General features: G+C 40.2%; 1 protein-coding gene across 4 annotated transcripts; it reads right to left on the reverse strand.

Annotated features, from left to right (window-relative positions):
* Nucleotides 1-28,459: 28,459 nt before the first annotated feature.
* ADTRP (androgen dependent TFPI regulating protein) lies at nucleotides 28,460-112,965 on the reverse strand. 4 transcript variants are annotated; one of them, XM_075211322.1, is made up of 7 exons: nucleotides 112,837-112,965; nucleotides 57,858-57,927; nucleotides 57,218-57,352; nucleotides 55,778-55,879; nucleotides 44,780-44,895; nucleotides 33,718-33,869; nucleotides 28,460-28,669 (listed from the first exon to the last, which is right to left on the reverse strand). In XM_075211322.1, the coding sequence occupies exons 1-7, from the start codon at nucleotides 112,962-112,964 to the stop codon at nucleotides 28,641-28,643; spliced, it is 732 nt and encodes a 243-aa protein (XP_075067423.1). In that variant the 5' UTR covers nucleotide 112,965; the 3' UTR covers nucleotides 28,460-28,640. The 4 variants fall into 4 exon arrangements, with proteins under 4 accessions (XP_075067423.1, XP_075067422.1, XP_075067425.1 ...); XM_075211321.1 differs by having other exon boundaries at nucleotides 28,460-28,672; XM_075211324.1 differs by lacking the exon at nucleotides 33,718-33,869 and having other exon boundaries at nucleotides 28,460-28,672.
* Between the last annotated feature and the right edge of the window lie 31,214 nt (nucleotides 112,966-144,179).

Raw genomic sequence — 144,179 nt, forward strand, 5'->3', positions numbered from 1 at the left:
CAGATATGACTTTTGACAGCCAGAAATATTAATGCACAATTAGGGAGGACACCCCAAAAGCACTGAGGAGTGCTAAAAATTATTTAGTAGATACTGCTGACAGATATGACCTTTGACAGCCAGAAATATTTATGCACAATTAGGGAGGACACCCCAAAAGCACTGAGGAGTGCTAAAAATTATTCAGTAGATACTGCTGACAGATATGACTTTTGACAGCCATAAATATTAATGCACAATTAGGGAGGACACCCCAAAAGCACTGAGGAGTGCTAAAAATTATTTAGTATATACTGCTGACAGATATGACTTTTGACAGCCAGAAATATTCATGCACAATTAGGGAGGACACCCCAAAAGCACTGAGGAGTGCTAAAAATTAGTTGGTAGATACTGCTGACAGATATGACTTTTGACAGCCAGAAATATTAATGCACAATTAGGGAGGACACCCCAAAAGCACTGAGGAGTGCTAAAAATTATTTAGTAGATACTGCTGACAGATATGACTTTTGACAGCCAGAAATATTTATGCACAATTAGGGAGGACACCCCAAAAGCACTGAGGAGTTCTAAAAAATATTTAGTAGATACTGCTGACAGATATGACTTTTGACAGACAGAAATATTAATGCACAATAAGGGAGGACACCCCAAAAGCACTGAGGAGTGCTAAAAATTATTTAGTATATACTGCTGACAGATATGACTTTTGACAGCCAGAAATATTAATGCACAATTAGGGAGGACACCCCAAAAGCACTGAGGAGTGCTAAAAATTATTTAGTAGATACTGCTGACAGTTATGACTTTTGACAGCCAGAAATATTAATGCACAATTAGGGAGGACACCCCAAAAGCACTGAGTAGTGCTAAAAATTATTTAGTATATACTGCTGACAGATCTGACTTTTGACAGCCAGAAATATTAATGCACAATTAGGGAGGACACCCCAAAAGCACTGAGGAGTGCTAAAAATTATTTGGTAGATACTGCTGACAGATATGACTTTTGACAGCCAGAAATATTTATGCACAATTATGGAGGACACCCCAAAAGCGCTGGGGAGTGCCAAATATTAAGAAAAAATAATAAACCTCTATCCTCCTCTCTGCACTAGCGATTTTGGTTAGAGCAATTGCAAGAACAATATTGTATTCTCTGTCCCTGCTCTAATCAGCCTATGACTACACCCTGCTCTCTCCCTCTGTCAAATGGCGATGGATTGCTGTGGAGGCGTGTATTTATAAAGTTGAAGTATCGCAAGAACCGAGCCCCGAGATCCGACGACGTCACGATGACATTCGGCCTCGATTTGGATTCGGAACGGGCGGGAGAGTACCGAGCTGCTCAGCTCGGTACTCGGATACCCAAAGTTCGGGTGGGTTCGGTTCTCGGAGAACCGGACCCGCCCATCTCTAATTCTAATACTTTTAGCACACCATTACTTTCACTTTAATAATCAATTTTATATACAGAAATGCAGGATTGCTATTGGTATGAAACTTGCCCCTGGTTATGCAAATATTTTTATGGGGCAGTGAGAATCAGAGCAGATTTTTAACTAACATCAGCATCACAGTAACATCATCCTATGGAGGTGTTTTATCTGTGATATAATTTACATTTGTTTAGGTCCACAAATACTTCTATAAGAGTTCCTTAAATAACAACTCAGTCGGTTTAGCCTTCACACACCAATTGAGCTCTCTATCCATCCCATTCCTCTTTGTAGAAATATTTAACGATAGTAATATGTACATCAAACCCCGCCTATATAGGAAACCAGCAGAAAGTAAATAGTTATCTATAAGCCTAGATTTGAAACATTCCCTTCAAGAAATTTTAGAGTTTGGAGAAATTGGTCTACCTTTCAAGATTTTGAAAATGCTTCTAAAACCATAAAACAACAATTAATGGACAAAGACTACCAAAATAACAAAAACTAGTGATTGATTCCTATGAATGAGCAGAAAGCATAGACAGAAAAATATTTTTTTAAACCAAAAACATAACAGCTAGACCCTATGTCCAAGCATAAAGCTGCATTCATGACCAAATATAACATGACAGCATCAAAAATGAGATTCTGTCCAGTAGCTGGCCTATACTGCATAATGACAAGATGCTCAGAAACATCATTCCACCAAAGCCATACATTATATATAATAAAAACAGAGATACGTACCTACCTGCTTCATAATAGACCCAAATAATCATTCTAACACCATAGCCCCTAATTATCTCACTAAACAGAAGGGGTGCTACAAATGCAACTTCCATATTTGCATAACCTGCACTTTTCTAGATATTGAAAACACCTGCTTCACATCTACTGTTTTAAAGAAACATATTTTGTTAGCCTTCTCATTAACTATAAGATGACATATGTAGTTTATCTAGTTGAATGCCCATGTGGATTCCAGTACATGGGCAGCACAAATAAGGAAACTCTTTAAACGCTTCAGCAAGCATAAAAGAAAAATGTAAAAGGTAGTCACCATCTGCTATGTCTGTCTGTAAAATTAACTACAATTATCCTTAGCTCAGCCATAATGTTATATGGCACACAATGAGATATTTGATTTGTAAAATATATCCCAGTACCTAGACACATTAGCTCCAGAGGAAGTCACATAGTAGAAAGAAACATATATGGAAGAGACATCATCAGGGGCGCACGGAGGATTGTCGGGGGGGGGTTTCTCCCCGCCGACTGGAAAAAAAAAAAAAAAAAAACACGAGAGAGAGCGGGCGCATGCGCAGCAGCTCCGTTTCGCCAGCGCTGTCCTATACAGCAGCCGCGGCGCTGTCTAAGAAGCGTCTGCGGCGGTGCTGTATACAATACGGACGCTTCTTTGACAGCGCCGCGGCTGCTGTATAGGACAGTGGCCATTTAGTTAGCGCTGGGGGGGGTTTTCTAGAGACTCAGAAACCCCCCCTGCGTGCGCCACTGACCATCTACAACACAGAAATCCCAACCCACTGACCATTACATCAGCGGGAAACCATGAAGACTGGTAACAAGGAGAGCAGCAGAACACTGAGTGGCGCCATTACCAAGTCACTCTCCCAGATGGGAAACAAACGATTTTAGTGCTTTCCCTACATCAAATTTTAAACTATGCTTCTTATTCTTTTATATAAACATAGACTCATACACAGGCACACACATACACGTTATATATATATATATATATATATATATATATATATATGGTGCCCCAAAATCTGAGTACCCTGGGGTGTATCTATATGTTTTTAATTTGTTAATTTAATTTGTTAATTGTTAAAAGTGTTTATAAAGATTTAAAAAAAAAAAAATCTTTAGGGAGACGTGACAGTTGGGAGTGGTTGGTGGTTGCCGGGAGTAACAGGAAGGAGGAGTGTGTGGCTTAGCAACAAGTCCACTAACTTTGGTAATAACTGTGAACTCCCAGAAGGCAGTGGGAAGAGGAAAGTTCTAGACTTCTGAGGGAGAGAGATCCCTGTGTCTGCATAGACTGAGAGAGAAGAAGATAAGAAGTGAGCCAAAGAGAGGTGTGAGTAAAAAGGAAAGTACTGAAAACAAATAAGCAGTATAGAGATCTGTGACATCACACTAAACAGACTGAGCTATGTACTGAGAACAGTGTGAGAGGAGAGAAAATAGAGAGATCTGTGAATACACACAAAAGAGACTGTGTAATACAAAAGATCATCAGCTTATTTGGCGTGAAAAAGTAATTTATGGGCCCCAACCACGTGCAGCACTTCTACTAAATTCCTGTGCACAGTTCAACCCAGGACTGAGTGTAAAATATGGTAACGTTACCAGGGATAATATTGGTGCACCAAATGTTTTAGATGATGTTAATGTTATGTGATTTACCTGAAATTGATTTATTGTTATTGAAGATTTTATTGCAATTGTGCTCTATGTTGATCAAATGAATATTTTGTTATTACCATTGAGTTGAAGGGGTCAGTGGCGCGGTGGCTTACCAAAATTATCTTTACCGCATTATTAATAAACCCAAGTTATTTGACCAATCCTTGTCCCTTTCATTGAAGTATTTATCTCTTGACCACCGGATATCCGACCAAAAAAGAACCTGACTCGTGTCTGGAGGACAAGGTAAGGGAAGGAAATCCCATCAGTACTCAACCACCACATATATATATACTAATGTATATATGTATGTATAAGAAAAAGGAAGAAAGAATAGAGCACCTGATAGTATAATATTACATATAGAGAAAGAAATATAGAAACCATAGATAGTGTGATATCGTTATAACAAGTGATTACTGACAAACAACCACTCCCAATGACAGTGCTTAAGTGTACCAGATGAAAAAATAATTGAGCTTATTTCGGAGGCGTAACTTAAAATTTTAACTCTTGGGACAAGAAGGAAAACTGCCGCCCCCTAGCCCTCAATTTTAAACAAATGAACCTAAAAATTCTGCGCCCTACTTTAGCATTACGCCTTGGGCGGTCGTGCTTCTCGCACAGCCCTAGTTACAGCCCTGGCTTATCTGTATTACTCATGGGTATTGCTGTGCATCTTAATGTTGCTGAATGCAGGTTTCCAGGTCACAAATGAAATAATGTGTGTATGTGTATCAGTTACCTACAGGTTGGTTTTATGACATAATTTGTGTCATCAAGTGGGCAGGGGCAAAGTGGATCATGACACAAATTGCATCATCACCTGCACACTTGGAGGTATATTTACTAAACTGCGGGTTTGAAAAAGTGGAGATGTTGCCTATAGCAACCAATCAGATTCTAGCTGTCATTTTGTAGAATGTACTAAGTAAATGACATCTAGAATCTGTTTGGTTGCTATAGGCAACATCTCCACTTTTTCAATCCAGCAGTTTAGTAAATATACACCCCTGGTGTTCCCTGAGGTAGGTAGAGCTCGATAACACTATTTGCTTTATCGCTGCACACCCTTGCTCATCTTGCAGACAACAGACAAGCTCTCTCCGGAAGAATTATCACAGGGAGTCTGGGAGATCTTCCCCTAATGCAGGAGTCTCTTGTCATTTAGGGAATATTGGCAACTATGACACATATGTACATGTATATGTTTACTTAGGTGAAAGGATACTACAGGAGGTTGTGTCCTTTTACTTAAGTAAAGTACCTAGCTGGTGGCATTCCACAAATTTCAACTGGAACACAGCAGCAAATATATCTCCACTTCCTCACTGGAAAATATCAACTTACTTCTATTTATTATTACACTTTACAATAATAAAAATATATCTGGCCTTTCTCAAGGTTTGTCCTTTCTAACCATTAAAATACAGCTATTTCTAGATATTACTTCACAGCCTCTGAGCAGGTTGCATTATTAAAATCTCATTAGGTGTGCAGTGAAGATATGCCAATATACCAGACACTGCTTGCTGTCAAGATGCGGAGGTGTACAGGAAAAACATAAGGGAACAAAATGAAGAAATACGTTTTGGGTGGGCGGCTTTGTTCTTTCTGTGCTGCATTTAATTCATTTTCTCAGCAGAGAAGACAAGAGAACAGGACAGTAAAACCAACTGAAAGACAGTAATTAATCGCTAGGAGAGATTTTCTCAACTCTAGCTTAACTCTATGTGATACAGTTATGTCTTTAATTATGCTGCTGCATATATTTATACAGCATGGGATATATATTTGTAAAGCTTATTGCAATTATATAGAGAGACTAGCCCTGCCGTGAGTGCTTATCCGGACAGCAATAGCAGTTATAAGTCCAAAGGCTTACTGCAATATTGCATGATGCATAAATGACGTGATATCTTGCCCACTGTGGCATTGACGGTATGTACATATTAGTGTCACATAACTTATAATAATTAATAATAACACACTAGACCTCTATGACTCTTTCCCATAATGGTGATATATAATAGTAATCCAATATAATACAGTTTGCACCACTTGAACAACCATTTTATCTAAAGTTGGAAATATTGAAAGATTATTGAAAATAGAAATTGGTTTTGCAAATTAGCCAGCATAGCACCTGATGGTGTTTATGTTGACTTTGAGTTGTACTTCATTTTTAATTATTATTTAATAATAACATATCATTCAAAAACATAAATCATTTATAGTATTATTACTTCTTGGATAGTGTTAACACATTCAATAGAAGTCTTCTGTATATTTTTATTCACCGACATGAGTCACTTTTTTGAGTCACAGGGCTAAATATATTGCTTTGAATACATTTTACATGAGCTGAATTCTTACTTTCATTAATATAATGAATAGCTATTTATATATTTGTACAGTTATGAATATGTTTTCATTTTATACCCATATCTACATGTGTTAATATACTTTGATGATTTAACTCATTTTGATAGTTATTGTGCAACCTTTCTTTTTTTAGCAGATGTATACATTTGTTTATTCATATATACTCAGTGGCCACTTTATTAGGTACACCTTTATACCTGCTCTGTCTTGCAAATATCTAATCATCCAATCATGTGAGAGCAACTTAATGCATGGAAGCATGCAGACATGGTCTTCAGTAGTTTTTTGACCAAGTAGCAGAATGGGGAATAAATAAATAGGATCTAAGGGACTTTGACTGTGGAATGATTGTTGGTGCCGAACGTGCTGGCTTGAATATTTCAGAAACAGCTGATCCGTAGAGATTTTACAGAGGATGGCGCACAAAACAAATAAAACTTAAAGTGATCGCATTTCTATAAGTGAAAATGCCTTGTTAATAAGTGATGTCAGAGGAGAATGGCCAGACTAGTTCAAGCTGAGAGGAAGGCGACAGTAGCTCAAATAATTATGCTATACAATAGTGGTAAGCAGAGAGCATCTTTGAACACACAGTACATCAAACCTTAATGTGAATGCATTACAGAAGCAGAAACCACTCCTGACAACTACAGGAAACTGAGGCTACAGTGGGCATAGGCTTATGAAAACTGGACAGTTGAACATCTGAAAAACATTGCCTTGACTGATAAATATTGATATCTACTGCGGCACACATATGCTAGGGTCAGAATTTGGTAGAAACAACATAACTGCATGCATCCATCCTGCCTTTCATCAGCATTGCTGGCTAACGGTGGTGGTGTACCAATTAAGCATTGTTTAAATGCCGCAGCCTACCTGAGTATTGTTGCTGACCATGTGCATCCCTTTATGGCCACAGTCTATCATCTTCTAATGGCTATTTCCAGCAGGATAACGTTCCATGTCACAAAACACACATTATTGCAAGCTGTTTCAATGAACATTACAATGTCCTGCTGAGGCCAATTGAGTTCAGTGTACTCCAATGGTCTCCACAGTCACCAGATCTCAATCCAATAGTGCACCATTGGGGTGTGGTGGAACAAGAGATTTGCAGCATGGCTGTGAAGTCGACAAATGCAATTGTAATTGTTTTTTGAATATGTAGAAAGCATATACCTTCAGTGATATCTTTTTGGTATATTTGTTACTGTCCCTTAAAAAGTTTCTATAATAACTCTGAATTTTACAGGGTTAATCAGGTGAATTTTTGTGAGTCATATCCAGGTTTGAGTGTGGCTTTCTTCTTTTCAATTTGGATGCTTTTGACAGTGGAGAAGCTTTAATGACAAAAGTGCACCAAAGATTGAAGTGAGAGACCCAGTCAAGCCGGGTTTTTTTTTATATCTTGCAGTGGTACAGTTGAATTGTATTTATGCAAGTCTGTACCTGATGCATCTCACCCATTATAAGGCACTGTCAAGTAATCGCCAATAAGAAAAGAAAGTCTCCCTTACCGATAAGGGTAACCGTTTTCTCAGGAAAATCTTATTGTATACTTTACATGTACTATATGTTGATATTTTTTAAATGTTTTATGCCATAAATACCAGTGTTTGATTTTCATGTGAGAGCTCTCACAACTGGCAGTGTAAACCTACACAATATGGGCAAAAGTATTTGGCCACACCTTTAAACTATTGATTTGAGGTGTTTCAATCAGACCTGTTGCCAGAGGTGTATAAAATCAAGCACCTAGTCATGCAGTCTCTATTTGCAAACATTTGTGATACAAAATGGGTCATTCTGAAGAGCTCAGTGACTTCAAGCATGGTACTTTGACAGGATGCCACCTTTGCAATAAGACGATTCGTGAAGTTTCATCCCTGCTGGATATTCCATGGTCAATTGTAAGTGATATTATTAGAAAGTGGAAGCATTTAGGAACAACAGAAACTCAGCCACGAAGCGGAAGACCAAGTACAATCACACAGCCGGGTCAACGACTGCTAAGGCTAATAGCTGAAGAGTTCCGAACTTCTACTGGCATTAAAGTAAGCACAAAAATTGTGCGACGGGAGCTTAATGGAATGGGTTTCCATGGCCGAGCAGCTGCATGTAAGCCTCACATCTCCAAGACTATTGCCAGGCATCAGATAAAGTGGTGTAAAGCACTCCGACACTGGACTGTGGAGCAGTGGAAGCGTGTTGTGTGGAGTGACAAATCACACTCCTCTCTTTGTCAGTCAGATGGGCCTGGCGGATGCCAGGAGAACATTACCTGCCCAACTGCATTATACCAACTGTGAAGTTTGGTAAAGGAGGGATAATGGTACAGGGCTGTTTTTCAGGGCTTGGGCTAGGCCCCTTATCTCCAATGAAGGGCAATCTTAATGCTTCCACATACAAAGTCATTTTGGACAATGCTATGCTTCCAACTTTGTGGCAACAGTTTGGGGAAGGCCCTTTTCTATTTCAACATGACTGTGCCCCAGTGCACAAAGGAAGGACTACAAACATATGGTTTGATGAGTTCGGTGTGAAAGAACTTGCCTGGCCCACACAGAGCCCTGACCTCAACCCTATCAAACACCTTTGGGGTGAACTGGAATAGAGAATACGAGCCAGGCCTTTTCATCCAACAAAAGGGCGACCAACTCCATATTAAAGTATATGTATTTGAATACAATGTCATTACAGTCCCTGTTGGTGTAATGGTCAAGCGTCTGACTATTTTTGTCCTTATAGTATATGTTGGTGTGAATGCTTTCCAGGTTTGTGCCTGATGGCTAAATAAACATGACTGCTAATTCTGACTTCATTATAGCCCTTGGATTTTTATTTCTTCCACATAATCAATCAGCAATTAGCATTTCTTTATTTAGAACAAATTGGTTGCTCTGGTCTGGTAAAAATTTGCACCTCTGTTAGTATAAAATGCCTTATCTATCTCCCCCTCCCCAACAGTTCCAGGCTTCAGACATTGAAATATGTTGTCTTATGGGTAATATGGGCTGTGAAGATACTGGGTTTTTAGAACTGAAGTTCATTAGCTTACACTAGGTTACACTTAGCCTAAGAGAACCCACAGGCAAGGAGGAGAAAAAAAGTTACAATTCTATCTTTACTTTCTTACAGTAAAACAATAGAATATAAAACTGCAAACTTTAAGCAATAGATCAGTGGATCACCAATGTCAATAGGACTCGCAGCAAGGTTCCCTACACACCTTAGCTAAGCAAAAGTTCCACAGGCAAAAGAGTCTGTCAACAGAAGGTCCAGGGAGTCCTGGTATCTTGCTGTTCCCAGCCACTTGGCCAACTCTTCACCAGTATGGTGGGGCTTTGGGTATCAGTCTCCCCCGTCCTGTGAGTGCACCAATTTACGCAGAACCTTGTGACTATCTCCCGATGGAGTGAGGTGATGACAGGTCCCAAGATGGAGGTCCCAAGACACTGCCTGCATCCCCAGGCACAGGACAGTGATAATCACCGGGTCTGCTGATAGAGAACAGAAACTCAACACCAGTCAGCCCCACACCGTCCAGGAATAAATCTTCAGAACTAACACCCTTTCCCCATGGATTGTCTCCTTGTCAGGATTTTCAATATAAGACCACAGAGAGAGCGTAGTGATTGAAGTGTTTTTTTATTAAACACCGGTTGCACAGGTATCAGGATGCAGTACTGTAGGGTATGGCAGAAATAGCAAGACAACTCAGTAAACAACAGATGCAGAATGCAATGGTCTGCAGGACTTTACCACGAAGTAATGGAGATAACACACAAGGTGCAACAGTTTGCTGAGCAAGGCAATGAAGGTAACAGACACAGGATGTGATGGTCTGCAAGGGTCCACAAGGTAGTAGAGGTAGTGGTACTGCTAGTAACAATTGGCAACAGGTTAGTCCTCTGTAACACTGGAGAGCTGAAAGCCGGTATAGGTGGAAATACTCTGCAGCATGATAAAGCTGAAACACTGGAGAGCAGCAAGCAGGTACAGAGTCATAGATAAGCCGAGAAAGGGGTCACAGGAAGAGGTGCAAAAACGAAGAGACGGGTAGAGGTCAATATCAAGAGATCAATCAGGATAGGACACAGCAGGAACAGCAACACAGGTAAAGGCAACAGATGATTTGGCAAAGGCTGCTGGGACAAGCAGGCTTTTGTAGGCCAAGGACAGGTGTTAAGCATCCTGGAGTACCGAGCGTAGCTCTGGCAGGTAAGAGAGCAGTCTAAGTACCACAGTGGTCCCTTTGGTAGAACAGCGGTACTACAGACAGGATACATAGATACATATATATATATATATATATATATATATATATATATATATATACAAAGGTCCAGCATAGCTCCTGGCAGACAGGAGCTGCAGGATGCAGATCGTGACACTCCTTATATCCAAGGTCAAATTCCCACAGTGTTTTCTCATTTTCTCTCCCCGGGCAAACCCCTGGGTCTCTTCTTCTTAAACACTGATGGGTGCTGGGCCTAATGAAGTCACTTTGTCGCTTACAAATAATCATTGTCCAATGCAATTGTTGTGGTTCCAACAAACAAAAACATTTCATTGCAAAATATAGCAGTATATACAGCAAGCCATCATAATGCATAAAATATGTTACAATCAAGCACTACACAATATTATAATTAAACAGGAAAGTATAAACATAAACCGAATACATTACATGTTAAGTAGTACTTCACGCAGGCCCATGATAAGATAGGGTTGTGTTGTCTGTAGTCAGGCTAAGAGAGTGAACAATGGTCAGCATGCTTATATGTAGCTTCAGTATAGAAAAAACACTGGTGATGTCACTATGTATACAGATAACACTTAGTGAGGTCTTCATTGGTCCAGGTTTAATGATATTCCAGTTGCCTGCTGGTCATAGGTCAGTACATTTGATCCTTTCAAAGGGTGAGGGGAAACTTCCCCCAACTATTGTCCACGTGTTTTCACTCTGAATAACCAGTTCAAACTGAACCATACACAAAGTACTTTTGAGAATTAATCTCATATTGCTATTATCTTGCGATCGCTAGATGTGATCTCCACTCTGTCCAAATGGGTTAATGCTGGTGAAATAAGCTTTAATATGAGACCAAACTTTTTACCTTTTAAAACACCTGAACCATAAATACCTTTACTATTGTATTATCTATGCATAAATAAACAATCTAATACATTTAACTAATAAATAAATGTGGATTGGAACCTAAATAAATGTGTATGTGTGTGTTTATGTAAATGAAATGAAATGTAAATGAACATGTGTGATTGCATCATAACATGTGGCGTATTAATCGCAATCGCAAGGTAAAACAATATTAATCAATTTGGTTTACTTCATCCAATTATTTGACTTCGACAGGTCAGTGGCCTGGAGTGGGAGTGGATATGAGCTTACCTCCCACAGTGGCACCCCTGCTGTGTCCCTGCCACAATGCCTGGGCCAGTCATGTGGAAGACAATTAGTAATACTTATCTTTTCCCACCTCCAGATCTTGGATAACACACAGACCCTCCTGAAATTAACCTCTTCCACACTTTTGTTACGTGTGAGGGTTTCCAGCTGTCCCTCACATCCTGCCCCTTTCCCTCTTACCACCCATGTGTCTGCAATAAGTTCTCTCCCTGTCCATCGGGTGCAATTTAAAAACTGGTCCTAGGGACAGTCCATGTAATCCCTGCAGACTGACAGGCTGGTGAGAGATGTTAGTTTGGCAGTGTTGCCTGGTTCCATCACATAGGCCTAATCTATTTCTAATTACAGATATTTCAGATATAAAAAAAATGAAAAGTCAAAGATAGTCATTACCAATAGGTAAATCAATGTTTAAGAAAACACAGAAAGTAGTGTTTTATTCTTGTTACTTTTCTTCTTTCTTTTTTTTAAATGAAAATATGTTTAATCATTTTATCCAAACACACAAAAATTGTTCTAATGTTTAAGAGCTCTATATATACATTTTGAATGTTATGTTTATAAAGGATGCAAACATTGGTTTGTTAAACAATAGCATAATAATAACAGTGTTTTAAACAATCACTATCAGACCAGCCAGAAGAACTGACAAGACAAAGTTATTATTTGTGTAGTACTATAAGAGAAGTATTCCCTTTTGTACTCTTCTCTGAACATTTACAATAATTTAAACATTGCTGTTTTCACAGGAGAATTATGGAAACAATGCATTTAAAATTACTTGAGGATTGAATAAAACAACCAACATACTCTCTTTGGCTATGATATGCATGAAACAGCAGCTGATGGATCCAAGTCTTAAAGAGAATATAAGAATATTATTACTAAAATTTTGATTGAATATAACTCTTTCCTAAACTTGTTAATCCAGAAGACAAAAAACTATTTACAAATAGTTAAAATTGCACCTAAAAACAAAGAGTGGCCACACAAAGTGGCATTGGGAATTATGGGAAACAGGAATTATGCCCTGGGACACCATTGAAGAAACAATCTTCTCTAATAGGACATTCCACCTTTTTAGAACCCTCTACATATGTCAAAATAAAAAGCATTCCTACTAATCTCAATGATTGTTGTCTTCCCTTATGAAGCTGTGGTGATGCATGTCTTTATATATTGATTGCAATATAAATTCATAGTAGGGGTGTGCACTGGCCACTTTTGGGGTTTTGGGTTTTGGGTTCTGATTAGCTTGAGGTTTTGGGTTCTGATCGGTTTTGCCAAAACACCCCACTAAAGGTTTTGGTTCTGATTTTGGGTTCTGGGTTCTGATTTTTTTTAAAAAAAAGTATAAAAAGTGCTAAAATCCATATTTTTATTTTTTTCACTCCTACACTATTATTAACCTCAATAACATTAATTGCCACTAATTTCCAGTCTATTCTGAACACCTCACACCTCACAATATTGTTTTTAGTCTAAAAGGTTGCACTGAGGTAGCTGGATGTCTAAGCTAAGCGACACAAGTGGGCGGCACAAACACGTGGCCCATCTAGGAGTGGCACTGCAGTGGCAGACAGGATGGCAGTTTGCAAGAGTTTGCTAGAGGTGCAAGATGGAATTGTCCTTGGGCCCTCCCACCCACCCTGATGTTGTTGAAATAGGACATTCGCACTTTAACAAACCAATCAGGAACAGTGAACGTAGTTTAATCTCTGGTACTAATATTTCTGGACTGCAGGAACAGTGAACGCAGTTTAATCTCTGGTACTAATATTTCTGGACTGCAGGAACAGGGAACGTAGTTTAATCTCTGGTACTAATATTTCTGGACTGCAGGACTATCTCTGATCGAGATCGTGAAGGAAATTGACGAGGAGGGTGTTGCTGGTGTGGATACAACAGGACCAAGGGATTTAGGTGTCCCTGGACTGCTGACGGTCCTAGCCACAGGTCCTGAACTAAACACTGAATTATGAAGGCTCTTCAGGTGATGTATAAGGGAGGATGTCAAGTGGCCAAGATCCTTACCCCTGCTTATTTGAGCTTTACATAAGGTACATATGGCCATACATTTGTTGTCCGGATTGGGATAGAAATAACTCCAGACCGAAGATGGATTTTGGTCTTCTGCCCAGGCATGACGATGGGCTTTTTCATCCCATGGACAACAACTGTTTCCCCCCCTGGTGCCTCATTTAAGATAACCACATCAGCATCCTCCTCGTCAAGTTCCTCCTCAGCGCCAGCTACATCAATATCCTCCTCCCGGTGTACAACATTCACACCTTCATTAGCCAAATCTGTAACTGGACTGTGGGTGATCCTTCCAGCATATGCAGAGGGCGTGCTGCAAATGGTGGAAGGAGCCACCTCTTCCCGTACAGTGATGGGAAGGTCAGGCTTCGCAACCACCAACACCCTTGGACTCGCCTTGGGGATTTGTGATGCCATCTCTTTAGAAGGCAGAGTTGTTTGCTGTGTTGTTGATGACAGCTTAACTCTCTTAAATTTTTTAGAGGGGGGGGAGGAGGAGGGCTTAGATCCTTGTGTGAAGCTGAACCACTAGTCATGAACACGGGCCAGGACCTAAGCCGTTCCTTGCCACTCCGTGTCGTAAATGGCATATTGGCAAGTTTACGTTTCACCTCCTTTTTTGATAATTTTAGTGAACTTTGGCTTTTTGGATTTTACATGCCCTCTACTAGGAGATTGGGCATCGGCCTTGGCAGACGACGTTGATGGCATTTCATTGTCTATGTCATGACTAGTGGCAGCAGCTTCAGCATTAGGAGGAAGTGGTTCTTGATCTTTCCCTACTTTATCCTCCAAATTTTGGTACTCCATTATAGTTTAATCTCTGGTACTAATATTTCTGGACTGCAGGAACAGTGAACGTAGTTTAATCTCTGGTACTAATATTTCTGGACTGCAGGAACAGTAAACGTAGTTTAATCTCTGGTACTAATATTTCTGGACTGCAGGAACAGTGAACGTATTTATATATTGCAGTACTAATATTTCTGGACTGCAGGAACAGTGAACGTATTTATATATTGCAGTACTAATATTTCTGGACTGCAGGAACAGTTTAATCTCTGGTACTAATATTTCTGGACTGCAGGAACAGTGAACGTATTTATATATTGCAGTACTAATATTTCTGGACTGCAGAAACAGTGAACGTATTTATATATTGCAGTACTAATATTTGTGGACTGCAGGAACAGTGAACGTAGTTATATATTGCAGTATAATTTTTTTTATACTTTTTTAATAATTTATTTATATTTTTTTAAAATTATTTTTGTATAATTTTTTTATTATTTTTTTTTATTTTTTAATAATTTTAAAATAACAATGGACTTAGCAGAACAAAGCACAGGACACAGCACCACTGGATTCAGCAGGACAAAAGCACCACTGGACTGATCAGCAGGACAGAGCACAGGACAAAGTAACCACTGGATTAAGCAGGACAGAGTGACAGGACACAGCAGCACCACTACAATACAACCTCCCTCTTCCCTGATCTGAGCCCGACTGAAGATGGCGGTCGCAAGCGGGGAATTTATACAAACCGAGTCTCGCGAGATCCAACGCGGGGATTTGGCGTCATAGCCTCGGTTTCATTTTTTTTTACAGCCGGAAATACCCGAACAGTGCTCGGATCCCCTCGGATCCGCACTGTTCGGATGGGCTCGGATTGCGCTAATCCGAGCCCGCTCATCTCTAATTCATAGCATGTGTCTACATTTTATGTGATGAGCACTTCTCTACCTAATTCAAAAAATTCAAAGTATTTTTAAGTTGTCCATGGAGCATTGTCCTAAGATTTTTTTCTAAACATGTGTTTAACAATATGGCTTTTTAATTAGTTTGGTAAAAGCTCTGTCTGTACACTCAAGGCACTTGCTGACAGCCTGGATATTTGGTTGGATTTTGTTAGCATGAAAGTATCACTTTACTGAAGATTTGGTTCTTTACAAAATCTGTGTAACAAACTTTTTTGGGGGGAAAAATCTAGCCACAAAATTAACTATACACTACACTAAACAGTGCATAGTGTTCCTTGATCATTGATGAGATCAGAGATCATTGATGGCAACATTAATTTGCAATTTTGTCCATTAATTTATTACAGCACTGCCTTGCTATATAATCGGTTGGATTGATCCAGAAGTAGAAAGCATAATTTCAAATTTGTTGTGTCTTTTCTAGACAATCATCCATTATGGCGCAATTATAATTTTTGGTTAACCTCTGTGTTGAAAATTGTTTTATTGTGTAGTCAGCATTAGTTTTAAATATATCAATACTATTCAATACTTGTGCTTCATTTGTTGTGCATTGCGTTTTACCTGGGGCTTGCTGTTTGGACTAATGTATTATAAATGTGGTTTAGTGAATGTAGGTAACGCTGAACATATGCAGCAATGCTGTATAATAGATAATATATGCCATCTAGATAGTCAGAAAAAACTCCAAATGGCCATCGAATATGTGGGGCAAATCAGTGTACTACAATAATTTAAGGTAAGGCAAGGACAAACAATTTTCGTCAGCATGTAAGGTTCTGCTGATAGTTGCTCCATCTTTATTGATTTCATGCTAATGCTCTGAATATGAGCATGATGGTTCATGTTGACATCAAACTGCTGGAAAGACATCTTTGAATAGAAGATAAAGCATATATGTATGTTGGGCTGCTGTTGTTGCACACTTCTCAATATTAGGAAATGTTTGAGATTCTTTGTAGGGAACCCTGCATTTTCTATAATAGTTTAGCAATGTATTTAATCATTGCTTATGTAATAAAATTGTACAAAGAGCAATGATGTGCTGTAATTCATAGCAGCCAATCAGATATCAGTTTATTGTCTAGCATTGTCATACTAAGCAAAGCTAATTAGTTGGTATGAATTGCAAAATGTGTTCTGCTTGTTCTGTTTTATAAAATAACCATGTGTTGTGCTGTACTCTTGCTAAACTGCAACACAGGGGATCAGCTAAAAATTATTTGTCTCTGTTAGCAAAAAGCTAATATAGGACTGCTACTCTGAGCAATTGTAGAACTCAGAAAGAGAGTTTATTGCTTGCACACCACAGTTCCTACAGTTCCAACTCACAATCACAATCAAAATATTTAAAGTGGAGTGTGACGATTATGTAGTATATCTAATGACTGATTGTTATTTTCTGTTGAATTCATGTATGACAATGTATATTGTATGTAACCATGTAATGTAATCTCAACATGTGCTTTGCTAGATGATATGTGTTTGAACCTATGCAAGTCTTTTGAAACTAGCCAGGCACGGTGTCAAGTGCAAGCTAATTTTTAAGCATATAAATCTGAAAATATGTGTTTGTGAATTAATTACTAGAAATAGTGTGACATGGCTCAGAGGAGCTGTTTAAATCAATGTGTTTTGTTTGTGAGAATGCATTTACAGCTCTGAAGTCTGCTCTGGCCCAGTCCCATGTGCTACAGGCCACAGATTTCAAACGGAGATTTATAGTACAGACTGACGCGTCTAACTATGGACTAGGAACTGTCTTTAGCCAGTTGATAGCGCAGGGGGAGGAGCACCCTATCATTTTCCTAAGTAGAAAAATACTCCTCCAGGAGGTGGCGTATGCTATTACTGAATGAGAGTGCCTAGCCATCATACGGGCACCGCAAAAGCTGCAGCCCTATCTGTATGGACAGGATTTCACCATTATCACAGACCGTAATCCTGTAAGCTGGCTGAATAGAGTTTCTGGGGATAATGGAAAGCTTTTAAGATGGAGTTTAATTTTGCAGCAATATAACTTCACCATTCAGCACCAGAAGGGTGCAGGACATCATTATTATCGTCACCAGCAGCAGCTATTTATATAGTGCCACTAATTTCACAGCGTTGTACAGAGAACTCATTCAAATCAGTCCCTGCCCCATTGGAGCTTACAGTCTAAATTCCATAACATACACACACAAACAGACAGAGGGAGAGGCTAAGGTCAATTTTGATAGCAGCCAATTAACCTACTAGTATGTTTTTGGAGTGTAGGAGGAAACAGGAGCACCCAGAGAAAACCCACAAAATCACAGGGAGAACATACCAACTCCACACAGATGGTCGGGAATCAAACTCATGGCCCTAGTGCTGTGAGGCATACGTGGTAACCACTAGACCACTGTGCTGCCCATGGACATGGAAACAGAGGACAGATGGCTTCTCACGCCAAGGAGCAAAAGTGGTGAATGGGCAGGAGAGACAGTAACAGATCACAGTTCTCTGAATCCTAGGTTTAGGGGGAGGTGTGACGATTATGCAATATATTTAATGACTGATTGTTATTTTCTGTTGAATTCATGTATGACAATGTATATTGTATGTAACCCTGTAATGTAATCCCAACGTGTGCTTTGCTAGATGAAATGAGTTTGAACTTCTGCAAGTCTTTTGAAACTAGCCAGCCCGAGATAGTTAAGGATCTTGGAGGAGTTTGAAGCCTCAAAGTTGTAAACCATATAGCCACTCAAACAGAGCAGAGGTGAGAGATTTTCTGAGGTGCCAAAACATATATCTTAGTGATTGATAATTTACTTCGGAAAGCTCTGTAAAGAAGGGTTTAAAATCTTCTACCTTAGACAATAACATGTGCATTTTCATGAGGGGGTCTATCAAGACTGGAATGTCCCATATTTCTCAATTGTGTTCCCTCATACACCATGTCTTAACTAGTACGTAGTGACTCTGATTTAATTTCCCATTTTATTTTCTGAAATTTATTTGTGCAACATATTGTATGTCTTGTTTTTCATTTTTGTAACAAAGCCTTGGAAACATTTTTCAGATTAAATAAATTTAATCTAGTGTGTTCTCCTTGATTCTTTGTGAATTTACGAAGCCCAGGGAGGCTCATGCTACATGTGTATTTGATTTAAGTGTGAAACATTAATAAGTGGTTCTGATGAACATAAGGACACCATAATAAATCCTTTGTGGTGGCAGAAAATGTGTATTCATTGCTAAGTGACAACGGTGACGCCAGTCACGGCCAGCTGTTCAGATTGCTGTACCTGGGACAGGCTGGGAGTGCATGACAAAGATTTTATCATCTATTAAAGAATATGGTTCAGGCTAAAAAAGTAGTTTCATTAGTAGCTAATGAAACTGCTAAATAAATAATTTTATAAATAGACAGTGCCCCTTTGACTACAAATTATATCACCTTATCCAGTGATAGTCAGCCAGGCAGATTATCAATATGAAACCAGCAGTATTGTGTACTCGAGCTAAAATGAAAGCCAGCTGGCTAGTGCAGGACTGAATATCTCTAGGAGAGGGGAGGATGAGTATGTGACTCAGCTTACTTTTAAAGTATTGCAGTACTGTGCAATGAGTACCATGAGGATCACTGTTCATTATACCTAAAACAGTGGTAATTGCTAGAGCACCTTGTTTAGGTTCTTTTTCACATTCTATTTATATCAAGCTGTCCAGCTCCTGTAATTGAACAGAATATATCACACAAAACGGCTGCTTATCTCTTAACATCACCAGAGTAAAAACCATTGCTGATTACTTGGATGAAACTAGTGAACTATGCCAGCAATCAGTGCCAAACAGCTGCAAGAAATGATAACTGCTATTATAGCTATTTAGTAAAAGGACACCTGTATGCATAATGTTGTACATTGCTATGGTTAAACTATTGCCTTATAAGTTACAGTATGCTACTTTATTGTGCTTTTTCAATGCCCATTTTCAGCCTACACCAATAACACCAACTAATTTGTGCCAAGTTTAGGGCACTGTTTGCATTGTTTAAACTATAATAGACATACAAGTCTTTATTAGAGAGAATCCATTCAAGCTCCATAGTATATCATGAATTAGATTGTACATTATCCTGTTTTTTTATTATAAACTCTGTCAGTATGACAGTTTTTTTGTAGTGTTTATTTTATATTTACAATGTATACATTTCATATGAAGAAAACATAATTATACGTTACCAACCTCCTATATTTTAAGTTACAATGTTTTCATGTTCCCCCTGTTCATGTGGATTACTGAAACTGTGCAAAACCAGTTTCCTATTCAGAAGCTCACAGTCTGTGGGTGGGAAATTCATTCAGTAATGAATTCTATTTTATGCAACATGTACGACTCATAGCTAAAAATACACACTGTGCATGTTTGTAGAGAAAAAAATCAATGACATTATAAGTTCAGAATAGACTCAGTAGACATGGTTTCTTGTTAGTTATGCATGTGCCTTTGACCAGAAAAGACCTAACGGATGAACGCAGTGACTTTTCATAACCTCTTCTGTCTTTCTTTGCTTTATTAATACTGGTCATAGGACTAGTATTGATGGCAATAAAACAAGTCTTTAAAGAAAGCGCAATAATTATACTGATACTTAGAAGATTTACCAGGGCAGAAAAATGTAATTTGAAAGAGCTTGTGTAATAATATGCATAGATGTGGTCTCTCAGGCAATTACTAGAATTTTATAGAAAAAGATATGAAGAACAAACTCAATGTTAATTACACTGTAGACAGCATCTAACTCTTTGGCACAGGTTATATGTTCACAATGCTCATTAGACATAATATTGCAAAGCAAGGTCATAATATAGCAAGTTACTTGCATGCCTCATTATACTACATCTAACGCGGATGTTCAACTAGCCAGCCATATAGTAAATCACAATAAATGCATCCCAGAAAATATAAACTATCTGTAAAAGTGTTAGTTTTAGCTCCATTTACATTACGTAGTCACAAATTCTGTTCAGATTTTATTTTGCCTTCTAAGAACTCATATCTTGAATGATGGGTATACAAATTAGAGATGTTCAGGCTCGGTTCCCCGAGAACCGAACATACCCAAACTTAGCAGATCCAAATACCAAGCCTTTTTCGGATTTGAAAACGAGGCACAACATCATCATTACGTCGTCGGATCTTGAATCTCGCGAGTCGGATTCTAGTACCGCCCTCCACAGCGATCCAGCGCTATTTCACAGAGGGACACAGAAGGGGTAGCATAATCTGTAGAGCAGTTGGGCAGTAACATAGGTAGAATAGAAAGAGGAGGGTGTAGTAGTGTTCTTCAAAGTCTACAATGACATTGAGGAGAGATCCATTGCTCGATTGCTAATTGTCACTGCTGAAATAGAACTAATAGGGCAGGCTTGGTCTTCTAAATGTACAGTCCCATAATGTACAGTGTTATATAGGTAACACACAAAGAGGAGAGCTCCATTGCTCCATTGATAATTATCATTTCTGAAATATAATTTATAGGGCAGGCTTGGTCTTCTAAATCTGCAGTCCCATAATGTACATTGTTATATAGGTAACACACAAAGAGGAGAGCTCCATTGCTAATTGTCATTGCTGAAATACAAATACTAGGGCTGGCAGGCATTTCTTCTGACTTTGCAGTCAAATTGTATGGCGTTATATAGGTAACACACAAAGAGGAGAGCTTGCAAAATTGCTAATTGTCATTGCTGAAATAGAAATTATAGGGCTGGCTAGCTTGGGATAAATCTGCAGTTACATTTTACTGTACCATAGCTCACTCAGAATCAGGAGAGGTGCCAGGGTTCAGTGCTGAAACAGAAATTGCAATAATAGGGCTGTCAGTGTTCTTAAAAGTCTCCAGTGACATTCTACTGTGCCATAGCTCATACTGAAACAGGAGGGGTAACATTGTTGTTGTCACTCTCAAGTCTCAGCTATGATGATTCTAATCCCTCTACCCCATGTGCTAAAGCCTATGTTCAAGTGCATAGTGGTTTTAAGTCAGGGAAACAAAAATGTAAATAAAAAGCTTGTACCTTTTTAAAGAAAAAAAACCCCTCTCTAATAAAGGTGAAAGTTTACTTTAGAAAAACCTAAAATTGCCAAGACGCCGTTCTACCCAAATTATTACCAAGCATACCAGCATCAGGTAGTTTCTTTCTCTTAGCTAGATTTCAGCACTTGCAATCTACACTGTTATCATATTCACCCTTATCATTGTGTACATCCTCCTCAAACAATACTTACTCATCCCTGCTGGAATCCACCATCACAGAAGTCTGTGTACTTTGATGTAATTGCTGATAATAGCCTTCCTCATGGAATTTGTAGTTCATTTTATGACAGACCTGTCTCGATTTTTGGGCAATTCTTTTAGACCAGCCAAAATGTCAAAATTTTGTGCTGACTCATCTGCATAACCACTGGGTGTCTTGGTTATGCAGATAAGTTTTTTCCTAGAAGCAGTTGGCAGAAAAACTGAAGGAAGAGACATCATTGTGTCATGTACCACTTGAGCTGTCAGCCTGCTGACCAGGAGCTCATTGCATCTCTTGTGATCAGGGACAGTGGGAAATAAAAACATAGCTGTTAAACCTAGGATCAAGCACATTTGGCAAAATGTAATGATCTGATTTCAAGATGTTGATAACTCTTGGATCCTGGCAAAGCGAATAAAGTACTTAATTTACAATTACAATATAGTTAGTGGATTTGCTTTGTTTCATTTCCTCCTTCAATTTCTCTAGCTGCTTCTCAAAAAGTCTAATTAGGGGAATCACTTGACTCAAGCGAACAGTGTCTGCACTCTCTTCACAGGTGACTACTTTGCTTGACTAAAGTACATTCCCCCTCAAATTCTATTCTTTTTGCAGCTGCTGCATTCTCCTACATGCTGTTGCACAATCCCGAAAATGACCCTAAATATTTCGGGACACAGACAGCATCTCATGCATGTCATTGTCATTTTTTTAAAAGTTCTGTACCACCAAGTTGATTGTGTGAGCAAAACAGGAAATGTGATTGAATTCCCCCTGCTGTAATGCTCTAACAATATTGGTGGCATTAGCAGAAATCACATATCCTCAGGAGAGTCCAAACAGGATAGGCCATGTTGCAATGACATCCTTACTTCTTCAAACAAGTTGTAAGCAGTATTACCTCTGACCTGCGCCTTGTCTCGTCTCTGATAACCACCTCTCACTTGCACCTTCAAGACTTCTCCCATGCTGCTCCCCACTTATGGAATTCCCTACCACGCTCAGTCAGACTTTCCCACAAATCTTTAGTCTAACGATTTTAGTCATCAAATCTTTAGATGCTCTTTGAAAACCCATCTCTTTTTTAGAGGTGACCTTATCCTTGATAACACTATTCACACTAATGCACCCTGACAGCTATCTCAATCTCCACTCTAAGCCACACTCGCTCCTCTTGTTTCAGCTGTGCCCTCTTCCCTTTTGAATGTAAGCTCTCTAATAAGCAGGGTCCTCCATACCCTTTGTTTTCATGTCTCCATTCATTTTGTCTGCCTTGTTTGTGCTTGTTTTACATATGTCTTGTTTTATGTATATCCATGTCTTCCCTACTGTACGGCGCTCTGGAGCACTGTGGTGCCTTACAAATCTACGATAATAATAATGATAATAATAACAATAATAATAATAATAATAATATGCCTCTTGGTGAAGCAGATGATACACAGAGTAGCCTGCCTCAGAAGAAAAATGTGATGTACTTGGGTACATGCTGCTGCTGTTTCTGCTGGTGAAGCCGAATCACCAACCCAGTGGGTTGCCACAGTCATATAATCTTTAGTTTTCCCAGTTCCGCTTGTCCACATATCTGTGGTTAAGTATACAGTGGGTAGAATGGCATTTTGTAGCCCAAATAATTACAATTTTAGGAACCTTCTGGTAGAGGTGAGGAATAGCTTTTCTAGTAAATTGATGTCATGATGGAATTTGGTAACGGGATACCCAAGACCTCAAGTAATTGTCTAACACCAGCTGCAATAATAGTGGATATTGGACACAGATCTAATACTAGCATAGTCGCCATTGCGCCTGTGATCTGCTTTGCAACTGGGTGACAGCTTTCAATCGTGCTAAGGATTGTTTAACAGTCAATTGTTGTAAACTACTAGTAGTTTTCTTCTTGGTCTGCTTGTGGGTTGAAGATCCACCACAGCAGCAGGAGCAGCAGCAGTGGGCCTAAAGCACAAGGATTCTTCTGAGGAGTCCTGGATAGGGGAGGAGTCATCTCGCATTAGCAACTTGGATGCAAGACTAACTCTTATCACGTGTGAGGATATTGATAATGAAGGTGTTGGGGGTGTAGATTACAGGTGCTGGGATCTAGATGAGAGAAGGGAGGTAGATGATGCTGGACTGCGTGTTGTTATTTTTTTAGCATAAGTTTCTGATTTTCCCAGGAGCTTTCCATGAACCCGCTTCAAATGGAGTAACATGGATGAGGATCCTAGATGGTTAAGGTCCCTACCTTTACTGACTGTGGCTTTACAAACGTTACAAATGGCTAGACAACTGTTGTCAGGATTTGTGTAAAAATAATTCCACACATAAGAGGGGAATTTTTGGTCTTAGGCCCAGGCATGACAATAGCCTTCTTCTTATCACTGGCAAGAACTGCTGCAGTCTTTGTTTGAAAGTGTATGAAAATAATATTGTGACCTGTGAGGTGTTCAAAATTGATCGCAAATGACTTGAAATTAATGTTTTTGAGGTTAATAATAATGTAGGAACAAAAAAAGAGCAAAATTATGTGATATTAGCATATTTTATGAATTTTTATAAAAAATACAGATCCAAAACCAAAACCAAAACACATGAGGGTGGTTTTGCCAAAACCAAAATCAAAACCAAAACATGAAGCTAATCCAGATCCAAAACCAAAACAAGCTAACGAGGGTAAGTGAGCATCTCTAATACAAATACATATAGCTATTAGAAGCAACATTATTATAGATCTCATTAGTTTAATATATTCATTACAGTGATGAAGCTTGTTCAGTGGTTCTCAAACCTATCTTAAGAAAATGAAAACATAAACTAAGAGGCTTCGGCAGTATTCTGGGAACCAGTGACTGATGACTAATGTGCTATATTTTATTATTTATTGTGTCCATTGCTCCTTGAAATTCTTCATATAAATGATCTGACAAGCCCATTGATGTCTCACATTTCTAAAGATACATCTATAATATGACGCATACTCAAATTAAACTTAAATGTGTGATGCTGGTATTATTAGACTGCTACAGTTGAGGAGGGAATTCAGCTTAACTTCAAAAATATGCTTCTTTCTTGCACAATCAGTGGAAAGAAAGACTCTTATAAAAGATACTAATCATATTTCTGAATAATACCCATGTTACCTTTAGCATTTCTTTGTCAATATATGTCAAATCGACTTTCAGCAAAATAATCATGTCTGTTCTATTACACTTTATGAATACTTGCTTTATGTTTTGATTAGGTTTCCTGAGTAATATTTATCTGACCTTTCTTCAGATGTATACAGTCATTCTTGCTGGCCCAGTAAAGTCTGTCAAATGCAGGCCTCTGTCTTTACCTTGTTTTCATTATGCTAATTCCCATGCATTTTGACCACCCTTTTTTTTCTCTATGTGTGTGAACCAATCTTACTTTTTGTCCATAATCAGTGGTGTTACAGCTCAGCCACTGGTTCAACACCTCTCGTTCTCTATGGCCTTGTTCTGAGTACCCTCTGGAAACTAATTATTCAGTTTTTCCACTTGTGTTCTACATAAGGCCAATCAAATAAGTTCCCCGGCTAACTAACCCTTCAGTCTCCCACTACCCTCTCCTGTGCCGCAGGTTTCTTTGCTCTGAAAAAGTGCATAAACTTTTCCCTGCTGTTTCTTGGATCTTGACCTTGGCTTCCTGACTTCAATTGATATCTTCCTACCTTGACCACTGCCATTTCTTGCTTCACTGCTGCCTGCCCCTGACCTATGCTTTGTCTTGTATTTCAGTTCGTCTTGTGCTTTAGATCTTTTACTTACTTGTTATTCAGCTGCTTGTTTTCCCCAACCAGGAGTAATATTAGACTTTGCCTCCCATTGGAGCCATTGACAATAACCAAAAGAACAGAAGTCCCCTTCATCATGTAGATCTTACACTAGCTTGCTTGTTGGGTAGGCCATTGGCAGTTTAAAGAACAATTGCTTGTATTATATTCAAAACTTTTGTAATTTTATATTGTATTCAGTGTGGCATAATGCATAAATGTAACTGTATGCTCTAAATAGATCTATCATCTATCTATCCTTAATTGAATAGACACCAGTGATGGGCAAACTACAACCCGCGGGCCAGATCCGGCCCACTTAGAGGTTCTATCCGGCCCGCCAATATTTTTAAAAAAATTCATTAAAATATGCATAAAATTATTAGGACCGACCCTATGTGTCAGAACCTTCATTTTTATGCTTTGCCAGCTATTTCCTCCAATACACTTCATGCTCCTATCTAAAAGGACACTTCGTATGTCAATGACTCAAACACCTGCCCACCCCTAATGGCTGAAAGTCATGTGAGAAGAGATGGGCTGGGCCATATACTAAGATTTCGATTGGCTGCTGTGTTGTCAGTTTGTGGCTCACCAGAAAGACGGATGCAACAACCTGCTGAAATAAGTGCTGTGTCTGTACGATCGCTGCACTTATAGAGGTAACACTGCTATATAACACCCTCCCGTCCCATTCAAAAAATTTGTATTATATATTTCGATATTTGAGTTTTTTAATGAATTATATTGGCCCGCCTAAAGTTTTTCTTGTTTATTTGGCCCGCTCCTGAAAAAGTTTGCCCATCACTGGAATAGACTGTCTAGAGGGTTTGAAAAATCTGCAATTTAATCGACTTCTCCATTCATTGTGAAAAACTAGAGGAAAGAGTCAATCACAATTTCAGTATTTTGCTCATTGATTCTAAAAGTTAGTATAACAATACACTTTAGGCATTTCAGACATCTGCACATTGCTGATGTATGTAATATAGAACCATAGAAGCTGAAGAAATTGTCTGGGATGGGTGTCATAACACGTATTTGAGATGTACTCATGATCTGATGTACTCATGAGGTTGATGAGCTTTATGACCACCTTGTTAGAGGTGAGGCAAATTCAAGTAATTGATACATCTCATATGTAACAAAATTGTTAAGCATTGACACTTGTGCACCATGTAAGTAATGAGGAGGCAGTTCTGGAAAGTTATCTGTTATGCATTCAGATCCTGTATGAAAGTGTTGGCTCAATAATTTGTTTCTAAACTGGTTTCTTACCTTAAAGTAAAGGTAAGGTTGCTTCAACCACTCTTTCCCCACTAGTAATTTATAGAGTCCTTCTGCTGGAATACATTCTGTTTGTGGAATGCAACAGACTCAGTACTTACAGATACAGGAGAGTTTTACTTCTAGCTTCTGCAATCATCTCTCAGTACAGGTAAATCCAACACAGGGCTAGAAATTATAGCTGCCCTCTTCCAATCAGGAATCAATGTTTATTGTGTTTTTATGTTTTGCTTATCCCCTGTGTGTGTAAATATGTGTATAGATTGCCACACATGCATAGGATGCAGCCTATCAATTCATTAGTTAAGCTGGGTACACACTACAGAAATTTCAACCAACTTTTTATGCCGAGCGATTTTACATGCGATCGATGTTCCGATCACTCGGTCCATGGACTGCATACACACTAGCCTTGTTTAGGACGATAAAGGGAAGAGTGGACGTCCCTTTAGCGACTTTTTACAGCCATGTTGTCGTGAGCAATGACTGTAATTTCGTACTCACTGTTGTGGATCGGTCGGAAGTTTATACACACTACACAACGGAAATGAGATTGGAACGAAAATATTTAAACGGTACGACCAACCAAATGAGGCGACAATCGTCCATTTGGGCAGACTTTCGACCATCGTGTCACTGTACACACTGACCCGACTTTTGAACGAGCGGTCGTATGTCGGCTGATTTAGCCGATTATTGGATGAATACTGTGTAGTGTGTACCCAGCTTAACCAGTGACATCACTTAAGTATATCATGAACAATTGTCATTAGGCCTGGCTAATATATGTTTGTCTTATCAGCTGTCTACAAAGATTAAATCCAGTTTGTAGCATTGATTGGTGCACCTTGGCTAAGGATTAAGTAGAGAATCTGTGGTATCTTGTTACAAATCCCTAATTAGTTTAGCTGTGAATAGCAAAAAGCTAAATTTGAATTGCGAATGCTGACAGAGAAATGAATCGGACATTCAAGAAAATTGCGCCCCTTGTAGAACAGAACAGTCCTGTGTTGAAAGCAGTGGTGCTTCTCCCAACACCCCTTGCTGGTGGAATAATTGTTTAAAGATAGATTTGGGCATTTTTTACAGGTGCACTGCTGGCCCCAGTAACATAAACTGATCAGGTATGCGTGTATTTGTAAAACTACATCCAGGGCCCGTTGAGACCAGCAGCATAGAAATTCCTAGAAATAAACACACTGACTTCCACATACACCCTTGTTTGCAAATTTACTAATTTATATCTCAGAGCATGAGAAAGCCCCTAGTTAGATACACCACACACGGGGTATATCCACAATGAGTAAACAACATTGATACATGTAGTTCATTGATACATATTAATATTAAACTGTATGAATCCATGTATCAATATAGTTCATTGCGGTTATAGTTTTCTTTCCAATTCATTTGCTATTGTGTGAAAAATTTAGAAGGAAAACAATAGTTTAGGTCATAGCAAGCTGTAGATAGAATATTACTACTAGTAATCTGTTTACAAATGAAACAATGCTTCTTAAATAAATCTTTTCTGAAGCAGATAACTGGAGACACACTTAACTTTTTAGGTACATTTGTAAATCACAGTAATGAGTTCACAAAGCACAAACATATGTAGTTTTTCCTTTTAATAAGGGGACTAGGTTTATGTGTTGGCCATCTCTGTGTTCTTCAATAGACCAATTCCACATGCTGTCAGTTATGACTAATAGCTGCTGGACCCTGCATTATGGAGAAGTATGATAGCACGTCCATTGTCATTTATTCTTATAGCACTTGCACTGTGATGGCGGCTTATATTTTCATTTTCTTGTGCTGTGCTTCTGCTTGAGCGAGAAAGAAAAAAAAAGATGATAAATACAATTTTAAATACAATAACAGTAACCTTATGCTTTTAAAAAAAAAAAAATCTTACCTTTTGTATTTGTCTCCTCTCTTGATAACAGCTAATATATTATTTTTTAAAAAAAATATTTGATTGAGTTTTAAGGCAAAGATATATTATTCAGGGGAAGGGAGGATGGGGGTTAGAAAGCCTAAATATATTAGCAATTAAGTAATATATCTAATTTGTTAAAAGCTATAATAATCGCTACTAATATAAAAGATTTTAATGGCACACTAATGGAGGAATGGTGCTGTTACTTGTGACAGCTCCTTACCAGTAATAAGCTCCATTCTTAAACTAGTTACATAGTGAAACACATGCAGAGCAGTCTGTAACTGTTTTTTTTTTATTTAAATAATTTAATGGACAACCAGGATATTGAGCTTTGTAATTAATGTCAGTTCTTTGTGTTACAATGTATTGGACATCTCTATATCTGCTGTCATTGTAACATTTAGAAGCTGTGTACTGGACCTTCTTCACTTCCCCTTTCTCTCTTGTACCTATTCCCTCAACCATACACTTCACAGGTAGATCTACACTTCCCCAAGTTATATTGCTTATCTTTCAATGTGATTGAGACAAGCTCTGTAGTGGGAGTACCATCATCACATATAGGAGTATTTCATTATTGTTATTTTTGTGCTCTTCTCTTTCAACTTGAAATGTATTGCCGATTACATTTTTTCTTTACTGGCAGGCAGGTTAACTCAATCCATGTCGCACCAAATTGATGAGTTCTAGTTAAACACAATGGATACATTGCTGCTTAGCAATACGTAGTTATTTAGTAACCTGCAGCTGTTGGATAAATATTTACTGTTAGTGGTTCTTTAGAAGTTGCAGAGTTGCATTATGCAATACGAGGACATCATATTATTAAGTACTTATAGTATGTACTCATACCTGCATCCATATCCAATAATTGGCAAATAATTGTTGTATTCAAATGACCATCATTTTAGTTTACATTGAAGATTAGTGAATTGTACAACATTTAGCAAAACACACAGGTGAATGTTACAATAATCTAATGCTACATGGGAATTATACAGGTGCTTCTAATCAATTGAACTATTTTTAGTAGACAAACTATTTAAAACTATCAATCAATAAGTGACAAATGTGGCTTAGGCATAAGAAGGGATCATTTAGTAATATAGTATTTAAGTACAAAATATGTACTAAACCGTATCAACAATTCAGACAATTGATTCCATTGTCTATCTTTTCCTTCTAAATGTAATATTAGTAAATGTGCAAGCATCATGTGATCACACACAAATATAAATATGTTATAATCATAATATACTAATCATAGTAAACTAATAATAATAATTTACGAATATAGGTGCAAATTCACAATTACACACTGCACCCAATCCACAATAAGTTTTTATTAGTCTAATATAAAAGATGGCAATAAGTTTTACTTTTTAAGAGTTACTTTACATTTGCACTGTTACATCTACATTAGTAAATTAGTAAATACTATAGATAAACTTTTTAAAAAACCCAAATTCCATAGGAATAAATAGAGGCTGCTGAGTTTCATATTGATATCACTTAAAGAAATGTAGTCCTACAAATACATTTTTGTATACACAATATGAAGGTACTGTCCAGTCTTACAGCGCTTTTCCCCTTTTATAACATGTTTTGGAATATTTGTTCCCACTTCCATCATGAGTAACATAAGAGAGATTGCACACCTTGTAGACACCAAAATGAGCTGCTGATATGAGCCAAAAATCCTGAATAGCAAAGCATAACATTCCAGTTATTTATCTTCAAATTTGTACTGACATATTTATGCCTAGGTGTATAAATCCGTCTATTCTATTATGCTGGACATATTTAATTAAGTATACAGAAAATAATTTTTTTAAGTAAATTTCTATCTAAATATTAGACAGGTTTTAAAATATGTTTCTATCCAATAGTGGGCTTACAAGATCTTAAGGAAAAAAATAATAATAATAATAATAATAATAATAATAATAATAATAATAAAGTTTTGGAAACAGTGGTACATGCTAGAAAGTTATGTTGCATATGTAATATTCTCTTTGTACAAGAACAGCTCTGATGTACTTAGTGGAGATCATTTATGAAGCGCACTACAAAACACCTTGGTGTTGCACCAGTGTATCTTAATGAACCCCCAGCATACTTCAAAGTGCATGCTTTTAAGCTGCCTCTGCAAAGTAAATGTGCCTTAATGCGCAGACAGGTGAACAAGACTTTACAGGCGCATTGTGCAAAAGTGTAAACTTCACATACAGTCCAATCTCCTATGCCATAAGTAAAACAAACTTTATTTTTTAAAATACACCCGGTTTAGGCTCATATATAGGTTTTATAAACTATGAGAGTATGTGGGGGGGGGGGGGAAGTCAGGGGATTGTCTTTACTACAGGTGGCAATTTGTGTGTATGAAGTGTTTGACTACACTATTTGTAGTGTTTGATTACACTATTTGTAGTGTTTGATTACATTAACTTGTATGTAGTGTTTGATTAAATTACTTGTATGTAGTATTTGATTACGTCTGTAAATTGGCAGGAAAGATCCCAAATAAGTACTCACTATGCCATTAGCGATGGGCGCTGGCTAACCTAGTGTGCAGAGTGAAATGGGAACCCTGTTGCTCAACAGAGACTGCTGCAAAAGAGTGATTGACCATACCGCAGAGAAACCCACAAGATCTCGCTAGGTGAAAGGAGGATAAAGGCTGCTCAGAATCAAAGTCAGAATCCAATCTAAGGTCATGTGCAGATAGCAGAAGATCAAGGCTACAAGTATTCACACATAGCCAAACAGCTCTGGTCAGTACTCAGTAGCTGCAAAAGGAATTTAGCCAACTGAAGTACAGAACTTGTTGTACAGGCAATGCCTCAGAAAGACAGAGGGGTTTATAAAACAAGTGATCTAAAAATCATGTTTTATGAAACAAAGAAAAGATGAGCAGAAGGTGACTGAGCTCAAAGGCTATTGCCAATAACTTGGAAGTTATGATTCAAACCTTGGGTCAGGCATCTTACAGAAAAGTGCTTTCTGTCATATTCCAAAATGCAGGCACAAAACAGGTCCCATTAAAAGTATTGGCCAAAATCCAACAGCTCTGAGCTGGTGCAAAATTCAAGTCCCTTTGTCAAATGCCTCTCCACACAACTAGGAACACCCCAGAAAGTGCACTCCTTTATTTCTTTTAGTTTACTTCAACTCCATAAATTGAAGTCTCATATCTATACTGCATAGCAAATCGAGGTTTAGCAGTGCGTCTACTCGTAGCTACTCTAGGAACTCCTTACTGCATTGGACTCTACTTGGGCAAACTGCTATTTCCCCTCATATGCATTCACAAATTAACCCGTGCATGATACTCATGCATTCTAGTCAAATCAAGCTACTTAAGGTGTTAAAAAGGTTCTTGTCATGCATTTGGGGCTAGGCCAGGCCTCCTCAGGGGAAGAGCGTTACTTCCCGACGTAAGCGCCCTTTTTTAACGTGGTTTTGTCCACATGTCACCACCTCATCATTCTTCTCCATCACCTCATCCTTCATCTTCATCACCACATCCTTAATCTCCATTGTCTTACTGTTCTAAAACCTCTCGATACACAACGTTTCTGCTTAACACCTTATCGCTGTGCTCAATCAATCTTCCTTGAAGGGCAGTATTCATAACCTGCACTTTCACATCCCTGCTTCTCCGTACTTGTGAAAATGCGACATACAATTGTCCATGACCAAACACAAGCTCTGGTAAATAAATACCCACATGGTCAAGAGTTTGAGCCCTCAACTCGTAAGTTTAGCCTTTACTACCCCTCCCATGGGGGGAAGGGGGATGATGGAAGTTAACTGACTTCACTATTATAATTTTTTTTGTCAAATAATGTCAGTATACCAAATTTCAGGTCAATTGGATGAGCCCTTTCTGAGAAAATAGTTTTTTCCACACACACACACACTAACACACGCCGCTAGGCTTATATATATTAGATTTTGCTCTGTGAACCTGTGCATCGCAACACAAATCCAGGTGTACAACAAATCCAGAGCTATTTGCGTTGCAGAGTGGACATTTTGCGCTTCGTAAATGACCTCCAGTGTCTTTATCTGAATGCATGGATGAATTGTGTCAATTGTGTCAATCTGCTGAAGATGTTTGTAAAAGCACTTGTCTATTTTTAAACAACCCCATCATCCTTAAGTTCTACACCTCATGCAACAAATAGGGGGTTTCCCCCTATATCCATTACCTCTAGTTAGATTGGGCTACGTATGTCAAGGAATCAGCACAAGAAGTTGCAATTAATACAGTACTACTCAGGGGAGTTCAATGGAGATCTTTTCAGTCTTGTTGAATAGGACGGGACTGATTAAGTGCACCTGCTGCAGGAGCAGCTGCTTTCCTATATACAGCACTGTCTAGAAGCCAGCTTAAGGTATCTGTGGGTTCCTCAGGCTGATTGCTATGTAGCTGGAAGCAAAGGTGTGTGTATAGGTCCCTATACAGGACTGGAGGTATAGACCAGTGGTGCTCAATCTTTTTTTAGCAAGCATCAGTGTGCCATTGATCTGGGGACCCAGGTTCCAGTGTGCAATTGATCTTGGCCCCAAGTCTCATTTTGCCATTGTTCAGCTACACAAAGTATTCTTGTGCCATTGTTCTGAGATCCCAGATACAATTGTGTCATTGATCTAGAACCCCAAGTGTCAGTGTACCATTGGTCTTGGAAGACAAACAAAGAGGTTCACAATAGAATATATTTCGTATCTGACAATCAAGATACCCCAAAGCCAAATTGTGGGATACCCCTTTGGGCCGGATCCATCGGTTGTGCACCTCTGGTCTATACAATAGGGTTATTAGATGTGCCTGAAACTACATTACATTTCAGTTTCTTCACTATAGTGTGCTAAAACACCTGATCAGTGAAATAACTTACATATTCCATTTAATAATTAACTTACCCCAAACTAGATCGTTAAGAGTTTCTCCAACAATATAAACAGATAAAACCAATATATGACTGCTTAATAAAAATATTAAAAATCCAAAAGGAGTAAGTAATCCAAGAAAAGGATAAACCCAGTTTCCATCAGCAAAGTAAATCCATATTATCCTAGAGAAGAGAACATTAAAGATCTTAATTACCAAATGATATCATTTTAAAGTAAAGATAATTTACTAAATTTAAAATTAAGCGAAGTGTTATTGAAAACTTGCAGCAAAGTTTAGATATTTTCTCAGGTATAATTAAAACAGAAAATTGTACACAGTTTTACCAGTCCAATGATTGCAAGTTATACAATAAATCACAAAAATACTTTTTTTTTTGTGAATAAACATTGTTCTGGCTGCAATTTTTTACTGACATTTAGTCAAAATTCACTTAATATGCTTCAATTTAGCAAATAAACATTCCTGTGATTTTAGAGTATAAGTCAGGAGTGATTTGTTAGGCATTTGCAGAAATAAAATGTGCCCTTTATTTAATGCAGTCAGGGCAATTATGCATAAACTCTGAAAATAATATAACCTTAAAATATATTACTACGACAAATATATTCATAAGCCTAAAGATTAGTTCAAACCAACACAGCATTTAATGTTCTCTACAGCAGGATGTGATGTACCCATAAACCACGCTAACCATAATGGACAAATATACAGTTTACAACTGCCTAGCCACACTTTTTTGTGCCACATTGTTATGATTATATAGGTCCCATCTGTAAATTAAACATATATGTACGTAGTATTTGTAAGGTCAAACAGCATAGCAAAACTCATTTTATACACATGATGATAACAGCTTAATCGGCCTCATTTCTGAAGTGGAAAACAGCCAAGGCACGGGTTTTCTGAACAGTCGATGCTTCCACCAGACTTTGAGAGAAAGTTGAGCAGAGATGGGTTGTTCCTTGCTAAGTACAGAGAATGTGGATTACCGCACCTAGTTTGGCAGAGCACAGAATTTCAGTTTCATATTATCGGGCAGCACGGTGGCTAAGTGGTTAGCACTTCTGCCTTACAGCACTGGGGTCATGGGTTCAATTCCCGACCCTGGCCTTATCTGTGAGGAGTTTGTATGTTCTCCCCGTGTTTCTGTGGGTTTCCTCCGGGTGCTCCGGTTTCCTCACATACTGGTAGGTTAATTGGCTGCTAACAAATTGACCCTAGTCTGTCTTTGTCTGTCTGTGTGTGTGTGTGTGTGTGTGTGTGTGTGTGTGTGTGTATGTGTGTGTGTGTATGTTAGGGAATTTAGACTGTAATCCCCAATGGGGCAGGGACTGATGTGAGTGATGGCACATTTTAGGGACAGTGCTTGCTGTATGAAAGGAAGTCAAAAGCCATTTCCACTCCACTGAAGGACAATTTTGCACCACCTCTGAGCTGGTGGAGATTGGGACCCAAGCTTTACTTTTAATGGAACACAATCTGCAATTTCCAATAACAGTCTGGTGGAGGCATCCTTTGCCTAATGTAGAAACTTAAAATTTCAAACACAAAATAGTGTCCTGTGTAGTATAGACATGTGACATTTTCACCCTCATGATTAATTTAAGTCATAAATGAGGCTAAAGCAAGCAGCATTTTAGGATAAAAATGTAAAAGTTTAATTTAATGAAAGGGGTGGCTCTAAAGTGGTGGGAGGTCAGACTTTGATGTGATGTTTATACTTTTGCACAGTGCACCTCTAAAGATGTTTCCACTTCCCTGCATATATATCTTCTAGTTTGTGGAGGTGTCTACAAACTAGAGATGAATGAAGGTGGTGGGGATAAATTTCTTGTGGATCAAGTTTCATATTGGCTAAATATAGTATTAATGGCAGATATAATATAATGGAAACTACTGAGGAGAAAAGGGATCTAGAAATCACTTTTTCAGGTGACTTAAAGGCGGGTAAGTAATGCAACAAAGCAATGAGGAAGGCAAGCCAGATGCTTGGTTGCATAAGGAGAGGAATCAGTAGTAGAAAGAAAGAAGTAATAATGCCACTGTATAGGTCATTGGTATGGCCTTATTTAGAATACTGTGTTCAATTCTTGGGGCCATATCTCCAGAAAGATATAAATACAATAGAAACTGTACAAAGAAGGGAAACTAAAATGGTGCATGGTCTACAGCACAAAACTTACCCGGAAAGACTAAAATATCTTAACATGTATACTTTGGAGCAGAGAAGGGAAAGGGGGGACATGATAGAAACTTTAAAATATATCAGGGGTTTGAACAAGGTACATGATGGAAACATTCTTCAAAGGACGAGAAGTACTAGAACACGAGGACATGCACTGAAACTGGAGGGAAGTAGGTTCAGAAATTTGAGGAAAAACTACTTCACAGAAAGGGTGGTGGATAAATGGAATAGCCTCCCATCAGATGTGGTAAAGCCTAATACAGTAGAGCAGTTTAAACATGCTTGGGATAGACATAAGAATATCCTTATAAAGAATAAGGGATCAAATAAGGTTTAAGGATACCATAGGTTAATAAAACAATGGGTGGACTAGATGGGCCAAGCGGTTCTTATCTGCCGTCAAACTCTATGTTTCTATGTAACCAGTTGTTTTGTAGAGATGCTTAGTTCGGGCGATACAATATTGGTGTTGTGCTTTGGCTTCAACATTTCTAGTTATAGTCTATGAATAGACGAGATGACGATGGTGTCAATTTTTTGGTGTTCTGTGTTTTATATATAATATTTGACTGCTGGCTAAAAATGAAATCCTATTCTATATCACTCTGCCTGCTGATAATTGTCACGGGCACTAGGAGTCTTTACCCAGGGATCACCAGGTGATAGGCTTACCAGAGCAGTATAGGTGGTAATATGGTACTCTGGTAGCAGGGTGATCACGGAACAGGAAATAGCAGATGATGAGATGCTCAGGAAAGTCTATGACTAGCAGCACTGGCAATATGGAGGTAGTAATACACGAGGAACTGTATGGACAAAGGACACGTGAAGGTAGTCAGTGGTCTGCGGTAGCAAGTTGTACCACTGCTATAGTGAGGAGGAATGTCCAACAGAAACGAGGGGGTGATGAGAGTCAGCGGTCTGCGGATAGCAAGTTGTACCGCTGTCTGAGTGAAGGAATAGAATCCAAGTGGAGGTATCCGGGGAGTCAGTGGTCTGCGTTAGCAAGTTGTACCACTGCTATGTGAGAGGATACTGGAACAGGTGAAACTGGAAACAGGGGTCAGTGGTCTGCCACTAGCAAGTTGTACCACTGAATATATATGTGTGGAGGTGCACGGGGAGAGACTGCAACACAAGATATACACGGGCACCTTGACTTTGATCCACAGTAATATGCACAATATAAATGTATAGATGACTGAACAACACTGCCAATATAGAAAGTCTCTTGAAGTAATCCAGCACGAGATAACACAGTCAATGATGGCAATAGACTCAGCGGATAGCACACTCCAGAGGAGAACCAACACAGTCCAGCAAGGTATGCAATACACAGTACAGTCAATGAGAAGTATGCATACCGTGGTTCAGGAGAAGGCAGTCAGACAGGAGTGCAGAGATACCTGAACGGCAGGAGGCCGGCAGGATGCGAAGTCCCTGGATGGGTGAAGCGGTGGTCTAGTAGGTGCAGCGCACAGGTAGGTAGACCAGCAGGGAACACAGGAAAGCGTGGAGAGCGGATCAGCAGTAGATGGATGAGTAGCGCTGAGGAGTAGCAGCAGCGGGTCTCTGCGGGAACACGGAGGTAGCCAATAGCAACCAGCAGGTGCAGTAACGATGGGACACGGGAGAGCAGAGTTGAACTGGAACTGTTGATCACGGAGAGTAGCGGGTAGCAATAGTAGCAGCAGACTCAAGGAAACACGGGAGAGTTGACAAGGACTTAAGACTGAAGCGCACAGAGGCAGCGGATAGGAATCAGCCAAACAGTCACGATGAAACACAGACGGGTTGCAGGTTGAAGACTGTAGTGCATGGAGGCAGCGGATAGGAATCAGCTAGCAGTCACGATGATGAAACACAGACGAGTTGCAGGTTGAAGACTGTAGTGCACGGAGGCAGCGGATAGGAATCAGCTAGCAGTCACGATGATGAAACACAGACGAGTTGCAGGTTGAAGACTGTAGTGCACGGAGGCAGCGGATAGGAATCAGCTAGCAGTCACGATGATGAAACACAGACGAGTTGCAGGTTGAAGACTGTAGTGCACGGAGGCAGCGGATAGGAATCAGCTAGCAGTCACAATCATGAACAGGTGAGTGGATGTGAATGAAAGACTGTAGTGCACGGAGGCAGCGGATAGGCATCAGCTAACAGTCCCAATAATACATGGTAGAGTTGAAGTGGTTAGAAGACTGTAGTGCACGGAGGCAGCGGATAGGAATCAGCTCACAGTCACGATGATACACAGAAGGGAAGCTGTGGTATGGGAACCACAGTAGTAGAAGTGGTTTGGAAACCACAGAGGTAGAAGTGGTTTGGAAACCACAGGAATCAGCTGGGCTGAATAAACGAGGAAACACAGGAACACCTTCAGAGACTCATGGGGAATGAGACTCCAAGATCAGGCAACGTGGTGTTGACCACAGGTGCTTAATATAGGGAGGTTGCCTGATCTGCCAATTAAGTTAAAGGAACATACACTGAAGGTTTAGAAAGGGCTGCGCATGCGCAGTCCCTCAGGATGGAGGACGGCCACGGTTCCTAAATGTCCGGGAAGAAGCACTCACAGTCCGGTGAGTGACAATAATGCACTAAAGGGCTCTGGGATTGTCTCAGTTGTGGTTGGAGTTTTGCTACCTTCTGGTGATCAGAAATATTGTCTACAGTCCATTTATGATATTGCATCTTGTGAGTACTTTGTCTTTTTCTACAAATCTGAACTTTAATTATTATTTGTGAAGGATTGCAGACTGTCAGTGTCTCTGGATATCTTTAATTCACTACAACTGTCAGAGCATACCATTACTAGAAACTTTGTTCTGTGCTTATTAATCAGTAGCAAACTGTATTTTCTCTGTATATGATCATGAGTTTACTCTGGATGTATTCAAGATATTTAACTAAACGCGCAGTTGTTTGAACTTTTTTCATGCCTCTTTCCTCAATCCAGCAATGAATTACCTAACAGGGAGAATATTCTGACAGATGAGACCAAATTAAAGCTTTTTGGTAAAGCACATCATCCCTTTGTTTGCAGAAAGCAAAATTAAGCTTTCAAAGAAAATAATTACTTCCCTACAAACATAGAGGCGACTCAGTGATTTTTTGAGTTGTTGTGCTGGATTTGGCACTGGGTGCCTTGAACATGTGCATGAAATCTGGTGTTTGAAAGGTCACTTTGGAGTGCAATGTTGAACCCAGTGTCAGAAAGCTGGGTCTCCTTTGAAGTCAACTAGAGCAGATTGCACAAGAAGAGTGGAGCTGTTAATAGAGAGGTTCAGAAAGCTCATTCATGGCTATAGTTATTTTGAACAAAGGCTGTGCTGCCAAATATTAAGTCCACTATGTTAATAATGTTTTCAATGCCATTTCTTTTCATTTTCTAATTTTAAAACATATGCCATATTAAATTCAGAATATAAAAACAAAAGGACTTTAATATTAACAGTAAAATAATTGTGTAAACCAGATGCTGTTGTTAAATTCAAGTTATGCTCAGAGGAAATTGTGAGCTACTTGAAAAAAGTGCAAGGGTGCCAATACTTTGGCCATGACTGTATAACTAATTTGTCATTAGTATGTATAGTTGCCAATTACCTAGTTTTGACATTTAGGGGGATTTAGTTCCACTTTAGCAAGAGATAGATGGATAAATGGATAAAACTCTGCCAAAGGACTGGTTTTCTGAAGTATGCACTATGGAAAGGTGGGGTGCTACTCTGTCCATACATTTCCCAGCCAAATATTTGGCAGATTGATTGTGTTACCTGTGGTTTGGCCAATAAGAATAAGTCATGTGTATACACTCACTCTCTAGCTCACTCTCTGATTAGTGCCTATGAGAAAGTGTCTCCAGGAGCACAGTTTGGAGTTGGTAAGCTCTTGGTTTTACTGTTTCTGGAGAGAGACTTTGTAAAAGGATCTGAAGGAGACTGGATGACTCATGCTGAGTTGGGCGTATGCCTATTTTTTTTTATCATAAATACATAAATTTGTACTGCGCATGCCTACAGAAAAAGTATACTCTTACATTTGTATGCAGATTTGGTACTTGCTCTCCTAACGTTTTGAGAGGTGGAGCAGGGGAGAGAAAGAGGCATGCAAACACGGACCAAGCACAGTATGGGCGTGTTCGCATAGCTACAATCCTAGGCAGACCCACACAGAGACACACATGTGCAAATACACACTGATGATGATGATGATGATGGTCATCTGCACTAGGTGGCTTCTGATTGGCTGAATACAGATTCACTTCTAAAGTTTTCTTCATTGAATGTGCATATATTATATGACTTTGTGGGTGTATTTGTGAATTAAGTTCTTGCTACTTTCCTTCGTGCATGAAAAGTAAAATTATACCTGCTGCATAATAGATGTTTTTTTTTAATCTAAATGAAACTAAATCACATCAATGCATTTTTTTCTATATCAAAACAAATGTTTACACGCTTTTCTTGTATGTACAAGGTGTTAGTGTGCATGGGTATTAATACACCTGATGTAAACCTTGCACATATATAACTGATGCCGACATGGATGCATCATGGGATGCCCCCAACTCAGCATATGGGCATAAATACACTATTTTCATGCTGTTTTTAAGAGTGTTATTCCTTTTTTTCTTTTTTTTTTACGCATATAGGTACAACTCAGCATGACCCTCAGAGGGCATTGCCTGTATTATAGGCTTTTGTTCTTTTGTGGGGGGGTTTTCCCAGGACTAAAAGGGTGCCACGGGGAAGTTAGGGCAGAATAAAATGTGAGTTAGTCACAAGGATGGGAAGAGGCAGCCTCTGTTTGAAACACAGTGATTATCCCATCAGCTAATCCCCACAAAATCACACATAAAAAAAAGCATTACGTGGTTTGTTTTTGTTTTATATATTTGATGTAGCAACACATACAGTACAACTCGTATGTTGCATATTTCCAATACTTTTATAATTATACATTTTCTCATTCCTAACTTCAGGAAGAACATAAAAGGTTAACTAACAAAATTAAGTAACTGGATGTTTCTTCCGGGATTTTTGGTTTGTTTTTTAAATAACATACATATGTTAGATACCATTGCTAATTTTATGAACATTTATATAACTCTTAATTTCTGGAACATAAATATTCTGAAACTAATTTGCAGAATGTGATATAAGCATTTAATGCAGATTGTACTTTTGACAAGAATCTAATCTGTTTAAAAAGGTATCCAGAGTGGTGCAAGTTGAGAGCTGAGTATTTTCCATTCTATAACATTTACATCTATAATCAGGGGACACCAGTAAATAGACTGACTTGTCTGCACTGTTTGGTTTATTGACTTCTTAGTCATACATAATTCAGAGGAAACCTGCAAAAATGTCCCATGTGGTTTCTTTAATATAGTCAATACAGCTTTCTGTGTTCTAAAAATATATATATTGTAACGTGAAAAAAAATCTAAAAATAGATAATAACTAAACTAACTTATTGCTGACCACATTGCAGACTTGTACATATCAAGGTTTTATGAGATTGTTTAGCTATGTAGTTCAACAACAGTTAGCAGTCAATTTCTTGTAAAATGTCAAATATATATATATATATATATATATATATATATATATATATATATATATATATATATATAGCATGCAAGTCTGTTTTTACTGTTATAGCCCGCTTCATAGGCATTTGAATAGGATTACGGACCTCTAAACTATTAAAATAGAAAATTCTCTAGGAAATCCCTGCAAAAGTACTTGCACTGACTCCATTTGTAGGCTTTCCTAGAGCACAATGTATACATAGGACCTGATTCAGAGTGGAGCACAAGCGTAACTTGCGATTGAAAAAGTCGCACACAAGTGTATGCATATATACGCTGTATTCAGAGTTGAAGATCAGGGCCACCTTAACTACTTTATGGGCCCCCGGGCAATGCATTGCACCGGGCCCCTAAAAAAAAATATATATATATATATATATATATATATATTAGTGTGTGTGTTGTGTGTGTGTTTGTGTGTGTGTGTAAAAAAAATATATATGTATGTAAAAAAAAAGTGATTATATATATAATCACTTTTTTTTTTACATATATATATATATATATATATATATATATAGGGGCCCCCTTAACGTACCTTAAGTCCGATCCTCTTCTCCTTTTTTCCGCGCCGCTGAGTCTCTTCTGCGCTCTTCCATGCTGTGCTCGCAGTGAATGCTGGGCGTGACATCACGCCCAGCATTCACTACGAGCACAGCACGGAAGAGGGGACCAGGGAGGGAGCCGGATCGCCGCTGACGTGACCGCAAGGTAAGTATTTTCATTTTTATTTTTTTTCAGGATTTTTTTTTTACAGAGCTGCCTCGGACAGGCCCCCTTGCCCGCAGGGCCCCCGGGCACCTGCCCATTGTGTCCAATGGAAGAGAGGGCCCTGTTGAAGATGCGTCCAACAGACATGCCTCTCAGATACTTGCGTCCAACTTGTGTACATGTAAGGAAACCTTTTATATGTTACAAACACAATGGCTATGAAGCATCATTTAAAGTTGAATAACCTAACTAATACAGCATGAACAATATCCTGACATGTGTACAAAAAAACTAATAATATTTTTTTTTTATCTTTGCTATTAGCAGGTTCGGCAAATACTATGCAAATCTATGGACGAGCAACTAGTAAGATTTCAATAAACATTTGAAAATCATTTGCAAACCTCTAATTACAAGCAGTTTATTAGTTTGGGTGTTTCTCATCATCATCAACAGCAGCTACTTACACCTGCCTCTGGCTTCCACAAATAACACCGCTTTATCAGCCGTATCTTGGATTATGTTCAAGTCTCAATACACAATTGCTTGAACAACCCCTACTGTACCTTGCCTATGTTAGAGTTCTTCCTCCCTTTCCTGTCACGCCTATTCAGGCATAAGGAGTTGTAAGTATCCAAAAGTTACAGGTCTAAATAGCCACAGTGGTGTAAGTTCACTTTCTGAGCGTGCACAGTGTGAATAAGCGCAAAGTAATGCTACGCAAATGGGTGTATATCTCACTTTGATTCAGGCCCATTACTATTTATTATTGCCCATACATATAATATGTATTATTATACAATTTATGGGTCATTAAAAAAAAATGATCTGAATCTTATGTGAAAGGGTGATGATGTTTGCGGGACTCCTTCTGGACTTCTGACACATTGTACAGGCTGACATCTTACTATCTGAAAATGTAAGAAAATGGTGTATTCTGGCAATATTTCTAAAGTAGAGGTGACAGGATTAGGAGAGAGACTGGGTGTGAAGAGTACATCAGAAGGCAGGGTTTCTGGAAGACTGAGGAAATTGAGGTGTTATTGACAGTGTGCAAGTTTGAGGTGAGGTGGTGACTCTGGAAGGAGGGACAATGATAAGCTCTGTTTTAGACAATCTGAGTTTTAGGTAGCATTGGAACATCCATTTGGAGATAGCAAAAAGACTGTTGGGATTAGGACATAGTAAATAAAGGGAGAGGTCAGGGTTCCTGCCTTAATAAGTCAGGAAAGAGTTGGCCTAGGAGTTAAGGAGGAGGTTCACCTAGGCTGCAGATCATCTCCTCCAAAAATGCAATTTTGCTTCCTGCACATATCATTTATGGGGCTCATTCTGTTGATATCTCAACCTTTATAGATAGTGGTGCCACTGGTAACTTTCTGAACATTGGATTTGCCAAATCTTCTGGGATTCCTTTCAGAGGTATCAGTAATGCTATTACTGTATGTGGCTTAAATGGAGGGCCACCTCCATGTGGCAAGGTCTTGTGTGAAATACCCCCGCTACAGCTGACAATGGGAACCTTTCACTCAGAAATTTTGTCCTTCCACCTCATCAATTGCCCGTCTGTATCATTAATACTGGGACATTCCTGGCTTTGCCTCCATAGCCCTGTAATAGATTGTGCTCAAGGGGAGATTATCCAATGGAGTTGCTTGTGTTCTCAGACTTGTTTGAGTTTGCCTCTTCGGATCCTGCAGCCTACTTTCAAATTACTCCCTCCTCAGTACCGTAAATTCTGGGATGTATTCTCTAAAAAAGTGGCTGACACTCTACCTCCTCCATCGGCGTCCCGGCTCCCATGACTACAGCCGGGACGTCACTTACACTTTCCGTCGTCCTGACCGTCTCCATGACGACGGTCAGGATGCTTTCAAAACCAGTGCCGCGTCCCGGCAACGCTGACTTGCACAGATTGGGCAACAGCCTGTGGGCTAATTAATATTGTATTCATTTGTTAGGCAGCGCCTGGGGATAGTTATAGGGCAGGGCCCTGATTGGCTACCTTCTGTATTTAAAGGCAGGGAGGGCTTAGCCTCCCTGTCGGTTTTAACATTTCCAGTCCTGTGCTGTGCTGACCTGCTGTTTGATTCCTGTCTGCCAGATCTACTGTTGTGACCCTTGCCTGTACTTCGGAGCTTGCCTGTGTGCCCGTTGCCCTGACCTTTTGGCTTGTATTCTGGACTTTGCTATTTTGCCTGTGACCCTGACCCTTACTTGGATATCAATTCACTTGTTTGCTTAGGACCCCTGACCTCGGCTTGCCACTGACCACCAGCCCCGGTTCTACAGCCATCTTTGATGAGCTTTTACTACTCTGAGCTTAAGACCTGGGGGCATCTGAGTAGCTGTGAGCACATAAAGCTCTACAGGAAAGGCAGCTGCTAAAGGTGAAGATCTCTACTCTAACTGTTCTAAAAGCTCATCTTGGTGGTCGTGAGCCATAACAGTTATATTGAAATTGTTATTAATACGTGCCACACACAGTACCTTGCCTTAACTTAAAAAAATATTATCTCTGTTATACTGTACAATGTGAATAAGGCTACAACATTGTGTAGGTTATACCTTGTTTACTTACCAGCTTATATAGGATATTGAACAAATCCCCAAGAGGAGGAGTCCCTTTCTCTTTGGGGGATAGTGATGTGGAGAGGTTACAATTTCCAAGACAGCAATAGGGAAGACAGCTGTGTGCTGCAAAACAAACAATAGCACATTTAAGTTGCATCAAATGGACTGTTACTTCCTAGTTATTTTGTTGTTATGTGGTTGTAACTAATATTTTTTTTTTTTTTAAAAATCCATATTTAGAAAATGTGTAATGGGAATATAGTTGTGTAGTACTGAAAACAACAATAGAAAAAGTAAAAAAAAAAAATAGTTTAGTTGAACAGTTATTCAGACATTCTAGAAAGAGGGGGCAAAGTAGTCTTCTGAACATCTGTATTTATGGGCGTATAAAGGGCAAGGCAACTGCCTTGATCTTGAGATGCGTGTGGCTCTGTATATGTGCAGAAATATGCTAGTTTTTCAAGCTCTATTACAGGCCCTGATTAAGGGTTTAGACCGCTCTAGGCTAATATGATTGTAGCGCCCCCTCGCCTTCCATGCCACACTAATACAGGGATGGTAAAAACGAACTTGTCCTTAAATTAAAATCCAGCTCTCTCATTCCCCACTGACCTATGTTTATGTTCCCATGCTTTTGAAATTCAGCTCAATTTGTTTTTTTATTGGGGTCATAGACAGCTTTGTCACTCATTTCGTGGTTATTAAAATCAGGGCAGTATTTCAGAAGGGAAGCGTGAGAGCTACTGAGAGTGAAGATGTGAAGGTGGAGGGGGCTGTCACATCAGCGCCTGCCACCATCCTTGCCTCTCCTACTCGCTTATCCTCAAGCGCCTGTCAAGAATGACTTATTGCCTTCATCCTTTACCATGGCAATACATCAAGAATAAAACCCTACTACATTTTTCTTTCATGTTTTCTTTTTACTTTGGAGAATAACTATTTTCTTATATTTTAAAATGATTTTCAGTTTATACCTCTCATTGTCACAATTTTGCATCCCAAAATATGTTGCGCCACCCAAAAGCCTTGCACCCTAGGCTGCAGCCTAGTCAGCCTATTGGATAATCAGGTCCTGCTCTTTTACTCCCTTGGCCAACATTGAATCTGCCTCTGAGCTCCTGTCACATATGCAGATACAGTTTATGAATGCTGCAAACAGTGTTTGTAGTATGTGTTAGTATAAACATTGATTTCCTGTCACACAATCTATTGACTAGAGACAAACCAACAATGTAAACTCCAAGGGCCTCATTAAATTTAGGATTAAATGCAGCTAGAAGGTGCCATTTTGGGTCACATCCTAGCTCAACTTCATGTTGAAAAACAAAAATCTGAAAAAACAGGCAAGCATGCAGAAAATGCATTTTCACCCCTTACACCACAACATTGTTTATCCATTGTATGCAGGGCGGCCATCAGAGGCATGCAGGGGCTACATTTGTAATGTCCCAGACTTAGTAAGGAGCTCAGCAGTTATTCATAAAAATGTTTCTGCTGTACAGACGAGATGTATTGCTCGGAACCTTCCCCCTTCTTTTGTCCTAGATCCCTGTATAACTCCAGCCACCTTACTTTATTCTGTTATTGGATCAGATACACAGAAGAGCCATCGTGAATCCTCGTCAGAAAGCAGCCGCCCGGACTGAAGATGTCGGGGTAAGTCTTGTCAGCGTAGTCAGCATCGATATGCTGACTACCACCGAAATAAAGTAGTATCTACTGCTGAAGATGTGGTGGGAGTGAGTAGACTCTTATAATTCTCCTAAGCGTCTACAATCAGAATAGTGCCTGCACAGTACAAAGGAGTGCAGAGAATATTAAATCATTCACATCAGTCCCTACCCCATTGGAGTGTACAATTTATATTTCCTACCACAAGCATACACACACCAGGGTTAATTTTGTCAGATGCCTATTAACCTACTAGTATGTCTTTGTAGTATAGGAGAAAACCCATGCAAATTTTAGGAGAACATACAAACTCCACATAGATAGGCCCCTGGTTGGAGTCGAACCCATGACTGTAGAATTGTGAGGCCACTAACCACAGCACTACCATATTGCCTTCACCTTCTTGACACCTGGGGGTAAATGTATCAAGCTGAGAGCTTTCTGGTGGGTTTGAAAAGAGGAGATGTTGCCTATAACCAGGGTCATCTTAACAACATTATGGGCCCCCGGGCAAAGCAGTGCACCGGGGCCCCTGCATATATATATATATATATATATATATATATATATATATATATATATGGATATAGATGTATAGAGATACCGATATAGATACAGATATAGATATAGATATAGATATAGATATAGATATAGATATAGATATATAGAGATAGATGTACTTGCTCAGTGACCCTTGAAGGTTTTTTTTGCAGGTTTTTTCTTTTGCAGGATTATTTATTTTAATTAGGAGCCCTGCCTATGGGGCCCCCTTGCCCGTGGGGCCCCCAGGCACCTGCCCATCGTGCCCAATGGAAAAGATGGCCCTGCCTATAACAACCAATCAGATTCTAGCTATCATTTTGTAGAATGTACTAAATAAATGATAGCTAGAATCTGATTGTTTTTTCAAATCCGGCGGAAAACTCTCAGTTTGATATATTTACCCCCTGGAGTTTCAAGGCTGAAATGTCTTCATCAACTGAAATGACCATCTGTTTCTTGAGCATGTTGTGATATTGAGTACAGCTTCCAAAGGTTTGAAGTTTTATGATTGGATGCTCTACCCTTTTCGGTTGCTTTGTTTCTATATCCCATAGATGTTTTCTATGTCAGGTGATCTGATGTTGACAGCAAATCGTTTGAAACTTTGAATTTTCAAAGGTATTGAGGCTTCACTTAACCTACTCTTTTCATGGAATGCTGCTATTATTAGTATATGTATTTGTTTTCACCAAATACAATGCACCCACCATCCCAACTACTCTCAAATAGTTTAATGTTTAAAGTTAACATGTAATATAACAAGAAGGCAATGAGTACTGAAAAAACAATCTCTTTTACCAGCAAAGCACAATTTCTCTAGCAGTACTATTCTCTCCCACTGTGCTGCGTCTTCAACAATATCATGTTATATGGCAAAGTTTTCACTTTTTGGCCTTGAAAGGCAAATTATATAAGTGCACAAACTTGGTCCCTGCTTTTTTATATCTTCTTCATTTTCACCCTTTTTAATCCACCAAATAAGCTACCTAAGCACATCATTTTTTTTCAAGTATATGATATCATTGCAGACATCTATGAATGGTATGTACTGTACATATGTATGAAAATATACTTATGATCAGCTGTTTTGCTATTTGAATCAGGGAAGGGAAGACTCCAAAGATTGTCATTTCATGTAGTATCTTATTTCATGAAAATTAAAATTCCATACATCCAAGTGTTGAACATTTGCTGGTATCATCTTATAACACCTAATAAATATGCTTGTAGCTCTATGATGACTAGATTTGTTTATTTTTTATGTTTTAGATGTTTGTTCCTAGGGACTTATATTATGTGCCTGGAGTGTTTTGCAAGGGTTTTATATTGCGTGTCTATGCCAGGGATAGACATCACCGATCAACAAAGAGGACAAAGCTAAAAATGTCAAGGATATCAGGTCTCAGAACGGACATACATAAGTATATGATTAGCTACAGGGACTCATGATGTGTGTTGCTGAAAAAGTTCATGTAGTTGTGGTGACGCAAAACCAAAGAATATGTCTAGTTCAGATTATATATCAGCTCCAGTAATGTCCAGCACACTGCTTGGCAGGGACGCCATCAGGGGGGTACGGGGGGTACTGTTGTATCGGGCCCGGGCTCACCAGGGGGCCCGGTACAACAGCTCAGCACAGACTTATCTGGGGCCCGCCGCTGGTCTCCGCTATTCTGTCTTCAGCCTGGCTGTCACCGTGACAGCCAGGCACCAGGATCCGATCGCAGGGGTGGAGGATTCATTCCCCCTGCGATCATGTGCTCTGCCTGTGACAGATCACATGATCGCAGGGGGAATGATTCCTCCACCCCTGCGATCGGATCGTGGTGCCTGGCTGTCACGGTGACAGCCAGGCTGAAGACAGAATAGCGGAGACCAGCGGCGGGCCCCCAGGTAAGTATGAAAGTATGTGTTGCTCATGAGGGGGGGGCGCTCATGAGGGGGGGGGGGACCGGGTGGCGGGCGGGGCCCGTACCGGGCCCTATTTTTTCTGAAGGTATTCCCCGTTTACAGTAAAAAATGTGTCCACTAATGTTATGACCATCAATTCAGAATATAATTTGAAGCACATCTGAAACATAACATGCAACAATAGAAATATGGCATTTGATATGACTAGCAACAATAATATACATACAAATATGCCCAACTGTATAATATGCCTGTCAATAGAAATATGAGTACTGTTCCCAGCAGTAGTAATATAACCAATAGTAGAAATATGTACAGTAACAAAACCAGCTGTGGTATTATGTGGGTAGTAATATGCACAGTAGAACTAATACAGCTAGTCATATGGCCAGTAGTACTAATACAGCTAGTCATATGGCCAGTAGTACTAATATAGCTAGTAATCATCATCATCACCATTTATTTATATAACGCCACTGATTCCGCAGTGCTGTACAGAGAACTCACTCACATCAGTCCCTGCCCCATTGGAGTTTACAGTCTAAATTCCCTAACATACACACACAGACAGACAGAGAGACAGATTAGGGTCAATTTTTGATAGCAGCCAATTAACCTATCAGTATGTTTTTGGAGTGTGGGAAGAAACCGGAGCACCCAGAGGAAACCCACGCAAACATGGGGAGAACATACAAACTCCACACAGATAAGGCCGTGGTTGGGGATCGAACTCATGACCCCAGTGCTGTGAGGCAGAAGTACTAACTACTGAGCCACCATGCTGCCCTATGTAATATGTCCAGTAGTACTAATACAGCAAGTAATATGCCCAGTAGTACTAATACAGCTAGTAATATGTAAAGTAATAGTAATACAGCTAGTAATATGTCCAGTAGTACTAATACAGATATAATATGTCCAGTAATAGTAATACAGCAAGTGAAATGCCCAGTAGTACTAATACAGCTAGTAATATCGCCAGTAGTAGTAAAACAAGCTAGTATTATGCCCAGTAGTACTAATACAGCTAGTAATATGCCCAGTAGTACTAATACAGCTAGTAATATGCCCAGTAGTTCTAATACAGCAAGTAATATGCTCAGTAGTACTAATACAGCTAGTAATATGTAAAGTAGTAGTAATATGCCCAGTAATAGTAATACAGCAAATAATATGCCCAGTAGTACCAATACAGCTAGTAATATGCCAAGTAGTACTAATACAGCTAGTAATATGGCCAGTAGTAGTAATACAGCTAGTAATATCGCCAGTAGTAGTAAAATAGCTAGTATTATGCCCAGTAGTACTAATACAGCTAGCCATATGGCCAGTAGTACTAATACAGCTAGTAATATGGCCAGTCGTAGTTAAACATAGAGTAATATGCCCAGTTGTACTAATACAGTTAGTAATATGCCCAATAGTATTAATACAGCTAGTAATATGCCAAGTAGTACTAATGCAGCTAGTAATATTTCCAGTAGTACTAATACAGCTAGTGACATAGCCAGTAGTAGTAATACCACTAGTAATATGCCCAGAAGTTGTAATCTGTTTATTCCTGCACCAGGTAGCAGAGATATGGTCAGCATATTATTTTGTTATACATTGCCTCCTCAACCCCAACTGTTGTCTCCTGAGATCTCTTGTCATTTAAATAATTCAATTTATTTAGTATCAATCCTGTAATATAACAATAGTAGGAAACTTAGCAAGCCGACAAAAAGTGGGCATATAACCTACATAAAAATAGTCTCTGATTCTGCACCTGCACTAGTTGTTAGGGGGATATTGATGATTGTGTCACAGTGGTGCAACGATCATGAGTAAGCATAATAACAGCTAATGCCTGTTGCAAATAAGAAGCTAGCTACTTGTATACAGGCTGAATGTCCCTTGTATCAACTTGCTTTTTTGTGCATTTTTGATATTAACAAAATCCAGAATTTCTATTATTGTCTTTATATGATTTGAGCTTTGATGTACCATGCTTTGCTCTCTGAATCGCCATTGCTGCATGGAAGATATTTGTGTGTGACTTATACGTACTTGAGAAATGTTTTTTAAAACCATGTGCCAGGGAGTTTCTTTGTTTTTTGAGTGCTTAGACATTGTACATTGATTGTACCCAGGTAAGGAATGCATTACCATTTTGTGGGCAAATATCTGCTTATCGTCAGCATGCTGACAACAAGCAGATATTTGCCCAATCAGGTGTAGAATCCATGAAGTAGATATGCTGTACTGCTGATTTTTTTCTTCTCTTTGTAACCTACCACTAATGTATAGACGGCTATTTAAATATAAAATACAAATGATCTTTGGTGTTTGTCTTCCTGGTTATATACATCCTCACTAAATTGTTTTTTATCAGTCTTTTGCAGTGTAGCACTTATTCACTTGGATGGATTTTTCTAAATGTCACAATACGAAGATATAGCTGTGGAAAATGCATTCCCACATGTCTTGGTAATAGATATTTATATAAAAAATAAGCTCAAGCACACTACATTAAAACGGAAAAATCTTGAATTTGTGGCAGAATTGATTTAGTGTGGAGGAATTAAATGGATTGAAGCGAAAATGATATGTGCATTTACATGAAGTTTCAAATCACTGCTTTCATTTCCCTGTTTAAAGTGAGTACAGCGTTTCTCACAGTACAACCAATAATATACCAACTGTGCACAATGCAAACTACTGGAACTTTGCATCATGTAAGTATAAGAAAGGTAAAAATGTTTAAAGACTTATAACCGTATAATGCTCCAGATACAAATCCATACTGCTTTTTGTCAATTATAACTCTGTAGGCTTTTATTTTCTTTAGTGGCTGTAAGTTCGACTTTCTAGGGACCCTTTCACTATATATATATATATATACATATATATATTAATATTAGAGATGCTCAGGCTCGGTTCCCGGAGAACCGAGCACAACCGAACTTAGCAGATCCCAGTACCGTGCTGAGACGCGCGCCCTCGGAATTGAAAACGAGGCAAAACGTCATTGTTACATCTTCGGATCTCGCAAGATTTGGATTCTATAAGTACTGCCCTCCACGGCGATCCAGCGCCATGTCACAGAAGGACACAGAAGGGGTAGCACAGTTCTAGGCAGTCTCTAGTGCAGTTGGGCAGCGTTATAGGCAGGGCCATCTTAACAACATTATGGGCCCCCGGGCAAAGCAGTGCACCAGGGCCCCTACATATATAGATATATATATATAGATGTATAGATATACAGATATAGATATAGATATATAGAGATAGAGATAGATAGATGTACTTGCTCAGTGACCCTTGAAGGTTTTTTTTGCAGGTTTTTTCTTTTGCAGGATTATTTATTCTAATTAGGAGCCCTGCCTATGGGCCCCCCTTGCCCGTGGGGTCCCCGGGTACCTGCCCATCGTGCCCAATGGAAAATATGGCCCTGGTTATAGGTAGAAAAGAAAGAGGATGGATAACAGTGTTCTTCAAAGCCTCCAGTGATATTCAGGAGAGCTCCATTGCTAATTGTAATTGCTGAAATAGAAATAATAGGTCTGGCAGGCTCGGTCTTCTAAATCTGCAGTCACATTGTACTGTGTTATATAGATAACATACAAAGAGGAGAGCTCCATTGCTAATTGTCATTGCTGAATAGGTCTGGTAGGCTTGGTCTTCTAAATCTGCAGTCTTTGTTTGAAAGTGTATGAAAATAATATTGTGACCTGTGAGGTGGTCAAAATTGACTGCAAATGACTTGAAATTAGTGTTATTGAAGTTAATAATAATGTAGGCGGGAGGGAAACCAACAATATGTGATTTTATAAAAAAAAAAATAGGGATTTTAGAAAACAAAGTCGGGATCCAAAACCAAAACACGCAAGGGCAGTTTTGTCAAAACCAAAACCAAACAACAAAGTCAATCCAGATCCAAAACCAAAACCAGAACGCGGGGGTCAGTGAACATCTCTAATATATATATATATATATATATATATATATATATATATATATTAGAGACACATATGGGGCAATATCACACCTGAGCAGTGCATGCAACTAGTTCCTCCATAGAGGAGGCATCTTGAAGCTGCCATTACCAACAAAGGCTTTTGTTCGCAGTATTAAATAAATTTCAGGAAGCATGTTCGATACTTTTTCCCTGTGTAGTTTCACATTATGACACAAAACTTAATTTATGGCCTTTGTGGTTTGATTTCTTTGCATGTGTGTATTGCAAGAGTTGTTTCTGACATTTGGTGCAAATTTCTTCACAATAGCCACATTAAATATATATTTACTAAGAAAAATGTTGATGAGGTCAATACTTATTTCACCCGCTGTATATATATATATTTCTTTCTTTCATATCTGTCTCTCCCTGTTATTTAGTAACGATATTGATCATTCTTAATTCCAGTTCTTTGTGCTCATAAACAATAGATATTTTATGTTGTATTATTTAAAAATATAATATCTTTACAATTGAAATATATATTTAAATATTGCAAATAAAGCCAGACAGGGAGCTTTTGCATAGAGCGTGGGTGTTAAGTAGTCCCATCTCTCAACTGTTCCATTTTTGGAAAGGAGAATGGAAAAGTGACAGAATTATAAAATGCAATCCTTTATAAAAAAAAAAAGCACTGGGATTCTGCCCATATCTAGTGTAGCAAGGTGGAGAATGATACAGCATGGATGAGAAATGTAGAGCAAATGGTATTGCCTAATGAATGTGTGCATGCAAGGCCTCATTTAGAATTGGACGCATTTGCGCAAAAGAGCATACTTACATGTGTATTTTGAGCTGAAAGTATCTCAAGATGTGTCCACCTCAAAAACAAAATTTGCGCAGGAGTACAAGTGTGTATATTTACTCCTGACAGTAACATAGAAATGCGCCTTAGCAATCTTAGTAGTAAATGCTAAAGTCTAATTACCCTATTTGTACACAACATAATAATGTAAATGAAGTGTGACATACTCAAAAGAGAATAGGGAGTGTCTTGACTGTTATTTATAAATACAAGAGTTGCATTTTACATATAAATTGTTGTTAAATAGAAACATTCTTTGTTTACCCCTTTAAAAACGCAAGGGGAATCTCCTTTACTGCAGGCGTTCAAATTCCTGCCGTAGTCCGTGAAGTTAGTGAATGAAGTACTAACAGAGAGGTGAATACACAATCAGCCAATCAGTTAGTGCAGCTGATCAACATAATTTCATATCTTTGCACCCACCCTCCAATACTCGCAAGAGATTCTCTTCCTAAAAGGCGTATCTAGGGATGTGTCTCCGTCTAATTATATTGCACCCATGTTAAGATGCCCTTGCTGTGCTCAGTTTATGATTGCCAGGCCCTGTCAACCCCTGTTCTGCCTTTTCCAAAGCAAATGGACATGCATATATTACACCCAAAAATAAGCATATGCCCAACTCTAAATGAGGCCCATAGTGTTAATTTCCTTTCAGACTTGATTGTGACACTTACATATGGTTTTAGTCCCTTAAGCTGGGTACACACTACAATGTTTTCATCCAATAATCGGCTCAACCAGCCGACATACGACTGCTCGTTCAAAAGTCGGGTCAGTGTGTACAGTGACACGATGGTCGAAAGTCTGCCCAAATGGACGATTCTCGCCTCATTTGGTTGGTCGTACCGTTTAATATTTTCGTTCCAATCTCGTTTCCGCTGTGTAGTGTGTATAAACTTTCGATCGATCAACAACAGTGAGTACGAAATTACAGTCATTGCTCACGACAACATGGCTGTAAAAAGTTGCTAAAGGGACATCCGCTTTTCCCTTTATCGTCCTAAACAAGGCTAGTGTGTATGCAGTCCATGGACTGAGCGATCGGACCATCGGTCGCATGTAAAATTGCTTGGCATAAAAAGTTGGTCGAAATTTCTGTAGTGTGTACCCAGCTTTAGTCAGCTGGGATAGGCAGAGGTAGAGTTTTTTCTTCACTCTAGGATTTGGCTTATCTTGGACCCAGAAAGGGTCCGGGGGTCCTGGTGTCACTTCTTTCAGTTAAGTAGATAAGCTAAATAAAGGTTGGTGAAGGGAAGGGGACATACACAGTGAGTTATTTATGCAAACATAGGCATTTGAGTTAAGAAAATGGCATTTGTGCTGCAAATCTACATTTTGTACTTTCTTAATAAAACCTTTTGTAACAAATGTAAAAAAAAAACAAAGACATTACATTAATAAATCATAGAACTGTAAAAAGAAATAACAAAAAGAAAATAGAAAATGAAGTAGAATGTGAAGCTGTCACAATTGTTTAAACTATGCCACCAGTGGGAAACAGAATATGTATTAAAACTTAAAAATACAACTCAGTGGACACCTGGGGGTAAATATATGAAGCTCCCATTTCTGCAAGTCGCCGGAAATCTGCGAATTTGCAGGGGAAATTTAAAGCGTCGATGGCTTGTAAAGGTTTGCCTGTACAAGACATCGCCGCTTTAAATTTCCCCTGCAAAGTTGCCGATTTCCGGCGTCTTGCAGAAATCGGAGCTATATGCATTTACCCCCTAGACTCTGATAACAGTAATAATTAGCTTTAAATGCCTTAAAATAAAGAATGAAAAAAAAAATTGTATTTTATGTAGCAAGGGGTTAATTACAGCAATAGTAAATATCAAACAGTAGATGTGAAAGTTGTGTGGTTGGAAGGGACACAAGACCATATTACAAGCAAGTGTCCAGTACAGTCTGAATTCACTACTGTAAAATATTGTATGAAAGTTGTTACATACTATAACTAGGACAATGGTTCATTCCATTGTGATTCACTGAGAGCCTCCCTTGGTGAACAATGGTATGAAAAATAACAACATGTTAAACTAAACCATTACAATTTAGGGTTACAACTTACTTACCATAGCATGATTAAGCCATTGTGGAATAATTGTATCAAGACCCTCAGGGTAAACCAGTTGTCTGTCATATGAATACAACACCCAGAAGGATAAAGACACAAACTGCAATAAAAGAAGAATGTTGAAGGAATTTGTTACAGTAAACACTCCCACTTTTTCTGTTATGAGACAGTCTATGACTTTGACCTTTGGAATTGGATGAATCCGAGTGTTCCATTGTGTCATGTCTAGAACTTTTCAGTTAAAAACACTACAACTTCTCATGCAATCAAAGACTACAGTATTGATGAAGACAGTTGTTCATTCAAACTGCAATTTGAATTATGAATATATGTCCAAGTTGCTTAAGCACAACTGGCTGATTAGTGGAAGACTTGGCTGCAATTACATTAGATTAAACAATATGTATTTCCGCTTTCCATGCACTTATGAAGTGGAGGTCAAGCATTACCCACATCTTTCCACATAACTTTATCACATACCAAATTTCAGAGACACTGATAGCACTGACACAGTGTATTTCACAAATGAGATATTGAACCCTACTCCTCATTCCCCTCAGCAACACCTCAGAATATCTCATGATCAGTAGAGTGCTAGGGTGTTGTTGGGCATTGTTCCAAGGACGTTGGGGACATGTGTAGTATGACTGAGGGCAAAGGAGGGCTGGCAAATTTTAGCCTGGGGGGCAAGAATCGACTCAGCAGCCTATTAGGAACATTTGAAAAGAAAGAAAAATGCAGGTGGCCCAGTGACCCAGCTCTAGGTAGCCGACTATGGGACTGGCCTAGGAGACCGATGCCCCCCAGCTCATCCTGCCCCTGGCTGAGGGTATTGTGCAATGAAGCTAGGAAGATCTGTAAAGTGGGGAAAAAAAGTCTGTGCAGTGTTCCCAGGGGTTTGTGCAATGTGCCTGATGGGTTTTGTGCAATGGAGATATGATGGTGTTAACAGTGGGGTGATGTCTGGGAAGTGTGGCTGATGCTACGTGTAATGTGGTTGAAGAGATGTGTGCAATGGACTAGTAGGGTATGTGCAATAAGGCTACATATCAGAGGGCTAAAAGCTGCTAGCCCAATTAATCTAAATCTAGCTATGAAAACACAATGTTTTATGATATGCAATATTTCCATACAGTGTTGCTGTAAGGTTTCATACATGAAGGAGGCATTAAAGAACCATAAACTTTCTGTAATAATTGTTTCTATTTAAACCAGAAATAAAAAAAATGTGAATCGATTTAGCCAAAATGAAAATAATAGTGGCACATAATAAATTTGGTGAATCAAACTGCCCATTTCTCAGCAATAATAATTGGTATTAAAATCTAAGCATTAAATAAGGAGCTTAAATACAAAAGCACAGTTGGGCACATTTTGATTGACATTAACACTAATCCCAAGAGGAGAACACTTTACAGTTCATGTGATTTAAACTTACAGTTGCTGCTGGAAAAGCCAGAACAGAGAAGAGAAGGTCTCTGAAATAGATGACACACTTTACTAACTTAATCCCTCTTATTGGAAGCAGCAGATCCGTCACAAAAGTGACAGCATAGAACAAAGTTTGCAAAACCTACGAAAAATAAATATATTATAGGCATGTCTACGATAAATCAAAGCAAGCTTACACTTTTTTTACATTCCATTTTCTATGCCATGGTAGCTCAGTTGACAAAACATTTCTTGAACGAGAGGACATAGAATGAAACTAGATGGAGGGAGACTGAGAGGTCCCAGCATAGGACAAGCAGAAGGCTTTTGTGAGAAACCCACCTGTCTCCCACCCCATAAAAAATAGAATATGTTATAGAAAGAAATAAACCAATATATAATATATTCATAGAAATAATATATTTATAATATATGCATGTATAGCCAGGCACCCTGTGGGGAAGACGTGGCTTGATAGACTATTAGACCGTTTGACTCATGTCTACAATCAAACTTGGTAAAAAGAGGCTCAGCCAGATAGCACTGAGTATTATGGGAGATGTAGTTCTTTATCAGATGATGTGCCAATGGTTGCAAATCCTTGCACTATGAATTGAAATGCCCATTCAATGAAATGTAATGCTTACCACATTAAGTACTGTCAAGTACTTCCACTGTCCACCGTACAAGAAAACTCCAGTCGGCTGTTCCTTTGCACTGACCGTAAAAAGGGAATATGTGAGAAAGAAGTACCAGATAAAAATACAGCAGTGGTACATAAGGAGAGCAACGGGGGCCATGATCCAGCAATCTGATAAAGAAGCCTAGTGAGTATTTTGCTGTGTTGTCCTTGCTGTACTTGTTCCATGGAAAGCACTGAAGACCATTAAGCTTTGTTCTGATTAATGAATCGGATTTGGAAAAAATTGGTTCTCCTGTGTTGGCTAACGGCACTCAAGAAACTTTAGTTTAGTCTGAGGATTTCAAAGCCTCTCTTGAGATCAGAAAAGATTAAGCTCATGTAATCTCATATGGAACAAATGTGATCTTTGTTTCTTAGAGATGTGGAAAGAAACAAAGATCATTTTTACATTTCTCACACTGAGCTTTCTCATGTTTATTGAATCCAATGCTATTTAAAATGATTCATTTTACAATATTACAAATGTTACAATATATATTTATTATAGAGGAGCATAGAATTAAGCATAATGGGTTTTCATTCCAATTATTTCAAAGACCTTTGAATCCTTCCCTCCATTGCGGTGCTTGTGGTAAAAATAAAAATAAAGTGTTCAATTATCTATGGGACAGAATTCTATACAGCATATTTCTAACATGTAGAAATCGGATAAGTAAGCATGAACAGAAATGAATGACATAACTGAGAAATGATTTGGTGGAATGGAGCTCACGTAAGAACTTCAGATGTTTCTGACATAATAGGTCATAATAAATCCTTTTTGTTTGCTATTTCTTTATATCTTACCCACCAAAGTATTGTTTAGTAACCTCTCCAGTAAGGGCTCATTCAGATATCAAAGCTGAATTGCACTGCACATGCTGTAAGGTTTTATGGCAATCAAGATGCTCTGACTACATCATCATCATTATCATCATTTATTTAAATATGGCCAGCAAATTAGGTAGAGCTTTACAATTGGGGACAAACATTGTAATAGACAGTACTGGGTAATACAGACAAAGAGGTGAGAAGGCTCTGCTCGCAAGCTTACAATATATGGGTCAATGGGAGTCAGACACATGAGATTAAATCTACATATTGCATTTCGATCCATCCAGATTACAAATGTAAAAAGTGATTAGTATGCCATATGATCCAGTCATACTGTTGGTCACAGGGTGAGAGTGTTGTTGTCTTGTGTGAATTGTGTAAAGAGTGGTAATAGGGTAACCTAGATAGGTTAAGCGGGTGGTTGAGGAATCTTATAAGCTTGCCTGAAGAGGTGGCTTTTCAGAGAACGCTTGAAGGTTTGTAGACCAGAAGAAAGTCTTATTGGGTAAGGGAGGGAATTCTATAGAGTGGGTGCAGCTCGAAAATAATCCTGTAAACGGGAATGGGAGGATGTAATGAGAGTGGATGAGAGACCCAGATTGTAGGTTAGTAGAAGTATTTTATATTGGATTCAATAAAAAACAGGCAACCAATGTAGAGACTGACAGAGTAACTCAGAGGAAAAACAATTTGCAAGGAAAATCAATCTAGCCGTTGCATTCAAAATAGATCGTAGGAGCTCGAGTCTGGCTTGGGGAAGACCAGTAAGGAGGGAATTGCAATAGTCAATGCGGGAGATGATGAGATATGTGCATATTCTGGAAATGTTTTATAGATGTATGTAACATGATTTATATATAGAGAGCCTGTTTCATTAAGAAAAGTTAATAAAAAAATTGAGTAAGTTTTATTACTCAGGTTTTCTGGACAAAACCATGTTGCAATGTAAGAGGTGCAAATGAGTTTATTATTTTGCACATAAGGAAATTACTGTCTGTTTTTTCATGGAGCACACAAATACTTGATAGCTTATTTGTACACTGAAATTTAAATTTGACCTACCCGAATATAAATCTGCCATAACATTTTAAATTTACCTCCCCTCCAATGCAACATGGTTTTGCCTTACTTACGTTTGCTTAACTTTCCTTAATGAATCAGGCCCAGAGTCAATGTGGGGAACAAAGGATAGTTCTGAGTCAAGGATCACACCTAGGCAGACATGTTGTCAACAGAAATAGAAATATCAGGTAGGTCAGGTAGGTATGTCAGGTATCTCAGGTAGGTATGTCAGGTATCTTCTGTTGGTGATATTATTAAATCTGTTTTTGAAAGATTGGGTTTGAGTTGGCGAAATGACATCCAAGATGAATTGGCAGAAAGACAGTCTGTAACCCAGGACAACACAGATGAGCTGAGTAATAATTTGAGAGAGAGTTTGGGTCAGAATTTTGTTTTCTCAGAATAGGAGTGATCACTGTGTGCTTGTATAATGACAGGAAGATATCAGTAGATAGAGAGAGACTGAGAGAGAGAGAGAGAGAGAGAGAGAGATATTTAGTTAGAGGAGGGATGAGCACAGGAAATAGGGATATACTGATTTGTGAGGGTATGGGATCAAGAGAACAGAAGGTAGAGTAAGGAGATAAGAAGAGTATAGAAACTTCCTCTTCATTTGTGGGCTCAAATGAAGAGAGGGTATCAGAGGGTGCTGGGATGAAATTGAACTGATTGCTTGTCTAGGAGGATGATACCATTTCTTTTCTGATCTTTTCAAGCTTGTCCTTGAAGTAGGAAGCAAAATCCTGGGCACTGATAATAGTTGAAGGGTTTGGGGTGGGAGGATTCAGAAGAGATGTAAATGTGTTAAACAGATGTTTGTGGTTAGAAGCCTGAGCATAGATGAGAGATTGGAAGTTTGTTTGTTTTACAGTGTCCAGAGCATTTCCATAGGATTAGTAGATAGAAGTATATGTGGAGAAATTAGGTACGAGATTTACGCCAGTAACGTTCTGCTTTACGGAAAAGTATTTGAAGATTTCTTGCTAATTTAGTGTGCCACGGCTGACTTTGAAGTTGACATGTAGTATGAATTTTTACTGGAGCCACTTGATCGAGGGCTGTATGGTGAAAATGAGGTACTGCCATATCAGGGGAGGAGAATGTAGAGATAGGGGAGAGAAGGTGTTGGAGAGAGGTGGAAAAATTTTGAAAATTAATAGAGTTAAGATTTCTCTGGGTATGAGGAAGCTTGGTAGAGTTTGACAGCAGAGAGGTTAAAGTAGCAGGGGTAAGATGATGATTTCAGAGGGAGAAAGGTGTGTTGAGGAAATCAGAAACTGAGCATAGTCTAGAGAAAACAAGATCAAGGCAATAGTGATCCCGATAAGCAGAGGATCCAACTCACTGAGGTTGAGGTGAGGGAGGAGGTTAGAGAGAGTAGTTTGGAAGCAGCATTGGAACGTGGATTAGCAATGGGAATGTTGAAATCGCCCAGGATGATGGTGGGGATGTCAGAAGATCAGAAGTGAGGAAGCCATGCAGAGAAATCCTCATGAAATTGTTGATGTGCTCCATATGGCATTAAAAATATAGTAGGCACTAACACTTATTTCGTTTGTTCACATATTACTGCACGCTAATGTCTGTTGTGGACAGTCCCTTCTGAATCCTGCAAATGAATAGTATGTATCAGTATGTGCTCAGACCCAGAGAATGTTAGCTTGTATCCATGGTTAGATGCAAATACCATGGGGTAAGGGTCAGGATATTTCATGGCCTGCTTGCCGCCAGAATGCAAACCCTTTGCCTTAAGTTGCTGTTCCCAAAATATTGTAGCCTAAAGCAAAGAGCTCCCCTCTTTTCATGGCATAAACACTGCTGGTGCCAATGCACCTGTCATGACAATTCATTATCAAAAATTAAGGGGATACTATATAGCCGACAGCACAAGTGCAGATTAAACTGGTAATTTTTTTTAGCCAAATTGACCAGAAATTTGTAAATTAATGCTGTCAAAATAATCTAATCTGCCAAATGATGTTTGATCTGGTAGATCTGAAAATATAAACATGTTTTATGCTGCTTATCTGGTCAGAATCTATGATTCAGTCTGATACACAAATGCTTAACAAACAGTTCTTTAAAATCTAGCTCTCTACATGTGTGGAAAAATTGGTCATACAGGAGTTATGAATTGAAGTTGAAAAGTGTTTAAATACTGAAACCAATGGTGTTCCACTAGTCTAGATGAAACAGTTTAATCAGAATCTAGAAATTTATAGTTAACTGTGCTTACATGATAGACAGAGAAATATTCAGTGAAACTTATCAGATTTCTTAGAAACTGTGCAGTCATTAACAAAACAGCTCGAAAAAACACCTAAAATGTTTAAGTCTTCAGTAATATATTGTACTACATGTGTTATTTTATTCATTTTTTTTAACACTTGACTGTCTACTATGTTCATGTCATTATATTATATTGACTGTTTTGCTAATAGATGAAATATCTCAATTTATCACAATAATAGCATTCTAATGCAAGCAATACAATTTCTACTATATCTTACATATCTGTTTATTCAACTTCTAAGAGTATAGCAAAAGGAAAGGGAGATTACAGAGATTAATTCAAAGTAAATTTCATGGTGTTTTTTCTTCTCTAGCAAGTTTAATATCTGTCCTCTTGGTATTTGTATAGCTACAATGAAAGCGATTATTTGAAAAGTGCATACATATACAGAGTATGTGATTTCAATAAAATGAAAAAAAAATCTGCATACAACAGTGGAAAAAAAACCACTTCTAACCAGAATTAGCACGAGTAAATGACAGGCAATTGATTTTAAGATAAGAACAGGGCAACTTATTATTTTCATTGTATGTTCCATACATAGAGCAGTATGCAGGACAGAGAATATGTAAATATTTATGATGAAGAAAACTCAAAAGTAATAAAGTACATTTTTTAGTGAATCTTGGCTTTTGTCACCAAAATACTTATGCATCAATAAATGTCATTCATAATAAAAACAAAACATATCAAGAAGCTTGATATATGTTCATTTAATGGGGCAAAAACAAGATTCCCAGAAAATATATTTTATATTTGTCTTTAACAAAAATATTTATGGTCTGTATACAGTATGCATATGCGAATATGTGTAAGAAAGACGCATTAAAAAAAAACATTAACATTTGCACCAGACACATATTAGGGGCTAGATGTACTAAGCTGCTGGTTTGAAAAAGTGGGGATGTTGCCTATAGCAACCAATCAGATTCTAGCTTTCATTTATTTAGTACATTCTACAAAATGACAGCTAGAATCTGATTGGTTGCTATAGGCAACATCCCCACTTTTTCAAACCCGCAGCTTAGTAAACCTAGCCCTAAGTGTACAAGTGTGTATGCCCCAAGATGGCACAGAGATGTGGCTTGATGTTGTTTGTAGTAAATGATATTCACATTACCTATTTGTGCACCTCACTTTGCTTACAATATCTTCACCTCCTGCCCTCCTCAACACTCCTATCCCACAAACCTTTTGCTTCTATCCATTCCCTGTCATTTGATGCATCTCACTTCTAATCCAACATACTATACTGTATCTATGTGCAGTATGACAACATTATTTTATGTACAGTGCTATCTGTATATTGGTAATGTGAATGCTCAAAATAGTGTTTTTGAGAAGAAAAAAAACGGACAATTCAGATGAGCAGCACAATGCAACAATGAACAATAGTGTGCACGTGTTATTTAATAATCCTAGGCTTTCAGACCTGTTATGTATCAACCAGTAAAACTTCCATAACAGAGATGTCGACCTGACCTATTTCACCCAGGATATACTGCTGCTCCAATAGCTACCAATCACTTTCTGACAGAGTTAACCTGGGCTCAAGTAAAGACTTGATGGTTAAGGGTTGATTTACGTCAATTCATTAACGGACCCTGTTAGTTCAGTTGTAAAGTCAGCGTAAGTAAATAAGATTATAAGTAAGATTATACAGTGTACAGTATACAAAAGATAAATGGAATTAAAAAATTAATATTAAAGAATATTAAAGAAATGCATATTGAACATTAGTCTGCATATTTATTTAGGTCTATTTTGATTGTTCAATTAAACATTTTAGATACAAGAGAGCAAAAAAAAATGTACATGCATTTTTCAAATATCCAGGGCCTGATTGATCAAGGAATGCAAAATTAATGCATTGTTTTAAATAGCATGTAAGTTACACGCCCATATGCCCGTATTCAAGTACAAGCTGATTTCAAGAAATCTATCCATTTCAATACAGGTATAAGTACGTTGTGGCTATAGGGTACTTGTCGTATGCAGACAGACTCATCACACTGCAGGATATGCACAATGCTTGTTTTCTAATGTATGGTGGAAAAAAGTTAAATACTTTAACACTTATTAATACTACAATCATCATCATTATCAGCTATTTATATAGCGCTACTAATTCCGCAGCGCTGTACAGAGAACTCACATCAGTTCCTGCTCCACTGGAGCTTACAGTCTAAATTCCCTAATATACACACACACATACACACAGACTAGGGTCAATTTTGAAAGCAGCCAATTAACCTAGTATGTTTTTGGCGTGTGGGAGGAAATCGGAGCACCCAGAGGAAACCCACGCAAACACATACAAACTCCACACAGATAAGGCCATGGTCGGGAATCAAACGCATGACCCCAGTACTGTGAGCAGAAGTGCTAACCACTAAGCCACTGTGCTGCCCAACACCAACATATTACGCAGCACTTCAAATTTATGTTAATGTTTGCTTATTTTTGTTAGAGAATGTGGAGACAACCCCATGCACCCTTGCTGGAACTGAATCCACTATGTGTTTATGTATATACACACATAATAGGCTCAATTACATGTAATGTGCTATACCAGGTCTGGACAACCTGTGGTTCTCATGGTGTTGTGAAACTACAAACTCCAGCATGCTTTGCCAAGTGATATACTGAAATACATAAATCAGGATGTTTACTGTATATAAAAATGCATTTTTACGACCTTAGATATATACAAATGTCCTTGCCAATAGACTCAACAGGGTCCTGATCGACCCTGATCAGGTGGGATTTATTCCAAACAGACAAGCGTCAACATCCGCAGGGTTATTAATATTATACACTGGATCAATACCCAAAAAGCCCCCTCAGTGCTGGATACCGAGAAAGCATTAGATAGAGTCTCATGGCCCTTTATGTTTTCAACCCTCATAACTTTTGGCTTTATGGGTAATTTTCTTACAGCTATTAAAGCGCTTTACACTAACCCCACCCCCAGGGTCGTGACGACTGGCCAGGTCTCAAACCCTCTCCACCTTCACAACGGCACCCGACAGGGCTGCCCTCTATCACCACTGTTATGACAAGTGAGGCTTTTAGGATGAACGCACTTAAAGGGCGACAGGGTTTGTAACAAGCTGAACGGTTACCTAATGTGGTTTAACATGGGGTGGGGACCGACCAATGGTGGATCACGTGGGAGGGACCTTGATAGAATATAGCAGGCTGTACTTCCTGTTTTACCTCACTTGCAGCACGAGATCCCGCCCACCCATCCCTCAATTTAATCGGGGTTTTTGTAAGGTGGGGTAGGAAGGCACTGCGTTCAGCGGCTGATTAGTGGGCGCACAGGTAGTTGGTCGTAGGTCACTGCCCCCTTTGAAGCAACAGTAACTCCTTTTGGTCCTTCGGTGAGGAGGGTCCCTGTCCGGCTCGGTGAGGGAGGGCAGCGTGAGTTGTAAGGGGCAGTCACTCTGACGCCAACTCAGCGCTATGTATGTAGGGATTTGTTCCCCGTGGTTTTGCGGACTTACGGCGGTTTGCGCCAGTCCACTAAGTAATCTTGTGTGATCAGCTCGTGAGCTGTTCCGCAATGCCCTTTCTCCGCCACCATAGGTTTTAGTTAATATAAAATCCTTACAATAAAATTCCTGCCAATTTTTTAATAACTTACACAGGTCTCCGTGTCTTTATTTGCATACAAATGTTTAAAGTTTAAGGTTGATATGAAGTTTGTGGGAACATACACGGTGAGCCCTTTATTTGTACTGGTATCAAACCATTAGCAGCAGCAATTAGGAACAACATTAATATTTCGGGAATCCAGCTAGGATCTACACAATATAAAATTACACTGTTTGCAGATGGTGTGCTTTTAACCGTGTCCAACTCTTGGATATCTCTTCCCAACCTTCTCTCTGAACTAACCTCCTAAGGAACGTTTGTCCGGATATAAGAACAATGACACCAAGTCCGAGGCCATGGTGTTCTTTGTTTCGACCAAATGCAAGGCATACCTTGAGGATTCATTCAAATTTCAATGGCGTCCCCTGGTAATACGAAACCTAGGTGTGGCAATAACAAGACATTACTCCGACCTGTACCGATTTAATTACTTTCACATGTTGGTCGAGAGCTAAACAAAAGGCAGTTCCTATATATTTTTTAGACTGGGCGGATAAATGCAGTAAAGATGAACATTCTACCATGGCTGCTGTATTTGTTTCAGACTTTACCACTCTGGGTTCCTCCCTCATTTTTGGCAGCACTACAGACAGCCCAGACTCAAGTGTTCCACCCTGGCAAAGCCAGCCAACGAAGGAGACTTGGTCTATCTCTTCTTTCTAACTATTACTATGCCACTTAGTTACACAATGTGATCTATTGGCACACTAATCCAGGTTTAAAAAAATGGGTTGATATTGAGAACGCCATGACCCCGGAGGCCCTGCTGCACTATCTTCCATGGTTGTACAGACTTCTCATACCTACAAAGTCATAGTTTTATTTACTCACAAACACACACTAAAAAACTTAGAAAATGAATGCCCTTTGAGCGCAGCTGCATTTACGCAGTGGGTTGCAGAGGAAATATATACTAGACCCCCCTAGACCCACATGGGGAGACATGGGAAAGAGACCTAGGGCTAGGAAATTATTAATAGTCCGAGCATGGAAAAAACTCTTCGCCCTACCAAACCCGAATTGATAAACAGGCTATGGCACATTTTATCAGAGCCGGCTTTAGACCTCATGGTGCCCTAAGCAAGATACTGGTTGGGGGCTCCCCTCCCTGAAACAATCCATAGCACTATGTTTTTTAGCATACCATATACCCCTATAGCTAAGAAGAATTAAAGCTATGAGCCGCCGAGCGCACTTAGTCAAACGAGGTATGGCCATATCATTGGGGGCATGGCTTGCATCATTGGGGGCATACCTAGCAGCAACAACCTTGCGTACCTAGTAACATCCTTGCAGTTGTCACTTTTGTCCCTCCATCATCACATGTGCCCCTTCACATTAACAGTGTGCCCCTTCACAATATCACATGTGCCCCTTCATTATCACTTTTGTCCCTCCATCATCACTTTTGCCACTTCGCAATATCACATATGCCCCTTCATTGGCACTTTTGTCCCTTTACAATATCACATATGTCCCTTCACATCACCTCTGTCCCCCTTCACATCACCTCTGTCCCCCTTCACATCACCTCTGTGCCCCTTCACATTATCTCTGTCTCTGTCCCCCTTCACATTACCTCTGTGCCCCTTCACATCACCTCTGTCCCCCTTCCCATCACCTCAACCACCTCCATAATTTTTTTGGAACAATTTGTTTCCCTTTTTTCATAGTGTGCCTGTCACGGTTCAGTGGGTCGGATCCTACATCTGCCTAATTTAGCGCTAATCCCAGCAAGCAGCGGAGTCTAACAAACGGAGGGTATTCACCAGGGACCACCGCAAGGTGGTTTGGTTTTAGCTGCGTCCGCCCGCAGGTCGCGGCCCTCACTGGAAATATCAGGCGAGACCTATACGGGAATGTAGATAGGAGAAACTCTGCAGACAACTGCAGCAGGAGTGATGGAGCATCAGCTCTGCGGACAAGTGGTTACCACAGGGTTAGTGGCGAAGTACACGATGAAGTGTCATCTCTGCAGACAACAGGTTATAGCAGGAGTGATGGAGCGTCAGCTACAAGTGGTTACCACAGGGTTAGTGGCGAAGTACACGATGAAGTGTCAGCTCTGCAGACAACAGGTTATAGCAGGACTGATGGAGCGTCAGCTCTGCGGACAACAGGTAATAGCAGGAATGGTGGAGCGTCAGCTCTGCAGACAACAGGTACAGCAGGAGTGGTGGAGAGTCAGCTCTGCAGACAACAGGTACAGCAGGAAAGGTGGAGCTTCAGCTATGCAGACAACAGGTTATAGCTGGAGTGAGGGTGCGTCAGCTCTGCAGACAACATGTACAGCAGGAGAGGTGGAGCGTCAGCTCAGCAGGCAACAGATATCCAGCGGGAGAAACGGATCCACATCTAACACCAAGCAGGTAACTTGATAAACAGGCACTGAGCTGCAGGGGGGGAGTGCCTTTTAAAGTTTGGAGCCAAAATTGAGTATCCAATGGGAGAGAGGCAGAGGGCATAAGAAGATCAAGTCTGCGCATGCACAGACCTGAGATGAAGACGCCGGTGGTCAGAGCACGGAGGTCAGCGAGGAGCAGGTAAGTATGTTGTAGAAACCGAAGGACCGTCGTGTGACAGTGCCATTGTGCCTCCGATAGTTTGCTTACCTTTCTATTGCTTTCTTAACTTGTGTTTTCTTCTTTCTGTTTTCTCATCTTCTTTTCTGTTTTCTTGCTTGCCTTGTCACGCGCACTGCTCCTCTCCGCTCCTCTCCGCTCCTCTGAGTCTTCAGTGAATATGCAGTTGGGCGTGATGACGTCACACCCGACATTCAATGGAATGCAACTGAGCAGGAAGGAGGAGAGGAGGCTGCCGGGGTGCGCTGCAATAATGTGACTTTTTTTTTAAAAAAAAAAAGAATTCCCTCCCTCGAACACAGGTTTTTTTATTTGCTGCCGCCCCCAACACCCGCCGGGCCCCCTGGGGACCGCTGGGCCCTAGGCAAGTCCCTAGGTTGCCTAGCGATAAATCTGGCCATGCATTTTATCCATAGAGTATATCACAGCCCTCCTTAATGATTCACTCACTAAATTTCATGAAACATGGAGCCCAGGTTCAGCCTACATGACTCCCCTGTCCCGAGTTATAGGTAACTGAGAAATCAAAGGGTTGCAATGCCTGTAATGCCAGGGTGTAGTGGTTTATTTAACATTTTCTTTTGTGGAACTACAGGTCCCAGCCAACCCAGGGTGTCAGGGCATGATGGCACTTGTGGTTCTGCAAGTGCCAACATGCCCTGGCTGCCATGGGTATGCTGGTGCTTGTAGTTATAGAAGTAGCAGCATGCCCACACTATTTATGGCACCCTGGTTGGCTGGGACTTGTAGTTCCACAAAACAAAATGGTGTCTGTTTATTTTTCTACTATAATCGCCGTTATTACCCTACACCCACCGCCCAGTGGTGTAGGAAGAGCCCTAGTGCTTTTAGCACTGGGCTGGTTATCCCTAGTGGGGGGGCTGGCTTGTTTTTTTCGTCGTACCCCACTCCCTAGGCTATCCAACCCAGCGCTGAACAGCCTGGGGTTGGTTGTCATTATGGCAGAGGGACCTCTGCCGCGTGTCCCCCTGCTATAGTGTCACCAACCTCAGCTGGTTTGACTAGTGCTGGTTCCGTGAAAATCGGGGGGCCCCACGCAAATTTTTTCCCCGATTTTCCAATCAGCAGTAGTCTGGCAGCACTAGGGTTAATACTGAATAAAGGGGGACCCCACGCTTAACTTTGATCTATTTTTAACACTCATTACAGCTGCCGGAACTCCAGCTCTATTGCAGAACAGTGGAACAGTGATGTGTTTACCTAACACGCTGCTAGCAAGCAGCGTGTTGTATCTGGCGTGTTTGAAAGCAAACTCTCCTGAATTTGCTTAATCGCAGCTTCATACATTTGAGACTTGTATAGCTGGAGTGGCAAACAGTCGAAAGTTTGATCTCTATCGATTTTTGAAATAGAGATTTTGACAGAAGCACAACTCTGGCAATTTTACATGAAATCACAGTTTCAACTCTCCGGAGAAAATCGCTGGATTTGCAAAATCGGACCTTGATACATTAACCCCCAGGTCTTAACTAGTAAGTAGTGACACTGATTTTATTTCCTATTTTATTTTCTGAAACTTATTCAGATTAAATAAATTTAATCTAGTGTGTTCTCCGTGATTTTTTGTGAACTTACAAAGCCCAGGGAGGCTCATGCTACATGTGTATATGATTTATGTGTGAAACATTAATAAGTGGCTTTGGTGAACGTAAGGACACCTTAATAAATCCTTTGTGGTGGCAGAAAAGGTGTATTCATTGCTAAGTGACTAAGGTGACGCCAGTAACGGCCAGCTGTTCAGATTGCTGCATCTGGGACAGGCTGAGCTTTAGTGACAGCTAGCCCATAGGTCAACCGCCTTCTTCCCCACAGTAAATGTTTAGTACTCCCCCCTAGCTGACACATTTATCTTTAATTGAATATAAATTTGTTGTTTACTAAAAGTCTTAGGGAAATATTCTTTATCCCCCCCCCCCCCCCCCCAAGATCCAGTACTAAATCAGTAGCCCAACCACTTCCAGGGAAAATCTATTCTAAATGTGTGAACAGTGTGTGACATCACCAAGCACTGTGATCTCAAACACAGCTTCACACAATGGCCAGTTTACTATGTAAATAAATGTACAATAATACTGTAGAGAAGAGATTTACTTTATACTACCCCAGGAATTCTTACATAAAATAACACATTTTGTGTGGAAAACATATAGGAGCGCTACTGTAACTAAATAATGAGAGGCGAGGGTGTGAATAGATTGCAACAGAATGTTTTGGGATTAACTATTTTTTTTGGATTAGGTTATAAAATTGGATTAGGAGATCTAACCCCAAATTGTGAATATTCACCATAATCTTAATATTTTTTTGTATGTGATTCAGAGACCTCTATTTCTGATTAGTGTAGATAGGACAGGGTAGATATAGAATGCATTAAATGAGGTTTTATGATGGTAAATCCCCTGAAAACTGCAGTTTACCTCATTTTAACAAGGACCTGATTCATTAAGGTTCTTAACTTAAGAAACTTCTTATTTCAGTCTCCTGGACAAAACCATGCTACAATGCAAGGGGTGCAAATTAGTATTCTGTTTTGCACATAAGTTAAATACTGACTGTTTTTTCATGTAGCACACAAATATCAACTTTAAATTTCAGTGTTCAAATAAGCTATCAAGTATTTGTGTGCTACATGAAAAAACAGTCAGTATTTAACTTATGTGCAAAACAGAAAACTAGTTTGCACCCCTTGCATCGTAACATGGTTTTGTCCAGGAGACTAAAATAAGAAGTTTCTTAAGTTAAGATCCTTAATGAATCAGGCCTAAGGTTATTTTTTATTTGAGGATCCCAACCTCATCAATTGCAAATGCAGACACCACAGGTGTCTATGGAGACTGCGAGAATGCCAAGTCTGTGGGGAGAGCATTGCAGGAGAGGGATCTTCGAATCCCTCCCCAGTAGGCTAAGTGCTCCTCCCCATTGTAAATTGTGCAAGGTCATCTGTAGAAGATAAAAACAAAACACAAAACTTAAATTATGGACATCTATGGTTTGATTTCTTTGCATGTGTGGATTGCAAGGTTTGTTGCTGATATTTGGTGTAAATTTCATTACAATAGCCACATTAAATATATATTTACTGAGAAAAATGTTGATGTGTTCAATACTTATTTCACCCACTGTATATATAAATGTAACACCCCTTTGTGTATTAAGCGTTGTGAGGGTATATATATATATTGAACCACGCAGATGCTTCTCACCTTGGTACTTGGTTTTCAGTGCCTCCACCCGAATCTCTGCTTTCTCTTCTGGGGGGTGTTCAAAAGATACACCAGGGGGAGATTCGGGAAACCCCCTGCCCAGTATTAACACTCTGTGACAAAATGTGTGTTGCAAAAGCCAGCCAGGCACATTTATTTAAATGGAAATCCTAAATGCAGCTTTGTAATTTTATAGAAAAATATACTTTGGTATAATTTGAAATAATAGTGCAAACAATACAATACAGTAATAAAACAAGTGTGGATGAAAGTGGCGCACCACTTCTTACTATGCACACCAAGTTAACACAAAAACTCGCAATAAATCAATAACAGCATACAATATAATATAATATATAACAATATAACCATTAACTGTCACAGCTTTATACACATGAAAAAATATATCAGATATCTTACTTGCTCCTGATACTGTGAATATCTTGCAGGGTGAATTTATATATTTTCCCTTATAGCCCTACAATGTACTGCCAAACACACACAGCAGTATTCAAACACACCACACAAATAGAGCAGTGCACTGCAAGTTGGGGCCCTTCTGTATGTATGCAGCATGGCATGGAAACATCATGTCTCCAGTTTGCAGATTTTGGAGATCTTTAAATCACTTGCAGTGAGGTACAGCAGTCACAGTATGCAGACCCTCCTCTAGCAACAACTGTAAAATCCTTTCTAATTTGTATCCTGGGACTTGTAGTTCCACAAGTGCTGATTAGACACACACTTGGTGCATATTTACCTGCCCACCCATCTATCCCTAACTCTTCAGCCCTTGTGGCCAGATATAGTCCAAACCCCACTTGAACAACAACAGATAGATAAAAATAACCAGTAACTTATCTGCACCAGTGTGTCACAGGTCTGAACTTGATTATCTCCAAAATGGCTGACTTGTAAAATGTCCTTCTTCAGAGATGCATGCAAACCTCCTCCTACAGCTTCAAACTGTGGCTTCCAGCAGGTTCTGTTCAGAACTGCACCGAGCTTTGATATCTCTGCAGACTGCTCTCTCTGCTCAGATCACTCATCCAGTGCCTTTCTGCCTAGGGTCACCTATCTGAACTGGTCACACAGCTCAGTCTCTCCCAGGATGCTCCTCTCTCCCTCTCTCTCTCCGCCCTCTGGTTTCTCAGTCTTCTTAGGCTCCGCCCCCTCTTCATAACAGCTTTCTGGGAGATGTAGTTCCTTCTCCTTGACTGGTAAATAGCTATATGCATCTCTTTTCTTACTGATGCAATTGTGAGTATTAGCCCCTGGGTGCTCAAGTCCAACTGCAGCATCCCCAGGGGTTACACACTCCCCCTGTGGGGCAAGTCCACAATGAACAAATGATGAGGCTTGTCCCACATCCTGCAAATTTAAAGGGGTTAAGACATCCTGTCTAAATACACTTTCACATCCATACACAACAGGCCCTGGCATAACAGATATGGGAGTCAGATATGGCCACTGATAGACCCAGCTAGGATGAATCACCTTAGGAATCTCAGTCATATGACCTAGACTATCATAAGTCAACATCATTGGGGCTCTAGGGGTCCTTTTAGGCCGACCCTGGACTGGTGGGTTCCCTTCCTCTCCCCCCAACACCCTGTTGGGGCGTTCAGTGCATCCTCCATCTGGATCAACGACGTCCCCATCCATGTCAACTTCCTGGTTAGAGCCTTCCTCTACTGAACACTGAGAATCCAACCGTCCAGCTACTCTTGGGTTGACACTTTCATCTGAAATGGCAGGCATAGTTCTCCTTTCTTCTACTTGTGGAGGTCTTACAGCGGCCCCCTCGGTAGACCTAGTGAGCCTTCTGATATCTTGTCTCCAATCTATTTCTCCCAATTTACCTGGAGCATCATACCCCCAATCATCTCCATCATCTTCTTCTGTGGTCGGTTCTCTGATTCGCCGTGATCTTCTGGGTGTGGACACTTTTGGCTCATCTGTTTCAGGCTCCTCCCAAAACCGGACACCATCTCTGATGGGAAGCAAATGTTGTCGATGGTATGTCTTTATAGGGCCTGTTAGCCCCTCGGGCCTAATTCGATAGGCTGGGATGTCTGGCAATTTTGCAACCACAACATGAGGATCCTTTCGCCAACGATTGGCTAACTTGTGTTTCCCTGGGAGGCCCAAGTGTCTAAGTAAAACCCTGTCACCTGGCTCCAGAATATGCTCCTTGACCTGTAGATCATAACGACCCTTGTTTCGTTGTCCAGCTTTTGATGCAGCTGCTTCCGCTAGTCTGTAGGCCTCCTTTAGTTCTTGTTTCAGCTGCTCCACATATTTCAAATGGGGCTTTTCTTGGGGATCAGCAGTGTCCATTCCAAAACAGATATCGATTGGTAATCTAGCCTCCCTTCCAAACATTAAGAGATATGGGGAGTACCCCGTGGACTCGTTTTTCGTGCAATTGTAGGCGTGGACCAAATGGCTGATGTGCCTACTCCAATGTGCCTTTTTTTTAGTGTCCAAAGTGCCCATCATGCTGAGAAGGGTCCGATTAAATCTCTCCGGCTGCGGATCTCCTTGGGGATGGAAAGGAGTAGTCCTGGACTTCTTTATCCCGCAGACCTCGCACAGTTCTTTTATTAGCTTGCTCTCAAAATCCCGACCCTGATCTGAATGAATGCGGGCAGGCAGTCCATAGTGGACAAAGAACCTTTCCCATAGGATTTTTGCCACGGTCACAGCTCTCTGGTCTTTTGTCTGGTAGGCTTGAGCATAACGGGTGTAATGATCTGTCACCACTAGAATGTTATACTTGTTGCTTTCATCCGGTTCCACTGATAGAAAGTCAATACAGACTAACTCTAAAGGCCCATTGCTGGATATATTCTTTAAGGGGGCAGCCTTTTCTGGGAGGGATTTTCGAAGTATGCATGTCCCACAAGATTTACAATAACTCTCAATGTCTATCTCCATTTTCGGCCAGTAGAATCTATCTGAAATTAAACTCATGGTCTTCTCTATTCCCAGGTGGCCGTGTTTATCATGCAACGCACGGAGAACCATGGGACGGTGCTTCTTTGGCAATACTAGCTGTTTCCTCTCTCTGCCATCTTTGCGGCTGGTTTCTCTATACAGTAGCCCCTGCTTCACCACCAATGACTCTCTCTGTCTGCTTAGCAAAATAGCTTCCTCCGTTTTCAAACTACTCGGGTGGATTCTTTGTCTGTGTTTAACAGACCACCTAACTGCTGCTATAGAGGAGTCATTCTGCTGATCTTCTTTGACTTGGCTTGAACTCAACTTCTGAAGATCACTGAGCTCCATTTGACTCAACCAGCAATATTGTCTTGGTAGTGCATCGGTCGTTGCCCCTAGAGCTGTTAAGCATTCTTTGACTGGAGGCACGACCACACGTCCCTCGTGACACATCCCCTTCACCTCTGGAGCTGGCAACTCTATCCATTCTTCTTCCTGAGATTCCACAAACCTTCCCGGTAATCTTGACAAAGCATCGGCATCTACATTTCTTCTCCCAGGCCTGTACTTTATTGTGAAATTGTAAATGGCCAGCGCCGCCAACCATCTGTGCCCAGTTGCATCTAGCTTTGCTGTGGTCTGCACATATGTGAGGGGATTGTTGTCTGTATGCACTTCGAATGGTACTCCATACAAGTAGTCGTGAAGTTTGTCAACAACTGCCCACTTAAGGGCCAGGAACTCCAACTTATGCACCGGGTAGTTCCGTTCACTGGGTGAGAGACCTCGACTGATGTAATAGACTGGTCTTAACCTTCCTTCTTGCACTTGGTATAGCACTCCCCCAAGTCCCTCAAAGGAGGCATCTACATGCAGAATGTATGGTAACTCTGGATCGGCATATGCCAGAACAGGCGCTTGAATCAGGCAGGTTTTCAATCCTTCAAAAGCTTGTTCGCAAGCCTCACTCCACCTTTCCCCGAACGCATCATTTACCCGGAACAATGGTTTCTCTTTCCGATGGGAACCTCTTGGAGCAGGATAACCTCGAGTTAGATCTGTAAGAGGCTTGACAAGTTTACTGTAGTTTGGGACAAACCTTCTGTAATAGCCACAGAACCCCAAAAAAGACCTTAATTCCTTCAGTATTGTTGGTCGAGGCCATTCTTTCACCGCTTCTATCTTCGCTGAATCTGTAGAAATTCCTTCCCGATCCACAACATATCCCACATACTTGACCTGGGTTTTACAGAAGCTACACTTGTCAAGGGACAACTTCAACCCTTTCTTTATTAAGCGATCCAATACCTTGAGGAGTCTTTCGTTGTGCTCATTCAATGTTTGGCCAAATACTATCAAATCATCCAAGTATACCAGCACTTCCCTGAAATTCATGTCACCCACAACATCATCCATGCATCGTTGGAAAGTGGCTGGAGCCCCTGATAATCCTTGTGGCAATCTTTTGAACTGAAAGAATCCAACCGGGCAGATGAAGGCGGTTTTCTCAGCATCCTTCTGACTCATCAATATCTGATAGTACCCGCTGCGTAGATCTAGCACAGAAAACCACTTGCTTCCCTGAAGACAATCAAGGGCTTCGTCTATCCTAGGGACAGTGTACTGATCAGGAATCGTGCGCTTGTTTAATGTCCGGTAGTCCACGCACATCCGTATTTTTCCCGTCTTCTTTCTAGCCACCACAATAGGAGAAGCATAGGGACTCTCAGATCTCTCAATCACATCATTCTCTAGCATCTCCCTTAAATGTTCCCGAATATCATCCAAATCAGCAGGGGCTAGGCGTCTTGACCGTTCTCGGAAAGGTCTGTCGTCCGTTAGCCTTATGTGGTGCTCCACTCCTGTCGCTAGACCTAAATCCCAGTCCCCCGAAGAGAAGGCAGCCTCTCTTTGTAGCATTTGCATAACTAGCCAGTGTCGGTCTTCTTGACTAGCATCACTACCATTAAAGCATTGATCAAAACTTCCTATTTGTAATGTGGTTTCTTTCTGAGATTTTTTTTCCTCTTTCTTCTTATAAGCAGCAAGGCACATAGGATGAATCTTAAGTGTTTTACTATAACTTGCTCCTCCCACCTCTTGGCACCAGTTGGCCAGTATCTCGAACAAATGGGAGTTAGTTCCAATAATCACTGAGACATCTCGAGGTTCTCCTTCGGCCTCAGGACAGACAAGTGCAAGCACGTTCACCTCTTCTTCTATTCCAGCTACTTCCCGTGGGAACTTCAAAGGTACAGTGATGTACCCAAGGTAGGGATAATTCTTGTCACTCAGACCCCAGATGGTCAGTCCACACAATGGCTTTATGGGCAAGTCAGATAGATTATCTCGGTACCACTTCTCGAACACAATGGACACCTGTGAACCACTATCTAGCAAGGCCATACAAGGTCTCCCATTTAGACATGCCGGCACGTGAGGAGAGGGTCCCAGCAATCCTTTGGGCAAAAGACCCCATTCCAGGTGAGAGTTCCCCACAGTGTTAATGTCAGCTTTCTTTAGAGGGCCAGTGTGGGGGTTCCTGGTCCTCTCTTTCAGTTTTCCGAAAGCTTCCTATCCCGGTGGGATGGTGAGGGTGACCACCTTCCTCCCTTCCTCTGAGAACATTGTCTAGCGAGATGCCCAACTTCTCCACAAGTGAAACAATTGTTCTGTTTCCGAGTAGTGTTAGCTTCGAGAACTTGCCGGGGGTGGATGTTCGGGTGCAGTTGCTCGGTAGTGTGGTATTTCAGCATCTGTGCTTGAATCTGCTTCTGCATCTCCAACAACTGAGCAATCTGCTCACCTTGTTTCTCCACAATCTTCATTAACTCAGTGCTGGGAAGGTCAGCCTCGGGCTTTGACTGTACGACCTTGACTTTCTTGGTCACCCTCTCTCGGGATTTAACTATAGCTTCCTCTTGTTTAACATCTTGTATCAACTGAAGAAAAGTAGGTGATGGTTGTCCCAGTTGAGCATTTCTTATCTTCATCGCTACTGGGTCATGGGACAGAGCACCCCGTAACAACTGTTGCATACGCCTGTCGTCTACTTCTGCTAGGGGTATTCCTTTCTTTGACACAATAAGGTGGATCAGCTTGTCCAGCCGATAGATATAATTGGACAATGTCTCCCCTGACTCCTGATAGGTGTGGCGTAGCTGATAGAGCAGATCTGTTGCATCCTCTGCCATTCCATATTCCTGATCTAGAGTGGCTAAGTAGTGTCGTGCAGTGGCTTGGGGGTCACTTCTCCGTACAGCTTGGATTAGTTCTCCAGCGGGACCTCGCAGACTTTCAACGATCCGCTGTCTCTTATAGGGTTCGGAGCAATGCCATTCCTCCAGGTATTGGGAAGCCATCTCTTTCCATGCCTCGTAAGTTTCTTCCCCAGTAGGGACTGGTTTTATTCCTGAGAAGAGCCGGAGCCTTCTGTAGCCCCCTTCATGCTGTGACTTTCCTAACTGGTCTACCAGTTTCTGTACAGCAGTGAGGAACAGTTCGCTTTGATCCTCATCAGTTTTCCTAGTACTGGAGGGTGACTGAGAATTCTCTTCCCTGGCCTGAGGGAATACTTGTCGGTTAATATCTCCATCTGGAAGTTCAGCATTAAGAGGTGCTGCGACTAGCTGTTTTGGCTTTAACGGTATCACAATATGCCATTGTTGTTTTTGTGGCCCAGAAACGAGGGAGGGAAGAAAATCTTTATCCAATTCTGCTTGCGTCTCACAGAGGATCAGACTGGTCTTATGCTGATCTCTACCTTTCCATCCAAGGATTTTAGGATGTTCTACCCCATAAATCCTGTGGAGCACATGCAGGACTTCCTCATCTGTCACTCCCTGAGAGTCACCATAGATCCCTAAACATCGAGTTGGGGCCACAGTCTGTTGTTCACACCACAGAAACACTTCTTCTCTTATACTATCCATGACGTCTGTGCTGATGGGTTTCACTGAGTGTGTCTTCAGTATCTCAGCAGTGCCTCCACTGTAACACCCCCTTGTGTATTAAGCGTTGTGAGGGTATATATATATATTGAACCACGCAGATGCTTCTCACCTTGGTACTTGGTTTTCAGTGCCTCCACCCGAATCTCTGCTTTCTCTTCTGGGGGGTGTTCAAAAGATACACCAGGGGGAGATTCGGGAAACCCCCTGCCCAGTATTAACACTCTGTGACAAAATGTGTGTTGCAAAAGCCAGCCAGGCACATTTATTTAAATGGAAATCCTAAATGCAGCTTTGTAATTTTATAGAAAAATATACTTTGGTATAATTTGAAATAATAGTGCAAACAACACAATACAGTAATAAAACAAGTGTGGATGAAAGTGGCGCACCACTTCTTACTATGCACACCAAGTTAACACAAAAACTCGCAATAAATCAATAACAGCATACAATATAATATAATATATAACAATATAACCATTAACTGTCACAGCTTTATACACATGAAAAAATATATCAGATATCTTACTTGCTCCTGATACTGTGAATATCTTGCAGGGTGAATTTATATATTTTCCCTTATAGCCCTACAATGTACTGCCAAACACACACAGCAGTATTCAAACACACCACACAAATAGAGCAGTGCACTGCAAGTTGGGGCCCTTCTGTATGTATGCAGCATGGCATGGAAACATCATGTGTCCAGTTTGCAGATTTTGGAGATCTTTAAATCACTTGCAGTGAGGTACAGCAGTCACAGTATGCAGACCCTCCTCTAGCAACAACTGTAAAATCCTTTCTAATTTGTATCCTGGGACTTGTAGTTCCACAAGTGCTGATTAGACACACACTTGGTGCATATTTACCTGCCCACCCATCTATCCCTAACTCTTCAGCCCTTGTGGCCAGATATAGTCCAAACCCCACTTGAACAACAACAGATAGATAAAAATAACCAGTAACTTATCTGCACCAGTGTGTCACAGGTCTGAACTTGATTATCTCCAAAATGGCTGACTTGTAAAATGTCCTTCTTCAGAGATGCATGCAAACCTCCTCCTACAGCTTCAAACTGTGGCTTCCAGCAGGTTCTGTTCAGAACTGCACCGAGCTTTGATATCTCTGCAGACTGCTCTCTCTGCTCAGATCACTCATCCAGTGCCCTTCTGCCTAGGGTCACCTATCTGAACTGGTCACACAGCTCAGTCTCTCCCAGGATGCTCCTCTCTCCCTCTCTCTCTCCGCCCTCTGGTTTCTCAGTCTTCTTAGGCTCTGCCCCCTCTTCATAACAGCTTTCTGGGAGATGTAGTTCCTTCTCCTTGACTGGTAAATAGCTATATGCATCTCTTTTCTTACTGATGCAATTGTGAGTATTAGCCCCTGGGTGCTCAAGTCCAACTGCAGCATCCCCAGGGGTTACATAAAGGCAGAAGATATTGAGCATTGTTATTGTTTCAGCAGTAAACGGGTAGGGTGTGGACATAGTATGCTATAAAGTTCAATGGTTTCCAGTGACAGTCACATATTTTTGTGCGAGTATATGGCATCTCATTATATTTGAAGCCTGCAGCATCTGGATTATTCAGTAAACTACAAGGTTGCACACATTCATAGAGACAGGAGAAAATTAACTAACCTACATACATATAAACTAAAATAAGGTAATCTGGAAAAATGCCAACCAGTGTAATTGTTTGAAAAAGTTAGGTTCTTAGTAGAAATGGTCACTGACCCCCGTGTTTTGGCTTTGGATTCGGTTTTGGATCTGGATTACCGTCGTGTTTTGGTTTTGGTTTTGCAAAACCGCCATTGCGTGTTCTGGTTTTGGTTTTGTTTGGTTTTGTTTTGCTATTTTTTAGGGCCTAAAATAACCCAATTTAGTGCTCCAACTGTTTCATAGATAAGTAATCTAATTGTAGAGGTAATAAATCATCCAAAAACAGTTTAATTCCTGGTAGGTAGGCCTTCATTTATTCTACACACAAAACAGATTGTCTTCCTCTTCATCTATGCATATTGGCAATGCAGCCATCGTCTTTGGATGTATATTACACCCTACACTTATAGTTCAATATGTAAAGAAATGGAAAAAGGCAGTTTGCTTTCTGTCTCTATAGGCCCCCCTCCACTTGTTTAAAAAACAAAAAAATTCAGCCGTTATAGACTGTACAATATTATTTAAAATGGACAAAGCCATTTTCGTTTCTGGCTCTCTAGGCCCCCCTCCACTTGTCGAAAATACAAAAAAATTCAGCCATTATAGACTGTACAATATTAAGAGAAATGGACAAAGTCAGTTTGGGGTCACTCTGTCTATGACACCCTACCCTTAAGGATAAATTGCCCAAACAGCAGCCTTTCAAGATGGTACATGATATGGAAATGCCACAAGTCCCTTTCCTCTTTGGGGGTAGATTGCACCCTGCACTTACATAGAAAGTTTTAAAAAGTTATCGTCATCATCTTCAGCTTCATCCTCACCCTCATCAGTGTGTACGTCATCATCACAGACTATCAATTCATCGCCGCTTGAATCTGCCATTAGAGAACAGTCAGTGCTTGGATATCTTGGATGGTGAAGGCCTTCCTCGTGGACGATGTAGTTCATTTTTATAAACATAATTTTCTCCACATTTTTGGGAAATAACCTTCTACGGCGATCACTGAATAAGTTTCCTGCTGTGCTGAACACTCCTTCAGAGTACACACTGGAGGGTGGGCAGCTTAACTATTGCAAAGCAAGTTTGTACATGGGTTTCCAAATGGCCTGCTTTTCTTCCCAGTAAGGAAAGGGACTGTCTGACAATTCCATATCAACTAACTCTTGAAAGTAATCCTCCACCATCCTTTGCATGTTTATATTTGTATTGGATGGAGTTATGGGCAAAGTGACACATTTTTTTGAAAAATCCTTCAAACCAGCCCAGATGTTAAATTGTTCTGGTCTGCTCCCTGTGTCTTCCCTGCTTCTTTTTGGGAAATTTTATTTTTCACGAGCAGCAGCAGCTTGAGAAAGTGAAGGAGGACACGTCGTCAAGCCGAGGCCCAGTTCAGCGGCCAACTTGCTGAGCAATAGCTCCTTGCAAAAGTTCACATCTCGCTCATTTACAAGTAAAGACTCAATGTAGGCTTTAAACCTTGGATCAAGCACAGTGGCCAAAACGTACTGATCCGAGTTCAAGATCTTAATAACTCGAGGATCATTGTGAAGCGAATTAAGTACTTGATCGACAAGGCCAACATACTTTGCTGACTTGCTTGCTTTCAGCTCCTCCTTCATTTTCTCAAGCTGCTTTTCCAATAGTCTAATTAAAGGAATGACTTGGCTCAAACTAGCAGAGTCTGCACTCACCTCACACGTCACAACTTCAAATGGTTTCAGCACCTTGCACAGCACTGAAAGGATTCCCCACTGTGCAAGAGTGAAATACATTCCCCCCTCCTTTCCCAATGTCATGGCTTGTGCAATATGCTTGAATGGCTTTGCGCTGTTCCTCCATCCTCTGAAGCATGTACAGGGTGGAATTCCACCTAGTTACCACCTCTTGCTTAAGTTGGTGGCAGGACAAGTTAAACTGCTCTTGGAGCTGCTGTAATCTACTACATGCTGTGGCTGAATGCCTGAAATGGCCTGAAATTTTACGGGCCACCGAAAGCATCTCCTGCACCTCTCGGTTATTTCGTAGGAAGCTCTGCACCACCAAGTTGATGGTGTGAGCAAAACAGGGAATGTGTTGGAAATCACCCAGCTGTAATGCTCGCACTATATTGTTGGCGTTATCAGAAATGACATACCCTGGGGAGAGTCCAAGTGGTATAAGCCATGCATCAATCACATCTCTCAGTTTGCGTAACAAATTGTCAGCTGTATGCCTGTTAGTGAAGCCGGTGATACAAAGAGTAGCCTGCCTGTGACAAATGTTACGTAGTGGTGTACATGCTGCTGCTGTTCCTGCTGGTGAAGATGAATGACCAACCCAGTGGGCTGTCACAGTCATATAGTCTTTGGTTTGGCCACTTCCACTTGTCCACATATCTGTGGTTAAGTGGACAGTGGGCAGAATGGCATTTTTCAGCGCAATCTCTACATTTTTACACACTTTTTGGTATAGTTGTGGAATTGCTTTGCGGGAGAAATGGTATCGCGATGGAATTCTGTAACACGAACACAAAACCTCAATTAACTGTGAAAAACCAGCTGCGTTTATTGTGGAGATTGGATGCAGATCTAACACTAACATTGCAGCCATGGCGTCTGTGATTCGCTTGGCAAATGGGTGACTGCTGTCATATTTGCTTCCCCTCGCAAATGATTGTTTCACAGTTAATTGCTGAAATATAGGACTGCTCATTTTCTTGCCCTGCCTCTGGGATGATGATTCACCCCCAGCAGCAGCAACAGCAGCAGCAGTGGGACTAACGCTTTCTTTAGAGGAATCAATAATAGTGCAGGAGTCATCCAGCCTTAAGTGGGATGCCGGGCTAACTCCGAGCGCTACTGAGGATATTGATGAGGATGGTGTGGTGGGTGTATTTTGTAGCCGTCGGGATGTCGGTGAGCGGAGGGTCTTAGCTGATGATGGAGTGCTTGTAATTTTTTGGGAAGAACTTTCAGCTTTTCCCAACACTTTGCTATGAACTCTCGTTTAATGGCGTAACATAGACGAGGTTCCAAGATTGTTAAGGTCCCTCCCTCGACTGACTGTGGCTTGACATACACTACAAATGCCTATACAATTGTTGTCTGGATTTGGGTAGAAATAATTCCACACATAAGAAGTGGATTTTTTTGTTTTATGCCCAGGCATGACAATGGCCTTTTTCTTGTCACGTGCCAGAACTGCTGCCACTGGTGCAGGACTTACACAAACAGCCTCATCCTGATCAACATCCTCATTAGCGCCCTCGTCGCCTACACAAATCTCCCCCTCATCCTCTTCTAATTTCAAAGTGGCATCCTCAATTTGGGTATCACCGGCTACACTCGGGCTATTAAGGCACACATCAGCAGAATGCTCACGATTAGACATCCCACTGTTGGATGGACTCTCCACAGGAATTGTTGTCATTTGTAAATCAGAGCAAACATTATCCTCTAATGCCTTACTGTTATCTTGCAGCTCGGCTTTGACGCGTAACAGTAGTTGTGCACCAATTGTAGGCTCGGTAACATTTTGGGATCTGCCACTAATAGGCAAAGGTGAAGGCCTCATTCTCTCTTTGCCACTGCGTGTATAGAATGGCATGTTGGCAATTTTTTTTTTATCGGCACTTAACTTTTGCTCAGTAACACTTCTTTTTCGCTTCAACACAGTAAAAAAAAAAAATTATTTTGTTTTTTGGACTGATTTCGAAACACTGTGTAGTTTGACATCGCCTTGCCCAGATGATGTACTGGGAACACTAACATCAGGACTGGTGACAGAACCTGGTTGCTCATTCTGATCATATGTGGGCTGCTTTGAATCCATTCTGAGCGCAAAGCACTTGTAGTGGTAAAAATTATTTGGTAAGATACTGCTGACAGATATGACTTTTGACAGCCAGAAATATTTATACACAATTACGGGGGACACCCCAAAAGCACTGGGGAGTGCTAAAAATTATTTGGTAGATACTGCTGACAGATATGACTTTTGACAGCCAGAAATATTTATGCACAATTATGGGGGACACCCCAAAAGCAATGGGGAGTGCTAAAAATTATTTGGTAGATACTGCTGACAGATATGACTTTTGACAGGCAAAAATATTTATGCACAATTATGGGGGACACCCCAAAAGCACTGAGGAGTGCTAAAAATTATTTGGTAGATACTGCTGACAGATATGACTTTTGACAGCCAGAAATATTTATGCACAATTATGGGGCACACCCCAAAAGCACTGGGGAGTGCTAAAAATTATTTGGTAGATACTGCTGACAGATATGACTTTTGACAGGCAAAAATATTTATGCACAATTATGGGGGACACCCCAAAAGCACTGAGGAGTGCTAAAAATTATTTAGTAGATACTGCTGACAGATATGACTTTTGACAGCCAGAAATATTTATGCACAATTATGGGGGACACCCCAAAAGCACTGAAGAGTGCTAAAAATTACTGGGAAGTGCCAAATATTACAAAAATAAAATAAACCTCTATCCTCCTCTCTTCTCTAGCAATTTTTGTTACAGCAATTGGAATAAGAATATTGTATTTTCTGTCCCTGCTCTAATCAGCCTGTGACTACACCCTGCTCTCTCCCTCTGTCAAATGGCGATGGATTGCTGTGGAGGCGTGTATTTATAATCTTGAAGTATCGCGAGAACCGAGCCACAAGATCCGACGACATCACGATGACGTTCGGCCTCGATTTGGATTCGGAGCGGGCGGGAGAGTACCGAGCTACTCAGCTCGGTACTCGGATACCCAAAGTTCGGGTGGGTTCGGTTCTCGACCTGCCCATCTCTAGTTCTTAGTTAGATCAAAATGAAAAATCCTATATACAACTCCACAGTGACTTCTTTAAGTTAGCTTCTGCGTTACATTTGTAATATATCAATTTCTGGCTATTATACTTACCATTGGCTTGCTTTGGTAAAAAACTACAGTGTAGAAAGAAATCCAGCTGTATGCTATGCTTACTAGATGAAATATGTTGATATGGTGAGGGGGTGCTGGATCAAAGTGAGACTGTTGCAATTTTCAAAATTACAATGCATATACCAAATAAGAACCATTTTTTTCCAATGAATGACCTATTTTTGGTTAAATTGCAGCATTTCCTTGTTTTAGCCTCTCTGTATATTCTTACTTATTTCAGGTGTACTCACTGAATGCTTTATATGTTCAACCGCTGCAATGTAGCACCTTGCGCAATTTATTTAAGGTAATAGCATTCCTGCATGGTTGTGTGTATTCCTTTGTATACACAGATTGTATACTTACTGCCACTAAGATTCAGTTTTACTGCACTGCTTCTTCCCCCACTCACCATTGTTGAAACCCCTATGGCCCACACCTCTACACCAGGCCTGGCCAACCTGTGGCTCTCCAGGTGTTGTGAAACTACAAGTCTCAGCATGCTTTGCCAGTTATCGACTGGTTATGTACTGGCAAAGCATGCTGGGGCTTGTAGTTTCACAACGCCTGGATAGCCACAGGTTGGCCAGGCCTGCTCTACACTGCCCTATGTTCAATGTGTATAATGTAAATACATGCATTTTATCGATAAATAAAAAAGGGTTTTATTTGCTGGTAGACATACATAATGATTAAAAAAATAGATGATGAATCATGAGTCATCACGACCCCCTAGGTGTGGCCTATATAGCCTTTCCACAAATCAAGCCCCATGTGTGGGTGTCATGTAAATGTGGAGATGTCCATTAGAGTGTTGCGGCAAGGTTTGGTGCCAGTTAGTGATTAAATTGCTCCTTCTGCCTCTAAATCCAATGCTGATTAAGGGGTTGACAAACCTGATGGTGGTATATTGAAAATTAAGACTGATTGAAAAAGCAAAGAAAAATCATTAGCGAAATGTATAGATATATTTTTTACCCAAAAATTATAGAAATTGGATTACATGCACTAAGCAGATAATAATGTATGCTGTTGTCACACACTTGCACTCTGCATAATAACTACTGTTCTTTCTGCTGACCTCTTAACTCTTCATTTTTCTTTGCTCTAACTCTTTTAACAAGAAAGAGTGATATCATCAGTCATATCTTGTTTATAAGGCTCATAGCATTTATCATTCTCTGCTTCCTGGGTATGCGATAAGTGACCCAGAACAAGAAGGGTCAAAAGTTCACACTCTGTCTCTCAATTTGGAAATGGCACTATTAAAGTAGATGTCAGAAAATCAACTCAACCGCAAAACCCATGCCCAAAAAATTGCACAATAGGAAATATTTATATACTGTATGCCTTAGTAAAAAAAAAGCCATCTGCTTTTCCATCTTTACACAGAGGGATTTATTCCTGAAAATAATCAGCAATTTATTGCAACTTTATAAGATTCATCACTGTGACTGGCTTGTCAACCCTTGTAATGTTATTTATTGATGACTTGCATGTTTGAGCTTCTGAATGCTAAAGCTTCATTGGTCAATGATATTTCATGTTGCGAATTGCAGAAGGAAAATATTTGTTTGGATCATTAATTATAAATTAATTTAGTTATAATTTAAAGAAATAATTTCTATAGTAACTTACAGCTATATCTTAACCATCAATCTGACAAAATGCTTCTTCAAAAACCTGCCGTCTATCGCTTTTGGACCATCTATTAATTACAACTTTTATATCCTCCCTAAAATATTTCTCGTTACTGTTTAGTTGGAGAATAAAGGCACTGTGGTTGCCTGGTAAGATGTTGGGGGCATGCCTACAGCTTTAGAACAGCTAGTTTGCCCCACCGTCTCTGCCCTCCACTGAAATAACTATGGAAATGCTGCAAGCACCAGTGGCATGTGCGCCCGCAGCACCAAGTATGGCAGTAACTAGGACAAACCTCCAAACAGTCCTATGTAGTCAGGACAAAGTCCTGGATGCTCAGGGCACTGGGAAAAGCCCTTCATACTGCAACTGTCCTGCCAGAAGTGGGGCAGTGGGAGATATGATGATGTCACACAAAGTCATTTCCACAGCAGGGTCGCATTTCTGGCACTGAATTTACTGGGGGTCTTATATATCACAGTCTGAGAATAATAATAGCAGGAACAGCTAGCACTAAAATAATTTGAATGTAGAGCAACTTTGATCATTTAAACCTTATTTAAGTTGTTAATAACTGAACAAGCGCCTACCCACCTCCTTTTTACAGCAGGCATACATGGGTCACTTTACACTGGGATGCAGTATTCTGCACCCTGTACCCCCTGTAATCACAGGATCACTGGAAGCCCCTTCAGAACATGCTGCTACTGGTCTAAAGCTGGGTACACACTACAGGATTTTCACCCAATTATCATGCAGACCACACGATAAACGGCCGAGATATCGCATTAATGTGCACACTCCCATGATCATGTTTTATCCTACCAAAGCATAGTATCATTTAATTTGATTTTATAATATTACATTATAATATATTTATAATGTTGACTAAAAATCACTATCAATGTTGAAACAATGTCGGACAAATATGGAAGTGTGTATGCACTCACGACCAGCAGTGTAGGCAGATCTCTATAGAGTGTGCAGTCAAGATCTTTTCAGCAGATGGTTAGGAGAAAGGAAGAGCACAGATCTGAAGGTAAATCATGTAGGTGTGTCCTCATAAATCTGCATGCTCATCTGGATTTTCAGTCGATGGTAAAATCGTAAAATCAAATTAAAATGAAACAATTTGTTTCATAGAAAAGGGAATAAGCACCTCCTTTAAAAATGAAAATATATTTGTTTTGTACCCTTATTCTGACCTAATGGCATATTAAAAAGCAATCAAAGCAAAAAAAACAAAACACTCATTTCTAGTCTCTAGAACTTTATTCTAGTTATTATTATTGAGCCAGCACAAAATGCTAAAATGTGTCACAAAGATAGAAAGTACCTACTGTAGTCATTATGTTATAAAGTTATAAATGTGCACAAATGTGTACTATGCATAGACATGCTGAAAATTGTTCCAAGGGGCTTTCTAGTCTTTCAAGAGGGTCTAGAATTTAGTTCCCAGTAGGAAATCAGACAAATTATATGGTTGTGATTTTGCTGTGTATTTTGTTCACCTTCAGGCATCTAGTAATCAGTGAAGTGCACAATAATTTGTTTTGTTTTCACTTTAAAGAAAAGCCCAGCAATTTCTTCACTAATACAAAATGTGATCTGTATGGGAACAAACTGTTTATGTATGATATGCTCTCTTTAATAATTCATTCCACCCACTGCCACCCACATGGAATATACATTTTACTTTATCAACTGAAAACAGCTGCTGAATAGGAACCAGTAGAATGAAAGTTGGTCATGCAAGAAAATAATACTTGCATATTCCTGTAGCAAAGACTCTTCATATGTATGCTATACTGCCTACTAATCATTTGAATGTAATCTTAGCATATAAGTGTGAAAATATATACTTCCAAATCAATACCCTGGTCACCATATATATATAATTACCAGACCATCATCAGATATTTATATCGCACCACTAATTCCGCAGAGCTGTACAGAGAACTCACTCACATCAATCCCTGCCCCATTAGAGCTTACAGTCTAAATCCCCCCCCCAACATACAAACAAACACTATGGTCAATTTGATAGCAGCTTACCTACTAGTATGTTTTTGGAGTGTGGGAGGAAAATAGACACAAACATGAGTAGGACATAGAAACTCCACACAGATAAGGCCATGGTCAGGAACAGAACTCATGACCCCAGTGCTGTGAGGCAGGAGTGCTAGCCACTAAGCCACAATGCTGCCCAATAGTTAAATCAAAGCAAGAGAAGACAGAATGTTAATGTGTATGTCCACATGGTAAAATACCCTACAATTTAAATAGCTTCTATTCAGTTCAGAAAATAATTTTGGATACCACCAATAACAATCTTTGGGGTAGTAAAATCAATAGGGTGAAATGTTAAAAATCTTCACTGGTCCATGCACGGTTCGGTTTCTCTAAAACTGTTAGGGGTGCTTGCTGCACACCCAACCATTCCCAAAGTGCAGGTTTATTAAAAGAAGGGCACTCACTGCAGAGAGTAGGCACCTTTATCAAGGTGCAGGAATGTCTTTCCACAGCAAAGTAGCTTATATGTACCACACTTTGGAGCCACTTGAAGGAGTTATGTGGATCAACAATGTTTCTTACAAACAGCAGATTAGATGCACACTTGCACCTATTTTTCAGTGATGTGTAGAATATTTTTTTGGGTGTGGGACAAGATTATTTAAATGAGACTAGAGGGAGCATTTAAATGTGTGTTCCCTGCTTTGCAGGACGGTGCACAGACCTTCCTCTTGAAAGAATAATTGCATTCTTGGCCACATCTAAAGGTATCACACACTTTGGAGCTTCCAGTTGCACTTCCCTAGAATAGCGTATTTCTAAGTGCATCATGACAAATATAATAAAAAAAACTTCAATTGGACAAAAGTGACATATGTAATAAAAACATTCCAATGTGCCTTCACTCTCATGAGTAATGTAAAAAATAAATGAGGGTCAACTGAACAGTATTTTAATACATTTTGATTTTGAAGTCATAAAAAAAATGGTCATAAAATGTTAGTTGGTTGACTTTTTAATCAGCCCTTAGCCCTAGCCAACAAACAAAACTAGGCACTTACTGCTTTTACAGGGTTGTTTCCAAAGAGCATGCACCTTGAAATGAGCTTGATGGCCAAGTAGGAGAAGATGGGAAACATAAAGAAATATTGCAGAACTGCAAGAGCTTAGATTTCATAAATGACTCAGTGTCAGATTTTTCAAATCCCACACAACGTTCTTGGGACTTATTTTACAGTGAGATCAGTTAGTGTGGAGTGCCATGCAGATAAAGTGTAATTTTTGCACGTCAGTGATAGAACTTCTTGTGTCAGCTATGGGTCCCGTAGGTGAGGATAGGCCTTCAGTGATGCAGTACATGATATTGTAAATGATATTATAAATCTGTCCCTTCAAATGCCCCCAAAAGGACTCACATATAGTATGGTCCAAGAACAGCAAGAGATGTGCAAGCTGTCACACAGCTGTTACTTTTTGAACCTACTGTTCGGCACGCTTCCTCTACTCTTCCCTGTGCTCCAGACTCAGAATCCTGTGCCACAATCCTACTCCGTACAATCATGTGTGCAGACCTGAGATGCGCCCTATTTCATCAGTTCATCTATTTAAACCTGCCAGTGCACAAACCTGTGCCAGAGTATTAGGCTCCAAACCTTTACTTCAGAGGGCCTGTACTTCTTGTGACTAATCTCGTTGAATTCTGACCCAGACCATTACAGACCTCTGCCTGTCATTCAGTAGTGTCTGGGCTCCTACTTGTTGCTGACCTGGCTTGTTCTGACCTTCCTCCGCTTTCTGATTTGGCATTCTGCAGTATGTTTGTGTACCAGTCCCGGCTACACTAATCAGTCTCTTGTTGCAGTTTGATACCAACTCATCATGCCCGTTGGCAGCACAAAGGGCTGTGACCTGCGAACCTAGCAGCGGGGCTGCCTAGCAAAAACCAAGGGTTTGTTAGACTCCACCCCTCTGTTACTGTCAGTACTGTTTCAGGTTGGCAAAAGAGACTCCAATGTATCTGCTAGAATTGTGACAATGTATCCGCTAGACTCCACAAGTCCAGCCTATGCTGTTTTGCACAATATCCTTACATGTAAATGAGCCTCACCTGCTTTACTCTTCATTTAGTGGACATGTTTTTGCTATGTATAGTTAGGTGCAATAAAATGTATGTTCATGAACAAAAGAGAATAAAATTGTGATATGATTCAGCACCCTCATTTTCTTTGTAAATACTCTTCTTTAAACAACATTTCCCATACACTTGTCTGGGTTTCTATTTTTGTATCTGATTATAAAGATCCATTCACAGACTTTGCATAGAAGATATGAATGATTAATAGGTACATCTCCCAGAGGTATATCAAAATAAAAATAGTTCTAAACTATCGCTGTTCACTGCACGCATGCAAAATATTTTTAGACTTAATTCAAGCTTTTTCTGAATGTGGCTGTGAGTCAGCAACATTTATTCAAAAATAAGCTGTCTTTGACAACATTACCAGCAATTGTATTTGGTACTAAGTTGAAATTGCAGTATCAGCTACAATCTTTAGAACTTATTTAGTGAAATGATAGACCACAATCTATACCCCGCAGCAACCAACCACATCACTGCCAACTGCCTCTAAATTTCAAAGATGGTCCCAGGTTTTAAGGATTTGTCCCTGAGATGTTTGCCTAGGTCAGAGTTTTCTCAATAGTGACCAAAAATACAATGCAGTTTCTAATTTTTTATATGTTAGATGCAATTCGTTTCTGTATATATTAACTTCATAAATGTAATATTTGTTAAAGTGGAGTATTTAAAATGCAAAAATGTATCTTATAATAAAATTCAACAAACAAGATGGAGATTGTTATGCACCAAGTTAGACCTATACAGTAGGAGCGGAAAACAGCATCACCAGGCTCCATAGCAAAATTTGGACAATGACGTTCCCCTTTACCAGCCTGTTTCTTCGCATGCCCAGAGAGGGCCCCAACCTTTGGAAAGGTGACCCCGCATTGCCAGCCCACCCTCACCTCCAGGCCCCGGTAGCTATGATACAATAATACAGTATTGCACATGATGTATTAAAGTGTAACGTCTCAGTATAAAAATCTCCATGGCAACTAGAGATACTTGAATAGGCATCGTATTGTTTCGATTAAATGGTATAAAAATCCAAATGTCTCCAAAATTACTAAATGTTTTGATTAACTGGATAGTAGAGCACATTCAATTTTACATTAATTAATTTTAACAGTTTTTAACAGCAACCCTTAAGAGCTAACAGTGCAACTCAAACACAAATTGGGTACGTCAAATGTGAGCCTCAAATTTCAAACGCCAAAATTGGATCAATGTGAATCGCTGATTGCACCATGAACATATTCATGACCATTGAACCAGAAAACCAAACAGAATGCAAAGCAAAAGTGACACTTGAGCATTGTTTCGATATATCTCTAGCACCTCTGCAAAATGATCTGCTACTCTACAAAGCTGGACTTGGATGAAATTTTGATATCTTGTGTATTTATGTGTGTTTATGCAGGATTACACCCTTGTTATTTATTACTATTATTACCTTTTATTTATAAAGTGCAAACTTATTATACAGTGCTCTGAGTTGATAAAAACAAATGTCATACAATGACATTAAACAGAAGGTAAAGTTGGCCCTTCTTAAACTAGTTTACAGAGGTATGGGGTACACTTTTTACATAAGGCAGTTTAATAACAATTGTAACTGTTGGTGGGGATATATGTTCATGGATACAGACACTGTGCTCTATGTGTATTTTATATGTGTGTATATTGTTGTGATAATAGCAAACTTGTGGTCTTTGCGTTTTGCTATAGCAAGAACACTGTAAGCACAGACCCGGAATAAAAGAAGGAGAAAGAACCATACTTGTTTGACCAAGGAGTGATTCCAGAGGAGAGACTCCTTTTCACCTATGCCCCTGCTACAGGAGATAGGGGACAGCACCCCTGACGACTTCAGGAATTTCCTGAGGATGAATGACCCCACATTCCAGAAGCTGCTCGAGCTTGTCATCCCACTCATCCAAAAGGAGGTCACCCATTAAGGAGCCCCATCTCTGCAGAGCAGAGACTGGTTGCTACCCTAAGGCTTTTGGCCACAGGCAGGACACTGGCTGATCGCAAATACAGCACAACAGTTTCACCGAAAGCTCTGGGTTTGATCATACCTGAGACCCGTGATGCCATTGTACAAGTCTTGCGTGAACAATATACTGTATGAAGGTTAGTAAAAGAAATAGTCTGTTTTTTAAAAAAAATGTTTTAAATAAAATAGAAACTAAACATATTAACATATTATAAACCACACAAACAAAATATACAGAACAAAAACTGTAGAGATGTATAAGCACTTCTTCTTACCTATATGTTGTCAAGATATGCATATCTTTCACATCTCTGCCCATCTTTGCACACCAGAGGCAGAGATGGTTTGAAAATGGGAAAGATGGGAAAGCGGAACAAATATTTATGAGAATTGAGGACAAACATTGATTTGGGTCTACAGGGGTATGAGACCCATCTCTGGTGTACAGACCAGAGATGGGCTGAAGAAGGGAAAGCACAATGAATATTTTAACTTAAATAGGGCACACGTAAAGCATATAACACACAGGTGTCACAGTTGTTTGTAATATAAATGTTCACTGTTTTCCAATAGTGACGGACTCCCTTTGTACTGAAGCATACTTGTGCTTCCCATATGTGTTGAAGACCTGTAGGCAGGAGAGACAGGAGGGTTAATAGCTTAGCCTCCCATGATGGGATGATGCCTGTGGAGCAGTACTGGGTGAAAGGTATGAGATTGGGCTGGCCTGAAATGTCCTTGGTCCTGTGTGTGGGGGGATTGGGTCAATACTGTGTCTTGTGAGAGACCCCCCCTATCTGATCTATAAATTATGTCATAAACCAAGCGTTCCATCTCTATTTGCATCTCTTTGTTTGCATTCCCCATTTTTTTGGCAAGTGTTGCTCCAAGCTGGTCAAATTCATCTGGTTCCTTTGACATCAAGTGGTTCACAGCCGCTATCGTTTTCCATGAATGAGGGTCACTTTGATCATGCTCATGTGCCCTTTTCTTTTCCTTCCTGAATGTTTGATCCAATTGTGTTGAGGTAGCTTTACCATTGTCCTGTGTGCATGAGTTTGTGATAAGCTTGGTGGGTAGAAATGGGCTTTCCTGGCTTTCTTCTGCAGTTGGGTGACATGTGGCATTGTCCCACATTTCTCTGCCACAGCAACAAATCCTTCTTCTAATAAGACAACTGGCTGTGTAATCAAAAGAGTAGGTCAACTAGTTAGTATGACAGTACACGCATGTATAGATTTAATATTACAACAATCTTTCTCTTACAGTTTCAGCGGTAGAGGTAGAGGAATGGAAAGTTATTGGACAAGATTTTGAACCTCTTTTGAATTTCCCCAATTGTGGCGGTGTCATACATGTCAGAATCATGCCACCCTCAAAAAGTGGATGCTATTACTACAACTATAAAGAAATCTTTGGCCTTATTCTGATGGCGATAGTGGATGCCAACTATGAATTCCTATTTGTGGACATTGAGAAAAATGGAAAATTGTCAGATGGCGTGACATAAGAGCAGACTCCCTTCCATGACAAACTTAAAAACAATATATTTAATTTGCCACCCATAACCAAAACACAATTTGGGCTAAATTTTGTTTTTGTAACTGATGAAGCCATTGTATTGCACCCCAATATATTAAAACCTTACTCCCAAAGAAATCTCACAACAGAGATGAGGATATTTAGTTATAGATTGTCAAGAGCGAGGTGATTTGCGGAAAAGCTTTTGGTATATTGTGCAACAGATTTAGAGCCATTCCACCATAAATCTGTGGCTAGACAAAGTGGAGAAGGTGGTGATGGTTTGTTGTGTCCTACACAACTTTCCTAGGTCTAAAAGCCACAGTGTGTGTAATGGACCTAGCAATATGAAGAATACTGAAGACGTTGTGGAAGTGGTAGGGTTGACACCACTTGAATCTTCCCAGGTGAGGAATTTCAGTAACATGGCAAAAGTAAACAGGGAGACTTATTTGGAATACTTTAATGGTGAGGGTGCAGTGTCCTGGCAGAATGACATTTTGTTGTGTATGTGCATTCACATTGTATGTTTGATTGTAAACTTGAAATGTATGTGAATGTTTGTTTATTCTTGTTAGAGAATGTGGAGACAACCCAGGGCACCCTTTCTGGAACTGAATCCACTATGTGTTTATATATATTCCCACACATAGTGGGTTCAATTGCATGTAATGTTCTATACCAGATCTGGACAACCTGTGGTTCTGTAATGCACTGTAAGAACAGATTCACACAGATGCCCTACCTGGTTTATGGAGGATACCAGACTCACTCAGGTTTCTCTCTGCTCTGCACACAGCCCTTTTGAGGGGTGGATGGCAGGGTCCTACAGTAAAGGATGCGGAGGGAAACAAACAGCTGGCATACAAAAAGAAATAAACCACAACAGCATAAGGGCGGTATCCTACCTGACGTGACAACCTCACTGATGATCAGCGATGTTCACCACCTTAGCTGCTTTGCTCATCCTAGGCTATCCATGTCTGCCAGTGCTCAGCCACTCAGCAGGCCTCCTCCCGCCACCTGAACCCCGGCTGCTAAGCCTGTATATCTTGGGCTCAGAACTTTAGTTGCCGCTTCGGACAGATCGAGGGGCCTTATATGCCACTCTCCACTGCTTAAATACTAAACTACACAGGGCCTAACACCCTCCTAAACTATTCATAGCCTAGCGCCCTGCTATACAACTATAAGGGCTTACCTCCCTGCTATCAACCAGGACCTAATGTCCTTCCTAAACACTAGGGTCTATTGCTCTCTAAACATCTGGCAGGTGCCTAGCACCTCACAACATAATGGGTCTACAGCCATACTAAATCAACTCAGGGCCTTGTGCCCACCTATCATAGGCCTTATAGTGAGCCCCCCTCACTACAAAGGGCCTTGTGACCAAACTTACTATCTAATTGGCCTAATTCTAACTAAAGGGCCTTGTGCCCCAACTCACTACCTAGTGTGGTTTGTGCCCAACTCTATCTAAAGGGGCTTGTGCCCTAACTCAGGGTCTTGTGCCAAAACTACCTATGGGCCTTGTGCCCAACTCTATCCTACGGGAGCTGCTGCCCCTACTAGACTCCCGGGCCTGTATGGCCTGAGGACCCTACCTGCTCAACCCTCATGGTGCTGGGCCTTGTGCCCTCTACCTGCCTAAATGCCCAAACTTCTACCCTTTTGTGTAAAAAGAAGAGAAATGAAAGAGGTGCAGTCATGGACCAAGAGAGTGGGGTGCCCACAAGGGCCCTACTTGTCTCCCAAGTCTTCGGGGATCTTTTCCAAGCACTCCCCAGTCTGCCGCCGCCTCAATGCACTGCCGTATCTTCGGATCTTGATCCTGTCGGATCTTCAGGAGGCAGTGTAGCTCTTTGCCCTGACAAGGTCTCTGTGCCTCCGCTCTCTCTTCTTGCTTCTTTTCTTGACCGCAACGTCTTCTTCTCTGTCCAGCATCTTCTTCTTTTTCCACGCCATCTGTCCCCCGACGTCTGCTTCTGTCTCTCACCACCGAACTGCAAAATGGTGGCACGCTGATATTACGTGGCATTGACATGACGTTGTGTGGTGATGTGGGGAGCCCCGTTTGGTTCGCCTCAGCGCCAAACCTCCCAGCGGCCAGGAGTTGACCCCTGATTGGCTCACCACCCAGGCCATTAACGAAGCAGCAGCACTGTTCCAGTGGACCCCCAACCAACCGGTAAGCGCTCTACAGTTCTCTTGGTGTTGTGAAACTACAAGCCCCAGCATGCTTTGCCAACCGATATCCAGCACAACACCTTGAGAGCCACAGGTTGTCCAGACCTGTGCTTTAATATAACAGTACGCTATGCATGCTATGCTATAATGTGCTGTCATAGTATGACACATTTTAATCAGCTACATGGGAGTGCAGGAAGAAACCTGAACATCAGCTAAGCCAGGACTATAGTGTATAGAAGCTGTTACAGCTGGAACATAGCTACAATAAAAATGGCTAATGTCTTAATAAAATAAAAGAGGAGGGAGATTGACATACTGATTACAGTATGTTTTTGGAGTGTGGGAGAAAACCCATGCAAACACGGGGAGAACATACAAACTCCACACAGATAAGTGCCAACCACTAAGCCACCGTGCTGGGTCCCTTTAATTGTATCAGATGAGACCTAAATAAATTCAAGTCCGTTTGTGGAGTGGAACACAAGGGACAACCTATAAATGCACACTCTCTGACCCTAATTTCAAGAATCATGATTTGCTAAATGAAATCTCATTGCATCCCAGCACCAACTCTGAACTTTGCAAGATACATTCTTTGACCCAGCTCATCCCCTCAGCCTGTGCTAGCACCATACCTGGCACAATCTCACAAACCAAGGTGCACTTGCACAAATCGAGGCACACTGCGCATTGGACATTATACACTTTGCACATTTTCTCCAATTCATTTTGTGAGCATAACTGACTGAGCCCCATAGAATGTGGCATATTTGTCATGCATTAGAAATCATTAAGCACTGAGAACACCCTTGATTTTCCTGGCTTACTGAACTGTTAGGGCATTTACAAATATGATCTCTCAGCAGTGTGTCATTAGTATTGGAGAACTTCTTACATTTGGGAAATTGTTCAGTAAAGTAAGATTTGCTAGCTTGCAAAACTACTGGGAGTCCAGGAAAAGTAGTTGTAGCGCAGAAATAGGAACCATTGAAGTGGACTGACATTTATGAACAAGTAGAGGGTGAAAGCACTACATAATGAGATATGTGCCAATGTTTCTTTTTCCGTAATCAATTCTCCTATTCTTGTAAAGCTGTGCAAATGGATTATCTTAGTCATTAATCTAGTCACTCTTAACAACTTGTGTGGGTGGAAAATGTCGATTGTACACCGGATATTCACTCCTTTCTACAGAATTTACTTCTGTGCAAATTTTGCCTTCATATATCTTTTTCCATTCTTAATGAAATTTAATTTAACAAATACCTGTCTTTTCACAGGACTACTTTCTATATTTTTCAAATGTTTTCAATTTCCCTCGTTCAGTCCACTTTCAAATAAAAGAGCGTAATAAACCATTACATTATCTCAAAAGCAGCAGCAATTGTTATAATAATTAGTCTTGTAAAAATGAAAATCATGTTTGAATTACTTTTTCTCAAGCATGGAGTTTCTGTGTTTAATATAGTGAAATTAATCTTTTCTTGGAATGCCAGAGTGACACCAATGGAGCCTCAATAAGCTAAAGATATAATTAATGTATCAACCTTTCAGTATATTAAGAACATGCTGAGCTATTGCTCTGAGTATTTAATTGGAAGTTTATCCTATTTATAAATAGGGATGTTTTAACTATTTTTTTTTACAGGTGTTCAGTAAAATATATGGGTAGGAATGGTTTTTATATGTGTCTTAAGACAGGGAATGTAACTCGACTCTTTTAGTAAAGCGCACAATTAAACAAATGGACTGTTCACTTTCATATGTGTGTAGTAAACAAGTCTATTAACCAAGTTGGATAAAGATGATTGACTTCATATTTTCTACCTTTACTCTTAAATGTGTAAGATGAAAAGCATACATGTTTTAGCATGGGATGACCAGAAATAACAACAACACCTTTTTTCTGGAATGCGGTGTAGTCATTTACATGGCAGAGGTTTGTCTCCAGATAAGAGATATGAGGGTAAATGTATCAAGCTGAGAGTTTTCCGGCGGGTTTGAAAAACCAATCAGATTCTAGCTATCATTTATTTAGTACATTCTACACAATGATAGCTAGAATCTGATTGGTTGCTATAGGCAACATCTCCACTTTTAAACCCGCCGGTAAACTCTCAGCTTGATACATTTACCCCATGGTTTGCTGGAACCTACAGTAGTTACATTTAGAATATCACAATAAGATGGGAAATCCTTGTAGCTTTGTAAAAGACATTGACGCTGATTCAGTGCTGGACACAAAATAAACACAAGTTTTGTTTAAAAAATGTATGCAACTATGGTGTATCTCTGCCCATTTTCCAAGCCAGACTTATCTTAGGATGTGTTCGCCTCTGCATAGGGGTTCAGAGAAGTCAGAATTGGGAGAAAATGCACCACTTTTACATGTTTATACTTAAGAGCCAAATGTTGATTAAACTAAAAATGTTAAATATGGGAAATTTTACATTTGTCCCGAACAAATTACAAAAGTTTTCTAATAGTTGAAAAGATCAAGGTAAAAAAAAAATTATAGACATTTTTGCATTATGTTAACAAAATCTATGTGCACATTCATGGCTGAAGAGTGAGCATATACAATGTTATAAGCCAAGCACAACATAACTAGCAAACAATAAACAATTGCGGGCATTCACTATGCTAGCAAGCTACACGTATGCACTATACTATGTACACAACATAAACCTCGCTGAAGTAATGCTGGCTTGGTCATCATTATCATTCAGGATTTACTTTTACCCTGTTGCAGGTGCAAAAGATATGGTTGAAAACATGCGTACTTACACAAATGAATGCGTCTGAATAACCCACATCTGGGTGCACACACCTTACTGTACATGGGATACATTAGTCCTCTCTTTCACTCTCCCATTCCGCCTGTCAAGTCACAGGGGTTTGTAAGAGTCAGATACATTCAGGTATGAATTCTGCTAAATTGCATACGCTCAATTTATGAGCATGTGCAGTGCGATTTCACATAAGATATCCTACACAAACTAGCATATATCCAACTCTGAATTAGGTCCATTAGGTCTAGAGATACTCAAAACTATTTTATGGAATATTCATCTCATTACACATTTGGACGTGCAATTTCACACTTTTCTCTGGCAGAACTTGGGCTTAAATGTTCCACGTGGAATTCCCTTTGTCAAGTTTGTTCAGCACAGGCTTCTCCTTAATTAACCCTGACCACAAAACAGAGCAGGATGAATTGACACCATTCTCATCTCATATAGATACAGTATACATTAATGGGCAAAAGTATTTGACCACCCCTGTTAATTATTGAATTGAGGTGTTTAAATCAGGCCCGTTGCCAGAGGTGTAGAAATTCAAGCACCTCGCCATGCAGTCTCCATTTGCAAACATTTGTGATACAAAATGGGTCGCTCAGTGACTTCAAGCGTGGTACTGTGATAGGATGATACCTTTGCAATAAGACAGTTCGTGAAACTTTATTCCTGCTGGAAGACCACATAAAATCACAGCGCAGGGTCAACAACTGCTCTGGTGCATGGTGCAAAAAAGATGGCAATGCTGATTCCATAGCCGAAGAGATCCGAACTTAAACTGGCATTAATGTAAGCACAAAAACTGTGTGGCGGGAGCTTAATAGAATGGGTTTCCATGGCCGAGCAACTGCATGCAAGCCTCACATCACCAAGACCAATGCCAAGCCCCGGATGGAGTGGTGTACAGCACACCGACACTGGACTCTGGAGCAGTGGAAACGTGTTCTGTGGAGTTATGAATCATGCTTCTCTGTCGCCTGGACTACATTATACGGGCAGCGGGTCCATCCATTGGCACCTTAAAACCGGCAGAACATTGCCCAGAGCATCACTGCCTCCACCGGCTTGCCTTCTTCCCATAGTGCACCCTGGTGCCATCTCTTCCCAAGGTAAATGACACACACACACTCAGCCGTCTACATGATGTAAAAGAAAACGTGATTCATTAGACCAGGCCACCTTCTTCCATTGCTCTATGGTCCAGTTCTGGCACTCACGTACCCATTGTAGGCACTTTCAGTGGTGGTCATGAGTCAGCATGAACACTCTGATCTGTCTGCAGCTACGCAGCCCCATACACAGCAGCTGCGATGCACTGTGTATTATGACATCTTTCTATCATAGCCAGCATTAATTTTTTCAACAATTTGTACCACAATAGCTCTTTGGGATTGGCTAGCCTTACCTGCCCACGTGCATCAATGATCCTAGGGCACTCATGACCCTGTTGCTGGTTCACTGGTTGTCCTTCCTTGAACGACTTTTGGTAGGTACTAACCACTGCATTCCTGGAACACCCACAAGACTTGCCCTTTTGCAGATGCTCTGATCCAATCATCTACCCATCACAATTTGACCCTTGTTAAACTCGCTCAGATGCTTACACTTGCCCACTTTTCCTGCTGCCAACACATCAACTTCAATAACTGACTGTTCACTTGCTGCCTAATTTAACCCACCCCTTCACAGGTGCTATTGTAATGAGATAATCAATGTTATTCACTTCACTTGTCGGTGGCTTTAATGTTTTAATGTTGTGGCTGATCGGTGCGATATACATACATATATTTATATATATATACCGATCAGCCACATGCACCATATGGTCAAAATAGATACATGCATTCAACTCTACATGACCCCTGATGTGCGGTATGCTTGTGTTGTGGACTGTATGTTGCGGAACAGAAGTCTGTGCTATAGATGTGAGTATGGTGCAAGTGTATCCATAGCTGGTAAAATTAGTAGAAAGTGTCCAGTATGTGGGTATATGTGGTGGGTATATTAGGACAATGTCTGATTAAAGATGCAAAATGCAAAATGTTACACTTTACACCCAAGAGTCATACAGGAAGAACTTTCACATGTTGTTAATCATAATGTTATAAAAATGAGAAATCTCATTATCCTCAATTACTGCAGTTGTTTCTCTTAATGTTATTTCACTGCTTCTGCATGTATCCTGTGAGACGTTTAATATCTGAGGATTCATGAACCATATTCTTACTCTTAGTGATGGCTTTCATTGGAGGTTAGTGTTTCTGAGTATAAGGATCAATAGGTGTTGCCGACAAGACAACAGACAATGCAAGACTTTCTGGTTTTGCATTATGCTGCCTTGTGTCCTTGGTGAGTATGACTGCCTCCCCTTCTATTGACTTCAACAACAAATCTATGCAAAGGATATTTTTCAATATATATAATAGAAGAATCGATACTGCCTCATCTTCATGCAACATTTTAGATACTGGAATTCCTAAACATCCTGATCTTCTTGCTTGAGGAATTGTTCCTTTAGTACAGGATGGCTGTATGGATCCTTTTTCTCAATGATGTCTTCACAGTGTTCTCTTTCAAATAAAATAAACAAACTACATAACATAGTAGAGAGAAAAAATTTTGGGTTAACATCGTGTGTAGGCACTTAATTTAAACTTTTGCTAAATGCACCCTGTTTTTTATTTAATTTCCCTTTGTACTCAAACAAATTTTATACTAATTTCCCCTAAACTATAAGAGCTTCCTTTGTTAACATATCAAAATAGATATATTTCTATTTTATGTCAATTAACGTGGGTATACCACACAGAATCACAAAAAATAGAGTTTTGTGTAATCGATTTTTCTAACATTATCTATGCACACCAAATATGTGTACATTTAATAAAGGTCAGGGAGTTGTGAGGTATGAAACAGGCATAATATTTGTTAGTATTCTACAAAACCAGCAAATGCCTTTGGGAGCAGGGGCATTCATAGCAAAAGGAGGGCAGTAAACTGAAAGCCCAAATTTGGCCTCACAGCATGAATGCACCAGCAGCTGCACATGCTCAACAGCAGCAACCACAGCAGCTGAAGGACCAAACCCTCACTTCCGGGCTCAATAACCACCACACCCCACAACAGAGGCTACAATAGGTCTCCCTTATTTTTCTAACAATAAAAGATAGAATAGATTTGCAAAGATAACTTATTTGGCAGCCCCAGACCTGGAGTAAAATCCTAGTGATGTCAGTGGGATTCACTGTTACAAAAACAAATATTAGTAAAGTATTGTATTATTACTTTGCTGTTCCTCTTTCTTTCTGAACATATCATCCCAGTCTGGTTTCACTTTATTTTGACAACTTTCCTCCATGTTGCCACTTTCTTCATTCACTGTAGCCAGATGTGGTTGAGTCAAACAACTCTGGTTGTTCCTCCACCCCCAGGTTAGTAATGCCACATTAATATTGTCCATTGCTTTAGTAACATTTTATAGATGTTCTTCACTGCTGTGCTCAACGCTTGTAACTGCTATCTTTTCTCAACATTAAAGGCTCTACACTTAATGACACAGGAAGTTGCGCAAGAGGAAAAACTTGTCATAAAGAATGCTTGCTAGACACTTTGACAGATAACTAGCGAGCACTTCAATAGAAATCCATTGTATTTTAGTATGCTTTGTGTACATTGGTGCTAATAACAAATGGATACAAGTGTGGATGACCAATGTAAAATATATTTACTCAGTAACAGATACAAACAGTAATAACTGATAAAATACTTGATCCCTTCCACCAGCAGGGGAGGGCTGGCAGATTTTAGCCTGGGGGGCAAGATTCGACTCAGTAGCCTATTTTAACGGAAAAAAAATGCAGGTGGCCCAGTGACCCAGCCCAAGGTAGCCCACTATGGGACCGGCAAGGGGGCCAGCGGCTGCTGTACATTTTAGATCGCTGACTTGTAGCTGCTGCGCGACGGCTTCTCTCCTCTCGGACGGTGGCGGGGGGCCCTCAGAGAGAGTGGGGCCCGGGGGACGTGCCCCCTGCCCCCCCCCCCCTTTAATCCGCCCATAATTCCCATTGCTGACTTTTGGCTTGTTTCCTGATTATCCCTTGGCTTTGTGATTCGCAACCTCTTGTCCAGCAAGTTCCTGACCTTAGCTTCCTCTGACCATTCTCCTCGCTATTCCCTGGTGTACCTCGTCTCGGCTGTTTTGCACCTGCAATCTGCCTTCCTGTGTGCGCTCCACTGCACTGGTGACTAGTTGGGAGAAGCGCAACCTGCACACCTCACGCAGCCAAGCCCATACCTCCTTGCGGGGGTCCCTGATGAATACCGGGGGTGTGTTAGACTCTGCGCCTCTCAATCTAGTTGCGTCAATAGCAGTCAGTGGCCTTTTCAGTACTACTAACATGACACCTACATCTTCACATTGAATGTCTTTGAACACGGCATGCAATGACAAAATTTACACAAACAACTTGACAACACTTAACAAAAAAAATTTAAGCATACAAGTCCGTTCATTAGGGCATGTATCTGGCTGTTTTGAGCGTATTATACTCAACATCACTCTGTGCATGCTCAGGACTGACAGATACGGCCGTCAAAACAGCCCTTTTCCATGCTCTAACACATGGAAAAGGGACTTACTACAGCCTACGGTAAATGGCAGCGATTGGGGTAGGGAAGAGGCATGTGGCCGTAGTGACTGTACAATGTGGGCGTGCCAAACTTGAGTGCACACAGCCACAGTCTTAGTAAGCCGTATCTCTTGCACCAGCTCTGGGACTATTGTAAGTTAGCCGACAGGTTGGACAGCATCACAGCCGGCCAACCAGCCAGAATCAAGCCCTCAGCTGCCATCATGGCGCATGCCCCCCTGCTATAATGTCACCTATCCCAACTGACTTGCCTAGTGCTGGTTGCTGTACAATTAGGGGGATCCCACGCATTTTGCTGCAACCGACACTAGCCTGGCAACACTAGGGTTAATTCTTAGAAGGAAGGTTTTTGCGTTTTTGTTTTTTTTAAATCTATTTTTAAACATTTTAGAGAGCCGGCGGGTCAGGCAGCTGTACGTACCTGCAGCACCTGATGCTACAGAGGCCTGCATCCAAATTCAACAGGATCTTGTGATCCGTGCATTGATGAATTCGGTCACTCGTAAATCCAAAATACGGGCATCATATTCTGAGCATGGGTTGTGTTCAGAATATGTGCTCTACTAAATCAGGCCTGATATGTTTAGGCTTTAAAAACATTAAATGCTTACAATTAATGACCAATTATAAAAGGCCTTAAAATAAGACTGGGATATCAGAGGATTAAACATTTACATCTGAGATAAGAGTTTCTTCATATAAAAATAAAAAACGACATATTGCTTATGAGCAGTATAAAGTAAAATAATAGCACTCTGTCCTGGCTGTTCATTCAAACAGTGGTGACTTTTGTCATTCTCTCTTCTATGTTCTCTATCTATCTTACTATGCAGAAGCTGGTTCAGCTTCTTTGTCAACCCTCCCCCTTATAAGTGGCTTGTAATATTCTCCAAGACACATATAGTGGTGCACAGAGAACACAAGTCCAAGAATGCCAAAGTCTCTGACATTTGAATAGGGGATGGGGGTAACTGGGAATGAATTTTATTATTTTTCTATCTACTGGCCAAAAGCATGGAATAACCCTTTAAGTTTCAGAGGTAGCTCAACAAAATTGAGTGCCTGAGGCAAAAAAAATACAGCAGTGAAAATCAGCCCTTCCAAAATCCAAACCACCCCTCTATCAATCCTTCCAAACATTAATTTTGAGCCTTCACGGATGTTATTGTTATCTCAGTTTAGGCTAAACTTAAAATATGGTTCTTGGTGCAGATTATGCTTCTATGTACAATCATCAACACACAGGAAAAGATTATGGAACAAACTTGAGTGTGACCAGTACAGGTATGAACTCGCAAAAAGGATGATTTATAGAGAGGGTCCGAATAGAGAACACCATCACAATAAAGAGAGGCTACACAGTGACAACTTAAGATACAGCGCCACCTACTGTCCACCCAGTATAGTCACTCCAGCAATACTTAGCCTGTAGCTGTGTTATATTCCAGCACCCTTTTTCAACAGCTGGCGCTTAATCCACTAAACCCACTAAAAGCTTGTGATGTCTTTCCCTAGGTAGAGGCGTTGTAATGCTCAATTTCACCATCTATTCTACACTTACTATTTGCAGCTTATGACTTTTCTTCCTGTCGGCAGTTCAGTGAGTCGTGAGTAGTTTGGATATTGTTCGACAGTCTCATTTGTATATCTGTTGGCTTCCGCTTCTGAAAGATGAGGTATGTTTTCCAAGAGTGTGGGTTAGTAATTGCACTTGCTTTGTATGAGAGGTGTACAGGTGGTTTACATGTATTTTCTCTTGTTGAATGTCAGTGGGGTCAGTGGGGACTGTAAACCCAAGTCAGTCATGGCTCCAACAACTCTAGCAACCACACAACAAAGTCCACCTCAGAACCTCCTTGCCTCTCCTAGGATGGGACTTTTAAACTCTGCCATTTCTCATGCTCTTGCCCTCTGGGAGAGGGTGTGAGAATGCCCTGTATCATGGTCCCATCTATAGTGGACTGGTCCAAAGGAGTAGGCACTGATTGCCTACATATGAAAACCCCTACTGGGCTCTGCTCCAGCAGGAAAGTGTGATCTCTAAGACAATGGAGATTATGCACTGGGAAAAATATCCTGATAAAACTGTTAGCAAGGATGAGCTTCCTCCTGTTAGTTTAATACCTTATTGCAGGTACTGCACCTTTTCTTCTGGGCCACCAGAAGCTCACATTCAACTTTTACTTCTGTTAAAGTCTTTGTGAACAAAGGAATGTGCACTCCTCACTGCAATATGTAGTGAAGGCGGATGGAGAACTCTGCAGTCTTTCTATCTCCGCAGGGAAGAGGTTGAACAAGAAAGCACACTGAATTGACTATTTTAGTTCACACAGAAACAGACATAGGCATCATTACATTATATACAGTAGGTAGTGATTCACTAAAAATTAATACATGTAATTTAACAATGCACATGAATGTTAAACACCATGGAGAGCAGATCTCCTGTTACAGACATGAAGAGGTCCCAGACAGGCTTTTAGGGGCATATTTATGAAGTGGTGTTAGTGCACTCTCTATGTTTCCGGAACTCCAACGCATGTTGGAGTGTTACTCATATTTAAGAAAGGTGAATCGCAGCAGATATCATGGCTTTGCATTCTGCTTCATTATGCAAGCAGTCCCCATACAAGAGTATGGTGACTGCTTCCTACCACAATCTAACAAGTTACGAAAAAAAGTTTTTTTCAGTAACTTGTCATGATAATAACTTTATCATAATTGAAAGATTTCAGTGCTATCAGCTCTGCTCCGAAGAGCAGAGCTCGACAGCGCATGTGTGGAGGGATCACATGATCCTTCCCTGTCACTCACCGCTCGCTCTCTGCAGAGACAGAGCGGAGATGTCTGTGCGCTCAGACGAACTGCACATGCGCAACTCCAGTATGAAGAAAAACAAAGAGGACAAGGAGGAGATCCGGAGACAGCGCATTCCAAAGAGGCGGGGTAAGTATGTTATTTTTATCACAGAAACAGCAGTTTATCGGAACTGCTGTTTCTGTGTTGCGGTTTTCATAAATTTGAGAAACAGTTCAATAATATATAATATCAATGCGATAAGGATTGAAAACTCAATTTATGAGAAGATTGATAAATGTGCCCCTTAAGCCTGAAAGTGCCCATTGCCTAATTCCCATCGCACATAGGGACAGTTGGAGAACATAGGGCTAAAAGGAACTGTGGGCACATCTTTGTGCCCTGTGAGAAACAAGGTATCTGGTATTTGGGACAGTCTAAATACCTTGTATCGTCACACATGTCTATTTACAAACTGCAAAAAATATGCACCGCTTCTTTGTCTGTGTACTTATTTATCTGCTTAGCACAGTTCAATGTGTATACCCATGTCCCTGTATTTGGAACAACCACTATCAAATGTGTATGCACTTTGGCTGTGGATAAACCTGAAAATATGCAGGGTAAAAAGAACAAAAATGTCACTTCCATGTCCAACCTTCTTATAATACTGTAACTGTCAGTATGCGCTGAAAATAGATGAATAAACCATTTAAAATAGCTTAAGTACAAATTTTGCAGTCTCAGCAAACTTAAACATAGTGTGCTATAAGTTTTGGATTTTCTCAAAAGATCAGAATGAAAAGTTATGTCCTGTAACACGGGATAATAAAATAGGGACTGATGTGAATATTCTGCACAAAACTATGAGGACTTAGAGCATAACTGATTCACAAAAATTTGAATAATAGGTGTTAAAGCAAGTCTATTAATAATATACACTATAGAGAACTTATATAGTATATGTCAATCAGACACTGTAGAGCCTCTCAACAGTGACACAAGTTAAACATCACCCCATCACCACTACATCACGTCATCATAATTGCATTTTTATTGGTAAAGAATGGAATTCATAGCATTGAGTAACTACGACCTTGATGCAACATTGGAGGAAGCAAATTGTTACCATAATTCATATCCTTTATTTTCCCATGGTGTCATATAGAAGCCTAATCTTCCCCAGGGTGCCTACAAGACCGGCTCTTGATAATGGCATGCTGATAGCAAAATGATCACAAGTTTATTATTTGCTAGTTTTAGATGACTATAACTCTTGATATATGATAATAAAACCCGTGGCCCTAGGGGCTGGTGATATAAATAACCGTCTTTCAAATTTGACTCATACTGTAATCTCATTTCACAACTATTTGAGTTTACTGTAACTGTAATGAAACAATTTCCTTCACACGACAAACATCAGAAGACTTCTCTTTTAGGTGGTTACAGATGCTTATAAGACTATTTTTCCTATTTTTCATGTATAAAAAAAATAAATGTGTTTTTTTTTACTTTTTCTTTTTCTATAATATCTATATAATACCTATATTATCTAATAATACCTGAATCCTTTTGCTGCTAAAGGTGTATGCAGATTTTGCACCTCAGGTACAGACATGATTCTTCATGTTTTACACTGTCCATTTTAATTTTTTACTCCTCTCATGCAAAATAGATACTGTTTTAGAGTCACATGTGTGTTTATTATACACAAACACACAGGAGCTAGCTAGCAGACTTTAGCCTGGGGGGCAAACACACAGCACTGGCCGATAAGTAGTGGCCCATCTTTAAAGGTTTTCGGAACAATATATATTCATCAATATAAAAAAGAGGCTATTTTAGTGTCTCTTAACCCAGCAATACTTTATTCTTATAAATGATAAATCTTAAATAATGGAAATAAGTAAAGCAACAAAAAATAAACTTCATTTTATATTGCATTTTATTATATATATCTTCTCTCTACTGCACTTTTTTTTTATATACCTGGCTTATTATAAAGAGGTATAAATATATAACACTATATAGCTATAAGATCACAACAATAAGAGCAACAAATAATAGATATGTCTGTCCCATCATCACACTGTTACCCTCATCACACTGTGCCCCCTCATTACTGTGCCCCCATCATCACACTGCCCGCATGTTTTACCCATACATGCTCCCTCTTCCAACATTCTTTATTTAGACATGCCCACTCTGCCCACATGCTTTACACAGACATGTCCCCCTGTCCAAATGCTTTACACACACATGCCCCCTCTGCCAAGCAGCTTTACTCACACATGCCCCTCTCTGCCCAGCAGCTTTAATCACACATGCCCCTCTCTGCCCAGCTGTTTGATTCATACATGCCCCCCAGCTTTAATCACACATGCCCCTCTCTGCCTGCCATGCACCTTGATTTGTGCAAGTGCACCTGGATTTTGGTGAGGGAGCATATATTTATAGAGCAAGATGAGAGGAGTCAGACAAAGTTCCAATTGAAATAAGGAGTAGAGACGATAATAGCAGCAACATCACGGTCATCACAAAGCCACACCGTGCCCACTGTATATACCTGAGCATATGTTTAGTGCTGCTGACATCACCACAATCTGGGTGGAGCCATGGAAACTTCCAGCAGAGTGAGTATGAATGCTCTTAGTCTCGCAAGATAAGAATGAACTCTTCTTGTGAGACTAAGAGCTCTGCAGCCCACGCTCTGTGATGAGAGACAATTTGGCAGCAAATCTGTCTGCCAGGCTGCCTGTCACAGAATGCAGATTTCAGGTAGCGACTCACGAGTAGACCCCAATCCTCCACCCACACTCACTGTACGGCTATAAAAAAAAAAAAAAAAATCACCTTTCACTGTGTTAAAATAAAAAGCAGATGTGACTTCAGTTACAGTGTCAAGCTGCATGCACTTTTATTTCTCAGGAAGGACTGTAGTCTGCTCCAACAATGCTCTGCTCCAACTGTTAGCACGGTGGCTTAGTGGTTAGCACTTCTTCCTTACAGCTCTAGGATCATGAGTTCAATTCCCAACCATGGCCTTATCTGTGCGGCGGTTGTATGTTCTACCTGTGCTTGCGTGGGTTTCCTGCGGGTGCTCCGGTTTCCTCCCACACTCCAAAAACATAGTGGTAGGTTGATTGACTACTATCAACATTGCCCCTAGTCTGTCTGTGTGTGTTAGGGAATTTAGACTGTAAGCTCTATTGGGGTAGGGACTGATGTAAGTGAGTTACAGTGCCAAGCCGCATGCACTTTTATTTCTCAGGAATTAGTGGCGCTATATAAATAAATTATGATGATCCCAGCTATTCAATTACCTTACTGGAAACTCCCTTTTGTTAGAACAGTGCCCACTCAATCTCCATCCCATCAAAGTAAGTGTGCCTTTGGTTAATAAGTTGAACCCTGAAATAGCCGGTCTGGTCGAAGAGGCAGCGGCCAATGCTACTCTAAAATAATCTCCTGGGCTATCAATAGCCATGGTCTGTGAGACGAAGGAGAACAACTATTACTTCCACTATTTGTCTCCTGATTTTCCTCAGTATTTGGTAATTTGTCTTCTGAACTGTGTGTGACAGTTATTGTATCTGGAGTAGCCTGTCTCTGGACACGGCCACCTTGTCCCTTGATTTATTTGTATTCACACCCAGAAACTGATGCTGCGGTGTGGGTATCAGCTGGCTCTTGTTCACATTTATGATCCAGCCATGATCTAGTAAAATGGTGACTACTTTCATTTTATTTTTCTGGGCAATGCATCTTGATTTCCCTATTCCCAAAATGTCATCTAGATTTGGCACAACTGCAATCCCTTGTTTTCTTAAAGCTGCCATCAACACTACCACAACTTGGTAAATGTTCTTGGGGATGTGGAGAGGCCAAAAGGTAGGTATTGAAACTGGAAATGGAGGCCTAGAAACCAGAATCTTAGGAAAGAATGATGCTGTTCGGCTATAGGAATGTGTAGGTAAGCATCCTGCACATCTATCGAAGTTAAGTAATCCCCTATATCTATAGCCCTGAAAATTGAAGTTACTGACCATACGAAAATGCCTTGTTTGGACATGTTGGTTTAGTGTTCTGAAATCTACAATTGTCCTAAAATATGCTGATTGTTTCTCCATCAGAAAAAGTCTGGAATAAAATTCCTTGCTTTGCTGATTGGTAGGGACAGGAAAAACTACTATTTCCTTTAGTAAAGCGTAGGTTGGGTATCTGGATTCCACAAAAATATTCCCTCTGGGAATATCCTAAAATTTTATTTTGTAACGTCTCGACATTATCCCCAACACCCACCAATCTTAACTTGCAAGTGTACAAGTTTCCATGTGTCTTGAATTTCTGCTCCCTACAGCCACTTCTTGAAGTTGCTCAGTTTGCGAGCCACTGTGTATTTTTCATCTAGGATGCCCAGCTTTGTCTCTGAAGGAACGGAAAGTTTGTCTGAATAGGTTTTCCCCAAACTGCCTTGTATATTGTTTGCCAGGACAATATTTTCTAGTTTCCTTAACTCATTGGTGGGAAAAATAAATAGATCTTCTCATGTCTTGTGGCAGAGACTGCAGTTTAGAACTGTCATTCTCTGGGTCAACATACTTAATGCTGTAGAAACTGAGGCCAAAGACACTCCTGCTTTAATCGTTATTCCTGCAGACACATACCATTTTTTGAAACATCTCTTAATTTTCCAAACCATAGGATCCCTTAAAGGTCCACCATCCTTTAAGGGTATGGTAGTTTTTGCTGATAAACTGGAAACAGTTGCATCAGCTTTAGGAATTGCATCCCATTTAGAAACTTCCTTACTTTGAATTGTATACAACTGATCAAATCTTTTAGGAGTAGACTGCAGTCTGTACACTTGTTCCCATTATTTAAAGAGGATATCTTTAATGACGTTTGTCAGGATGAGAGCATAAATCTGATGAAATAGAATATTAAATGCCAGCGCCCAAATAAAACATTGCATTGATACATAAATGAACCTGATTTTCAACTCGGATAAATGTTTGACCAAATGTTTGTAAAAAGGAAACAATTAGCCCAGTAGGAGGTAATTAGGTTGAGCAAATCCTTTTTTGAGGAGACCTGCTTAAGATACGCAGATCACAGACATTCATTGTTTTTGATCATGTATTTCACTTCCTAATTGACTTCCTTTCAATAGGAAGTGTAAACACAAAGAACCACTAAATGTAAATGAGAGAGCCAGATGCCTAGGTGAGAATCTTGGAGACAAAGGCCACATTTGAAGGCCTATACAGGTATATAGAAATATGGGTTTCAAAGGAAAATGTCTTCATAGTTCATATTTTGGGAAATCTGGGTGGCACTCCATACCAAAGCGCAGAAATCACACCAGGGTCCGGAATGACGGGTACTGGCAGTATCCGAAACAGTTATAATCACATATCTTTGGAAAAGGTATGTCACATTATCATAATTCCATCATGTTTGGCATCAAAAGATGGACAAATTCATAGGGGATTTATTAATAATGAAATTGGGCCTGTGTGACGCTCCACAGAAAAGTTAGGCCACATAGTAGAATTGGGTAGTAAATCAGGCAACATGCAAATGGTGATTGAAAAAAAGTGTCACAGGCCACAACCCCCTGGGGTAGTAAGAAGTGTGGAAGTGTCTTTAAAAGGCTGATTCCAGGTACAGTAAATTGTCATACCGTTAGGGAAATCAATTCACATTCATAAGCTGTCCATCTTCCAAGCCAATTTCCCTTGTAATAACTCCTGTCATAATTAGAAGTTGCTGGCATATCCTCAGGTTTTAAATAAAGCTAAGACCTGGCTCTTTTTATTACTTGGCAAGCATAGAGGTCTTCCTTAGTTGTAAAGGCTCTCATCATCCAATTTGTAAGACTCCTTAATTGCTCAGGAGGCTGATCTGTATCTTCACTGATCTGTGATGTACAATAACTGCACACACTACTGCTAGTTGCTTATCATATACACCACATACTCTATTATGGGTTTTTCTAGCTCTCTTCCCTGCAGCAGGAAAAGGTACTGGAGAAAATATTAAGTACTAACTGCTCTAAAGCAACAAACTGCACCCTTACTATGTACTTACTTTGAGCTGATGCTTTTTTGGTTTCTTTGGGGCAGGCTCTGGGTCCATGATGTCTCACACTTGAAAATGAATGAATTTCTTTTTTTTTTTGTATATAGCCAGCTATGCAGCTGTGTGCTGATATTCATATGCCAGATGACCCGGAAAAATGTGGTTAATCTGTTCCTGTTGATGACTCGCTAGGCTGCATCCAGTTATCCCTTAAGAGATTTTCAGTCTGCCCCTGGAATAGCTGGCATTAAAGCGAGTGTTGTCTGCAGCCCAGGGAGCCATCCCCATCTCAGCTAGCATTCCAGAATCGTAGTGGCACTGAGATCTTCTGGGATATATCCCAGAAAAAGTAAGACAAGTCCCTTTTTTTAAAAAAAAGACTCTACACTAACATCTGCCTTGTTCAGCTGGAGAGAATGGAAAAATACACAAGGGAAGGAAGAGCTGTGTTATATACCTGGTGAGGTGTTTTCAATTCCTGTTTCTGCCAGCTGAGCAAGGAGTTAACCATTAGTATTGGCTGCCAGGGAGTCAGAGGAGGAAATAATGCCAGAAAAATAATAGCAATAACAAGCTGCTTTGTGACGGTAAATTGATTCTAAAATTGGTCCTTGGAAGAACATTAATTGACACTGACAACACATGTATTATACAGGTACAGGATCTCTTTTCCAGAAACCCATTATCTATAAAGTAAAGCAGAAATAAAGTAATAAATATATCCTGGTGTTAATGAGTGTACACAGACGATCACCACTGTGATGACAACTGTCAAGCAACATAATGAGGAGGGTAATATCGGAAGCATTGTATGGAAAGAAAAGCCTTTTTAAAGATAAGTTAGTATAATTTAGACACAGTGCTCCAAATTATGGCCCATGCTTCCCTGGTGCTGACCATTGTGGCCACGTGTATTCCTTCCTTCTCGCCTTGGCCATCCTTGTCCTCCTCCGCCTCCTGGGTCTTATGTGTATCCTGCTCATCATTATGTTGCTCTGTGAAATAGAGGAGAAAAAAAATGTGTTGGTTGCGTTTTAGTTTATTTAAATACATCATATTACCAAAAGTCAACTTGCATGTGGTATAAAATTAACAAAGCACAATTTGTTTCTCTGTAGAAATTTATTACACATTTATTTGTTATCCTTTACAATAGACATTTGCATTCCCATGTTGCTGAGATTGCTTATTAGCAACCTTTTCATACCAAAAAAATCTGTTATAATTATTTCTGTTTTTAAGGTACAAGATTCTATAAGAGTAATATGTCTAATTTTATGATAAGAATATTATTTTGTAGAGCACACTTAGGTCTATGTTAGATTTTGTAAAATTATTAAATAATGTACTACCCTCTTCACATTGTGCATATATTTTGTGGATTATACAAGTTACATAAAACCATGTACAAACTGTATAAGGGGGTTGGCAGACTAATATTTTCTAAACCAGTGTTGGCTAACCTGTGACACTCCAGGTGTTGTGAAACTACAAGTCCCAGCATGCTTTGCCAATATATAGCAGGTTATTGCTGGAAGGGTATGCTGGGACTTGTAGTTTCACAACACCTGGAGTGTCACAGGTTAGCCAACACTGTTCTAAACTAATACTTTTACTTATTTTTTAGGGCTTTCCTCAAGTTTTTAATCTTTAAATTAAAATTAAAGCTTGCATAGCACTTTTGTTGTGTTTTTCTTTTTTGGGGTGAAGGGGGAGGGAAATATAATTATCACATATTATTTTAAATACAATATTTAAAGGTCTAGTATTTGGGCCTATTTGACATATTTTAATGATTAAAAAAATCTTTTAAATAAATGCTAACTAATGCCTCCTAATCTTCCAACGAAGCATAGCAATGAACTCAACCTGCCTCCTTCTCCTCATCAAGTCACTTTCACCATTGCAATTGGGCGATGGAGCACATTTTGCTCATTTGCCACCACTATCAACTTTTAGCAGTTTGGTAGTCTCTGCCCTTAAGAGAACTGGTGACATGGTGACAGGTACCTCACTGCCAAAGTACCTGTCCAATGTCAAAAGCAACTCTTTATGAACCTGTTTGCTCACATCTGAATAAAGTTTTTCGATGTTTGCCACATTGATTGTCTGAGTGACATAACGAAGACGGACCTTGCCAACATAACCACGATAATGCACCACCAGGGATCTCTAAATTCCATTAGCTAAAATGACCACTGAGCCAAAATTCATATTATAAAATACAACAAAAATTAACGATCATTTGTACAATCAGAGCCACTCGCTACTGTGAAAAAGGCTCAAAAATGGTGCGAAAATATGTTAATAAATGTCGGCAAACATATCTAATCTATATATAAAGGTACCATAGGTAAGTCAAAATTGAAATCCTTGTAATTTTCCAAAACGACAAATGAGGCAAGTCCCACATTATAAAATAATAACTTGTACCCATCTGAAAGAGGTCACCTTGACAAGGTGATTTGATTTCCATAATTTACTATGTCATCCTTTATTTTGTTTGGTTAAATAGTTATATTACTTAATACATCTTGCTCCTTGTTAGTAACAAAGGAGGTAGCTACACATGAAACATGTTTGGTATAATCAGTTGTCAGAAATGTCAGGAATTAGAACCATGTGAACATTTTTACTTTTAAGGTGTTTATTAAACATTTATTTATTTTTCTCTAGATTATTTCAAAGTAAAAGAATTAACTTTTAATTCCAAATAACTAGCTTCATTACATTCATTTTTAATTTTAAGAATTAACAAAAGAAATCAAAATGAGCAGCCAAGCAAAACACATTTTTTTAAAAAAAAAATATTTCATTTTCCTAGATGCAGAGCAACCAACACCACAAGATAGAGGAAGAAGTACATGAGGAAGCACCACTAGACACGCAAACCTCCTCTACGTCTGCTGGATCTGCACTTTCACCATCTCTGGGTCTCCTGGAGGTAATGGATGAGGCACCAGGCATGAATGGAATCCGTGAAAAAAGGCGTTTACTCCTGCACCCGTGATACAACAGCCTGATACCTCGTGTCCTTTTCTGATAGAAGTTGATGCTTCCTCTGTCTGCATTGGGGCTGTCCTGTCTCAAAGGTCCCCTATGGGGAAAATTCTGTCCTGCAGATTCTTCACTATGGCATTGGAGACCATGAATTACTTGCCATAAAACTAACATTGGAAGAGTGGAGGCATCTGCTGGAAGGTGCTTCTTTCCCAGTAACCATCTATACCGACCATAAAAACCTGTTACACTTACAATCTGCTACTTGCTTGAACTGTACATAAGCCAGATGGTCCTTATTTGTATTGCAATATAATTTCTGTATCATCTTCAGACCAGGATCAAAGAACAAAAAAGCCGATGCCCTGTCTTGTTCTTTTTGTCACACACCAGGCTTTCAGGGCCTGTCACTTACCTCTTCGCTGTTTTTCCAAGTTGTCCCTGTGGTTCTTAGGCTCTGCTGGTTTCAGACCTCTCTGTAAGATGCTGTCCAGTCTGTCTCCACTCCAGAGATCCCTCCAGAATCAGGGTATGGGCACTGCCATCTTGGATTCGGTCACATGATCTATCTCAGCAACTCAAAGTGCTGCTTCTGCCCAGCTGACGGCAGTCTCCAATCAGGAATCAACAACTATTATAAAAGGACTTTCTGGATCCCTTACCTGTTGCCAGTGCAACGTTGTATTTCCAAACACCAACCTGGAACCCAGCAGTCTGCAGTCTTTCTATCCTTCCAGCTCAGATAGTGCAGTCTGCAATCCAGCTCCAGTCCTGTTTCAGCATTCCTGTTCCATTCCAGTTTCATTCCCGTTTCATTCCAGTTCCAGAATTCCGGTTTCAGCATTCCAGTTACATTCCGGCTCCAGCATTCCGGCTCCAGCATTCGGTTCCAGCTTTCCAGTTCCAACATTCAGGTCCCATTCCGGTTCCAGCATTCCGATTCCATTCCGGTTCCAGTATTCCAGTTCCATTCAGGTTCCAACATTCCAGTCCATCCCGATTTCAGTCTGGCTCAGCAGTCCACTTCTAAACAGAGACATGAGCAAAGGGCTACATTTAATAACAGCCCTAGAGGCAAATGCATGAAGTAAACAAGATTAATTAGTAGCAGACTTATGCCAATATTCAACTTGCTTGCAAAAATGTATTTATTTAAAAAAGTATGCTAAAAAACTATATATATATATATATATATATATATATATATATATATATATATATAGAGAGAGAGAGAGAGAGAGAGAGAGAGAGAGAGGTAGATAGGTATAGAAAGAGATAGATAGATAGATAGTGTAATGTGCGTATTGTCGCTAACCAATAACGATTGTCGAACCTCGATTTGTGTTTCCAACGCACAAATATTTATTCGCAATAAGTTGAAAAAATATGCTCAAGCGATGTAATAGTAAATACAGCCGTTACTTAACGCAGGCGCTCTGGATCCAGTGCAGTCATTCAATCCTGAAGTCTGGGGACAAGAAGTCTGCATTCTGGATCACAAGCTGCTGCTTATATACACAATCAAGTACAGTAATACAATGAAGATGGTATGGCTTGCATCTATTGGTCCGGGTCTCAGGAATGTCCAAGGGGTCGTCAATCATTGGCTGGTTCATCCTAAGGAATCCAAAGGAGGGGGTCATCTCTGCAGGGGGTATGCTCTGCTCTTCCCGCCAGAATTCCTTCCTCTTAAGTAGTTCATAATTCCCTATCATTCATAACTTGCGTATGCACTCTGCGATTCCCTCGCAGAGCGCACCAAACAGTAGGATATGTAACAAGGTTCATTATGATACCACTCATGATGTTATTCCTTTAACCCGTTCTGTGTATTTCACTAATATGCATGTAACTCTGATATAACATATAAATACTACTATATTTCGACATAACTGACTATGTGTTGCAACTACCAATAATGTGTACTATTTTATAAGTATGCGTGTTTGTGCAAATGTATGGTAAAAGACCAATTACTGTTGCTGCCACGTGTAGTGGATGCGTACGCCCTTTCACGCCGTAGCGTGCCCTTGTACGACATAGCGTACCGCACGCATCTTTTCAGACAAAGACAACCAAGTTTGCTAGACTTTAATTGAAATGACTTTATCCAATTTGCTGACTTCGACAGTTCCACCCTTTGATAGTGTAATAAACTATCACCCAATCACCGTTTCAAGTTCAGGATTATACAATACTTCTTCACAGACCATGATCTCGGTATCTGGTACCACCCTTTCAGTCTCTTTCTCAGTGTTACTCTTATGAGACCGTTTTCCACACTTCAACACAGTAGGAACACATTTGACAACTAAACCAATTGCTAAGATGACACCCAGTATAAGGAGAAGGAGCTTACCTACACTCGCAATCATTTCCTGTACCCACTCCCCCAGACCAGAGAACCATTTTGCTGGGTTCAACCATGAGAACCAACCCGCCACCTTTTCCCCGACCTCATATAACGAAGAATTATGGCTCTTTCGAAATTCCCATTTCAGCTGCAAAATTTCATCCATCTTCCGGTCTATAACCTCTTTAGGGTCTTCCGTATTATTAGTAATGTACGTGCAACATTTGACACCGAACTGGGTGGCCAGTGTCACACAGTACCCACCAGTAATAGAGGTGAGATAATTTAGTACCAGTCTATGTTGCACCAACTCCTTCTTGTACGCTTGCAGCTCCCTTCCAGTATACCTGAAAGTGTCATCATACATCTCGGTGATATTATCTATTAATTTAGCTAGGTCTTGGATATACTTAAAGTTTAATGTTCCCCGAGCGGTCCTGGTGAGATCTAGAGCAACCATAACTTGGAAACCAGCAGTTTCACTAATCAATTTTGTAGCTATGGGTTCCTCACCAGGAATCATATTTCTCTTGCCACGGTGTTCATACTGTGTGTGTATGTATGGTGGTGATGTAGTCTTGTGAATATCTACCATTTCTTCATGAGTAATAGTCATGATTTCAGGAACCAGTTTAGCTAAGAAACACAAGCCCTTGGAACTCGGAGTCACCCAGGAATAAGCTTTCCTCCCACAAACAAAATACACATCATCAGGGAGAACATAAGGAACAGTATGCCCATGAATTATATCACACAGAGTTTTGATAAAACTACCCATGCCTAGTGTCTCCATCTGCTCTAGACACGTGTCGGCATTAATGATATTTTCACATTTATCTGTAGAGACTTTTCCAATAGATACCTTCTTATGTTTGGTTATACGCCCTAACTTGTGACTTCCATCAGCATTCCTGCCTAGTAGTGACCTTATGGGTCTCTCTCGAAAATGAGTGTGGCGAGCCATTGTCTGATCTGATAGGTCAGCCTCCCAATTCTCCAGGCGCTTTGCATGAGATATGTTTAGGCACAGCAACGATCTGCCTATGGAGTATTGTCGAAGCGTCAGACTAGGGGACCTAGTGTTATTGTACCTCCCTTCTATGGGCCTCCCACCCCTTAATTCGAGTACTTCGGATATGTTTAGCGGGAATGGCACTAGTCCTATGTTATGCTGCCCTTGAGGCACGTGAGAGCACACCCAACACTCAGTTTGGTTTAGCACCTTACCCACCAGGGAGTGATAATCCTCCAATGGATGCCCGCCTATATTCAGAGTACTGGGGGACTGGCATCGTTGGATGCATCTCTCGTCAACTAGGGAGTTGCAGAACTTGCAGATACAATACTCATCAGACAATAGCCCCTCACACTGCCTCCGAGTTCCTGAGCTAGCAGACCTTTTCATAACCCCTGGACCAAGTTTGATAATGGGCTGCTCAGGATATCCTATTAACTTTTCTTCGGCCTCCATTTCATCCGTATCACTCCCAGAACTCTCCTCCATCCTCCATTCTCCTTCACAAAAATAGAATGTCCTAGAAAAAGTAAAAACAAGGAAAATCCTGGAACAAAAGAAAAACAAAAACCGCCACTCCATCGCTGGAAAGATAGTTCTGAGGCAACGTCTCTGGTTCAGGTGTCTTAACTGCAGGCTTTAGGTCTCCCGGAACAGGCTCACAAGTGACAGCTCTATGTCGTCGGTCTGAGTCTTGTCTTGCACTTTCTCCGGATTATGGACTCTCCTGCAGTGGGTGGAATGGACCCAAGTGTCTCTCTCTGCAACCTTCAGTGATGTAGTACTGGTCAGCAGCACTTGGTACGGGCCTTCCCAACGGTCTGTTAAACAACCTGAACGTAAGAAATTGCGGATCATAACATAGTCTCCAGGTTCAACATCATGACAGTTCGTTTCTGGCATACCAGGTGACAGCATTTTTAGTTTTTGTTGTTGTTGTTTCAGCTGTCTACTCATTCTTATAAGATATTGTACAGTCACTTCATTATTACACTTTAAGTCGTCTTGTGGACTCACGATCAAATGAGGTTGTCGTCCGAACAGTATCTCAAAGGGGGACAGATTAAGAGGAGGTCTAGGAGTGGTTCGAATGCTGTGGAGGACCAACGGCAAAGCCTCAGGCCATGCCAACCCAGTTTCAGCCATTATCTTACCTAGTTTGTTCTTGATAGTACCGTTTACTCTCTCCACCTTACCACTGGCTTGTGGTCGGTAAGGGGTGTGAAGTCTGCTACTGATTCCCATGAGTTTACACATATTTTGGAAGACATCACCAGTAAAATGGGTACCCCTATCACTTTCAATGATTCTAGGGATACCGAACCTACACACAAAGTCTTGTACAATTTTCTTTGCAGTGAACACAGCAGTATTAGTGGCTGCCGGATATGCTTCTACCCAACCGGAAAACACATCAATACACACTAACACATACTTCAGATTCCTGCACGGTGGTAGTTGGATATAGTCAATTTGTATTACCTGAAAAGGTCCGTCTGTAGGAGGGATGTGGGATGGCTCAGTTGGAATAGTTTTCCCAACATTTTTCCTCAAACAAGTAAGACATGACATTGCTTTCTTACCAGCTTGAGAGGAAAATCCGGGAGCACACCAGTATGCTCTCACCAGTTTGCACATACCTTCTTTACCCAGGTGAGTCAGGCCGTGTGCTGCTTCAGCCAGGCTTGGATAGTATGTTCGGGGAGCTACAGGCTTACCTTGTCCATCCCTCCAGAGTCCTGAGGACTCTTGACCACATCCCTTCGCCTTCCAGACCGCCTTCTCCTGCAGGGAACACAAATCTTGCATTTCAATTAATTTCTGCGTGTCTAATGTCTGAAAAACCATCATAGTCTCGGTCGATACAGTCATAGGTTGCCCTGCTGCCCATTTAGCAGCTTCGTCTGCCCTGTTGTTGCCCAATGACACTGGGTCTTCTTCAAAGGTATGGGCTTTGCACTTTATGACGGCTACTGTTCTGGGTAACTGTATCGCTGTCAGAAGTCCTTTTATGTGTTGTGAGTGTGCCACTGGTGTACCTGCTGCTGTCGTAAAGTTTCTAAGATGCCAAAGGGCCCCAAAATCATGCACTACCCCGAAGGCGTACCTAGAGTCAGTATATATGTTGGCTGATTTACCCTCTGCCAATTCACACGCTCTCCTTAGTGCTACTAGTTCCGCCACCTGGGCTGAGTGAGGTGGACCAAGGGGTTCAGCTTCTACCACATCCTGATCGTCTACAACAGCGTAACCAGTACATAGCTCTCCTGTCTCTGTCTGTCTATGGCAACTTCCGTCTGTATAAAACGTAAAATCTACATTTTCTAAGGGGGTGTCACATATGTCGGGCCTTGCAGTAAAGGTCTGATTCAGGTGTTCCATACAGTCATGCGTGTCAGTATTCTTGCCTAACTCATCATCAACCAGGGTCTCCTCACCTCCCACCCTTTGTGTCTCTTGAGACACATACGGAAGGTATGTAGCTGGATTTAGGGTGCTACATCGTTTGATGGTGATGTTTGAGGGTGCCATCAGGGCTAGTTCCCACTTTGTGAATCTAGCTGAAGAAACATGTCTGGTTTGGGCTGAATTTAACAGAGCTGATACAGCATGGGGTGTATAGATGGTTGAATTATGTCCTAATACTACATCCTCGCTCTTACTTACTAGAAGGGCCGTTGCTGCTACACTTCTGAGACATGTTGGGAGTGACCTTGCCACATTGTCTAATTGTGCACTGTAGTATGCTACCGGTCTGCTAGCGTCACCATGTTTCTGTGTGAGGACACCTGCTGCACAGCCATCAGCTTCTGTACAAAATAGCTCAAAAGGCTTTTCATAATCAGGTATTCCCAATGCAGGTGCTCTTGTCAGACTATCTTTAAGATTAAAGAACGCTTGCTCCGACTCTTCTGTGTGTATGACACGTTCTGGTTTTGAGGAAGAGACTAGCTCCTGCAATGGTAATGCCAGAATAGAAAAACCTGGGATCCAGGACCTACAGTATCCACACATCCCCAAGAAAGTACGAATCTGCTTCTGGCTCTGCGGCAGGGTCATGTGTTGTATGGCCTCAATTCTGTCGGTTGTCAGGTGTCTTAGCCCCTTAGTGAGGCAGTGTCCTAAGTATTTGACCTTAGTCTGACATGGCTGTAATTTATCCTTTGCCACCTTGTGCCCTGTTTGTGAAAGATGAAGCAACAACAATTTAGTATCATGTAAACATGACATAAAAGAATCAGAGCACAACAACAAATCGTCCACATATTGAATTAGAACAGACCCATTGTGGGGTTGAAAGGATTGCAAACAGTCATGTAAGGCTTGGGAGAAAATACTGGGGCTGTCAATGAACCCCTGGGGTAGTCTGGTCCATGTGTATTGCACTCCCCTGTAGGAGAATGCAAAAAGGTATTGGCAGTCAGGGTGAAGAGGGACTGAAAAGAAAGCAGAACATAGATCAATGACAGTAAAATGACTGGCAGACGGTGGAATCTGCATGAGGATGACAGCTGGATTCGGCACTACGGGGAATTGGCTCTCAACAACTTTGTTAATTCCCCTTAAGTCCTGGACTAATCTATAGCCCCTCCCCCCACTCTTCTTCACAGGGAAAATGGGACTATTTGCTGTACTGGCTGTACGAATTAAAATCCCTTGTTGTAACAGCCTCTCAATAACAGGATATACCCCTAGTTCCACCTCCGGTTTTAATGGATACTGTGGGATTTTTGGGGCTATCCTACCACTTTTTAGATTGACCATGACAGGGGCTACGTTTGCCATCAGTCCAGTGTCCTGTCCATCTCTGGTCCATAGGGAACCTGGTATTTCCAGCAACATCCCCTTTACTTGAGATGGACTTTGTTCTATAACAGGAGAGTGTAACATTAACCTTGGAGGGGTGTCCAATATGTCCTGTACCTCATGTGCAACCTTCTCGGGTATATCTAGGAACACACCATCTGAAGTACAGTATATGACACATCCCATTTTACATAACAAGTCTCTCCCTAGCAAGTTAGTAGGAGCCGCTGCAGCCAAGAGAAACGAATGCTTAGTATGCAGAGGCCCGATAGTAACTTCGGCGGGTTTAGTTAGAGGATAATGTAACACTTTTCCCGTCACCCCCATAGCTGGAATAGTTTTGCTGGTCACCTGTAGATTGAAAGGAGAGGTTATCACAGATCGGGCCGCCCCTGTATCTACAAGAAAAGTTTGTTTCCTGCCAGCTATGTCAACTATCATTGTTGGTTCTTCACTCTGACTCTCAGTTAACCTCACTGGCTGTAGACTACAGGTATGACCTGACCCCTAGCGCTGACTATTGATTTCCCGCGCAGCATTTGCTGCCGTAATATGCGCGGGTAGATGTGAGTCTTCTAGTCTATGTGAATCCTTTCTTGGAGGATATCTATGTGACCCACCCCTATGTGTATTGGGTCTTTCTTTATTACAATCTCTCTTGTAATGTCCTTCCTCGTTACAGTTGAAACACCTGATCACTTTAGGTTTCCTGTTATATGGGTTGTATGCTGGTGGTCGTGTATGCACCCCTTCTAGAGCCTGTATACTTACCGTCATTAACCTATCACTTTTCTCTTCCCTTTTTCTAAAAAGGTTCTTGTCATGCTCCACAGCAGACTCCCTAAGGAAGTCTACCGTGACGCCTCTCCAATTAGGTAATGTGGTTTGTACTCTCGTCTTTAAATTTTCCCTAAGGCCATCCATCAGTACCCCTACAGCTACCTCTCTGTGATGTGGGTCCTCACTTATGTTGGATATCCCAGTAAATCGTGCAATCGCTGTTATAGCTCTAGCAAAGTAATCTGAGGCAGTTTCACTATCCTTTTGTTTAATGGTGAAAATCTTACTCCAATTTACTACTACTGGAAAACAGATGGCTAAGTGTTTGACAATTTGTTCTATATTCCGTTGGTTAATCTCATCAGTCAGGGTGTCATCTTCCTCCAACAAACAATCTCCAATAAATTTTTGTATGTTAGTATTGGGAGGAAGACACGCCCTCAACACTACCCGCCAATCCTTACTGGTTGGTTCATGAGCATTCCCTAAGTCTTTAACAAATTTCTGACATTTAGCTAACTCTTTTCTAGGATCTGGGAATTCAGTCATAATGGAACGTAATTCTGATCTAGTCCAGGGACAATGCATTGTAACATTTCTTAAAGGAACTATACCATCCTTATCTGGTTTCCCATTGGGAACTGATATTGTGCGGACCGGGAACACACCCTCTGGTACACTAACTTCAGGGGACGCTACAGGATTTACAGGCCCTAGATTTAGAACACTTTCACTCCTAGTGATCACGCTACTCTCACCTATCTCAGCCATTTTCTCATACTTGCGCTGAGCCTCTAGTACATTAACAGCATGGGCAATGGCCGAAATCACAGTGGGTTCATCTTCGTTTTCAGATACACTTGATTGAAACTGATTTAAAACAGGGTACAACTTAGTAATTTTTCTATTTTCAGTTTTAACAACGGCTGTACTTACCCCTCCCGCCACATAAGGTGGCGGGGGCGCGCTTGCGCTGAGTTCGTCACGCTTCTCAATGGTTACATCCGCCTTGCGCGCGCTTTTCGCCACGCCTATTTCCGGTTTGCATTCGCTGCTCTGCAACGTGTTACCTTCCATTTGCCACAATTTTAAACAATCATTATGTCTATTTCTCTTTTTCGTTGACTTGATCAACCATATTCTATCTTTTACAGTATTCAGTACCTCTGCATTAAAACTCCCTATTGTTGGGAAAGGCCTATCACAAGCTTTGGTCATCCCGACCCACGTGTCACAATACACAGTTGCATATGCACCATACTTCTTACACATGAGAAACCTCGCTGAACCAATAGGGCCTTCCTTAGGCAGTACACTGACCATCTCTAGCGTATGCTTAGCACCCATGTTGAACAATATACCTTCTACCCGGAACACAGACACACCGCAATGCTCTGTTCCTTCCGGCCAAATGTGAAATACAGACACACCGCAATGCTCTGTTCTTTCCACCTAATAATTTCAACTCTGTTGCTATACTCACCACTAGAGATCTATAATCCTCGGTGAACGTATTTCCTTTAGCCGCGCTCACTCGCTTTTCCCTAATACAGAAATATCACTGTGGGCCCCAAGGGCTATCAGCTCCTCGATACCCTGGCTAAACCACAAAATCTGCTGAGTTTATTATCGCTGGGAGCGCAAAGTCGATACAATCAACCTGCCTTTCCAGTATAATTCCTCCTAGCTGCTTCACCAATTCGCACTAACGGTGCGACCGGATCGCACTGCCTACCAATACTAATTATTAGCAAACCTTGCGATCTATTGGTAGCGCTTTGCGAAAACCCAGTTTTCGCATTCGGTATACCTGCCCTGTATACCGTCCTTCAGTTGGGCAATCCGCCTCGTCAGACAGCAACTGAGCACCTCAACAATAAAACAGTGTATCTACGTTACAACATCACACACTATACACCTTTTCTGCGCAGAAAATCAAAAGTTCCCAACAATAGTAATAATGTCTCAGAGGCTTTCACAAGTAATTATACTATGCATGTATAATAACTATCAACACGATTGTTTAACCACGTGGCAAGTTTACCGGAAGTTCGCGTACGCACAGCAGGAAGTACACATACGCTAAACAATGCAATACAGTTAAAACGCACAATGACAGAAAAAAGAAACAGTTTTCTCTTTTGTCCCTAGGTTCTAGTTAGCGTGCCCTAGATAATGCAAAACGGACATTCGGTTTCGCAACACAGAGTAAAATTCAGGTTTTGAACACCATGCGTTCTTACCCGTTTATGACGCGTCTCCACCCTTTGTTGAGGAACCGAAATCCGTTGGTCTTGCGTATCATCGGCAACGAAACCTCCAAAGCTCACGAGCCCCCAAATTGTAATGTGCGTATTGTCGCTAACCAATAACGATTGTCGAACCTCGATTTGTGTTTCCAACGCACAAATATTTATTCGCAATAAGTTGAAAAAATATGCTCAAGCGATGTAATAGTAAATACAGCCGTTACTTAACGCAGGCGCTCTGGATCCAGTGCAGTCATTCAATCCTGAAGTCTGGGGACAAGAAGTCTGCATTCTTGATCACAAGCTGCTGCTTATATACACAATCAAGTACAGTAATACAATGAAGATGGTATGGCTTGCATCTATTGGTCCGGGTCTCAGGAATGTCCAAGGGGTCGTCAATCATTGGCTGGTTCATCCTAAGGAATCCAAAGGAGGGGGTCATCTCTGCAGGGGGTATGCTCTGCTCTTCCCGCCAGAATTCCTTCCTCTTAAGTAGTTCATAATTCCCTATCATTCATAACTTGCGTATGCACTCTGCGATTCCCTCGCAGAGCGCACCAAACAGTAGGATATGTAACAAGGTTCATTATGATACCACTCATGATGTTATTCCTTTAACCCGTTCTGTGTATTTCACTAATATGCATGTAACTCTGATATAACATATAAATACTACTATATTTCGACATAACTGACTATGTGTTGCAACTACCAATAATGTGTACTATTTTATAAGTATGCGTGTTTGTGCAAATGTATGGTAAAAGACCAATTACTGTTGCTGCCACGTGTAGTGGATGCGTACGCCCTTTCACGCCGTAGCGTGCCCTTGTACGACATAGCGTACCGTACGCATCTTTTCAGACAAAGACAACCAAGTTTGCTAGACTTTAATTGAAATGACTTTATCCAATTTGCTGACTTCGACAATAGATAGATAGATAGATAGATAGATAGAGGAAGATAGATATAGAAAGATCTATATAAATATATATATATATATATATATATATATATATATATATATATAGAGAGAGAGAGAGAGAGAGAGAGAGAGTTTAGCTACTGTTAGTAGTCCTATATCTGCAGATCTAAGTGAGCGAGTGGGAGTGTAAGGAATCAGAAGCTGCTTCAAGCACCCAGGAACCTCGTTATGTAGAACTTTGAATGTCAATAAGCCAATTTGAAACAGCTGTGCCATCTTACAGGCAGTCAGTAAAGGGAATGGAGAACAGATTTTATGTGGCAAGAAAGGGGCTGGTTAGTTAAGAGCTTGGCTGCTGCATTTTGTAGCAAAAGTAAGCAATGCAGTTTTTTCTGGGAGAGACGAGTAGAGTGCATTACAGTAGTCCAAGTAGGAATGTAGGAAATGCTTGATTCTGGCTTTGTTCTCCAGATAAAAGAATAAGGATTTGATCATGCATGAAACCTGATGATTAAATGTCAAGTCACAATCAAATACAACCCAAATATCCTGTACATGATCAGGATTTTGAAACTCTGACCTCTCAACCTCTGCTTTTAGGATAGAGAACTGTGAACACTGCATGACTAGGGCACCGATGCAGAGGAATATTCTGCTGAAGCCACTGTTATTTGTCAATTGTCAGGCCATAGGTTACGAGCCTTGTATTCTAATAAATGTGCAAGTGATCTAATCCCCTTTACCTGCAACTGTGTGTTGCAAAGAACAGCTAATACTTTTCACCCCACCATAGGCAAAGCATATGTCTTTTAAATGACTCGAACTGTCCCAAATGGGGAAAATATTCTGCTAATTTGTTTCACTGCTTTTGAGATTGTCCAATTTTAAGTAGTTTCTGGATCCGGGTGTGGAGATTTGCGACAACAGAATTGGTTAAATTATCTTCCTCTCACACCTAAATGGGCAATATTGGGCATCCTGCCGCAAAATACTAATTGCAAAGGAGTGATAAAACTAATACTGGCAATATCAGCAGCTAGAAAATGCATTCTCCACATGTCTTTATCATGAGAATGGATGGAGACATCTTTTAAGAAAAAAAAAAAGCACACACAGAAATTCTTTGAATCCTCGAAAAGTTTCATAATAACATTATCAGCTCTTTACAAGTACAGCTATGGAGTAGATTCCATCAAAACTATAGTGTATGAAACTCGAATGTATCTACAAGAACCATCGATCTATGTGTGACCATTCCTTGTTCTAGTCTGCCTGTGCCTATGCATATGACATACTAATGTGCCACCCATGATCCTTATGGTAAGAGGTATGCATATTGATTTGAATTGCTCAGAGACAAATATAGTAGAATCAGTAAAATATTTGAAATGGGCTTTATTTCACTTCAAATCTAACATACAGTGTAGATCATAGCTTTGTTTCACTTGTCACAATAACAAGGTTATGCATGATATATATATATATATATATATATATATATATATATATAGTTATATATTTGATTATTGTCCTTTTACTCTTTATCATATTACTTTGATTTTTTTTTGTAATGCCTTGAATCCTTAATTATATAATGACAACCAGTGTCGGACTGGGGCATGAAGGACCCACAGGTAGAATACAATGGTAGAGGCCCAGCCACTAGAGGCGTAACCAAAACACTTGAGGGGGTGTAGTAAGCTCACAAAGGACAGCTAGCACTATAGTGTAGTAAATAAAGAATGCAGCGTGTATATAAAGAGTACACAGTATTGACCTGCCCCATAGATTGGGCAGAATAGTCACCAAAGATCAGCATTGTCCCACTAGAATCAGAACATTTGACAGACTATCCTGCTCTCTCCTAGCTGTTCTTGCAACTTTAACCACCTGTTGCAGCTGGTTTCTTGAGTTGCAGCTTGTCTGGATCCTGGAATGTTGGGGGCCCTATTTGGAGAAAAAAGTGGGTCCAACCAGCCCTGGCGTTAAATCAATAGCACCCACAATTAATATTTAGGCCTTCCTCCAGCCCCAACATTAAAATAATAATAGTATTCCTATTTAATAAATAGATCTATATCCATCCAACCAACCCCAACATTTAAGCAATAGTATTCCCATTTAATAAATAAACCTATTTCCCTCCCTCCAATCAGCTCCAACAATAAATTAATAGCATTTAGGTATAATAAATATACCTATTTCCCACAACTGTCATTGCCATTAAATAATTCATATTCACATTTAATAAATAGAACTCATGCTCCACAAACTCAGTCCCACATTCAATTAATAGCCCTCAAACCACCCCATCTTAAATTAATAGTCCCCACTATAAAATTAAATTGCCCCACCATCACTCCACAAACAAAATAGCATCCATTAATTAGCCACTACCTGCCTCTGTTACGAGCCGTGGCGGTACGCCGCATCCTGGCGTGAGGTAGCAGCCGAGCACGTGCATTAGTTTCAACCTTTGTAGAGGTTGTAGGGACATCCTCCAACTGCAGGGGGAGCTCTCGCATGATTCTATTTGTCACTCATACATGTTCCTGGTTGTAATATGACCTATGCTAGTTCCCAGCTAGTAATTAATCAGCAGCCTAGTGAGGCTGATTATCAGCCCTGTCCTCCTCCTTTCTGATTTGACCATCATAGTATTTAAGGCAGTTAGGACTGGGCCTCACTGCCGGTTATAGTTACTGCTTGCTGCATACTAGCCTGCTGTGTCCCTTGCTCTCTGTGCTATTTGGATTCTGATTATTGTTGCCGAACCTTGCCTGAATATCTGACTATGATTGATTGCCTGTGCCCCTTGATCTTTTGCCTGGACTCTTACGCTGCTGTTCTGCCTGTGACCTCTGACCTCGGCTTGTTTATTGAATTCTCTGTTTGCTGCCTTCCCTCGACCCTTGCCTGGACTTCACTCTGTCTTCCTGGGTTCCCCCCAGCCGGTACGCATCTCACGACCCCCTGTTAGTCTGCAGCCAAGTCTGTCCCCACCACTAGGGGCAACAGTGAATACCAGACTCTCAGAGCAGAACCCGGGCTTTGCTGTACTGGTTTTAGGGGTTCCTAACAGCCTCACACACACTACATTGCCACAAATCCCTTGTGTTATCACATACACACTACATTTCCACAAACCCCCTGTGCCATCACACACAATACATTGCCACAGGCCTCCTGTGCCATCACACATATTACATTTCCACAAGCCCCCTGTGCCATTACACACACATTACTGTGCCCCTTCATCACCATGCTGTGCCCTCCATGTTGCTTTTGCTCCCCCCTTGACCTGCCCCCTTCATCACACTGTCATGCTGATTTAGCTCCCCCCTTCTCTTGCCCCTCCTCATCACACTGTGCCATGCTGCTTTTGCTCCCCCCTTCTCCTGGCCCCCCCTTCATCACCCTGTGCCATGCTGCTTTTGCTCTCCCCCTTCATTAGACTGTGTAATCCTGCTTTCCCTCCTTTCATCACTCTCTACCATCCTAATTCCCCCCCTTCATCACTCTGTGCCATCTTGCTGCCTTCCCTTCATCACTCTGTAGCATCCTGCTTCCCCACCCTTCATCGCTCTGTGCCATCCTGCTTCCCCCCTCCCTTCATAACTCTGTGCCATCATGCTCCCCCCCTTCATCACTATGTGCCATCCTGATCCTCCCCCATTCATCACTATGTGCCATCCTGCTTTCCTCCCCATGCATCCGTTGATTTACTTACCTTCCTATTGGTTTAATTTTTCTCTTCCCTTTTCTTCTCTTCTTGTCTTCTGTTTTCTTGCTTGCTCGCTGGCTCCTCTCTGCGCAGCTCCTCACTGAATGTCGGGTGTGACGTGATGACATTCAGTGCGTGTTGGCGTCGCGATCATATTTATTTTTTTAAAGTACTCTGCTCCCTTCACCAAAGAAGAGGGTGGAACCCTCAGGCGTAAGGACCCACCGGGGAATACCCCGGCACCCAGCGGTCCAGTCCGACCCTGATGACAACTGTTGAATGTTTTTGTTCTGCAAAATGTCTTAAAGTCTTCAATAAATAGTTTGGGGGGTGGGGAGATTGGTAATGTGCCAGGTATTTACTTAACATAATGCTTGTTACATCTGTACACCGTTAACACCTCTCTACTTCAAAATGTATTAATCTCTGCAAACAATGCTATTCTTTCTTTAAATGTATGTGCTCATCTGTGTGTGGCTGTACAGTTCTTTTCATACATCGTTAAATATTACATTTTATATCATTTAAAATAATGATAATTTAAATTAAAAGCATGTAATGAAATTGAGTGTTACAAATAGAAGTATGCAAATCGAGAACAGGGAAATTGCATAACATACCGTAAAATATAATTTGATATAATGATTAAAACAAGTAGCATTTCTGAGTAATGCTAACATTAAACAGACCAGCCCATATTGCCAGTAACTGTCATTAATCATTACACACTCAGTCAGGTAGAGAAGAGAAATATACCGCACCAGGTGGATCCTAGTTCTCCTAGAGATATGTGTCAATTCTCTAATTATCTTTATTCTTAATAGATTGTTTATATTTACAATATTTTGCCAATCAAATCTAGGAGTGGTGCACCCACACACAAACAACAATAAGCATAGATATAGAGGGAAAAAGTGTATAGGCGGGGCATTCAGGACACCAATTTTAATAAAACAAATATTATACTTTATTGATATGCATTAAAACAATGATATTACGTGTCATTAATAAGATGAATTAGCGAAATATTAAAAATAGGATATGAAACAAGTGGACCAAAAAACTGAACTGTTAAAACTAGTAGAGAAAACACTGCTAGATTGCGCCTCACAAGTTATATGTTATAATGATATGTAATAAAGCCTACAATACTCGCATATAGAGTCTCCCTATTGCTTCTGATATGCGGGTAATGAACAGTCTCTGCTAACCAAACAATACTTATAGCTGAATGGAATAAATTTGAAAAGGGTATAAGTACAACTAGAGTAATTATTTTCATCTAACTCTAATTGGCATTATCTTATATCGATCCCTGTGATCTGCTCATCCACATAGATATAAATGTATGTACACTGATGAGGGTAGAGACCGTATGTCAGGAGGCTATGAGGATACAGAGATCCACCCTGAGTGTTGGTTTTTGGCGTGGATCATACAAGATACTATATTCTATCTTCTCCTTTGTTGGAGCTATTTATAAGAATTCCTACCCAGAGTTATTGTGACTCCACACTCTAACACTTTACTGACACTTATAAATCCCCCTAACATTAATGCGGTAACGTAATTTAATAAAATTAAGGAATATAGTAGATTTTTGGACTGGAGGCGCGTCGGCTTGACACACGCCATGTTTCCCTCAACACCAGTTTCACGAACGCTCAGCCTGTCCCAGATACAGCAATCTGAACAGCTGGCCTGGACTGGCGTCACCTTAGTCACTTGAATACATCTTTTCTGCCACCACAAAGGATTTATTAAGGTGTCCTTACATTCACCAGAAGCTCTAATTAATGTTTCACACTTAAATCACATACAGATGTAGCATGAGCCTCTCTGGGCTTCGTAAATTCAAAGAATCACGGAGAATACACTAGATTAAATTTATGCAATCTGAAAAATGTTTCCAAGGCTTAGTTATAAAAATTAATAACAAGACAGATAATATGTTGCACAAATGAGTTTTAGAAAATAAAATAGGAAATAAAATCAGAGCCACTACTTACTAGTTAAGACCTGATGTGTGAGGGAACACAGTTGAGAAGGATGAGACATTTTAGTCTTGATAGACCCCCTCATCAAATGCACACTCTGATGTCTAAAGCAGAAGATTTTAAACCCTTTTTTCCACATAGCCGCCAACCTCCACTGTTGGAGATTAGCTGTCAATAAAGACAGATTGATCTCCCAAATGTCAAAGAGTTTTCAAAGTGCTAGGGATGTCCTTAGATCGGAATGTTCACAGGGCCTTGAGTATTCACCTCTGCTCAGGCTAGATGGTTTACAACTTTGGGCTTCAAACTCCTCCAAGACCCTATCTCTCCCTGGTCTGGCTATTTCAAAAGACTAAGGACACTTGCATAAGTGCAAACTCATGTCATCTAGCAAAGCACACATTGAGATTACATAACAAGGTTACATAAAATTTTCACATGGTCATACATGAATTCAACAGAAATTAACAATCAATAATTATATATTCTACATAATCATCACAACAAGAAAGATAACAGAACGGATATTGAGGCTGCAAAAGTACTGTTATGAAAGTCAACTTTACCATCAGTAGGGTGACCAGTGGTGACACATTGATGTATAGGGCAATATAAAACAAAGCTCTATCACTTTTTGCTCTTTTACAAATCAACCCTTTAGTTAGTTTGTCATTAAATTTCCCTATAAGTAACCACAAGCTGCACAGAATTAAAACATTTTAGCTTCAGGATATAACACACCTGTCTGTTCTGGTGCTCCTAGAAAGTCCAGATGGCTGTGGGGATTTGGCCCTGTTTAATGTTTTTCTGCCCATTCTGCCTCTACTATCATCAGTGTGTGCTTTAACTGGAAATCTGTAGTGCAGACCCTGTCAGGTGATCCCCTTTCATGAGTCACATGGCTATGCACTTTAGTTTCTGATTTCTGAAATAATTAATCAGCCACTGCACCTCATCCCAACCTTATGTATGGACGGATATTGCACTTACCCTAGACACTTGTGTCAAATTTTGATACTATTTGGAGTGACGTGACGTGACCTGACCTAATCTGATCTCTCTTCTTTTCTCTGATCGCTTTTTATACACTACTTAATACCTGGATATCGAACTTGTGACCTCTGCCCCTACCCCTACAGCCTACATATTGACTACTCGACCTGTTGCTTAAACTTAGCACCTTATTTTCAAGCAGGATTTGACTCTGCCAGCATTGGGGCAGGATCCATTTCTAGTACTCCAACTCAGTATGGTGGGTTTTTTTGTGCCTGGCAAGCCGGCAGAATAGCATATCATACTTAAAGCACAAATAAACCATAACATTTTAAGGCTTGGGCCTCTGTTACCCCAAAAAAACGCTAAAAAAGCAGTCTAAAGTAGAGCCAGTAGACCATTTAACCCTTTATTCCATTGGCCTTGACATTTATATATACAGTGTATTTGGGCACCATGGTGGTGATCTCTACTCCCCCCCGCACACACACACACACACACACACATACTCCTTATCTCCCGCCTTCCTCCTACATCCCCTTCTTCCTCTTTACCAGGTATTTATACTATGTTTTGTTTTTATGTGTTTCTTGACATCCTTGTTAACTTTTTTCAATTTTGGATTCTCTGACTCTGCATCTTTTTTTGTTGTGGTTGTATTATGTTTTTTTTAAACCTGCTAAATAAATAAGTAAAAAATAAAAAATAAAGTAGAACCAAAATGTGAACTTTATTACAGCCTGTCAATTGAATACAGAAACAGATTTTTTTTTTTATTAACCTTTATTATTAACTGCAACCATTTTTACACAGCTCAGCACCCTGATTTTTCAGGCACAATTTCACTGCCCAATTAGGCTTATAGTCTGGATCTGAGAAACAAGGAGACATGACTTGTCCAAGGTCATAAGAATCAAGTCTCTCAATGTCATTTTGTGCAGTCAGTTCCCTTAACCTTTGACTTATTCCTACTCACCCCTTATTTAGTTAATAAATTATTAATCAGATAACACATTACAGTGCCTATATAAAACGGGCACACAAGGACATATAATAAACGTAAGCAAATAATATCAAATACATTGGGAAAAAAACAGGAACCATTTCTACTAGCATGCCTGCACTTATGGAGAGTCTACATCTGAAGACTGGGATATGCTAATTATAATCTTCTTATTCCATAAGCATACGTATAATTTTGGATCATTTTAAAGTAAAGCAATCTAATTGTGCTACAGCTTAGGCCCGTCCAATGTATAATATGTCTAGTGGGCAAGCCTAGACAGATATTATGGCATGTCACTACACCTCACTCAACCTTACTAAAATTATAACAACTGCCAAGTGCTTTTGCAGTTTTGTGGTTTATAAATTACAATTTCTGTCCCAGAATATAAAGAAAACCAGGGGTATAGGAATGACATATTTCATGGGGGGAGGGTGGGGCAAGGACTCCTATAGGACTTGGAGCTCCTTTTTCTTGCGTTTGGTATCTTGTTTTATGACAGTTGTAACAGTTACTGTAGATACACAGAGACTCCCAATCCTGGGGTAAATGTATCAATATGCGGGTTCTTTAACACCCGCGTGTTCAGCCTCTTCCGCGATTAAATTTCAAGCGGCGCTGCATTGTAAAGGGAAGTTAACCCTTTACAATACAGCGCCGCTTGAAATTTAATCGCGGAAGAGGCTGAACACGCGGGTGTTGAAGAACCCGCATATTGATACATTTACCCCCCTATGTTAATTTGTGTCAGTGTTTCAGGAGTTGGCCAAAAATGTATTTATATATTATTAAATAAATATTATTATTAATATTAATTACCAATTAGTACAATAGCTGTTAGAAAGATAGATAAATTCAATTGTTCATCTTAAAAATGTATATTTTTCATAGGCACCAACCTAGTTTTTATTCAGATTTCATTGACAGCCTAATCTCATTTGATTGGCAGTATTTTTAAATCTATAGTCAATGTCTCACTGGTTAAGGTAAATAAATTCAGATATGCTATATATCATGTTTGTTACTGGAAGCACAGCACGAAATTCAGCGAAAAAGTAAAGGGAATAGCTAGTTATTCATCATCAATGCAGGTTATTTATTAAATGTTTATGAACGGAACACTTAGCATTTTTTAAATAAACAAATCATTCAATCTCTATTAAATCTATACTAATGCAATCTAAATTAAATACAATTTGGTAATTATACTAAGACAATCTATAATTTAAAAAAGTTTCATAACTTTAGAACAGATACCATGACTTCAGAAAGTAGCGTGAAGGCTTTTGTTCATAGGGGACAAAACACAGTCTTTGCCCACCCAACAGAAATCATAGGGAGGCAACTGCCCCCTTGGTTTCTACACCCCTGCAGAAAGCCTAGATTATTCAAATGGGGAAGGTTTAAAATTGGGTTATAGTGCCCATAAAATAAACTAAATAACTGATATGTGCAATAATACATCAATATATAATTTAATTAACAATTAAAATTATGGATGGTAGAAATTCCATACACTTTAAATGAACTATTAAATGCAAAGCTTCTAATTGAATCATTAAAATATATGTAATACACATTTCTAGTAACATTTATTCGTTGGTTAAATATAAATACTACTTGAACATTTGCAACACAACAAATCTTTGATGACTTTTGATAAACGTTTTGATAAATGTTGTAAACCATTTTTTTTATTGACTACTTGAAAGTTAACACTGTGTAAAGCTTGGTACAGCATTTTCACCCGATTATCGTGCCAATCACACGATAAACGGCTGTTAGGTCCGATATTGCATTAGTGTGTACGCTCCTGCGATCATGTTTTATCGTACCAAAGCACATTGTGTCGCTTCATTTTATTTTAGAATTGGATTAAAAATCTCTATAAACGATGGAACGATGTCGGGCAAATTCTGAAGTATGTATGCACTCACAACCAGCTGTGTAGGCAGATCTCCATAGAGTTTACAGGGTCGCGATCTTTTCAGTAGATGGTTATCACAGATGAAGAGCACAGATCTGAAGGTAAATCGTGTAAAATAGTGTAAGTGTGTACGCACATGTCGGCATGCTGATCTGGACTTTCAGTCGTTGGTAAAATAGTTAACGATATCGCATCGGGAGATTTTTCTGTGGTGTGTACCTAGCTTAACATTTCATTACACTACAATTGTTTCAGTTGAAGGTCAACTCTTTTTTGCACAACTGTTACTTAACTATTGGCAACTAGGGTTGTATGAAACCATATGCATTCTGTTTACAGCAATCCAATCAAATTTTAACTCAAAATTTGTGGATCACAGCAAAGTTCATAAATTTATTATGTTTGATTTGCCAGACCCCAGTGTGGAAGGTTTTAGTAGCTAGATTTGCATAAATTGAACTTCTATAAGCCTGAGGGTGCGTGTGTCTGTAAGAAAATAGGATGTTGGCTAAGGGATTATGCTTAATAAGATATTGAGACAAGATGGACCTTCTATGCCACCCTGTCTGTACTGCTGGGAAACACCTGGGCTTGCCTTGCCACCGTCCCCTTTCTTTATCTCAAATTGCACCCCTCTAAATGCAGTAGGAGGGGCTTTCTGCTGCCCTCACTAGGCCCCTTCACCTGCACCTAGCACCGCTTCCTTCTGGGTATCTCTCGCTGCTAGGGTACCCCGTTGCTGGGCACCTGGGCTTGTACCCCTGACCTCTTCCTTTAGATCAGGGTTGCTGTGGATGTTTCCTCATAGCTTATTACAATGACCAGAGCTGCAAGGTAGTGGGCAGAGTGTTGGTACTAGAATGCTGGGTCCTATCCTCGGATTACATTGGTCTAATCTGTATGTCACAGGAATTGTCACAGATAAGTAGCCATCAAAGCAGGATCTTGAAGCAGTAATGTTTATTAGCTCAAGTGTCCTAATAAGGACAGATACACTAGTTTGTGGTACTAGTGATCTTCAGAAGGTACAGATGGTATAATACTACTACATTACATAGTCAAACAGAATGCTTTTTACACAGATTTACACAGATACCCTGGCAGGAGGTAATCCAGCCTCCTGCCACTCTAACCAATCCAGGTGCTTCATGCATCCTGCACATAAATCAGCCTGGAGGGGTTTAACACCTTTTTACATTGCTGCTAGTGGCACCACAACATCTGAGGTTTTATATTGAATGTTTACCATCAGGATATAACATTTTCTCTAATTTTGCTTTTCATACAATTTAATTTGCAAAATTTACATTAATCTGTGATCACTTGCGTCCTGAGTCTTACAAACATAGGAAGTCTACCAGCAAGTCTAATTACCCCCTCCTGTGCTTTCAGGCTCAAAAGATGTGTTGGTCACTCAGCCGTGAAAAGGTCTAATTAACATGAGATTATCTGTCTCCAGACAGTTGCAAAAAACACATCCCCTGCACACATATGCCTACTTGGGATTTCCTCTAGCAAAGTTACCAAACCCAAACATGACATACTGTCTCTGAAATCAATACATTTCCATACAAAACATAAACCAATATAAAAAGATAAGCCCATTTACAATTATATAAATTGGTGCCTACACCACTAATTGAAATAAATTTCTACAATACATTATTTATACGTGATCCAGCCACAGATATGTTGTCTTATGTTTAGAGAATAGGCCCATTATAGTCAAGAAAGTTAAATTAAATTAAACTTCTGATATGTGAGACTTGTGAAATTACCAAAAATAAAGGAATGTGTACTTGTACCATTTTCTCCATTAAGTCTTATTATGTATTGTGTATGTTTCATATGTTATATATGTTTCTCTTTTTCATTGTTTCAAGCAATAAATATATGTAATAAATTAGCTAGAGGGAGAGTACCCTATACATTGCCTGGTTAACCTTTGCTGGGATGAACTGTATCCCTTGTGCATGTCTAAATTCTAAATAAAATAGACTCATTCACAATTTATTTAGTTTTTTTTAGAGTTTGCCTATGAAACAGGTATAGCATTGCTTGAAAAATTATACTGAATGCTAATTTCCTTCTGGGTTCTGTACAAGCCATCAATTCCAATAATTATGCAGATTTCATCAGACTTAAAATGCATTATTTCTAAAGCTAGAATTTTTCTTAATGTGCTCTAGGATGCGCCCTGCTGTACTTTTTCCCCTCTGTATAATATTTCCAGCAGTGATGGTTGGTGGCCAAAGCCATAGCTGGGTTGGAATTTTCCTGTGAAATTATTACAAACGTTTAGTGAATATGAGAAACCCACAACAATCAACATGCCTATCATAATCACACCCATCACCATCAGTCAGGACAACAAAGTTAGGTATACAACTAACATGTTGATTTTTATTTATAGAACTTAAGTCTAGTTTGTCAGTTCTTGCGTGATTATCCCAAAAAAGACTTTCCGTCTCCCAAAACAGACTGCCCTTTTTATGTTCACCCATGCAGTTTATTTCTGCTTCATAAAGTGACCATGACTATTATCTTTATGTTTTCTGTATACTGTAGGACTCCTGCCTCTTGCTTGCATCTGAGCATACAACAACATATTCATTTAGATTTTACTATACTTTGAAAAGAAATGAACATCTGCTTAATTAGCTTGTAAATTTGTTTTAAACACATTTTATTGTACATTTGTGTTTTATTTTCCTTGGATTGTAATTGCACTCAAGGTCATTCATTAATAAGACATTGAAATAGTTGACACCAGAAGACATTAATTGGTAATTGCGAAATGTAAATTATTGTATGTAATGCGCTAAGCTTGAAATGCTCATTCAGTATTGCCAGAACGATCAGAGCTGTTTAATTCCTCTCTACCTTGTCATCATCTGTTCTTCAATGGCATTAGCCTAAAGTGACCAATACACATTTTAAAACTTTACCTTTCTGATCAAGAAACAAAGTAAAGCTGGGTACACACTGAAGAATCTTTCCAACCAACGTGCTATCTCAAACAATTATACCTACAACTGAAGGTCCGATCAGTCTGGCAATTCATGCATACACACTGACACGATTTTAAAAAATATGGAAAATATAGAACCAACCAAATGAGGCGACAATCGTCCATTTGGGCAGACTTTCGACCATCGTGTCACTACACACACTGACCCGACTTTCGAACGAGCGGTGATATGTCGGCTGGTTGAGCTGATTATTGGACAAAAACTGTACTAAGATCAGCTCTCAGAACTCTTCATAGGGGGTCTCATTTACAGTTAGGAGCAAAGCAAAAAAAGGTGCAAATTTGCTTCTGGACAAACCATGTCACAATGCAAGTTATGCAAATGTATTTGATTTTTTTTTTTTGCATGCAGGGTAAACACTGCCTATATTTGTATGTAGCACACATATACTGGACAGCTTTCCTAATACATTGCATATTAAAGTTGAGTTAAGATACAGCCCCTCCTGACTCAAAGGGGGGAATTCAATTAGCCGCGATGTTCTTCAGACCATTGCCGCTGCGCATTTTTACCGTTACTATGGCAAATCGTCGCCTCTACGGAAAAATGAGCAGAGATTTCTGTAAAAATCTCTCTGCATTGTTTTTAATTTCCCTCCCTGCACTCCAAGATGGTTTAACAAAGATGCAATTTGCTCTCTTTTTTTATTTGCTCCTAAAAAATATAATTGTGACATAAATATATGTAAATTAACCTGTTAAATAAATCTTTATGTTTGATGGCGAGCTCACTGGTGTCACATGACTTATTTTGAAAGTATTCCTTAAAACGATGTCATTGATGGCAAAACACACATTGGTATGAGGAACACTTCATAAAAGCATTTTCTCAGTTTAAAATTAAACTTCTAAACTATAAACTTGTTTTTATAAGGAATAACACACCCCTATTGTAAAATTAAAAGGATATTAAGATTTTAGCAGTTCTTAGCCAACCCCATATGTGACAATTGAATAAAGGTGGAAGATATGTTGCAAGGGGAGAATGAGGCAGGCATATGTGATGTATGCCCTTTCCAATGTCCCTTTGTCACATGTTCATCCACCATTCTCCACTTGTCACATGTGGCCCATGTTCCCCTACCCCTTACCTGCTGTTATGGAGGAGGGTTCTGGTCTTCACAGTAGCTCCCACTTCTGCCTGCTCCATGGGGACTGAAACTACGTACAGAGCATCAGTGATTCCCAATGATGTTGTTTCCACTGCTCTGCAAAGACCACTCACATCATGTACTGCAGCGCTCTGACCCCTACTCCAACAAACACAACAGCAAGGTAGGTGCTGCTGGCAGGGCTGGAGTGGGAGAGCAGCATGAAACACGACATACCTCTTGACAAATTCCTAACTGTGCCAGATAGTTCCACAAGGTCGCCACTGCCAGCTGGAATCAGGACAGTTGGCAAACTGTACAACTCTGTCCTGTCTGTTCTTGCAGCTTTGATAACCTGCTGCTGAGAGCCTGTGTGTGGCGTCTTTGGGGTCTATTTATTAAATATTATTTTGCTTTAAATCCTTAAATAGCAAGGGCCAAATTTTAGTATAGGGGCTATTTAAGAAAAGTGTAAAGCTGGAGATATCACAAGTATCTCCAAGGTTCAATAAATTATCAATCAGTACCACAGTCACCATATCCAATTTAGCAAGCTCCAAAAAAAGTAGCTTTTCAAAACGTTTCTCCGTTAGCTAATGCCATCTTCAGATGGCTGGCATTAGCAGCTAGCCCTTTAGAGCAATAGCCTTGCTGGAGAGGGATCTTTGGATCCATCCACTCCTCCCCCCTCCTCCCCAGTTCAACATCTGGTCATGCATGCGCAGAGAGTAGACGGGACAGGAACTGGAAATACACTCTTTCGGCACTGTGGTCAAAAATACGTTTTACAAGAGATAACAAACATCTGACAATAACATAGGAAGGAGCTGGGGCCGCAGGTGAAGGTTCAGGTGTGGCCCTAGGTTATCCTGTTGCCCATCACTGATCTATATAGTATGCAGTGTATGTACAATAAATGTGTACATGCCTTATAGGTATAGTGCCTGTAAGTGTATTTGCATTAGGGCTTGTTTAATAATATTGTGCAAGCAGTTGTATATCAGCTTTAACAGTCTAGTAAATCAGACTAATTGGCTGCTATGTGTTGGATCTCATCAATGATTTTTGTACCAGTTTAATAAATAAACTCCATAATTTGGCATTAGCCATTACTTTTCAACTCATTTCAGCTGCTTTCTTTGCTGCACTTAGGAATATAGGACCTGATTCTTTAAGAAACTACGTGCTGTATTTTGCACAAAAATTGTTCTGTGCTTACCCAGAAACAAACTATACACCAGTGAATGCCAGTGCATACATTACGAATTGAAATGGGGGAGTAAAGAAACATATGCACGTAGGAAATGTATATTAAAGACGTGCCAAGGTCGAGCGCACGCACATCCATCCGATTCAAGCTCTGGGCACCTCTCAAGTATGTGATTTTCAGCCGTATAACTTGCACCAGAAACAGGGCAGGTGTAAATGCCAATTGAAAGTGACGGCAGTTGCGTATGCTGAGTGTAGGAACTGGGGGGGGGAGGGGCAGCTGCCCCCCATAATTTCTGTTGGGTGGGTAAAGACTTTGTTTCATCCCCAACCCCCCACAAAAGCCTTTATGCTACTTTCTGAAGTCATAGTATCTGTTCTAAACTTGTGAAACTTTTTTAAATTATATATAGCATGACTACCAAATGTTCTTTAATATGGATTGCCTTAGTATAGAGTTAATATAGATTGATTGATTCATTCATTAAAAAAAACCTCTAAGAGTTGCATTCATAAACATTTAATAAATAACCTTTATTGATGATGAACAACTGTTCACTTTACGTTTACCCTGAATTTCGTGCGGTGCGTCCAGTAACAAACATAAGATATAGCAATTTACATTTATAGCACATAACTTAACCAGTGAGGCAGTGACTATAGATTTAAACATACTCCCAATAAAATGAGATTATGCTGTCAACGAAATCTGAGTAAAAACTAGGTTAAGGACTATGACAAATATAAATTTTTAAGATGAACAATTGAATTTATCTATCTTTCTAACAGCTATTGTACTAATTGCTAGCTATTATTAGTAATAATATTTATTTAATAATGTATAAATACATTTTTATAGTAAAATAAAAAATGAAACTGGGGTTGGCCAACCCCTGAAACACTAACAAAAATGAACATAGGACTGGGAGTTTTTGTATCTCTACAGTCACTGTTAGAACTGTCATAAAACAAAATACCTAACGCGAGAAAAAGGGGCTCCAAGCACTATAACAGTCCTTGGCTTTTTGCCCCCCTATGAAAATTTTCGTTCCTACGCCCCTGCACGTATGCGTGCCAGAACATGTGTTTGCTATTAAGAGCTGTATAAATGCTTTTTATTTACAGTAGGCATTAAGAACATCCTAATATATGTATTTCATTTTAAACATAAACAAAAAAAACATTGTATTGTATTTTTATTAATGATTATATTATTAACAAGTGTTAATGTATTTGATAATTATTGTTTTATCTGTGTATTCTGATGGGACTTTAAATATACTGTGACAAAGGGAGTGTTTTCCCACAGGCTTCTAAAAGAGGAGTTTGGTATTTAGCTGGTAGTCTGCAGATAAAGGCTGCAAATCAAGTTACACATTTGTACAGCAGTGTACTTAAGTTAAAGAGAAACAGGTGGAGGACATATGTGTGACAAAATTATAGTAAAGTAATTTACTTGTTTTCAAATGGTTTGCAGCTCTTTCCACAGCTAGCAGCAGACTGACAAGGCTCTGCACTGAGGCTAATCAAAACTGGACACCTGCAGGGATCTCCTTTTCAAAGGCAAGGTGGGAGTGTCATCTGTCCATCAAGCTAGAGCTGTGGGAGGAGTGTAAAATATTTAAACATGCCTGTTTTCATTATGCAGTGTGACCAATGCCAGACAATGTGTATAGGGAGCAAGTCTCTGTTACTTTAGCATTAAAGTCACAAGGAAAGTGTGCAACTTTATGTTATGAATTACTTTGCCATCATCACAATAAAAAGCAAAGTAAATAGCAAGAAGTGTTTGTGTGCATCACCTGAAGTGTACCCGTGACACAATTATTATTATTATCATTTATTTGTTAGGCGCCACAAGATTTCCGCAGCGCCGTACACAAAGCAAACAGTAGACTATACAGGGTGAGACAGTACAGACCAATAAACAAAATACCAATGCTTCAGAAACTCCAGGCAGGTTAATGCAGTAGAGGCGGAGTAGAAGAACAGGTGTGGAGACAAAAGGGAAGAAGGCCCTGCTCATTCGAGCTTACATCCTAAGGGTGGGTGAACGAAACAGACACAATTGGAGGAAGTTGAAGTGAGGGGAGAGGGACCGGGAGGAGAGAGAGTAGAACGTTTGGAGGATATGCGGGGTTAGGTAGAAGGTTGGTAGGCTTTGAGGAACAGGTGAGTTTTGAGTGCTCGTTTGAAGGAGCACAGATTAGGAGAGAGACGGATGGAGCGAGGGAGGTCGTTC

This window comes from Mixophyes fleayi, chromosome 5 (assembly GCF_038048845.1).
Source record: "Mixophyes fleayi isolate aMixFle1 chromosome 5, aMixFle1.hap1, whole genome shotgun sequence".
NCBI classification, from domain to species: Eukaryota; Metazoa; Chordata; class Amphibia; order Anura; family Limnodynastidae; genus Mixophyes; species Mixophyes fleayi.

Coding starts and splice junctions, on each gene's coding strand:
- ADTRP (XM_075211321.1), bottom strand. CDS start 112,964: ATGAATATCAGCACACAGCTGCATAGCTGGCTATATACAAAAAAAAAA. Junction 57,928..112,836: donor CAAAAAAGCATCAGCTCAAA/GTAAGTACATAG, acceptor TTTTACGGTCAG/TGCAAAGGAACAGCCGACTG. Junction 33,870..44,779: donor TCAATATCCTATATAAGCTG/GTAAGTAAACAA, acceptor TCTCTTCTCTAG/GATAATATGGATTTACTTTG.